General features: G+C 40.5%; 1 protein-coding gene and 1 non-coding gene across 4 annotated transcripts; both read left to right on the forward strand.

The window, feature by feature from the left end:
• Positions 1–1,904: 1,904 nt before the first annotated feature.
• On the forward strand, positions 1,905–96,707 carry NAB1 (NGFI-A binding protein 1). Of its 3 annotated transcripts, XM_056111755.1 has the most exons (9): positions 1,905–1,928; positions 44,884–45,063; positions 55,004–55,843; positions 68,048–68,181; positions 71,033–71,084; positions 82,968–83,057; positions 88,852–89,014; positions 91,733–91,849; positions 94,166–96,707. In XM_056111755.1, the coding sequence occupies exons 3-9, from the start codon at positions 55,022–55,024 to the stop codon at positions 94,252–94,254; spliced, it is 1,467 nt and encodes a 488-aa protein (XP_055967730.1). In that variant the 5' UTR covers positions 1,905–1,928; positions 44,884–45,063; positions 55,004–55,021; the 3' UTR covers positions 94,255–96,707. The 3 variants fall into 3 exon arrangements, with proteins under 3 accessions (XP_055967730.1, XP_055967732.1, XP_055967731.1); XM_056111757.1 differs by lacking the exon at positions 1,905–1,928 and having other exon boundaries at positions 44,878–45,063; positions 91,736–91,849; XM_056111756.1 differs by lacking the exon at positions 1,905–1,928 and having other exon boundaries at positions 44,878–45,063; positions 88,855–89,014.
• Positions 74,334–74,467, forward strand: LOC130021204 (small nucleolar RNA SNORA55). The gene has a single exon (XR_008792107.1). It is a non-coding gene; the product is annotated as a small nucleolar RNA SNORA55 (small nucleolar RNA).
• Positions 96,708–144,179: the final 47,472 nt, after the last annotated feature.

The following is a 144,179-nucleotide window of genomic DNA, read 5'->3' on the forward strand; positions in this document are numbered from 1 at the left end:
GCAACTATTATAAAGTAGAAAATAAGTGATATAGATCCTTCCCCAGCACTTTTAGAAAAAGGTCCTGCCAACTCCTTGATCTTGGATTTTCAGTCTTTATATCTATGAGACTTCAGATTTCTTTTGCTTAAGCCATTTAGTTGGTTGTCGTTTGTCAAAATAGGCCAAACACACTAATGCAATACAGCAATGGTAGAGCTGTCCTGGTCTTGGCTGGAATCTCCCTGGAGCAGCAGTGGTTTGATGGGCTAAAAAGTGTGCACAATCCAATCCAATTATCTGGAGTGAAATTTCTGCATATGAATTATATATATATATGTATATGTGTATATACATTAAGGACATAAATAAAAATTCATGGCAACAATTTCTAAACAATTCTACAAAGACAATAATTGCTGATGGTATTTGTAATGATACCTAATCAAATGATTAAAAACTTCTGGTCACTCCTGGACTTCTTAAAAGTGAAAGGAATCTTATCTTTAGCTACTAGGCCACCTCCTTTGATAATTCAGAATCCAGCTTTCATACATCTGATTATCTGCCAAGAATACTAAGCACTGGCTGTAGGATAAAGTTTCAGACACAACTCCCCTGACCCTAAAGTATTTCATTGTGTGGTAGCTAAACTAATAAAATTCAGAAGAAATTTTTATTTTATAAACTGATAGATTTTGTCCATTTGCACCCAGGCATATTTAAGGCTTAAAGTGATTCAAAAAACTTCAGTTGGTTTAAACAATTAAGTAAAGCCCTTGATGATTTAAGGTTGAAAATATGTTAGGTAGAATATTAGACTGGGTTGCTCAGAGAAATAGAATAAGTAGGAGAAAGAGAAAGAAGAAAGGAAGGTGAAGGTGGGAAGGAGGGAAAGAAAGACAAGAGAAGGGAGAGAGGAAGGAAGAAAGAGGCTACATCACTAATTGTTAGGGAGATGAAAATCAAAACAACAATGATATATCATCTCACATCACAGAGACTGGCACACATCAAAAAGATTGATCAGTGCTGGCGAATGCAGAGAGAAAGGGATTCCCATTCACTGCTAGTGAGAATGCCAATTGGTCCAGTCTTTCTTGAAAACAATATGAACATTCCTCAAAACATTAGTAATTCTGGCTATTGCAAAGAGTGCTGCAATGAACAAACAAGTGCAGATGTCACTTTGACTATACTTTTTTTGCCTCTCTGGGACATATTCCCAGGAGTGGTATTGCTGGGTCTCACTAATAAAAATTTAAAAAAAATAAAGATCACAATTGGGAGCACACTAAAAAAAACAAACACTAGAAATTTAGCTTTCAACAATACAGCACCTGGGACTATAGCCTAGTCGCCCCAAAACAACGCAGAAAAGTCACCTGCACTCTCATGTTCATTGCAGCACTATTCACAGTAGCCAGAATCTGTGAACAACCCAAATGCCCAAGAATAGATGACTGGATAAAGAAGCTATGATACATCTACACAATGGAACACTAAAAAACTGTTAGGAAAAATGGAGTCATGAAATCTGCTTATCCATGGATGGATATGGAGAGTATCATGCTGAGTGAAGAGGGAGAGAGGCAAACGTAGAATGACTGCACTCATTTGTGGGATAGAAAAATGAACAAACAAAACTCCTACAGTATGTGAATGATACCCAAAGACAGTAGAAACAAGGGCTAGAAGGACAAGTTCATGGTAGGAAGCATATTACCAAGAGGCAGGAGAAATGCAGTTAGAAGAGAAGAGGGACCTCTATGACAATGATAGTTGGAAATGATCATTCTGGACAAAAACTGAGTGCTGAAAGGAGGTAATGCATGATAACCTTTCAGTAACAGTATTGAAAACCACGGTGCTTTTAAGGGAAATGAGAGGAGAGAGAGAGAGAGAGAGAGAGAGAGAGAGAGAGAGAGAGAGAGAGAGAGAGGAGAAAAGTACCTGCGGGAGAGGAAAAGTGGGGCTGATGGGTGGGGTTGAGGGGTTGGGGACTGGACTGAAACTGGGAACGTTGGTGGTGGGAAATGTACACAGGTAAAGGGATGGGTGTTAGAGGAGCATTGTATGACTGAAACTCAATTGTGAGCAACTTTCTAACTATCTCTCATGGTGATTCAATTAAAGGGAATTTTTCTTAAAAAAGAAAGAGGAAAGAGGGTGTGGAGAGAGAGATTTAAGAAATTTGCTCCTTGTACTGTGGTTGAAACTCAGGTGAGACTTAATGCAGTCTTTGGCTGAATTCTGCAGGGGGCTTCCTGGAAACTTAGTGTTTCCATGGAAACAGTGTATCCATGTTGTAGTGGTAAGGAGAATTCCTTCTTCAGAAACTTGTCTCTACTCTAAAAGCATTCACTGTTTGGATTTGGCCAGCTACCTTATGAAGTATAATTTGCTTTCCTTAAACTTTACAAATCTGTTAATCACATCTTTAAAATACTATCACATAAATACCTAGATCAGTGTTTGATCAAACCAACTGGATCCATCGACCATATAAAGTTAACCACACAGGGTGGAAGTCAAAGAGGACCCTCAAGTAACCAGGAAACCATTGTTCCGGTCTGCTCTGATGAAGGCTTTTGACCCTTCATCTTCAAACCATACTCTACATTAGCCAGTCACTATGGCTTAAGGCAACACAATTCTTTGGCTGGGGCTGGGAATGGGGAGAGGCTATTGTGTTGAGAAGCCTTGGGTGTTTTTATGGTAGGAAGAGAGAAAGAAGGAAATAGATTGGATTTTCTTCTTTGGAAGAAACACTGGCATCGGGCTGCAGTCGCCTGTCTACTGCCCAGTAGGTGCTTGCTGCTAGCTGTAGTCATGCACGAGACCATGTGTAACCGACGGGCTCAGCTCACATGAACTTAATTTAAAGCATCTCTGAGATTTCCTTGAGGAAAATTTAGCCTCCCTCATTGATTTCAAGTTAGTAATTTTTGTTCCTTTGAGCACAGAATTGTTTTTAATTAGAAATGCATGACATTTAAAATTATTTAAATACAAATATTTTTACACCGAGGGGTGTGGAAGGTGGGGTGTGGGAAGTGGGGATGGAAGCAATGAATTTTTCCTGTACAGAAACCCTGCTGAAAAAATATTTTCCCTTAGTCATCGTTCTGAAAATCATCCCTCTCAAGGATGCTTGTTATTTAAAATTCAATGGAAAGACATTTTGAGATTTTTGACTAATTTAACTGGAATGGGTTCGGTGATTATGTAACAGTTGCAAATAGGTCATGGCCCCAGACGTACTAATTAATAATTGGATTTTACTGGCTCCCCCGCACTTATCTTGTATTCTACCCCCTTGCTATTACCCGCACTTCTTCCCACACTGGAAGATCCTTGAGGACAGACTCCTTTTAGTCATCAGACTCCCCGGCATGAACTATGACTACCACGGACAAAGCATCTGTGGGGTGGGTAGCACTGAAGATGAAATCTGGGTTGTCTGGGTGTTCAGGGAGAGTGTGGTGATGGTTTTCTGGCTTCTCAGCAAATAAAACTCCTGTCGATTGTCATCAACAATATTCCAATCACAGCTTTACACTTTTCTAGATGCACAGCTGCCTTTGTTGGCAGCTGCATACAACAAAAATCTTACACATCCCTAATGTCTGTCAAACATTGGAAACTGGTTCTGGCAAAATCGGAAGAGTGTTTTCTACAGACCGGTGCTTCACCTTTTTGCGTTGTTGTTTAACTTCCACTTTTTTTTTCAATTAGTGAAACACCACGAGGTACAGTTGTAGACTTACAAATTTTCGTGCTTGGGTTTCAGTTATACAATGATCGAGTACCCATCACTCCACCAGTGCCCATTCTCCACCACCAATGAACCCAATAGCCCTCCCACCCCCCCATCCCATCCCCTCCCCACCCACCCTGCCCCTCCTCTGCTGCAGGGCATTCCCTTTTGCTCTTTCTTTCCTTTAGGGTGTTGTGGTTTGCAATAGAGGTATTGAGTGGCCATCGTGTTTGGTCTATAGTCTATTTTCAGCATGCATCTCGCATCCCAAGCGAATCTTCCAACTTCCACTTTTAAACAACCTTCCCAATCATCCCTTCACTTCCCCATATTTCCTACCTTTTTCATCCTTTCCTATGCTCAGAATATTAAAAGGCCTTCGTTTAATCACTTCACTTGTAAATTAATCAATAGATTTTCATTTGGAATAAATGAATTTCACCTGACACTTTTCTCCATTAGATATTGAAACCTGGGTGTGAATATGCAGGTGGAGACGGGCCTTCCACTCTTCTAAAGACACCTCCTGCCTCTTTCTTTCTTCATGGTTGGTGGGGGAGAGCAGGAGGTGGAAAGGGGCATAGGGAGGGTCACCCTGAAGACATGTCCCAAGAGTACAATGGTTTTCAAGCTTTGAGGCTGACTAGAGTGGATAAGGGTGCCCAGAGTGGACAAGGCAAGTGGATAAGGGTGCCCAGGGTCTTCTTCCTCCCTGCAAGATACCTACTTTTATGAATAAACAAATACCCCTACTTCTGGGCAAGTTAGGGGCCTCTTTCTCCTTTGATTCCAAACCAGTTCCCTCCCCCAACTGAACTGACTTCTGCCCTTTGAGCTTTAATGAAAACTATCAGTTTCCAACTCAGTTAATTTAACATTGTAAAGGGGTTGCCAACCTTATTGTTAACCTGAAGAGCATCCTACGAGCCAGGTGAACATTGCTTCCATTTGATAGTTAAGATTGAAAGGGGCTGGGAGGAAATCACTGCACTGCATAGCCATGGGTGGAAGCTGGGGTCACCACAGCTTTAGCACACAAGGCCCCTTCACCCTCCTGCCTCCCTGAAAGTTTTTAATGTTATCTATCAGTGGTCAGCATTCACTTTGCTGGGGGGAAAATATTAATTTAAGTTCTATTCTGTTGCCTTCTTAATCTGAGGTCTTGCATCTTCTTTTATTTCCGCTATCATCTGAATATTTCTCGTGTATATTACATTCAAGGTGGTCAAAACAATGCAAAACAGCTCCTAGGTTCTATAGCTTTTAATTCCTCTGAGTCAGTTGCTTAAACCAGAAACTGCAATTCTTTCATTTCCCCATTTCTCACATTATTTAATAAAAAAAATTTATATTGAGATTCTGTGGTTTACAAAACTGTTAATGATGCTTTCTCGTGCACACAATTCCAACACCACTCTCATTACTCTCACCCCCCTCCCTCTCCCAAGGACAGTAGCACCCATCCCTTCCAGGAACCCACAGCCCACACACACACCAACTCAATTATGTGGATTAGTTTTCCCATTGGCCTTTCTCAGCCTCCCACCACCTTTTTTTAAAAATTAGCCATTAAGTTTAGTTCTTTCTCCTATATACAAAAACAGCACAAACCTATTAGTGCACATGTACTCTTGAAACTCATTGTTCACTTTGTAAGAATCTTTAACTGATCTCTTATTCAAACCTACAAGTTGCTATGAAAGCCTTTTTAGTGAATATTTATTTATGTCACTCTTGTGCTTACACATTCACAGGACAAGGTCAGAATATTTTCTCATTTTTTCCCATTCCCAGATCTTTCCCCTTTCCCAACCCTCCATTCCCTGGCACAACCCTGACTCCCTGGCTCCCTATGTCCTTCTACTCTTTCCTCTTGCACCTGCTGCAAATGTTTTTTGCTTTGTTCTTGTGGGTACCCCTTACTCACAAGTCAAAGCCAAATCAGAACTTCAGTTCCCTCATAAGCCCTTTCTAACTCCCCCGACAGGCAAGAGCCTCTGTACTTCTCCAGCTGTGGGTGTGGAACTGGATGCATGGACATGTGCCATTGTACTCGGGGCATCTGTGGAGAGTGATCTCTCTCAGCCCCACTAGAGAACTCAGGGAGGGCTACAATTAGTACTGACTCAAACATCCTCATGTTTCTGGTATATGCTAGAATCCCAGTAAATAATGTTTGGCTGAACTGAATGACGTGTAACTGAAGATCAAAGGGCTCTTAGTGACCTTCTTCCAGCCTTGCGTTTGGCATTTTTTGTACTTGTGGACACTTAAACTGAAACCTGAGAAAAATGAAAGATTTCAAAGTGTACCTTTCTGACTGTTTTCTCTTTATTGTTTCCTTTTTCCTACCGGTATCCACTACACTCCTCTTTTTAGACTCAGAGTGACCTGATTGTTGCTCTGTCCCTTCCCTCAAATCAGGAGGACTGGACACTCGTCACTTATATCCCACTTGCAACCCTGAACTCTGCTGCACGTTAGCTGAGATTCTGAGCAGGTGCTTGACTTCTCTGAAACTGCTTCTTTCTTTGTAACATGGAGATGACAGTACTTGCCTCCTAGGGTTCCTCAGAGATTCATAAAGAAACTCCCTATTAAACAGTAGCATCATCCCGGGCATATCATAATGTCTCAGAGAGTGTTAAAAGAAAACTGCTGGGGCTGGAGTGATAGCATTAGCTGGTAGGGCATTTGCCTTGCACTTGTTTGACCTAGGTTCTATTTCCAGCATCCCATATAGTCCCCCTAGCACTGCCAGGAGTAATTACTGAGGACATGAGCCAGGAGTAACTGGCTGTAACCAGTAACTGGCTGTAACCAGTAACCCCTGTGTATCGCTGGGTGTGACCCAAAAAGAAAAAAAAGAGAATAAAGAAAACTGCCTTAAGGGGTATGGTGCTGCCAGCAGGTCAATCTGTACCTGTGAGGCGAGTGCATCATCAGCCTCATGGCGCCTTCAGACTTCCAGATACCCCAAAATTGCTACTGTGCCTTTGGCCAGACCCCAAAAACTTGGGGCAAAGTTTACCAAGAAAGAAAATTGCCAAAAGTTAGGTATATGGGAGACCCACCAACAAACCACCATTTATAGCTCAGCTATATAATTGGAGGCATGGCTTCTCTGGTTCCTGATCGAACTGCTTAATGGCCATGATCCCAGAGACTCAGAAACAAATCTCAAAACCCAACGGCTTTTGGCAGAAATGCGTCTAGTCCCTGCAGTAAGTTACAGGCTCTGGGCAACACCAGGTAGGAATAGGTTTCGTGCCTTGGCCTGTTCCCCCTGGCATCCCAGTGGCCACCATCCTCCAGAGGATACTGGACAGTCAGGTTTGGGCCCGCAGTGGCGAGACACACGGGGCCTCATGGGATGTGGGTGGAGCCAGCCCTTTCCTCCCCATCCCAACAAGACCTTGAGACACCGCCCACGAACGGTCTTTCTGGCCCCTGATCAAGCTGCTTAACAGCCATGATCCCAGAGATTCAGAAACAAATCTTGAAAGCCAGTGGCTTTTGGCAGAAATACGTCTGGACCACGCAGTAGGTCATTATCGCCAGGCCAGCCCAGAGGGGGAAGGGTGCTGTCCCTCTGCCTTCTCCCCCTTGGCGGCTTGGTGGCCACCATCCACCAGAGGCCATTGGGCAGTCATGTTTGGGCCCTCAGTGATGAGACACGCGGGGCCTCATGGGATGGGTGGGGAGCCGACACTTTCCTCCCCACCCCAACAAGACCACAGGTCACCGCCCACGAATAGCCTCTCTGGATCCTGATCAAGCCGTTTAATGACTATGATCCCAGAGACTCAGAAACAAATCTCGAAACCCAACGGCTTTTGGCAGAAATGCGTCTAGTCCCTGCAGTAAGTTACAGGCTCTGGGCAACACCAGGTGGGAATAGGTTTCATGCCTTGGCTTGTTCCCTCTGGCAGCCCGGTGGCCACTATCCTCCAGAGACCATTGGACAGTCAGGTTTGGGCCTGCAGTGACAAGACACGCGGGGTCTCAAAGAATGGGGGTGGATCTGGTCCTTTCCTCCCCACGCCAATGAGACCACGAGACACCACCCATGAACAGCCTTTCTGGCTCCTGATCAAGGTGCTTAACGGCCATGATCCCAGGAACTCAGAAACAAATCTCGAAACCCAGCGGCTTTTGGCAGAAATGCACCTGGACCGAGCAGTAGGTCACCGTCGGCCGGGTCACCCCAGGAGGGAAAGGGTGGTGTCCCTCTGCCTGCTCCCCCTTGGCGGCTTGGTGGCCGCCATCCACCAGAGGCCATTGGACAATCAGATTTGGGCCCGCGGTGACAAGACACATGGGGCCTCACAGGATGGGTGAGGAGCCGGCTCTTTCCTCCCCACCCCAATGAGACCCCACGAACGGCCTCTCTGGCTCCTGATCAAGCTGTTTAATGACCATGATCCCTGAGACTCAGAAACAAATTGTGGAACCCAGCGGGTTTTGGCAGAAATGCGTCCAATCCCTGCAGTAGGTTACCAGTGCTGGGCCACCCCAGGTAAGAATAGGTTTCATGCCTTGGCCTGTTCCCCCTGGCAGTCCAGTGGCCACCATCCTCCAGAGGCCACTGGACAGTCAGGTTTGGGCCCACAGTTGCAAGACATGCAGGGCCTCACAGGATGGGGGTGGAGCCGGCCCTTTCCTCCCCTTCCCAACAAGACCCTGAAAAGCCACCATGACATCTCTGGCTCCTATCAAGCTGCTTAACAGCCATGATCCCAGAGACTCAGAAACAAATCTCGGAATCCAATGGCCCTTGGCAGAAATGTGTCTAGACCCCACCGTAGGTTACTGTCACCTGGCCATTCCAGGGGAGAAAGGGTGCTGTCCCTCTGCCTGCTCTCCCTTGGCGGCTCAGTGGCCACCATCCTCCAGAGGCCATTGGACAGTCAGGTTTGGGCCCTCAGTGATGAGACGCATGGGGCCTCACAGAATGGGGGTGGAGACAGCCCTTTCTTCCCTGCCCCATAGAGACCCCAAGTCGCTTCCCACTAATGGTCTTTCTGGCTCCTGATCAAGCTGCTTAATGGCCATGATCCAAGAGACACAGGAACAAATCTCGGAACCCAGTAGGTTTGGGCAGAAATTCCTCCAGATTTAATTGTTAAAATTTCAGAATTTCAAAATCACGTGGCCACTACTGCAGCTACGCGACATCATATGTTATTCTTAACCAGCAATAGTAAACAAATTGTCTACTGTTGCCTTTTTGGCAGATCTGAGTGTTGGGATAAAATCCCAAATAATAATGGTGGGTCTGGTGTCAAAATATTGCATGTAATCAAAGTAGAGAGAGAGTAATGTGGAAATCATCTGCCCCACAGATAGGGGAAGGGTGTGGGATGGGGGTATACTGGGGGTTATTGTGGTAGAGAATGGGCATTGGTGAAGGTACGGGTATTTCACTGCATGACAGAGACTTAATTCCGAAAGCTTTGTAACTGCTCTCACAGTGATTCAATAAATAAAATTATTTTAAAAATGGGAAAAAAAAGTAAGGTGGAGTTCATGCCCAATTCAATCAGCTAATCGGTGGCTGAATAAATAGCAGTACTCCTACATTAAAAAAAAAACTGCCTTATACTTACTGATCTGTCAATTCTTCCCAATGCATTTACTTTTAAAATTTCAATGATTGTTCACCACAGAGACAATACAGCAGATAATGCACTAGACCTGAGTTCAATCCCTGGCACCATACATGGACTCCCATGACCTGCCAGGTGTGATCCCAGAGCATAGACATCTGTGGCCCCAAACTAAGCAAACAAAGTAACAAAAATTGCAGTGACTGTGGAATGAATTATCTCCTATGAAAACCTATTTGTTGTACTAATATCTATTGACAACTTCCTTGGTGTCTTGCCTCACATCACCAGAAACCCAGAGTGAAAACATGATCCAGCACATGAAGCAGGATTTCCCAGCTCTGTGGGAAGGTTGGCATAAAGGGACTTACACTTCCCTACTTCAGAGGAAGAACTTGCACACTTCAATGAGGAGAGCTAGGGGCCGTTTTCTCAAAGAAGGGATATGCTGGGGATGAAAACAGAGGAGGATGACCTTATCAGAGAAAACATGAACACAGGGACAAAAGTCAAACAAGGTTTGGCAGGAAGATATAAATGAATCATTTAGTTCAGCAGTAGCTTGGGTGTATGTCAGAGGAGGTGGTAGGAATGTTAAGGAGAGAAAGATGAGCAGGTGGTTAAATACTCAGGGGCAATAGCAAGTGGGCGGGAAGGTGCAGACTAGGGTTCCTCTCTCTCTGCAAATCTCAACTATGTTTGCATAATGGAGTCACCAGAAGCTTTTTTAAACATCAGAGTCTGGGTCCCTAGACAATTACATAGAACTCAGTCTGGGTGGAATGAGGCAACATGTTTTTTAAAAGCTCCCAATGTGGTTCTAACAAGTAGCTGAAATTTAGAACTAATAAATTCTAGACCCTGAAGTAACACCAACCCAAATCTGTACTTGAAAGTAACTCAGTATAATCATGGACCTTCAGAATAGGGAGGGGAAAAAGCACCACTTTTGCTCCTACCACTGTATTTTCTTAATTTCTTATTGTGATAAAATGCATCATAAAATTGGCCAAGTTTAATCATTGTCAAGGAGCACTCAGTACACTCCCAATGTTGTGCACATATCATCACCATCAATCTCCAGTACTTTTTCATCACCCACAATTGAAACTCTAACCGTTCACTCCACATTTGTCTTTCTCCCGTAGCCTGATTACTATCATTCTACTTCCGGTCTCTGTGATGTTGGCTACCTTAGACGCCTCATATAAATGGCCCCATACACTATTTGTCCTTTCGCAACTGATTTATCTCACTCAGTGAAATGTTCTCTAGGTTCGTCTTTGTGAGGTTGAATAATATGTCGCTGTATGTGTAGACTAAACTTTTATCCATTGATGGGTATTGTATTGTTTCCACTTTCTGGATATTGGGGACAATTTTATAAACATGAGTGTACGTGTGTACAGATACCTGCTTGAGTCAATTTTCAATTTGATACGGTAAAAGTGGGACTCCTAATTCATACTTTATCTTGAGTTTTTTTGAAGAACTTCCATACTGTTTTCCATAGTGACTGTAACAATTTTACATATCCCCACCAGCAACGTTCAAGAGTTCTAATTCCTTCATATCCTATCAGTATGCTTTTTAGAAAATTAATTGCCATCCCAATGGGTGTGAAGTGGTATCTCATTGCAGTTTTGATTTGCACTTCCATACTGATCAGTGATGTTGAATGTCTTTTTATAGGCTTTATGACCATCTGTATCTCTTTGGAAAAATGTCTATTTAAGTCATTTGTTCATTTATATTATTGTTCAGTTATAGGAAGTCTTCAAAAACGACATTAATCTTTTACCAAATACATAATTAGCAACCATTTTCTCCTATCACAAGTTTTGCCTTTTAGTGCCATTAATAGCTCCCTGCCTACTCACACTTTTCATTTTGACGATGTCCAATTCATCCACCTTTTCTTTTGTGACTTTTGTTTTCAGTGTCACATGGAAAAGGTCACTCATGTCCTTTATAGACATTCATATTCCAGGGAGCACAGTGGGATGAAACTCATGTGCAGAGTATAGTAGGCAGTGCTCCTACTTCTCTAATGGTAGAAGGCAGCCCTGGGCTGATGGAGAAACCAGGCTGTAACAAATAGTCCAGGAAGTCTCAATTGATACCCACAGTGAACACTGAAGCTGAGCCGATCTTCAGAGATGTCCCTCGTTAGAGTGAAGAGCACAGATTTTTTATATAAAATTTAATTTTATTTTTATAAAGTTGTTAACAATAATCTATTACAGTTAATATTCCAACAGTAATCCCACCACCACCATTACACCTTCCCACCACCATATTTCAAATGTTTCCACCCTGACCCCCAAACCCTGCCCAATGTAGGACCTAAATCATTTATTTTGTATTGCTTGTTATGAATAATCCGACAAAAGCAATTATTTATAATCCAAAAGTATTTCCTTAGAGGAAAGAGTGTAAAGATTGTTGTATTTCATACTGGAGCCATTAAGCCCTTGAATAAGATATTACTGACGATTACAGGTTGAGCCTTAAGGAAGAGCACAACTTTTATTCTTGAGTAGTCATTGGAGATAGGGTGTTATAGAAGGGCATCTGACCAAAGGCAAGGCAGCTCTCTTCAGTCTCAGCAATTCCACAGGAGACTGACAGCTAGTATCACCTTCCATATATGGGGACCTGAGCTTTCATTCCTGAAAAGGGATCTAGGTGACATATCACATCTGTTTAAAGAGGTCTCCTCTTGCTGGCGTTGTGTGCCATTGAAACACTGCTGCAACTTAGAGGACCCCCTAAAGTTGCGAGGAATTGATGTCTATTCTCCCTAGGTATAATTCCTCTCTTCCCTACTTCTCTGGTCTGTCTCTTCCCTGCATATGACATAATGTTACTGTCGCTCTTCTGCAGAAAATGGCAGGTTAATGTCATGACCCAGATTCTTGCCATTTCAGTCCTTTCATTGACAAAATTCAATGAATAGGAATGGTAGCAGAAACCAACTGCCCAAGTTCTGTCGTATGAGTAGATACAGATGGGATGAACAAATAGAAGGACCGTGAGATAAGATACTTATGCACAAAAAGCCCCAGCTGTGAGACTTGTGCTCAGGTAGTGACTCAAGTCAAGCATGCTCATTAGGAGAAAGTTAAGAAGAAAAAGGTCAATGTCAAGTGGCACTTAGCATAAGAACACATTAGATATTGACTTTGGATGTTGAAGATGGTGAAAAAGTGGGAAAACAAGCAGCAAAACATTTAGACAATATATGTGTCTAATTATTCTGTATCACAAATATGGAAATATGGCACCTTGTTAAGTAAGGTACATGCAAGGCAGCAAGGTACATGCAAGGTACATGTGACACAAATGTAAATAACTAGGACATAAATGTCCTAATTTAAAAGGTTAAATCCAATATCAAGTTTTATTTAATTAGCATAGTAAACTCTTGGGCTGGAGCGACAGCACAGCGGGTAGGGCATTGACCTTGCACGCAGTTGACCTGGGTTCAATTCCTCTGTCCCTTTTGGAGAGCCCGGCAAGCCACCGAGAGTATCCCGCCCACATGGCAGGGCCTGGAAAGCTCCCTGTGGCGTATTTGATATGCCAAAAACAGCAACAACTCTCACAATGGAGACTTCACTGGTGTTCGCTTGAGCAAATTGATGAACAACGGGAGGACAGTGCTACAGTGCTACAGTAAACTCTTACCTACAAATGTAGCTTCACAAATTGCAATTCACATAAACATGAAGATGGATGCTTACATTCCCTCATCACAGGGAATGGGCATTGCACTATATCTTCTTTCACAGAAGGAAATTACATTGTCTGTTATTTCCTTATTTGTTAGGTTTGGGGGTCACACCTGATAATACTCAGGAGGCGATTTCTGGCTCTGTGCCCAGGAGTAATGATAAATAGTGCCAAGGACCAAACCAAGGCTGCCTTGCATGTACCTTAACAAGGTGCCTTAACCCTCTTATGCTCTTTGGCCCCCAGGAGCCATACTTTTGGATCCCTCCTGTAACCTCTTGGGGTCTCCTAAATCTAGAACCCATGTGCTAAGTTACTAATCCTATAAATTCTTGGGTGTTAGTTCTCATTAAAATTTTTCCTTAATAAACTTGTTTGTGTACTATAACCATGTGTTTTTTCTTTTCTATCCTAAATAATTTTTTAGAGCACTTGAATAAATGGATTTATGAAATTTCACTTCCTAGACCATAGGTAACCCAGTCTCCTTCTTTTTCTGTTAAACTTCTTAAAACATTTGTGTCCTCTGAAGTCAGGGTCTATCTGGAGGCTTGTAATCCTTAGTTATTTCTCTCTGAGAAAATATTTGAAAATGGTTAGGAGAATTCAGATGTGTGGACAAAAGTTGGATTTTATGTTCTTCCCTTCCTTTTGTAGTCTTGTGAGTTTTTTTACTCATAATTTCATCAGGTGTGATCCAAAAATTGCCCCCCGAAATATTAGAATTGACACATAACATTATGTTAATTTCAAATGTTCAACATAATGGTTTGGTATCTGTATATATGATGAAATGATCTCCACAGTAAGTCTTGTTAGGATCCATTTACATATACAATTACATTATTTTTTTCTTGTGATAACTTTTAAGACCTGCTCTTTTAACAACTTTCAGATATACAAGATAGCACTATTAACCTCAGTTTCCATAATATGTATTATGTTCCCATGACTTATATACATCATAGCTCTATTGTATGAAAGTAAAAAAACCCTCCCATTTGATTTTCCATAATCCTTTACCTCTAGTAACTGTTCCTTGTGTCCAGAAGTTATTATTTTTTCTTTTTATTTGCCTGGATTCTATATATGAGTGAAAAATTACAAGTATCTGTTTCTATGTGGCTTATTTCTCTTAGTATAATGATCATGAAGTCTATTTGTGTTGTTGAAAATTGCAATATCTTTTAATATTTTTTCTGAATAATATTCTACAGTGTGTATATATATATATTCATATGTATTAACTCCTTTCTTTTATTTTTTATTTTTTTATTTTTATGTAGGAGTACTGCTATTTATTCAGCCACTGATTAGCTGGTTGAATTGGGCATGTACTCCACCTTAATTTTTTTTCATTTTTTATAATTTTATTTATTGAATCACTGTGAGAGCAGTTACTAAGCTTTTGGGTTTAAGTCTCGATCATACAATGAAACACCCGTACCTTCACCAGTGCCATTCTCCACCACAATAACTCCCAGTATATCCCCATCCCACACCCTCCCCCTACCTGTGGGGCAGACAATTTCCACATTACTCTCTCTCTCTACTTTGATTACATGCAATATTTTGACACCAGACCCACCATTATTATGTGGGATTTTACCCCAACACTCAGATCTGCTGAAAAGGCAATAGTAAACGATTTGTTTTCTATTGCTGGTTAAGAATAACATATGATGTTGTGTGGCTGCAGTAGTGGCCAAGGCACGAACCTATTCCCACCTGGGTTGGCTCAGCGCTGGTAACCTACTGCAGGGACTGGATTCATTTCTGCCAAAAGCTGCTGGGTTTTCGAGGTTTGTTTCTGAGTCTCTGGGATCATGGCTGTTAAGCAGTTCCATCAGGAACCAGAGAGGACTTGCTTCCAATGATATAGCTGAGCCCAAGGTGGTTTGTGGTGTGTCTCCCACATACCTAACTTTTGGCCATTTACTTTCTTAATAAAGTTTGCCCTAAGTTTTTTGAGGTCTGGTCAACGGCATAGCAGCAATTTGGGGGTATCTGGAAGTCTGAAGGCGCCATTAGGCTGCTGATGCACTCGCGCAACAGGTAGATAGACCTGCTGGCAGCACCATACCTCCTGTATTAACTCCTTTCACACCATTTATTGTTAAAGGGGCATTTTAGGTCATTTCCATATTTTGGCCATTTTAAACACAGCTGCAGCAAACAGAGGTACAAGTATCTTTTATAGATAATATTTTATTTTTTGTTAAATACTCAGAAGTAGAATTGCTGGATTGTATAGTGTTTCTATATTTAATTTATCAAGGGATATTTATTCTATTTTCTATAATGCAGGTACCAATTTACATTCCTAACATTGCATGATTGTTCACTTTTCTCCATCTCCATAACCTCATCAATATTTGTCATTTCTAATCTCTTTGACAATTGCCATTCACACCAACGTAATGTGATATTTCATGTTTGCTTTGGTTTGCATTTCCAAGTTGATTAGTGATGATGAGCATCTTTCCATGTGTTTGTTGAATATTTTGATGGCTTCTTTTGAAAAAAAAATGGCTATTTATTTCTCTGTCCTTTGTTAAACAAACTTAGCTTTTTTTCTGTTGCTATTGAGATGCATAAATTCTTTATACACTTTGGAAAAATGCTGACGTCTTTTAGTTTAATGTAGTTCCACAGTTTATTTCTGATTTTGTTACCTTTGCTTTTGGTGTCAGGTTTTTCAAAATTATTTTAAGAAATCATCTCCAAGAGTAATGTCAAGAATCTGGCTTCTTGTGTTTTCTTCCAGGAGTTGCATAGTCACGGGTCTTAATGTTCAAATCTTTGGTGCTTTTTGACTTGAGTTTTATGTATGGTACAAGATATTTCCTTTTGCATGTGACTGTTCAGTTTTACCAACAATATTTCTTGTTGTTTCACCACTGTATCTTGCTGATTGTATTGCCATAAATTACTTGACCATAGATGTAGACTTACATCTTTAAGGATACCAGAACATCCCTCCACTGATACTTCATCATGTCCCATCCCCAAGCCTTCAAAATTAAATAAATTATATCAAAAGAATTAAGAATGTTCACTGAAAAATATTTTACTGCACAGAATTTTCATTTGAACCTACTTAATTTCAGAGTATAATTTCCATTTCTTGCTGTGACCCTACTTGTACTCTCTATGTACTCAAACTAAGAGAACATAACATTTCTCTGGGGACTTTACTCAGAATAAATCCCCAAATGCAAATTGCCTCAAAATAACAAGATTATACATTTTTAAAAAACCAAGCAAGTCATTATATTTCCTTTAGGCTAGAACTCATTTCTCTTAGGAGAGTGTGTGGGAATCAAATGATTTCTCTGAGTGCAGCAGAGTCAGCTTTATCTTCATCACCATGACTATTGCTATCAAGTTTTTAGCATACATGTTTATGATCGAATCTTAGAAATGGTTTTTAAAGTTTCACCATCATTTCCTTAATTATTTCCATTTTTCAGGCTTTTACTAAGACATTAGTTATTGTCCCTTAGTCTGAAAATCAAGACTTCAATTGTATAATCAAGTAGCTAAATGGAAAAAATATCTCTCCTGAAATCTTATGAAGTAGATACTGTGAAGGGATTGGTGTTTGAACACTGTATGTCTGAAACTAAATCATGAATAATTTTGTAACTTTGGAAATCATAGCGATTCAAAAATTATTTTTACAGTGTCTTTTTTTTTCTTTTTGGGTCACACTCAGTGATGCACGGGGGTTACTCCTGGCTCATGCACTCAGAAATTACTCCTGGCGGTGCTCAGGGGACCATATGGGGTGCTGGAATCAAACCCGAGTCAGCTGCGTGCAAGGCACCTACCTGGTGTGCTATTGCTCCAGCCCCTCAAAAAATCATTTTTAACTTAAAAGAAGAGGAAAATTTTAATTTTGTGTTGAGGTGGGGGTTCTCCATGAGGGGGTTCTCCAAGCAGTGCTCAAGTTGTTGGGGACTAATCCCAGTGATACTTGGACCAGCTGGGTGAGCCAGATGGTTCAGAGCTTGGGCCCACTGATGCAGTGCCTCTTGGATGCAGCAGTACTGGGGTGATGAGGACCATCCCAGAGGGTCTGATTGGGATTGGGGGACAATGCAGACCCAGCCATCAAACATAAAATATTTATTACATGCAGACAAGTGCTCCAATTCTTTGAACCACCTTTCTGGCTCTCGCTTGAGAGTCTTATGGCAGAGGGTGAGGGATAGTGGTACAGGGAGCATGAGAAGCAGCCAAGGATCTGTTGTCTCATGTGCGAAGTCAGAACCCAAAATAATAAGTCAGAACAACCTGAGAGAGCTGCATGGCTCACCCATATCAGTGGAAGAACTCACTACTTTGCACAACCATTATTTCCTCATTGTTGGCTTAATGTGGCCCAAATTACAAACTAGTCTGCTTTCCCTTTACCTGTTAGTTCCTTGTCCTGTGTTAATTGTTTTAAGCTCTCCTGTCCCTTACCCTCAGTTTCCAGAGCTTCCTGAGAGCCCTCATCCAGCATAGAGTGCTCCAATCTCTCTAGGAAAGATGAGTGCACCTGGTGACAGACACACACTCCTCAATGAGAACTGAGAAAGGTAGGGTGTCACTGTCAGTTTCCCTTCCCTTCCCTTCCCTTCCCTTCCCTTCCCTTCCCTTCCCTTCCCTTCCCTTCCCTTCCCTTCCCTTCTCTTCTCCCTCCCCTCTCTCTCCTTCCCTCCCCTCCCCTCCCTTCTCCTTTAATCTGTGGTCTGAGGAAGGATGATGGGAGCTTTCTAAGTGGTGCTCAGAGGGCTCAGGGTTGCTCCCGGTATACTCAGCCTACCAGCCAACTGGACTGGTAGTTCAGTGACAGGACCTGAGGATGTGGCTGCTGCTTGGCCCCTGTGGTGCCAAGGACCCCCCAGGGCCACCATGACAATGCTTGGGACTCAGGGTCACAGCTGATGTTGCTCAGGATATAATACCATGTGAAGCTGGAATACAGTTTGAGTCAGGTGCACGCATTTGACCCTATGTCATCTCCCACATCCCTTGAAAGACAGAAAGAGAGAAAGAGAAAAAGAATGAATGAAAGAAAGAAAGAAAGAGAGAGAGAGAGAGAAAGAAAGAAAGAAAGAAAGAAAGAAAGAAAGAAAGAAAGAAAGAAAGAGGTCTTCTGGCAACCATGAGCTTCTACAAGCATGGCTCCAGTATGCGGGCACCAGGACTATTCTTCAGGACCACATGGGGACGCCAGGCTGGGCAGTTCCACCCCGGCTCCCAGTCAGCCCCTGATCCTGAAAGTCATGCCCTCAACCTGCCCCCAGTGCCATCTTGCAGCACACAGCAGTGAAGAAAACTGGCTGGCGGGCTCCACAACTCCCGGAGAATTCTCCTGGCACCAAACCTAGCTGATATCACCAGGAGGTCACAGAGGGGGTAGGTACTGTCTCCCCGCCTTCTCCAATTGGAAACTCGGTGACCATGAGCTTCTACAGGCATGGCTCCGGTATGTGGGTACCAGGACTATTCTTCCAAACCGTGCGGCTCCTTATGCGACTGCGTAACTTTTCCTTATATGTGAAGTGAGCAATGGAAAGTAAATGATCTAGCATCTGTCCCTGGAAGGCAGGCTTGAATGATGGTGGGAAAATTTGAGCAAAATATAATGCCCAACTTAAATGCATCTGAACTGTGTATTAAACTAGAGTGCTATGCCTCCCTGGGAGGGGAAGGGTGTGTGTCCCTCCACCTGTTCCCCCTTGCAGCGGCGGCATGGTGGCCTCCATCTTTTAGAGCCTAATGGACAGTATGAGACTGCATTGATGAGGCACGCAGGGTCTCGTGGGATGGGGGGTGGAACCAGCCCTGCTCCCCACCATGACAAGGCCCCCAGTTGCCACCCACAAACGCCTCCTCCGGTTCCTAAACAACCATGATCCCTGAGGCACACTAACCAATCTCAGAATCCAAGGGCTTTGGGCAGTAATCCCTCTCGACTTATTATTGAAATATCATAAATCCAAAATCGCTTGGCCACTATTGCTGTCACACAATATCACATGCTGTTCATAATCAGTAATAAAGAACAAATTTTCTAATGATGTCTTTTTGGCAGGTCTGAATGTTGAGGAAAATTCCAAATAGTAATTTTGGGTCTTTTGTCGTAATATTGAATGTGATCAACATAAAGAGAGAGTAAAGAGGAAATCTGCCACACAGGCAGGGGAGCGGGGGTGGGAGGATGGTATACTGGGGTTCTTGGTGGTGGAAAATGTGCACTGGTGAAGGGATGGGTGTTTTATCATTGTATGACCGACCGAGACTTAAACTGAAAGACTTTGTTACTGTTCTCACAGAGATTCAATAAATAAAACTTAAAAAAAAAATAGAGGTCAACACTGATAGTGCTCACAGAGCCACACGCACAGGTTACAAGTGGTGGGAAGAGGTCATGTGGTACCTGGAATCAAATGCAGGGCCTTGCTCATCTCAGGTATATACTCTACCACTTGAACTGTCTCCCCAAACCCAATTCTTTGTTCTTTCAAAGTTGTTTCTTTAGTTCCTATAATTCTTGCCTAAAGTGTTGGGAGTTGGTGGAAACAAAGAGTAAATTCCCTTCTGTTGGTGATAGCAACGCTATTTCTCAATTCAAAGAGTAGAGCTGAATCGTAAGCTGTCTTTGAGAGCACATGAAGTGGACTGTCAAGTGCTTTTCTTTAGTATTATGGCTTGCTCTTCAGACTGTAATTATCATGCACAAAGCAAAATTAAGGAGAGTCAAATCTGGAGTGTATATAGGGTCAGTTCCAGAAAATGAGAGATGTGACATTTCTATTCTGCTCCCTAAGGCAGAGGCAGTCAAGGACAGTACTTAGTGGTTCCTTGGCATCACAACAAAACTAAAGGCAAGTGTTAAAAAGTGAACATGAGAGATGAATGCTGGTTTACACAGAAAATGATAAGGCTATGGTAAGTAAGAGAACAATCACCAAAGCTATTCAATTAATTCTGCCAAACTCTTGGCTGGGACTGTTTCTTACATTGGTTGGGGGGGAAAAAAAAACCCAAAAAACACCTGGTGTCCAGTACTGCATTGGCTCTTCACTCTTGTGCCTCAATTTCTTAAAGGTACCACTTGAAACCTGGTAGCTATTATGCTATAAAATTATGATTCTGCACCATTATCATCACTATCAAATCAAAAATTCTTTTTTCAGGATAGAGATCAACTCCTAGTATTCTAGTTCTGAAATCGAAACTCTCAGTTATACCTAACAATGTCTTTTCTTCTTAGAAGTTTGTTGAGATGATTTCATACAGCTGACACCTTTCCTTATTACCTACAGCTTATTTTATATAACAGGCATAATGAGTGTGCCATCAGAACTCATGAACAAATGTACCTACAAGCATGGGTAGGATGAAAAGAAGCTCTGGTATTTACTTACTGTGAGCAGCTGTGTGCTCTGAGGTGATGAAAAATGCAGGAAAAACACTTGTGAGCCAAGCAAAAGAGGGATATAGAAAAGTTCCTTGGCACATGTGCTGCCCAAGCATCTGTGTTGCTGCCAATTGCATGGTACCTGAGTACATCCCACCCGCATCTCCTCTCTTGATGTGTGCTTTCATACTTTAATGCTGGTATATGTACTGGCTCTCTCCACTCTGGAGAATCCTGTTTTCTCTCTTGGGCATGTATGTTATCTTATCTCTCTCCTTATTTCTCCCTTTTCCCAATAAATTTATTTTACTTTTAAAAAGAAAAAGACTGGGATCCATGGTGGTGGAAAATGGGCACTGGTGGAGGGATGGGTATTTGATCATTGTATAATCGAAACCCAGGCACAAAAATTTGTAAGTCTACAACTGTACCTCATGATGTTTCACTAATAAAAATATTAAAAAAATTTAAAAAAAGAAAAGAAAAAGAAAATTTCCTTTTTTGTGTGTGTGAGGGAGGGAGGCCAAGGGGAGGGAGAGAAGAAAAGCACCTGCCATTGAGACAAGGAGGGGGTGATAGGTGACGGGTGATGGGATGGAACTTGGGGACACTGGTTCTGGGAAAAGTACACTGGTGGAGGGGTAGGTGTTGGAACACCGTATGACTGAAATCCAGTCGTGAACAGCTTTGTAAGGGTCTATCTCACAGTGATTCAATAAAAAAGTTAAAAAGAAAATTTACTTTTTCTTTACCACTAATGTTACGTGAAAGACCAGAACATCTGCCCTTGCCATAGCAACACTATATTATTCAACACTATACTGGATATTGACAGGATAATTAGTCAAAAAAATAAAAAAGAAAGGCATATAATTTGAAAAAAAAGAAGCAAAACAATCTCATTTGTAGATGATTTTATTTTATATTTAGAAAATCCTAAGGAATCTACTAAAAAAATTTAAAACCAATGAACAAGTTTGAAGAGTATAGTCTACAAGACCAATAAACAAGTATATTCAATATATAAATACATCGTTCTATAAACAATGAGAAAAAAACTTAAGAAAATAATTTACAAAACCATCAAAGAGAATAAAATAAGAAATGTAGAAGATAATAAAATTATTTGTACAACGAATATTCTAAAATACCATTCCAAGAAATTAAAGAAGATCTAGACTTAATATTGAACATATCACCATTCCAGATGGCTTTTTTTGGCCAGAAATTGACTCATATCTCCCTATTTCAAGCTTACTACAGGCATTGGGGGGTGGCTCAGTGTCAGAAAGCACCTGTCTCACAGGCAAGAGGCCATAAAATCAATCTTGGGTGTAGACACTATGCATCACAAATTGTCCCAGAGACTCTGCTGTCTGGGGCCTTGTGGCCACAGTTGTGTATGCAAGCACTGACACAGAGACAAGTGTGTGCAAGCACAACTAAAGTGCATGTCCGCCCACCCACCACCACCACACACACAAGCACCACAACTACAGAGGGTCATGCACCATATCCAGGAGTTCTCCAGTGAGCAGCATGTGGCCACCACAGAAAACCCCATGGACACTGCAACCAAAGTCTGTGCAAGAACTGCAGCTGATGGTGTGCAGTCTCCAGAGAGCACCACGGCCACATGTGGGCACATCAAAATCAAGCACATGCATGACCCCAGTAGTCTGGATGGGTGGGGCATAGGGTGGAGGGGGTGGTACAAACAAGGAAAATAAAAACTCAGGGCAAAACTGCAGCAGTCAAGACAGTGTGGGAGTGATGTCATGCAGACATACATATCAATGGAAAAGAATTGATCCACCCTCAATTTATGATCAGAAGATTTTCTATAAGGGAATCAAAGACCTAAAGAGAAGAGTTAAGATTATAAAACGCATATAAGAAAACGTGAGAACAAATTTTTGTGAACTGGGGCTAGGCAATGTTTTCTTAGATATGATACCAAGTTCACAAACAGTAGGAATAAAAGAAGATGAATTGGAAATCATCAGAATTAAAATTTTTTCTGCTTCATTTCAAGGAAGTAAAAAAGACAATCCATAAAATGGGATAAGCTCTTTGTAAGCTATCTATACTCTATACTCTTATCAGGATATATAAATACCTATCCACATTCAACAATAAGAGGAATAATACAACTAAAAAACAAGGGAAAGAATAGAGGAGGTTCGGACATAGCTCATAGGTGAGAAGAGTTAACCTGCAGACACAAGGACCTGAGTTCAACCCCCTGAGCAGCATATGCCCCATCAGCTCTTCCAGAGGTGGCTTTGGTGGCCTCTAGATCCCCTGAGCACTACTTAGGAGCCCAAGTGAAAGAAATAGGTAACAAACAAGTATATATTTCTTCAAAGAAAATACATAAAAAGGCAACAATCATGTGAAAAGTTGCACAGTGACATTAATCTTCTAGGAAATGAAAATAAAAACCATAATGAGACACTACTACTTCCTACCCACTAGGAAAGCAATTGTGAAAAACGTAAACAGTAATACAAGCTGGGAAGGATGTGGAGAGACCTAAACTTTTTCTCTCTGTTGATGAAAATGTACAATGATGCAATCACTTAGAAGACAAATTGACAGTTCCTTTAAAAAAGCTAAACAGATCTATAGACCAGAGTTCAAGTCTGTTGGTCTACAGAATTGAGCTTACCAAGGCAGGGGTGGGGAAGGGGGCTGGGACAGGTAAGGTCTTAAGCAAGGGTGGCCTTGAGACAATGTTGGAGGAAAGTGGACATTCTGGTGGAGGGTGGAACATTGTACACATGAATCTGCATTTTTTAAAATTTCTGGGCCACACCTGGAAGTGCTCAGGGTTTACTCCTGGCTCTGCAGTCAGTGACCACTCCTGGTGGGGTTCAGATGATTGTATGGAGTACTAAAGTTCTGGAGCATGCAAGGCAAATGCCTTCCTCACTTAAGTGCCTTAGGCACTCACTCAAGTGCTATCACTCCAGTCCAAGACTCTACAATTAACAGTATTATAAACTATGATGACTTAAATAAAATTTTAAAAAATTAAATAAAGTGATAAATAGCATTGCAATATTACCTGAAACTATGATCATAGATATGTCTCCTGGAGAATCAAAAATATATGTTCCCATTAAAAATTATACACTAATATTCATAACTGCTGTAAACTGGAAACCACCCAAATGTCTTTCCTTTAGGGTAATAGAAATCTAGTAGGATTAGTGCTGAGGGTTGCACAACTTAGTGAATATGTGAGCTACACCTAAATTACTCTGCTATTTAAATAAATAAACACATTAAAAATACAGAGAACAATATGGAAACACATTTCCAATGATTTTGGTCAGCACCATCTCTGACAGCTCTAATGTTGTCAGGTGTTTTAGGATATTAGCTATGCATAGTTGTGCTCTTTGCTTGCTTTTCCTTTTTCCTTTTTTCAAATTTTTCAAATTTCAAATGACTCAAGCTGTCCAGCTAAATAGACTTGCAAACATGGGTTGCACGTTCTTAATATATCTGAATCCCTAGCCAAATGATCCAGATTCAGGAAGGAAATCACGATAAAATTCATTTTAGTCATAGATTCCCAGACAGGAGGCCTCTAGGGACCCAAATACTTCTCTTTTTTTTCAAACACGATGACAGATCACTTTAAAACTGATGATAGGTTCCCTTTAGAGTCAGATTAATATCCTGAAAATAATAATCAATTTAAAAGTTCAAATGAATAACAAGTGGAATGAAATACACAGACATTTAAATGTACCCCGAGGAATGCCCTTTTATATTACCACATTCAGAGTATATATAAAAAAGAACGTACCTGTGGGTGTATAATGATTTAGGGTTGTTATGCAGCATCCTTCTTTTGAATTGCTCAGAATTCCTTATAACAGTTATTCAGCAATTGTCATAATACCCTCAAGAGTGGGAGGCTTTGTGCTAATGGTGCAGTAAAACTTCAGGTCAGACACACAAGGGACACACCATTACCATGTGCCTAGAGCACAGGTAGGTGTGAAATCCAGATGGTATATGTAATAATGCCTCATTTACATCAGACTCAAGGGTCAGCTTCTGGGAGCAATAACCATTCACACCAATGATGGTTCTGAGTTCTCATTATGCTGGATTTTCTGGTGTGTCTGCCATATCCTAAACAGATGGCCAGGATCACACGGTATGACTGTTTTTGATGGAAACAGGAATCATATGGCTAACACTTCCTGAAGAAAACTGGATATAATATTGAAATTTGGACCTTGTGGTTTTAAAAAAAGTTATTTCCTGTTTCATTTTAAAACAAAGCACAGGAATGTTGAAAGTCTGTAAAAAGGGTTTTGAAATGGATTAGTTCTACATGTTAGATGAAATATAATTTGGTAATTCTAAAAGTCTCTATTAGAAATGCTGCTTCAAGGGGCCAGAGCAATAGCATAGCGGGTAAGGTGTTTGCCTTACACGCAGTCAAACTGGGCTTGATCCCCGGCATCCCATCTGGTCCAAGCACTGCCATTTATAATTCCTGAGCACAGAGTCAGGAGTAACCCTTGAGCACTACTAAGTGTTCCCCCACCCTACCCTGCATACATCTTTTAAGAAATGCTTCTTCTAGAAGCCAAAAAATAAAGTCGACCATGTAATTTAGTCAACATTTCGGGTCTCAGTTTCCTCATTTAAAAAACAGAAGTTTGGAATCACCAGTCTTGGGTGCCATGTAAAAGTTTGATCTGGAGATTATAATATTTTCCCTGTTCAACTTAAGGCACAAATAAACATATGTGAAGACAGGGTCCATTTTATTTACCAGTATTCCTTCATGCTTAAATAAATAAACATCTGCAGTACGTTTTAAAAATGACATTTTCTTTGGCTATGAGATGTTAAATTTGAAGTCAAAGGATTATAGAAATCTGTCCCTAGAATAGACCTGTTGTATTGGTAATGTGTTTTTGGTTTTCCTATTTACTTTAGTGGATCATTCACAAAACTGAATTAAGCTTTGAAGGTTTTCAAGTACTCACAGTGAGGAAGTTTCTACCAGGGTTCCCATGTTTCTCAGTACATTTAAAAAGGTTACTAATATATATGCAATACCCGAGACCTTAAAAAAGTAATAAACGGGACCGGAGCAATAATACAGCAGGGAGGGCATTTGCCTTGCACACGGTGACCCAAGTTTGATCCCCAGTATCCATATGGACCCCGAATACTGCCAGGAGTAATTCCTAAGTGCAGAGCCAGGAGGAGGCCCTGAGCACCACCAGGTGTCACCCAAAAGTAAAATAAAAATGATTAAAAAATTAAATAATAATAATTCATTGATTGGGCTGGAGCGATAGCACAGCGGCTAGGGCATTTGCCTTGCATGCAGCCAACATGGCCGACCCGAGTTCGATTCCTCCGCCCCGCTCGGAGAGCCCGGCAAGCTACCGAGAGTATCTCGCCCGCACGGCAGAGCCTGGCAAGCTCCCCGTGACGTATTCGATATGCCAGACACAGTAACAATAAAGTCTCACACTGGAGATGTTACTGGGCCCACTCGAGAAAATTGATGAATAACGGGAGGACAGTGACAGTGAATTCATTGATTCATTTTATCAACAGTTTTTTTAAAATTATTTTTTCTTTAGAAGTCATTTAAATGAACAATGGGGGTGGGGGGTGGGGAGAGAGATAGTAAAGGGGTTAGATTTGCCTTACACCTGGCAGACCATGCTAAATCCCTGAGTACCACCACCAGGATGACCCCTGAGCACAGAGTCAGGAGCAAGCTCTGAGCACAGGCCAGGTGTGACACCAAAACAAAACATCTTTTTTTCCCAACACTTTCCCTGGTTTTATTTCCCTTATCTTTATTGGTTTCCAGTGCAGCCTCTGCTCTTTTTTCTTCCCCTAAATCCTTCAAGACATTGAAAAGGAATGACCTATTTGTTCTTAACTTTTACTTCCGAGGATGCACCACTGAAGAATAAGAACTTCTCAAGGAATGTATATGCCTTTGGGGCATCTGTCTCTGTCTTTAACTTGACAAAAATAGAATAATAAAGTTATGTGCTTTCTTCACACATTTGAAGCAAGAAATAGATTTAGACCGGCATTTTACAATTGGCTTTGCCAGTGTAAGTGCTGAGAGTCTCAGACTAGACAGGAGGGCCCCAGCCTCAAGCCTGGCACTGCCCTGCCTTTGCCTGCTGCTCACTCACCTTGGAACTAGCCTTGTTGCCTTGTGTCCTGGAGTGTCAATGACATCAGCGTGTCATGGCCCAACTTCAGACTGGCTTCTTTGATGCAGAATTTCTAGTGTTTATTCTGTTGTAAGAGTTTTCATAGGTCAAGATGGCACAAAACCCCATGACAATAATCTCTCTCAATGTCAGTGGTGTAATTGCACCAATTAAGAGACACAGAGTGGCAAAATGGATTTAAAAAGTGAATCCAATATTCTGCTGCCTACAAGAAACACATCTGAATAGTCAGAGCAAACACAGACTCAAAGTAAAAGGCTGAAAAACAATTCTTCAAGCAAACAACTCCTTCAAAAAAGCCGGGGTGGCTGTGCTATTATCTAACAACATAGATTTCAGTCTGAAAAAGGTTAGAAGAAATAGTGCAGGTAATTTCTTAATAATCAAGGGATATGCACATCAGGAAGAAATTACACTCCTAAACATATACACACCCAATGAAGAGTCAGCAAAATACTTAAAGCAACTGCTAATAGACTTTCAAGGTTTTATTTATATTTTAGACACATTATACATGTATCTAAATGTGTGCTAACTGAATTATTTAAAAATACTCAGTTCTGCCATAGAAAACTAGAGAAGAAACCACATGGAAGAAATGAAGGTAAGAATTGAGGCAAATGGCTTAGGAGACAGGCTGTCACTGTCACTGTCCTCCCGTTGTTCATCGATTTGCTCGAGCGGGCCCAGTAACGTCTCCATTGTGAGACTTGTTGTTACTGTGTCTGGCATATTGAATATGTCACGGGGAGCTTGCCAGGCTTTGCCGTGCAGGCAAGATACTCTCGGTAGCTTGCCGGGCTCTCCGAGAGGGGCAGAGGAATTGAACTCGGGTGGGCCATATTGGCTGCGTGCAAGGCAAATGCCCTACCCGCTGAGCTATCGCTCCAGCCCGGAGACAGGCTGAAAATGCAAAATAATATTCCATAGCTTCTCATCAGGCTACCAAGTATCTGTTCACGTATTCCCCAGCCTGTAGAGCAACTACGTGTTTTGACTTCAGGTACTTTCTGAGTGTGGGGCCACTTTCCTAAAATCTTGATTCTGGTTCTTGCAAGTTTATCTTTAGAGGAAAGGAGCCTGTATTGAAGATTCAGATATTGTTTTCTTTCAACTCTTCCTATACCCTCTCTTTAGTGTTAACTTAGCTCATCTCTTTCACCTGACTTTTTGCTGTGTTTTCATTTGATTAAATAAACCATGTAATTTTTTCATCTTGTTCTCTAAGCCTTTCTTCTATGATCTTTTGGATACCTTGCCTGCCATTGTGTTTGCTTCATTGCACAAAGATAGTTTCCCCACATAACATCACTATTTTCAAGTTTTTAACCTAGATATAAATAATAGCACATAGTACATTTTCATTTACAAACTGGTTTTTTATTTGGCATTATATTTGTGAGATGTTTCTGTAAAAGATTATATAGATCTATTTCATTTATTTTACAGATATATTTATAGCCTGAATATTTCTTCATAAATTCCTCTGTTGATCTAATGTAAGTTATTTCTATTTTTTAGACTAGTGCAATCAGTGCTGCTGTGAACCTTCTTGCTCTTTGCTCATATGTAAGAATTGCTCTTAGGGGCCAGTAAGGTTCTTACCTTGCAGATGGCAGGTGCAGGTATAATCCTGGGCATTCCATATGCTGCCCCCCAGCATCACCAGGAGTGCAGAGCCAAAGACAGGAGTCAACCCTGAGCAACACTGGGTATGGTCAAATAACAAACCAAAAAAAAAGAAAGAATTGCTCTGAGAGTATACCCCGAAGGGAAATTTCTTAGGCAAAGAGTATGGTCCCTTTGAGTTGCTGTTCAACATGATGATGCCAATTTGTTCTTACTAGAGTTTATGAGCCGGTATGTTCTTTGTTTTTGTTTTGGCGTTATACCTGGTGGTACGCAGTGCTTACTCCTGACTCTGATTTCAGGGATCACTCACCCCATATGATTCCTTGTAGCTCAAGAAACCATATGTGGTGCCGGAGTTTGAAGCCAGGTCTGCTACATACAAGGCAAGCACCTACCTGCTCTACTATCTCTATAGACCCAAAGACCATGCAAGAAATCTGAGTCAACACTTTGTGTTCTTAGAGTTTTAAATATCACACTGATTTTATATTTTATGAATAAATACTCTTTGGCCTCAAATAAAAAAATAATTGGGGCATTAAGACACTTATTCAAGACCAGAGAGATGATATAAGAAATAAGGCACTTGGCTTTTATGCAGCTTACCCAGATTCAATCCCTGGCACTGCATATGGTCCCCTGAGCACTCTTAGGGGCCATTCATAAGCACGGAGTCAGGAATTCAGTGGTCCTGAGCACCACTGAATATAGCCCCAAATTTAAAAAGTAATAATAATAAAATGAAATAAATCTTAGTGCGTTTACTGAATACTTCAATTATGAGCATAAAAACCAGGTGAATTTGTCATGTCAGATTTTTTAACTTTTCCCATTCTTCCATTTTAGTCAAGGAATCTAATCCCTTCTCTGTCCAATACAGTGAATTCCAAAACAACTTTGCAACAAAATTTGTCATTTTCCCCCCCACTGGGATTAGAGCTTGGAAGAATACCATGCTGAATAATTTGTCACAAAAATATCCCTAATTAGAAAGGAGTACAAGAAAAATAATTTAGCTCCATCCATGCAAATCAGTCATCACTAAGCAAATATAATGATGGTGGGTAAATAGCATACTCATAAGCTGAGTATGCATTCATTTAAAACATTCTAGAAAATTGCTCCTGGTCCCAGTCTATCTACCCCCAGGGGCTTGTTCCATGCTTAAATTTTGACTATTCAGAAAGAGAGGGATAGACATAGAAAGACTGCATTCATCTGGGGGATATAAAGTAACAAAATATGAGATTAATACCCAAGAATAGCTGAGATCAGCACCAGGAGGATTACTCCATAGCTTAGTGGCCAGTCGGGCATTCTAGAGGAAAGGGCAGCTCAGATAGAGAAGGGAACACCAAATAAAGGGTGTTTGGAGGATCCTCCCAGGAGGGGAGATGCATGTCGAAAGTAGACTATGGACTGAACATGTTTGCCACTCAATGCCTCTTTTGCAGACCACAACACCCAAAAGGAGAGAGAGAACACAGGGGATTGCCCTGCCACAGAGGCAGGGGGGGATGGGGGGATGGGGGTGGGAGGGATATTATCCATGGTGGTGGAAAATTGGCACTGGTGGAGGGATGGGTATCTGATCATTGTATAATCAAACCCAAGCACAAAAAATTGTAAATCTACTACTGTACCTCATGGTGTTTCACTAATAAAAAAAGAAAAATTAAAAAAAAACATTATTCCATGGAAATTGGAAAACAAAAAACAGTACATAAAAATAACAAAATATAATCTATATATGAATGTAAATTCAGTTTGTCAAAATTGAGTTTCTAAATCTAAGTAAACATCTAGTAACATCAAAAAAAATTTTGACTATTAGTGTCTAATGGGCTGGAGCGATAGCACAGCGGGTAGGGCGTTCGCCTTACAAGCGGCCAACATGGCCGACCCGAGTTCGATTCCTCCGCCCCTCTCGGAGAGCCCGGCAAGCTACCGAGAGTATTCGATATGCCAGACACAGTAACAACAAAGTCTCCAATGGAGACGTTACTGGGCCCGCTCGAGCAAATCGACGATCAACGGGAGGGCCTTTACCTTTACCTTTACCTTTAGTGTCTAATGGGCCAGAGATTAAAATTTTAAACAGTTAAGAATGCTGCAAAGGAAAACACATCTGCAAAAGCACATTTAATACTATAAGTTATTAGTATCTTATTTGTCACAGAGGGAAAGACTCAAGGCTTGCCACTACTCTCAGGCAGTGATCATTTTCAACTTCTCTTCCCAAACCAACAAGTTCAAGCAGGAAAGTTTATCTTCTAAGTTCTTGTTTAAAGACTTGATCTACTCCACCTTTTGCTTCAGATCCTCTGAGATTATCATTAAAATAACATATATTCCTAAGTTCCTGCGAGGCCCACTCAATCACTGTCAGAATGTGAGGCTGTGAAATGAGTGTTTTCAAATTAGCTTGAAGTTTTTATTTTTTTATCTGTTTTTGCTGAGAGATAATAGAGGGTTTAAGGCACTTGCTTGTGACCAAACTGTTATTTTACCCTTAGTATTAAATATGGTTCCCTGAGCACTGAGCCAGGAGTGAGCCCTGAGCACCACCTGATGTGATCAAAACTCCCAGACTCCCCCTCCTCAAAATATATTTTAGGGCAGATAGTATAGGAGGCAGTGTGCTTGCCTTGCATGAGGCTGACCAGGTTTGATCCTAGACCCCTCCACTCCCCAGCACAGCTAGGAGTGACCCCTGAGCATGATTTGAGGACAGCTGGATGTGCTCCCTTCCCAAGGTTTTTTAAATTACATAATTCATTAATAAATTAATATTTAATTAAAAATTATAAAATAAACTTTAATTCTACTTGAAAGTCTATGTTACATTAACACACATTTTCAACTCATTAATATAAATTGCAACATAAACCAGTCATAAAACAATAGTAATTTTTAAAGTATATGTATTTAAATGCAAACTCATTAATATGTATTTTTTACATTAGAGATACATATAAGAGCAAAATCTTGATATACCAGTATAAAGCAGGAGTCATAATTAGTTTAATGCCAACATTATTAGAATACTTGGTAAAAACACTTTGAGAAGACACCTGTTTATATCAACATTAAAAGCTTGATATAATGTTATATTTAATTATTAACCACTAATCTCATTTTTGAAGTGGTTTAATTCATTTATATTATATAAACACAATAATAAAATGTTTATTAAAACAAATATCAAATGATTATACAATTTTTTTAGTTTTTTCATACAGAAAATAATAAAAGTAATATTTTTTTCTTCCAAGCAGAGGCTATAAAACATAGAACTAGGAAGGTGAATCTTAGATACTTTTCATATTAGAGTATATGTTTCCACGTGCATGTTTCCAGAGACAAGTTTTTTTTTCTATTTTTATATACTAATATTTAAATTTTGAAAATACTTGATTTGTGCCTGGCACTGTTAAAATGTAATGAGCAGGGATATGACTTTGTTGTAGAGAGCATGCCACCCACGTGTGAAATCCTGGATTTAATCCCCTCTAATACTATTAAAAGATATATCTCTGTAGACAATATATGTGTGTGTATACAAAAATAGCTCAGTATCTTTTCAGACACTTAATAATAATAAAGATAACTTTAACAGTATCTAACAACTTGGAAGTAAGAGAGATGGAAATTTTGTCTTTATTTTTAGTCACTGTCACTATTCAACTACTTCAAAAACTATTAAACATTATGTGATTAAGATTAATTGTTTAATGAAGAAATTGAGTTATAATCTGAACACTGTAGTTAATAAGTAAAAAATGTGCATATAACTATCTCAAACATAGAATTAGTGATATTTATTTTTCTATATACACAGTTTTATCTACTTTAACATAAAAATTTTAAAACTAACGACAAGCCTATTTGGGGTTTATTTTCTCCATATAGCTTAATAACACAATGATGCATATATATTTTTTCCCAAAAACATGTTTTTTAAAAACTTTTTTTTTGAAACATGTGTCCTTTTCAGGTAAACAAAAATTTTTTATAAACTTTAAGATCTACATTATTTGTGTTTCAGGAAAAGAGCTAGATAGAGAACCTATCTATAGTTTCTGTCACTGTAGCTCAGGAAAATTATCTGATCCCCCTGAAATGATAACACAGTTTATGGAGTAATTAAAATTCAATAAAAGGTAAAGGTAAAGGTCCTCCCATTGTTCATCGATTTGCTCGAGCGGGCCCAGTAACGTCTCCATTGGAGACTTTGTTGTTACTGTGTTTGGCATATCGGATACATTAATATGCAAATGCTACATATAATAGAGAGTCCAATTTAGTCCTTGCAAATTTTTTTGGAAAAAATAACTACTTTATACAGTTAAGAAGACTATCTTCTGAAAATGTAAAATAAAAGAATAGGTGTATCATTAAGAAAAATAGTAAAAACATAAATATGTTGTTAAATCATTACAAAATGGATGTCCATACAACCATGACCTACACCGAGAAAGCATGCCAGGGCTTCCAAAGGTCCCTTGATCCCCTTCCAATCCCCTACCTATCCTCTCACATAGGGACGGTTTGATGTCCAACTCAACTAATTTGATTCTTGCATCCACTGAATATGAGAACTCGGCAGTGTGATACACTGAGGGTCAGAGTGACAAATGAGGACACTGCATGAAATTTGGAGACAGTACAGGGCTTAAGACTCTTGCTCTGCCGTGCAGCCAATTGATTGGTCCCCTGCAGCCCCAGTTTAGTGTTATTCCTAAACACAAATGGATGCAGCTCAAAAAAATGTGTGCGTGGGGGGGAGATTTTTTTTTTTTGGTCTTTGCAACCGTATCTTCTGCCTCTGTTCTCACATTTCATTCTCATCACTGATTGGGACCCAGTAATGTTTTCTTTGGCAATTATTTCCCTAATTTATGTTCGTTGATATGTAATACTGTTTCAAGGTCTCTGTGCCTTTGATCTTGCCATGGAATGCATGCACTTCCTGAGTCTGTCGTTTGGTGCTTCAAGAACTGTGCACTTGTCTCTTTTCTTACTAGCTTCATGGTTTTCAGTTCCTCCTTTGCCCCATCCAATGCAAAACCATCACTGTATCGTGTGACTAAGAACATCTTATAATGTGAGGCAGTGATTCCCTTAAACAGCGAGACAGCGAGATCCTTTCTAGGCCAGGAGTTAGAGCAGATATATAAAAAAACAATATATATGTATATATGTTTGTGTGTTTAAGGGTTTGGGGACACACTGGGGGGCTCAGGGCTTGTACTTACCCAGGGGACTGTGCGGTGATAAAGACTGAAGTCGGAGCTCCAATCTATGGGCACTGCATCCCTCCCACACCCAGTTCTCCCATGTGTATTGGCTTAGCATATGTCTCTCAGCAGGCACTTGGTTAGGGATAAATAGACAGCATCCAGGTACGAACATCTTGGGGAAAGTAGCACACAGCAACATGAACACCTCCAGATTTGGAACTGAGCATGTTCTTTGACAGGAAACAAATACAGACACCAAGAGAACACAGGGTGCCTGAGAAGGAGGTGAAAACCAGAGTAGGATGAGGGGTGAAACGCACGCGGTGAGGTAAGAGCTGGAGGGGTGTTGCTTGGGTTTCTGGGCACTCGGTAGAGTAAGGAGCAACGAGGGGTGGGGGTGGGGGGGGCGGGGGCGACCCTTGGCAGCATCGGGGCCCCGCCCCAGCCCGCCTTTCCAGACAGGACTTCTAGCTTTGTGTGGGAAGCGTAGCCCCTTCCAACTTCTTTGCATTTTTTCCTGCCTCTAATTGTCTTCAGACAGCTTGTTTGCTTCTTAATGTCGGTTTCATGCAAGAAATGACACCTTGTTAGTAACCTACTGATGTCCTGACCTTGGCACACAGGAAGGTGGCGCTTTCAGCTCCTCCAAACTCCTACCCCTCCACAGTATGTGAGTGGGAGTGGAGAGCGCTGAGGAGACACAGAGCAGCCTTGTGTATTGTAAATAATGTTGCAAAGACTATAGGGGTGCATGTGTTTTTGAGTTAGCGTTTCTGTGATCATTAAGTAAAAATTCAAAAATGGAATTGCTAAATCATATGGCAATTTTATGTTTAATGCTTAAAGAAATGCGCAAGCCCTTTCTCATAGTGTCTGCACCAATCTACCTTCCCACCAAATATGTACAACAAAGGTTCCTCTTTTCTTTACATTCTTGTTAACAGCTTGCTGTCCCCTGCTATTGACTATTGACTATTGACTATTGACTATTGGATAATAGTCACTCTGATAGGCAGGAGGGAATAATTCATTTTAGTTTTGATTTGCATTCCTCAAAGTAATGATGCTGAGGGTCTTTATGTCCCTGTTGGCCATCCATATGTCTTCTTTAGAAAAATGTCCTTGTTTTTCTCTGCCAGTTTCAAAGTGGATTGATTTTTAAGTTGGGGTTATCTGAGTTCTTTGGATATTTTAGATAATAACATTTATTCGATACACGATTTGCAAATGTCCTCTCCCATTCTGTAGGATACCCTTTATTTTAATGATTTCTTCACTGTGCCAAGGCAGATTTTCAGTTTGATGTAATTCCACTTATTTTTTTCTTGAGTTGCACTTTTTGTTTGGGGGGGATTCAAATGAAGAAAAACAACACAAGACCAATGTCAATTTTCTTGAAGAGATTTTAAGGTGTCAGGCTTCATGAAAGTCTTTGATACGATTTAAGTAAACTTCTTTATATTGTGTAAAATAGCCAGTCTGTTTTTTCTTTTGCATGTGGCTATCTAGTTTTCCCATAAAAGGTAAAGGTAAAGGCCCTCCCGTTGATCGTCGATTTGCTCGAGCGGGCCCAGTAACGTCTCCATTGGAGACTTTGTTGTTACTGTGTCTGGCATATCGAATACTCTCGGTAGCTTGCCGGGCTCTCCGAGAGGGGCAGAGGAATCGAACTCGGGTCGGCTATGTTGGCCGCTTGTAAGGCGAACGCCCTACCCGCTGTGCTATCTCTCCAGCCCAGTTTTCCCATACCAATTATTAAAAACACTACAATCCTCCTCATTGTATTTCCTTGCATTTTTATTATAAATTAATTGATTATAGACAGGTGGTCTTATTTTTAGGTTATTGATTCTGTTCTGTCAATCCCGATTTCTAGTTTTTTGTTTTTGTTCTTTAGGCCATACCTGGAAATGCTCAAGGCTTACTCCTGGTGCTGTGCTCAGGGGCCATTCCTGGCAGAGCTCAAGGAACCATATGAGCTGCCAGGGATCAAACCAGATCAGCAGCATGCAAGGCAAGTTCTTTATCCACTTTACTATTGCTCTGCACCAATCCCCATTTCTATTTCAAAAAAATGAGAATACCATATCATTTTTATCACTGCAATCTTTATATTATAGCTTGAAATCAGGAAGTGTAATGCTTGTAGGTATTTTTTTAATGTCAAGATTTCTTTGGCTACTCTGAACCTTTTATTTTCCCATGCAATTTTCTGGATTGTTTATCCTATTTCTTTGAAAAATATCATTGGAATTTTATAAGTGAAGAACTAAACTGTGTTGGGAGCCAGGAGCACAGCTGGATGTGGCACAACCCATTCCCCCCACACACACCCTGCCCCCAGCCCCAAGCACTGTACTGAGGGTGGAGGGAAGTCGACACTGGTGGAGAGTGTGGTGTTGGGATATTGTAGGTATGAAAACCTATCATTAACAGTGCTGTAAATCACAGTGCTTCAAATTAAAAACTTTTTTTTTTCAGAATCCCTATAAATTGCCTTGGAAAAAGAAAGAATATTTTAACAATGTTAATTCTGCTAATGCATGAATGTATGATGTATTTTCATTTCTTTATGTCTTCAATTTCTTTCACTAATATCATAAAATTTTCATTGCATAATTCCATATCCTTGGTTAAATTTATTTCTAGGTATTTTATTTGAACACTATTGTGTATTATTATTTACGCATCTTACAAAATGTTCATTGGTGTTAGAAACAATTTTTTACATACTGATCTTATATTCTAAAAACTTTACTGAATTTCGTTATTAGTGATAATGTTTTTGTGATTAAGTCTGAACGTTTTCTATATATAAAATTTTGCAAACTAATAAACCAATAAATGGGAGGAGAATGTGGAAATAAACTGTCTTAGAAATACTTGCAAACTATAAAAAAAAGAATATAATTTTTAAAAGTGACAGTTTTTCTCATTCCTTTCTAATTTAGATTTTTTTTTTTTTTGGCATTTTGGGTCGAGCGGGCCCAGTAACGTCTCCATTGGAGACTTTGTTGTTACTGTGTCTGGCATATCGAATACTCTCGGTAGCTTGCCGGGCTCTCCGCAATGCACAGGGGTTATGCCTGGCTCTGCACTCAAGAATTCCCCCTGGCAGTGCTCAGGGGACCATAGGGGATGCTGGGAATCAAACCTGGGTTGGCCGCATGCAAGGCAAACGCCCTACCCGCTGTGCTATTGCTCCAGCCCCCTAATTTAGATTTTTTAACTTATTTTTCTTGCCTAATTGCTCTGGCTAGGACTTCCAGTGCTGTGTTGAAAAAGTGTATAGATAGTGGGCATTCTTATTTTGTTCTTGATCTTAGAAAAAAATTAAGTTTCGAATATTCGTGTTTTAAATAAGTAGAAAAGATATAATTTTTTTATGTCATACTTAATTCTAAGGTACAATTTAATTTTATTTTGAACTGCTTTCAAATCAGGATATTTGTTTAAAATATCACTTGTTGCCCCTCGATTTTCAAAATACTGAATGTTTATGTGGATTTTTTTCAATTAAAAATGCATGAAGAAAAAATATTTATAATATTGCACACAGACATGGCTACTTTTCATGTTTGGCAAATCTTCCTTCTATATTTATTTAGGTAAAGAGATTACATATTACTTGTTCTGTTCTATTTTAACCAATAATATTGTATCATGGAACATTTTCCAATATCATTAAATAGTAACTATATTTTATCATACAGATGTGCTATAGTTCAGCTTACCAATCGATTCTTTATTTTGTATGTTTCAGTTTTTCATTTTTATAAACAATGTGATAATACTCTCTTTAAAATGTTTAAAATCATAATATCCTAGAAGTAAATCTGTTGAGTCAGAGGCTCCTGAGAGAGTTCAAAATGCCAGAGCAAGTGCTTTGCCTATGTGAGGCCCAGGCTTAATCTCTGGCACTGAATGATCCCCAAAGTACCACTGGGAGCCACCCAAAGCACTTCTGGGTGTGACCTCAAAACACGAAACAAACAAAAATCTGTTGGAGCAAACTGAACACTTTGAAATGATTTATTTTGTCAAATTACCCTTCTCCTTATTACCAGAAATACCAGCAGGGTGATTTGGAAAATTTATTTGAGGAATATATTGTATGGTTAGAAAAAATAGCCACTGTTAGAGATTATCCTCGCAATAGAAAACAAATAAAGCACAGCAATAGATTTAAAAAAAAAAAGAAGTCAAGGTATGAGATAGCAGAAGTGTTAGGACACATACTTTGCACAAGTTCAGGACACAGGTTCAATACCCAGCACTACAAGGTCCCCTGAGTCTGCATCCTTATGCATCAGATTGATCAAGCATTTCCAAATCACAGGGAGTGGCCTTTGTGTCTCTATTTGGGAAGCCCTTCCCCTACAAAAAGAAAAATTTCTACTTTTCTTTATACTTGCTACTTCTAGCCAGTTTATGAGTCATGAAGCATTAATGAGGACAAGCACAGCAATGGATTCTAAACTAAAAGATGCCACTTGGCAATTATGTGAACAGAGCCATGTTTGCTTTTACCTTGATTTCAAGAGTTTTGTGGCTCTAATTATATAATACGTACACTGCACTTTTAAAGTGTTTATAATTAGTAATGAGCTGAAACAATTAGTCAATCAATAATATTAACACATTCAATTTCTTAGATTGAAACTGGTGTGGGGAATGCACTTGGAGTTGTTCCTTTTCCTGATATATACCCGCATTTGATACACATGCTCTCTCTCCCAATCCAACTAAGAGAAGTCATGCATTCTTGAGTGAAGTGCACTTGCAGCATTTCTCTGCCTTCTTCCATCAGATCTACCCTTTCCATCCCTACCTAACTTCTCTCTCAGGTCAAGAGCATGTTTTTTTGGTTAGCTTAGAGGAATTTATGTGAGAATGAGCTCTTATGACACTTTTTTTTTCTTCCTCAGAAGAGACACATATTTGAGTACTCTTTCTTCACTTTATTTTCACATGCTCCAGAATAGTTATGCCCACTTTAGCCAGCTTCTCACAAGAGCATTTAACATCTTTTGTTCCTCACTCTCCCCACTCCCATGCAACTCCTGCCCATCTACTTTAAGAAAAGCTCTCTCCTATTTCCTTTTTGCTTTTGAACTAGAAAAAAACCTCCATATCTGGGGGGGATTTGGACTGACAAGCACATATCTTTGTCAAGGGGCAAAAGATAATATGAAATTAAACAAATATTTAGTAGAATGAAGAATAATATTTGAGATTTATAACACCCTGTCCACCATCATAAGGAATGGCTAAAAGGGACCCTCTACCAAGTTAGTCTTTTGCCTGAAGAATATAGACTTGGAGATGAGACAGGCAGAGGAGGTGAGGATAGACTGTCACGAAGAATAGTGTTGACACAGGGAAGAAGAAAGTCAAGAATGAAGTAAGCAAATGAGAGATGGTTTGGATGAATTCCAGATACTGTGAGCAGAGCATTTGTCCCCCGAGCTTTGACTTGCTTTGTGTAGTTAGCTTAGATTTATCAATGACCATTATCTTAGTCCTAAGGTTGCAATTACCACAAATATCAGAGACTGGGGGGGCTTAAACATTACACATATCTTTAAAGTCTAAAGTCTGGGAAGTCCAAGATCAAGGCATAGAAAGATGATCTGGTGCTTGGTGAAGTCCATTTCCTAGTCTGAGACCATCTCTCCATTGCATTCTCATTTGCTGAAAGGGATACATACACTCTCTGGGGTCTTTTTCTTGAATTCCATGTCATAGCTTTATCCTCTCAGCTGAATGGCTTTCCACAGACATATGTACCTCCTGTTACCAACACTCTGGAATTGAGTATCTCAATATGGGAATTTCTGAAGGACACACAGACCTTCAGCTCCCACCAGCTAGGAATGAAATGAGGGCGATCAGTGTTGTGGAGACGTGGAATGGTATTTTGGAAACAGTTTCCTACACAACCCGGGTCTAGTGGCTCCAAAGAAATGTGAAAAGGTGGGAAGAGAAGCTAGTGTAGCTAAACTGCAACCTTGTAGCTAAAGAGAGAGGATAATTGAGGAAAAAAAGCAGATTAAGGCTTTAAAAATGTCCTGAGAGATAGTACAACCAGTAAGGTAAACGTGCCTTCCCACAGCCAACCCAGGTTCAATTCTGAATATTGCCAGGAGTGACCCTTGAGCACAGAATCCGAGCACCGCTTCCTGTGGCTCCAAAACAAAAATAAAACACAACAGAAAATTGTCTGGAAAGTCTCTTGAAATAGGATTTCCAAAAGCTTCTAGTTATATTCTCTTAATATAACTATAAAAAATAGTAAAGGCCTCAAATATTATTCTTTTTTTTTCTTCAAATCTTTCATTTATTTAAAAAATTTTTTTTTAATAGTGAGGCACCATGAGGTACAGTTGTAGACTTACACATTTTTGTGCTTGGGTTTCGATTATACAATGATCAAACACCCATCCCTCCACCAGTGCGCATTTCCCACCACCTCGGATCCCAGCATCCCCTCCCCCCCCCCATCCCACCCTGCCTCTGTGGCAGGGCATTTCCCTCTCTCCTTTTGAGTGCCATGGTCGGCAAAAGAGGCATTGAGTGGCAATCATGCTTGGTCGACAGTCTACCCTCAGCATGCTCTCCCATCATGGGCGGATCCTCCCAACACCCTTTATTTGGTGTTCCCTTCTCTTTCTGAGCTCCCCCTTCCCCTAACATGTGTGGTTGTCCTCCGGGTCATTGAGTAAAATTCCTGGTACTAATCTCTGCCATACTTGGGTGTTAGTTTCCTATTTTGTTACTTTATGTTCCCCAGATGAATGCAATCTTTCTATGTCTATCCCTTTCTTTCTGAGTCATTTCGCTTAACATGATACTTTCCATGTAGTACCACTTGTATGTAAACTTCATGACTTCGTCTTTTCTAACAGCTACATAGTACTCCATTGTGTAAATGTGCCAGAGTTTCTTCAACCAGTCATCTGTTCTCGGGCACTCAGGTTTTTTCCAGATTCTGGCTTCAAATATTATTCTTTATTCTACTAGTTATTTAATTTTATATTAATAATTTCTTGCCCATTTGTTTTTTGGGGGAGGTTCATCAAGCCGTGCTCAGGGCTTACTCCTAGCTCCATACTCAGGGATCACTCCTGGCAAGTTTAGGGGATCACATGGGATGCTGGGGACAGCATTTGAGTCAGCAGTGTGCAAGGCAAACGCCCTATTTCTGACTCTTTTCCTGCTTTTTATATAAGCAATGAATGGTACAAATTTCCTTACCTATATAAATCAAATGAACTAGACAACTTCTAAGACCCTACCTAGTCCTCCCTGAAGTCTATAGTCCTGATTTTTACTTTCATTTATGGAGCCCTTCCTGGAAATTTATCTAAATGGTTTCTAAATAAATAACTGGAAAATAAACCAATTTTTGTCAAATTCTGAAAACGTATTTGAATATACTCTTATTAGAAAAATGAAGTTTGAACTAGGTAAAATGTCATAATACTTAACATTCATAACAACTTAAAATTCTGATATCTATTAAAGAAAAATGAAGTACAATTGATGAAAATTTGTTTATTTTTTAGAAGATTAGGCATTTTTAAGCTTATGGTTTTGAAATTTTCAGTTATATTTATTCCTATTAGTTTATCTTTAGAAATGTGTTATAATATTCATATTAAAAATATTCATTTTTTCATAAATTAAAAATATAAGTTGTAATACATGCCCAAAGTTTTAAATTTCATATTATAAAGTAAGAGAAACTTAAATTATATTTCTGGTAATATGAATATTGTTCATGACTCAGTTAATTGTAGGGCCACTACCACAAAGTGTGGAAAATTTGTTAAGAATAGAATTGTTCTGAGGCAATAATGGGAGAACAGGACAGAATTATACTGTATCTCAGAACTTGTAGGTTAGAAGCCATAATGTTTTTTTCTCTCCTTTAAGAACATTTTAGATCCATTATAGGTTCTTTTGTTTTGAATCACTGAAGCATATTAAAGAAATAGTTCTGAAAGTAATAAATTAATGTTCTTTCAGTGAAATTTTCACTTAAATGTCAGAATCACTACCAACTTTATACATTTTTTTTAAAAAAAACAAAGTTACTTTTCGCTTTCATATTATAAAAATGGTTTTCTTAAAAAAAATAAAAATTCCTTGGGGTGGAGAGACAGTATAGAAGACAGGGTGTTTGCCTTACATGCAGATGAGCTGGGTTTGATTGTGGCACCCCATCTGGTCCCCTGAGCCTTGCTAGGAGTGAGTCCTGAGTATGGCTGAGTATGACTGCAAAAACAAAAACCTAAACTAAAATAAAACCCAAAATTTCCTTATATTTGCAAATGCACTGATCATTGAATTATTTTTAGTATAAAAATCAAGGAAAGTTTAAGACACAGAATGAAATTTGGAATAACTGAACACCATAATTGTTACCTTATTATAAGATGGAACAAACACTTTGCCTTAACAAATCACCCAGGTTTTTGTCATGGAAGGAGGGGGAGTGGGGTGGGGAGAGTGAGAGAACACGGAGAAGAGATGAGGAGGGGTTGAGGAAATGAGAGAGAGCTGGAGAGGTTGCAAGGTAATAATGAATAGGGAGGTTCCTGCAAATCAATGCTCCTTTATCTTGTGAAAGCCTCGATTCTTTTTTTTTTTTCTTGCTTTTTGGGTCACACTTGACTACGATGCACAGGGTTACTCCTGGCGGTGCTTGGGGGACCATGTGGGATGCTGGGAATCAAACCCAGGTAGGCCTCATACAAGACAAACGCCCTACCTGCTGTGCTACCGCTCCAGCCCTTCAATTTTTTCAGCTGCCATATTGACTACTGTTTTCATAGAGGCCTACAGAATGGGACGTCTAAAAGCTTAAAATGTTATCTTTCCTTCATTTTTCTTTCAACCTACAAGTACTACAGAGTGGTAAAGGCAAAGCAACCCAGCCGAATGTGTCATTTTTAATGTGAGGAAGAATATACTATCTAAATATAATCAGAAAACAAAGGAGATATTTCAGGGTAGAACTGTAGAATTTATCAGGTATAGTCTGAAGACAAAATATCGCCTGGACACATTTCCTTTTCAGCATCCTGCTCAGTGCGGGAAAGACAGGTACAAGCCAGGGAAGAGGACCTCATGGCCTGTCTTTCAACTCTGGTAATAGTTTTCCTGGAAGACTCAACAGACCAGTAAAGCTATTTTATTTTGTGACTCACAAATCATTAGTTGAATATCTTTATGGAAGCAAGTTATTTTTCTCTTCAGACAAATGTTTGGAAAACATCAGGATTGCAGAGTGGAATGCAAGCAAATAATTTGCAGATTTCATTGCCTGAAAATTTGTGACCCTCTAACTTTACAAGAAACTGTTGGTGTTTTTGTGTAACAGCCTAAGTTCAGAGCTCAAGACTTATCAGGCCAAGACAAACGTCCGGCAATGATCTTTTTAGCTAAAGAAGTAAGCAATCGAATTCATTTGAAATAACCAACATCAAAGTTCCAGGCAGAACCTTTCACAGACATTGGAGGGAAGTTTGAGGTTGGCACTACTCATTCCTAGAACGTGTTTTTGCAAAAGAGGTTCAGTGGTTTAATAAGGTCGTTTTCTTTCAATGTTATCATCTCATCCATTGCTGCAACAGAAGACGTGGTCTAAAGAATTTCTCGTCTCAAAGAATGCCTTGTATCCCCATTAGCAAAGTAGGCACACTCTGGGAGGCCAGCCAGAATGTGGGAATGGCTGCCTATAAAACAGGATTTTTATATGTATGTTACAACGGGATTCTACCTGTAATTGCAGTCGTTTTTTTTAAAATTTAATTTACTAAATGTTCCACTCTACAAGGGCACAAAGCTAAGAACTAGGGAACTCTTTCATTTTCCCATTGCTGCAAAGCGGGGGGGGGGGGGGGGGGTCGGGAAAGAGACTGCCAACTTTCCCATTTGTCTTGGCAACCGTTGAACTAAATTTTTGAAGGCCTTTTAATACTTTCTTGGGTTAGCAAAGTTTATGCACACGGAACTCAAAGATTCCATAGTGTGCCATAGGAACTCTCCCAGTCGAACATCTATTCCCCCTCGGGGGGGGGGGCTTGGACCAGCGCAGGTACCTAAGGAAAAGAACAGGCAGGCTTTCAAGGCGGCTGGTGAAAGTGGGAATTAAGTTACCGTCGGAGGCGCAACTTACGGGGGTGTGGGCGCCCCAGCCTCCCCTCGCCCCCGATGCCCGCGCGGGGGCGGCTGCGGGGTGGGCGGGCGAATGGGAGGGTCTCCTTTTGAACCGGCCCTTTTCCTGCCCGCGCCGCGCACCTGCCGCCCACTCTCCTGCCCCCACCCCCCGCCCCTCCGTGCGCTCTCAGCTAGTTTCCCGCCCGCCGCCCGGGTCCGGCGGGGCCAAGGGGCGCACCTGGCCTGGCCCCAGCCTCCCCGGAGCCCGCGGGGGCGGGGGCGAGCGCCGGCGCCCAGAGGAGTGGGTCGGGGCGCGCTCGCTCTTTTTTTTTTTTTCATTTCAAAGTCATCCACCCCGGGGATGTTGGATTTGGCTTGGCCGTGCTCTTGGAAAGCCTCTCCCGGGAAGGCGCAAACCTTCCCGCTCCGCTCGGCAGCTGGAGAAGCAGGCCCCAGGCGGCGACGCCCCCGCCCCTCGCCCAGAGCTGGCCTCGCGGGAGCCGCGCCCCCTCCGCCGGGCGCCCACGGGGTTCCTCCCCAGCTGCCGTGTGAATGGGGCTGCACCCCCGACCCCTCCCACACACACACACCCGTGCCACCCCACCCCCGGGGGTGGGCGGGGAGGGAGGAGGAGGAGGAGGGGGAAGGGGAGGGAGAAGAGGAGGGGGAGGACAGGGTGGGGGCTCACTCCCGGCGACCGCCGCCCCCGCCCCCACCCCGCGGCGGCCCACGCCGGCTCCTGCGTCACTCGGCCGCGCGGGGGCGGGAGCCGCCGCGGCGAATGGAGCAAGAGCGGAATCTCCCAATGTGACAGCGCGCGGGGGGGTGGAGGCGGCGGAGGCGCGCGGGCGGCGGGGGAGGGGGAGGGTGCAGCGCGCGGGGCGGGGCGGGGAGGGGGCGGGGGGAGGCCGCGGCGGGGGAGGCGCCGCCGCCGCCCGCGCGCTCCAGCCCTGAGGAGCCGCCGCCGCCGCCGCCGCCGCTGCCGCCGCCGCGCGGCCGAGGGAGCGCCGTCGGGGCTGGCGGGCGGGAAGCAGCGACGGGCTGGAGCTGGAGGAGGAGGAGGAGGAGGGGATAGACGCGAGAGAGCGAGCGAGAGAAAGAGAGAGAGAGTGCGCCCACCACCTTCCCTTCCCCCCTCTCTCGATGGGCGCGGGGGCGTCCCGGCCGCCGCAGCCGCCGCCGCCTGAGGAGGGAGAGCCGGGGGCCGTCACTTCGGAGTTGGGGCTGAGCCGTCCGCGGGGGAGAGCGCGCCCAGACCGCTGCAGCCGCTGGCCTCGTACGTACCGCGTCGCCGGGACGCGTCTCGGGAGAACTTGGGGCGGCCGAGTGGCCGGGGCACGGCGCGGGAGTGTGTGTGTGTGGGGGGGGGGGTGTGGAGGGTGAGGGGGGCGCCCCGCTCGGGCGTCCAGGGCCGCGCGGGGCCGGGCGCTCTGCAGCCGCCGGAAGGAGCGGGCGGCCGCGGGGCTCGTGTGGGCGATTCCCGGAGCACTTCACTTGGCCCGGGCAGCGGGAGGAGAGGGCGAGCCAGTCGCGGGCCTGGCCTTGTGCGTGTGCCCTCCGCCGAGTCCGTGCTCTGCACCGGGGGTGGGAAGGAGGGTGCGACGAGCGGCGGGGTGGCGAGGTGTGTGTGTGTGTGTGTGCACGCGCGGGGCGTCGTGCACCTCGGGAGGTGTTTTTGCAAAGCCACCTCCCCCCCACCCCCCCGGGGCAGGATCTTTTTGTTGGTTTTGTGTTTACTTTATGAACGTGCTGCCCTGCAATTCTTTGAATTTTTTTTTTCGCCCTGGTCATTTCCAAACGCTTTCGAATGTAGCGTTGTGTGTGTGTGTGTGTGTGTGTGTGTGTGTGTGTGTTCTTTAAACAAAAAAAAAAGCGGAAGGAGAGTTTTTGCTCGGAAAGTCGCTTGCAGAAAACTTGGCACCGAGGTGCGAGGAAGCTTGAGACTCGTTGTGCCCGCTGAAGGGCCGAGCGTGGAATTCGCAGACACATGTGGGACTTTAGGAGCCATGGATGCTGAGGTGTGTGACCTTGTTCCGGGAAGGAAAGAGCCCGAGTCCTAGCAAGTGTTTGCGGTCTGCCACCCCAGGCTTTGCTCAGCTCGGGATGCCAAGCCCGAGGCTTGCAGGAAGCCCGCGTAAGGGATGTGGAGTGTGTTGAGCGAAAGGCTGTGTGAGTTGCAGTGTGCATTGCTGGCGTCCGCGGGCCAAGTTTTGCAGCGAGGTGATCCGAAGGAAGCCCTGGCTGGCTTTTACACTCATCTCTCACCGGGTGAGGCTGTATTCTAGGTAGCTGTCCATGTGAAATGTCACCGGAAAGAGTGGATGGAGGGTAACTTGTTACTACCAATTGGTTTGCCTGTGACTTGTCTGCAGAACTGAAGGAGTGCAAAGATCAGAAGTTGAGAGGGAAAATCTCAGATTCTTGTTTAAAAATATTTTGGCAGTTCCAAGCGATAGTAGATTGCATAGGAACAGAGGAACGGAATTTAAAATAGATTAGTCACGTAGGAAATGCTTAACTGTTTTGTTAGGGAAGTGTGCACACAGTGAATTACCTTCTTAGGTTTTCACTTTTTTGGAAAAATTTCCCCTGTAAGACGTACCAAATTATGACATGTCATAATTTATGTGTGGGTTTTAAGAAGAAATATTGAATGAAAGATGCATAGGATTTACTTTCTCTGTTTTGGGTGGAGGCTGAAAGCTCCCTGAAGACTTTAAAAAGCTGCTTTTGATCTAATCTAAGTCCAGGAAAAGTGACATTTAGAACCAAGGATATCTAGCCCTTTTTTCCTCCATTTTCCAATAGTATGTGAAATCTTTAATGCTATCTATCCTTTTGCTATGTTTTAAGAATTGTATTGTCCTTATATTCGGATATTAACATGAATACAAGGATTCTCTTGCCTGTATAGATACCTAACATGGTCTCTTTTTCCTTTTTGACCATTAACTATTGGAAAATTATCTCTGGGAAGAAAATAATTCAAAGCACCATCAGAAGATTTCTTGTTTCAATTTTATTACAAAAGTTAATATGCCATCCTGGCATTAGAAAATTTTTTTCCTTGGTTCTGATGATTTCCTGAGAGAGGTGAATGTATTAATAACAATGTTGGGGTATTGTAGACTTTAACATACTTTCTCCTGCCTGCTGATGTGGATATAATTAAAATGGCAAAAGAGATATCTTAGGAATGCTGCAGTTTATATAAGAAAATTTAGTGAGTTTACATGTCTAAAATAATACATATTTAATAAGTATGTTACATCATTTTTAGAGTTACTAATGAAATCAGCTAAATTTAGAATTTTCCTATTGTGTGACTAGATAACATCAGTAGGAAAGTTAATAGATTTTATGTTTGTTATGTAGAGAATTATTTAAGACATTAGGTATTTTGATCACCTGTTAGGAACATTGGTTCTTGAGATTGTAGGGGTTGCACTGTGAATGCATTGAGAGAATAAATTACTTCGATTATGTAGTGGGAGAGGGGGATTTGAAGAATTTATTGTATGAACTTTGAGTATTTATTATAATATATGGCCAGGTGGAACTAAGTGTGTCAGGCTTTTGTGTCTGTTGAGTTTGACTCTGTCCTAAGATTTAAGCCTCCTCTATTCACTGATAGTCTAGTTGGTATTGTTGGTGTTGTTTATGTGTGTTATTGAAAACTAGAACTGGTAAATTTACCTTTAACTATGAAACTGTATTATGGAACCATGATATATGGAAATAATCGTTTTGTAATACGTTTTGCATATTTAAGATCTTGTTCATTTATCAACTACTTCACGCATATTTCATTGTGAAGTTTATTAAATATATGAAGGAATAAACAGTAGCCACTAGAGATGAGTTGTTAGATCATTTGATTTGAACTTAGTTTTTAGCTTACCTGTTTCTTCCATCTCTTTCAATAGAACAAAAAATGGTTCACTTATTAAATGCGATGCAATCCGATATGATGTATTCAATAACTAGGATAATGTAGACTGTACTCTCTTAACCTTAATGGAATGAGTGGGAAATGAGAGGAGTTGAAGTTGGGAAAAATTAGTAGTCTACATCTTGGTGAAATTTCACAGCCAAAACATTAATTAAGCTTTCAAATAGTTTGTCATTTTCCCACATGTTGTATTTAGGGGGTTGTAAATAATTTTTGAAGAGAAATTTTTAGAAATAAAAATTTTAGTATAAAATTTTAGTATAAAATTTTTAGTATAAAATTTTAGTATAAAAATTTTTATACTAAAAATTCAGAGGACGCTTGATGTTTGTTAAATAGCTATTGAAGCCATATGACATTTCTGCCCTATACATACATAACATGCATACATACATTGGTATCAGTTAATATTGCAAAAAAATCTGGTGTCCTTTTAAAAAATTATTTTTTATTGAGGTGACATTGGTTTACAAGAGTGTAGAAGATTGGATGTTTTAGGGGTACAGGATTACCATATATCTTCCATCAGCAGAGCCAGTATACCTTTATCACACAGTACATTCGACCCTTTCAGCGGCATCCATCTCACCCTTGTCCAAATTCAATTCTGTTATCAGAATGTCAGGATGAGTTTGACTTACCTTTATCTAATTTTGATGATTGTAAGCTTCTTACACATTGGATTCTTCCAATAAAATCGTAAAGGAGCTGTAAGATTCCACCCCCTCCCCCCCGCTTCATTTAGAATTCAGAAAAACATCTATAGGGAAAGAGCATTTTGATTTCCCAAATTACCAATAATTCATTAGAAACTAATGTTTAATTCATCGCTATGACCATATTGAGATTCAAAATACCTTGACTTAACGCTGACTTACATAGGAGTCAGGTCACAGTCTTATAATCCATGAAACAATACTTAATTACTCTAGCTTGAGTTTTAGGAGTAGGACAGAGTCAAAATACATTTCCGAGGCTTATTAAGGCTCATCTTTAAAATCTGGTTTCTCATAAACCTTTTCGTTTTCAACCTTTAATAAATAGACAGGCTTCACTCTCCCGAACTTTGGCAGTGCTTCAGAGGCTTCCAGGGTAGTCTTTGCCCTCAGATTTCCAGTTTCCTTCTTTGCCTTTTCCCATCCCTATCTTTCATTCCCTTAGTGTACACAGGATCTCACAACAATCTGGTGGAACTAATTCACCTTAATCTGCAAATGACTCATGAGCTCTTAACCCTTCCCAGGTTTTTTTTTTCCACGTTTCTTGTAAGTCTGTGAGAGGTGGCTGTTAGCTTAGATAATTTTAAAGTAAAAATTTCAATGTGTGCTAGGAGGAAGGAATTTATAGTCCTCTGCATAAATAAGTCAGATGTTACTGGGATTTTTGCCCTTGCTTTTGCTGTCATTCCAGGAAAAGCCTGTCTTGTTTGAAGTGTCCTAGACATTGTGCACACACCATATGTACATATGTGTATGTAAAAGGCCCTCCCGTTGATCGGCGATTTGCTCGAGCGGGCCCAGTAACGTCTCCATTGGAGACTTTGTTGTTACTGTGTCTGGCATATCGAATACTCTCGGTAGCTTGCCAGGCTCTCCGAGAGGGGCAGAGGAATCGAACTCGGGTCGGCCATGTTGGCTGCTTGTAAGGCGAACGCCCTACCTGCTGTGCTATTGCTCCAGCCCATGTGTATGTATGTATGTAAAGTATCTTGATCATGAAAAGGGAGATTCAGTAGATTCATAGGTATGAATCTATTGGAATGTAACTCATTTTATAAGATTAACTTTCATAATTTGTACTGTTTTCAATTTTTAAAAATTTGTACAAGAGCTAGGGTTTCTCAAGAGACATTGACTCTTTAGAAGTGCTAGTGTTGGGGTGGACTATTGTGAGGTATATTGTACTAAACATGTGTAATTCCCCCGTTCTGGAGCACACCCTTTGATCTCTTGACAAAATAGCTATATAATGAGGATGAGAGAATGAAAAGTATTTGCAGGGCAAGTTAGCAGGATAGGCTGTTAATATATTGTTAATTCATTGGGATTTCCATTTGCATTGAGGGCGTTCCATGACCTTTTGGAAGGTGAAGATTTTTGAGCAGACAGATTCTAACTCAAATACTGGTTTTCATGCAACAGCAGCCTTTTTACACTGAACTAATTAATTACTAGGAATAGAGAGGTATAAAAGATAAATGAAACCTAATTCTTATCATCAGGGTATTTATAATCTAGAGGTGGCCTTTTTGGTAGAGCCAGGTTAAGGCTGCTTCTCTGTTTCGTTTACATGTACTTTGCATGGTGTTTCTCACAGTATTCTCATCTGCCTCCTTTCTCTTTCCACAAAGACCATCTCCTCTTTATAACCAGGACTGGCCCAGTAAGTGAATTTGAGTAAGTGAAGGGGAGAAAAGAGGGAGAGAGTGGAAGAGTTGGGAGGGAAGAAAAGGAAGCGAGTTTTGTGGGGTTCAGAAAAGGTTTGGGAGAGGGGCTTTATGGAGAAGACCTGGAGGGTGGGAGTAGTGAGAGAGGAAGCCTGACTCAGGGACAGGGAAAGGGAAGGCAGATTTGAGAAATGCTGGCTGTGTGGATGGATTCCCCTAAGTCTAGGGCTAAGTTTGAGTTTGAGCTGCCTATAGAAGTATTTTGATTTCTTTATGCAGTGAGGAAATTTGTATGGGTGAGTTAAGACCACATGTTTTCTTTGGAAAGATCAAGTTAGCATTGCAGTATGGGGTTTATTTGAATGTGAGGGAGCTGTACGAGAACAGTGAAAACTAGAATTGGGTGCTTTGAAGCAGGGAAGGAAAAAGGGCGTTGATAGTCTAAAAATGCATAGGGTTGAAGAAGGAAGAGGAAAACACAAAAATGAAATCCTACTTTTGTGAATACAGGTAATTAAAAGAAATGAGTAGATTGGATTTTCTGTAAGGGAGGAATAATTGTTATCAAATTTTCTGGTTTATGAAATCATTTAAAAATCTTTTTAAAGACAAGAACTGTTTATTTCCCTCCCTTTACAAATAGAAGTGTGTATCAGAGGCATTTCCCCCCTCTCCCCCCACTCAGTACTCACTGCCTATGTGCATTTGGATTTAAAAGAACACTTGGTAAAAGCTCTATGATCTTGGTTGCTGGAACCACTGGTAGAGCTTATAGGTAGAAATTGGGAGATCCATCTGTAATAAAGGATCGTTTTGGCCTGGGAGTTGATGAGAGTCCATGGATGGAGAGTATGTGAAGACAATAGAAAAGAAGTTCAATATAGAACTTTTTTAAAAATAAAATTGGGGGACACAATCACTGTTGCTCAGTGCTTACTCCAGGCTCTGTACTCAGGGATTTCACCTCTGGTGGCCTTGGGGAACCGTATGTTATGCAGGGGATGAACCCAGATTGGCTGTGTGCAAGGCAAATGCCCTACCCCCTGTACGATCACTTTCGGCTCCTCCAGTAGAAAACCTGGATGAATTGTTGCACTTAAATATAGCTAGGGAGAATAGGTTAGACAACATCCTTAGGCATTCCAGAGTTAGTTAGGAGTGACGCAAGCAGGAGAGAGGTTAGAAGCTGCTGATAAATCAGTAGTTACTAGACAGTTTGGAGAGCGTCCCAGGGCCAGGAGGCAGGCGAATGAATCTTGGACTAACTAGTCTGAGGCAGATTTGAAAGATTGGTTGTATTTTTCCCCTGATGGCCATGACAGGCTGTCTTACCCTGAATCCCTTTATCCCAGCTTGGCAGAGGTCAGGGAAGTAGTGTTTGTCCTGATTGGGTGCTTTGGATGGTACAAGGTCAAGTTTTCTAGACCAACTACCTTCTTATTTCACTTACAGCTTTGAATATAGCAGAAGAACTATAACTCCCTCAAGTGGAGCCAGTCGCCAGTCAGGTTCGGGAACAAATAATTTTCACTTAAAATAATACAGTGACTAGTAACAATAACTGGTCTTGAGCTAGTCCATTGTTGATACCCTATATCCTCTGGATCAGATTGAGGAGCTTTTAAGCTGGGACAAGGGAAGGTTTGCTGTCCATAGGCAGCAGGTCTTTGAACTTTTGAATGCGCTAAAAAGAACTGGTTTCTCTTTGAAATTCATGAAAAGGTCATGCTCAGCATGATGGTTCCAACATGTCTTGAAAAGGCTACATCACAGTTGCAAAGCTAGATAGCAGTTTTCAACTTACTTTTTTTTGTGCAGCGTTGTATTAGATTCTTTTTATGGTGAAATTCAGATCTAGAGATGTAGATGCGGTTATGGAGGTTTCCATCTGATAAGGATTTTCCTTTTAAACAAATCCAATTAACATATAAAGCTGCAGGTGTTTAAATGATGTCCTCAGGCTTTTTTAGGATATGCAAACATTTTCTTAAAGCTAGGATCTCAAGGAGAAAATTTCTTTTCTAGCAGTAAGCACAGACTGAATAGTATTCCAAGATACTAAATAGTTCACTTACCTTAAATCTGTTATCTTGACTTTGGAACTGTACATTATTTTGTCATGCACTGTCAGTTCTTACCAATAGAGAACCAAGTCTTACCATTGTTAAAGGTTTCCCCCCCCCCCCCAGGTAATGAAGGAATTTTTCTTCCTTTATGGGTTAAGATGAGAGGATGAAAGTTGGAAATTAATACTCCTAAAATTACTGTCATATCTTAGAAGAATAAACCAGATTTTACGTTGCTAGCTATTTTCATTAGTTTCTCCTATATTTTTCTAACTTTTTTTTTCTTCATACAAGTTTCAAAAACACTGTTCCAGGTGAGTGGCCACGCAGCCTCTCATACTATTCATGATAAGCAATAGAAAATAAATTATCTAGCATCTGCCTGTAGCAGGCAGGTTTGAAAGGTGGTGGGAAAATTCCAAATAATGGTGGTGGGAAGGTGTAATGGTGGTGGGATAAGTATTGAAATATTGAATGTAATCAATGTGAACAACCTTATGAAAATAAAATTTAAAAATTAAAGAAAAAAAAAACACTGTTCCTGATTTTTTTCTTAAACCTTTACTCTTTCTGTAAACCGGAGTGTCAATTATAATGAAATAGCGACTCTACTCTGGACCATCTAAAGTTACAGTTCTCATATAGAAATGATGGTGTGTGCACACGTATATTTGTGTGCACTCTATATGCTCTTGAGTTGAAAGCTTATGACACTATTGGCTTTGGGAATAGAATGGGAAAGTAGATTGCTTTTCTTCCTTTCAGGGACTTTTACCAGTCTTCTCCCTGTTACTACGTGTAGACTTAAACTTGAGTGTGCATCTCCTGGGAGCTCTGTTTTTGTGGGTTACTGTGGACCCAGATGAGATTCTCCCTGGAGACTCCTGGAGTGGAAGGACAGGCCACTCTCCTGGAGGGGGGATGTGAAGAAGATGCAAGCATGCCTTTGATCTGGGCAGCTGAGGAACAGGAACATTAAGGAAGGTAGACTTGAGCCTGGATGATCCCAGAACCTGTAGGAGTTTGTGGTACCCAGAGGGCATGCTGAGCAGGGACCTTTAGTATTGTTTGCCAAAATTGCCAAATTAGGGGGAGGAGTTTCCTGAAAGGCATCTGGTGACCTGGGTAATGATAATTTTCGGAGGCACCCTGAGGCTGTTTTCATAGGCAGAAGCTTCTGGTCTTGAGTGTGAAAACCTTTATAAAATGAAAAAGATGTTGAGAGGTCACTAGTTGATCAAAAGGGATTGTGGTTGATAACAGGGATTGTGGGAGATGGGACTTCCTGATGAGAAGTCAGTCTTTCTGGGGCTTGGCTGAGGCATTCTCCTTGCATGAGCTGACTAAAGTAAATGGTTGCTGGTGTATAGCTGAAGCCCAGATTTGGAGACCGTCTGGCATTTAGGTATTTACCTGAATATTCCTTTGCTTGCATTATCTTCTAATGATTGCATCCTACTCTGTTGAGGTTAGACTTCCCATTTTACTCTGCTGTATTTTATCCTTTTGTAAGTTTCTCCTTTCAATTCTAAGAGTGCATTGATTGCAAGTGTTTCTCTTAAATGGAAGTACTTGGCCAACTCCTCTTTGTATGTGGGAGGTCTCCAGGCAACTGTGAATAACTTAAGCCTGCTAAGAGGTCAGGAAGTTCTTTGCTGGGTCTTGTTCTGTTTCTATAAAGGCAGGGCGCTCTGTCTTGCTGGGAATCTGAAAATTTTTCTTCTATGGTTCTGTCTTAGACTCTGGCAGGCACTCCCACCTTCCCTGATTTTATCCTTGATTTATTTCCTTTATTACCACTCAGACCGCAGTGTTTTCCAATGTAGGCAACACTTCCCAATGGCATGAGGTGGGGGGGCACTGGAAGACTGGGGCGATGAGTGCTATTGGGGTACAGCTGGGAGCCACTTTCCATTTGTTCCCTTAAAGAATGGAGTTTTCTCAGGGAGGGATGCAGGGAGGCGTACTAAGTGATTCTCCCCCCCTTGAATAAGTAAGTTTGGGAACCTTAGGTCGGTTATTTACATACAGGACTGTTCAGCCTCAGTGCTGTCCTCCATACCATGTTCAGGTGCCTGTGATTGAAATCGTCTAACCCAAATCCTGTTGCAATTCTAGATTCTCACATAGTCATCTATTGACTATTCCCAATAGTCATCTATCATTCAAGTCTTCCTGCAGCCAGTAGGTGGTAACCTGCCTCTTTATTCCCAGTTCCTAAATATACTGTCTTTTGTCTTACCTCCATTTCATACTGAAATTTAATCTCCTTATGGCTAAACTGATTTCCTTTCTAAGATGGGAATTGCTTTACCTATCTTCCAGGACTGTTGTGAGGATTAAATATAATATACTGTGAGTTGGGTATTGTTGTCTTTGATACAAAGAAAGTGTTCAGTGGATGGTGATGAAATAGACTTCTTAACTCCTTATAAACTTGATTATCCTTCATTTCACCTCTGTCTATATCATGGAAGTAGCAAAATGAATAGTCAAAAATGGGAGATTTAGCGCTTCATGAGTCTTGTTGAGTCCGCAGGCTCCCACTTAGATGTTAGATCAGGCAAATTAATCTGTGAGCTTTTCATTTTTCTCTTTAAAATGAAAGTACTTACACTGATCATTAAGATTGTTGGGATAGTAAAATGAAATTAAGTATATGGACCACGCTTCCTTAACACTCACTTGCTTCGTCCGTGCTCTGAGTGTATATTCTTTCCACACTGCACTCATAAATCCCATCATGTGTCACAAATAGGTCTAAGTAGGTTTGGATCAAGTGTAATAAATATTTCCTTTCTCCTTTCTGCAGATTAAGCCCATCACAGTAATGGCTGCAGCCTTACCCAGGACCCTGGGGGAGTTGCAGCTGTATAGAATATTACAAAAAGCCAATCTGCTGTCCTATTTTGATGCCTTCATCCAACAAGGTGGCGATGATGTCCAGCAACTCTGTGAAGCTGGTGAAGAGGAATTCTTGGAAATCATGGCCCTCGTGGGCATGGCCAGCAAGCCCCTGCATGTGCGAAGGCTTCAGAAGGCACTGAGAGACTGGGTCACAAACCCTGGTCTCTTCAATCAGCCGCTGACGTCCCTGCCGGTCAGCAGCATCCCCATCTATAAATTGCCAGAGGGCTCGCCGACGTGGCTGGGACTGTCCTGCAGCAGTTACGAGAGGAATAGCAGCAGCGCCCGCGAGCCTCATTTGAAAATCCCCAAGTGTGCCGCTACCACGTGTGTGCAGAGCTTGGGGCAAGGGAAGTCAGATGTGGTGGGGAGCCTGGTGCTGCAGGGCATCGGGGAGTCCAGACTCTGGCAGGGCCCCCACGCCACCGAGAGCGAGCATAGCCTCTCCCCGGCCGACCTGGGCTCCCCAGCGTCCCCCAAGGAGAGCAGCGAGGCCCTGGACGCGGCTGCCGCGCTCTCTGTCGCTGAGTGCGTGGAGCGAATGGCCCCCACGCTGCCCAAAAGTGACTTGAATGAAGTGAAAGAGCTGCTCAAAACCAACAAGAAGTTGGCCAAAATGATCGGCCACATCTTTGAGATGAGCGATGACGATCCGCACAAAGAGGAAGAAATTCGCAAGTACAGCGCCATCTACGGGAGGTTCGATTCCAAGAGGAAGGACGGGAAACATCTCACGCTGCATGAGGTAGCACACTCATTCTAACCCCCGCCTCCTAATGTTTGGGTTGTGTTCCTTTGAGATAAGTTTATTAATAGTTTGTAGAAAAAGACATGCGCTCCCTGGAAGCAGTATTCAAAACATTTAGATGTTAGCAAAAATACAACTTTTTTTTTTTTTTTTTATGAAAATAGACTGTATTGTTGTGGTAGGGTATTTTTGTGTTGATCTCAAACACGGGCTTTGGAAGCACAGTGGAGGGTGATGCGTAGAAAAATGTTAAAATTCGAGCAGTGAAAATACAGCCTGTGAATTCAGAGGCAGAGAACGAAAGAATTAGAACTTCTTTCTAATGAAATGAATATGAATTTCAGTATACTTTAGAGGGTTTTTTTAAATTTTAAGATGAAGAAATCATGTTGTAGAAATAGCCAGAATTTAATGTAGTTTCAGCTACCATGTTTTTGTAAGAACAGAATTACATGAGTGTTGAGAGAATCATGGCTTTGAACATTGTTTAAGTTTGACATTTGGCATTAAAAATTTCTCACGTGTATCTTCATAGCATTCTTTCCAGAAACATTCTGATTAAATTTAAGAATGCTTGTGTATCCTTTTGTATTGGCTTTTGATCTACTCCTGTCCACAGCTAAGATTTAGCTCAAGCATTAGCTTCAGTCTTTTCGACATGTTTTTTCTCCCCCAAGTAGAATGACCTTTGCTCCCATCCCCTTATTTTTCACTTTGGGGGTTTTGTGCTCAGGGTCTGCGCCAGCTTTATGCTGCGTGTTGCTCTTGGCGGTGATTGGGGAACATACAGCGCTAAGAGTGAAACTTGTGCTGAAACCCATTAAACTCTCCCCCAACCCCTCCCTTCTGTTTCCACCCTGCACACTACTCTCACAATATCTTCTACTCTTCATTGAATTTTTTGTTCCCTCACAGTATGCTTTAGGTTTCTTCAAGGATGAGAAAATGTCACATTCATTTTTAATTTCTCTGAATTTAATATGCTCATTGGTGCCTTGGAAAACAAGTGCATTTTTCAGAAGATTAAAAACATTATTTTGTACCTAACTTTTGGACGGGTAGAGGAACCTTCCAAGCAGTGCTCAGAAGGTCTGGGGCTACTCCTTAGCCGGGAGGGCCAGTGGTTCAGTGCACTCACTAACTGCTGAGACCCTTTGGTGTACTGAGCATTACCAGGGTCATCCCTGCCTTGCTTAGGGGCCTCCAGGGCTGTATCAGGCAGTGCTCAGATCAAGTAGTGTGAGGGATTGAACTGGCATGCAGGTCAGCCACATGCAGGGCATACTCCTTAACCCCTATGGTATCTCTCTTTGGTTCCAATAGAGTTCACATTTTTATGGCTCTATTATTTGCAAGAAATAAAATCTTCTTTGGAAAAGGTATTCAGTTAAATGCAATATTCATGATAGCACTGTACTGTAGCACAGTCCTCCCGTTGTTCATCGATTTGCTCCAGTGGGCACTAGTAACATCTCCATTGTGAAACTTATTACTGTGTTTGGCATATTGAATACACCACGGGGAGCCTGCCAGGCTCTGCCATGCAGGCGAGATACTCTTGGTAGCTTGCGGGGCTCTCTCAAGAGGGGCGGAGGAATCAAACCCGGGTCGGCCTTGTGCAAGGCAAAGGCAAAGGCCCTACCCACTGTGCTATTGGCTCCAGCCCAGTATTCATGGTGGAAACATTATATGTCTTCTCCTGTCCCCTGTTCTTTAGCAAGAAAAAGAGTAGAGAGTATTTACAAAAGGGGTATAAAGAAGTTGAAACTGTAAATTGATTCTTTTCTTTACCTATACAAATTGAGTATTTTATTTTGGCCAACTCTATTTCTTACTCTTTTTTCAACCTCAGCTGCATACTCAGTATAGTGTACTATTTTGGGGGCAGGGGAGTGGTTCTTATACCACACCTAGCAGTACCAGGGTTTACTACGGGCTCTGAGCTCAGGGATTACTTCTGATGGGCTCAGGGGACCATATGAAATATCAGGGATTAAACCCTGATTGGCCTTGCGCAAGGCAAATGTTTTACCCACTGTAGTTACTCTGTCCTACCCCACTGTGCTATTGCTCTGGCCCTCAACACTATTTTGTAACTATTCCAGTCAATATGTAGAAGGCTACATTATTGACTTGGGGATTGAATAATACTTCTTAGCAGTTTCTCAGCCTGAAAGATTGGCCCCCTTCTGACCTTGATTTCATCCTAGATCTCTGTCTTTAAGTGCTGGCACCCTAGTCTTGTGCTGTGGACCCAATTTGTGTGCAGTATTGCCTTTTGGCCCCCTTGGAATATGGTAGGGGCCCATAGGGGCAATATGGCTTCCAGGTTAGAAATGCAGTTCTGAAGTATAAATGTGTCCTGGTGAAGTTATTTCTTGTTCATTTTTAATGTAATTTTGGTATGTAAATTTTCATATGTACATAAGTATACACAGTGGAATACATAGGCATTTACAGATGCATTCATATCTTTCTACAAAATAGATTCCAACATGAAAAATAATGGAATCAGAATAAGTGGAGTTATTCTTTCGGTAATTGACTCTAAAGCAGCCATAATTTATATTTCTGTTATTATACAGGAGTGTTCATTTCACCATACTCTTGCCAGTATGGTATTCATCATTCTTTTTCATCTTTGACATTCTAAGATGAAAAATTGTTTACTAAGAATTTTTTTCTTTTGGTTTTTGGGTCACACTCAGCAGTGCTCAGGGCTTACTCCTGACTGCACTCAGGAGTTACTCCTGGTGGTGCTTGGGGGACCCTCTGAGATGCCAGGGAATGAACCTGAATCCAGGTTGGCCACGTGCAAGGCAAGTGCCTTACCCACTGTACTGCTGTTCTGCCCCCCCCCCCCGATTGCTTAAAATATAAATTTCAACATTATCAATTTCAGGTCTTAAATCTCATTTTTTTCTTGGACATCTCACATTCTTACACTATGAAATTTTAACTTTCATGTAATTGTGTGTGTTGATCTTTTTCTGTATGATATCGTCTAATTCTGTTTTTTTTTATTAGCACTGAGCTATTTTAATTACTGTAGCTTTAGAATATATTTGGATATCTGAGAGTACCATACCAATACTCTTCTTTTGCTATTCACCATTTTTTAAGTAATTGTATAAAGTTCTCAATCCAAAATGAATTTTAATGCATATGTCAAATTTCTTTCAGATTTCTGTTGACATATTGATTAAAAATATCTTAATGTTATAGATTAATTTGCAAAATTTTGACTGACTTGCAATGAGAGCGCCTATATAGTAATATAGTTTAATATATTTTATATAGATTCTTTATATTCTTCAGTAATTGCGGTTCTTGATTCACATAGGCTTTGCACATTTCTTATCAGATATGTCTGTTAATTGTCTGTAGTACATATTATTTCAATTCATTTCATTTGTATAGTATATAGAAATATAGATGATATAAAAGGGATATGCTTACACAAGAAAATTTCTTTCCACTTTAAAATTATCACTGCTTTTTAAATTATTAGTCTTACAGCCACTTCATCTGATCTTTTAAAATGAATTATTTTAGAAAGTGGATTTGGTTATTTAAATTGGAGAATTGGCTAGCAAAATTATAATCTGTGATTTGATCTGTTTTGTGCATTACCCTTGATAGTTCTTACGTGGTACTGCTGATATATAATAACCTACAAAAATTATTTCTCTGCCTCCCCCAAACTCAAAAGAATTTGTGAAGAATAGAAAGCACATAGTTCATGTTTATTTTGACACTCTAAAATTACCTATGAACCAATAGAAAAATCTAGATTACTTAATAGACTACATCTTATCATTAGTTAAAAAACAAAAGGAAAAATTTTGACAGTTATAATTATGCCATAACTAGTTTTTGTGTGATTTTTGAAATAGATGAAATACAAAGTTGGGTCAAAGACCTGTCTTTATCAAATAAATTAATTTTTTGAGAATGAATAAATCTAGTCAACCTCAGAAAAACATTCCTACCATACTTAAAAAAAAAAGAACCCAAATGAATTATTTCACACTTAGCTTTTGCTAAGGGGCTCTTCTTTGGATAAATAGGTACAGATGGTATTTAAGTAATGAGACCATCGTGGGTTTCCTGAAATAAGGGAACACTTGAAATGAATGCCAGTAGGCTGAGATGTGGGGGTGTGGGTTTGGAAAATGTGGCTTGTGTTTTTAAAACTTAACTTAGACCACTTGTTACTTATAACTCGAGTGTGTAACTGTGGCCCAATAACATAGTTTAGGATAGAATTTTATGAATGAGGATGCTTTCTCTAAACTAGTAACCACCCAAGAACTTGGTGGAAATGCCAGGATCCTGAGGAAATTGAAGGAGAGAAGGTACTGTTAAATTAATCTTTTTCGGCATTGTTAGCTTTCAGTTTTTTCACTTGACTATACAACTTGACTATTTAAATGAGAGAAAGATTGAGTTTTTCTGAATTCATGAGGTTATAGAATATTGCTAGGGGAGATAAACAGTGACTTGCCTTGCATGTGGCTGCATGCTGCAAGGTTTGAATCCCTGGCACTACTAGGACTCCTGAGCACTGCCAGGAGTCAGTTCTGAGGCAGAACCAGGATTAAGCTCTTGAACACCACCAGGTATGTTCCTCTGCTCCCCAAAAATGTTACTATTTGACCTCTATTTCCAGATGAGGAGATACAATGCCCTTTAAATTCACCATTGGCAGTATTTCTGAGAGGTTTATTTTTTCATGTAGACTCGTTGAATCATTCATTTTTCAGGACAGAACTATTTGTAGGTTTCTAATAGGAAGTCATCTACACCTAACTTATTCTTCTCAACTCTCACAAGTACCTAAACTTCTCTTTGATGTGTGAGTTTTATACTGGTTTCCAAACATATAAAGAATTATGAAATTCTTATGGTTATAAACACGTTTTTGATCAGCCAAATACAGTTTTTTCCAGATTTATTTTTAAAATGTTATTACAATTAAGGTAATGTGTTCACAATGGTGTTGACATTTATGGTCTTGGTACAGTTACCTCACCTCACCATCACCAGAGTACCCAAGATACCCGTACCCCCATGCCCTTGTATCTCCCTTGGACCTTCAGTCCGCCTCTCTTCTCCTCCTCCCCCCCCCCCCCCCCCCGCCTCCGTACATTCTGGTACACTGTTTTAACGTAAAGAATCATTAATGCTCTTCTGACCTGTTAAGGTATGGCTTATAAGAACCAGAGCATGAAGATACTGTGAGGGGTTGAGTCCTAGGACCACATTGATTGTTAGTGTAAATTAAGTGCCCAGAGATAAACACGGAAGCAAATACTAGAAGGAAGTAAGTTAGAGCTGGAACGCATCCACTGTATACACCACAAGGTTTGGGTTCAGTTCCCAGAACTATATTGTTCCCTGGAGTCCCCCCTTAGCACTGCCTGGAGGCTAAATAACCCAAAAACAAAATAAATTCAGGCTTACAAAATGTTTCATCTCTCCTTTGCTGTGTTAGTGGAAAGTAGATAGTGGACAGTAAGTGGTATAACTAGTGGAAATTCTATAGGAACTATAGGATTATATAAATTTTCAAGGTAACTGTCTACATATAAAAAGAAAGATGGGGGCCGGAGCCATAGCACAGCAGGTAGGGTGTTTGTCTTGCACACGGCTGACCAGGGTTTGATCCCCGGCATCCCATATGGTCCCTTGAGCACTGCCAGGAGTAATTCCTGAGTGCAAAAGCCAGGAGCAACCCCTGAGTGTTCCTGGGTGTGACCCAAAAAGGAAGAAAAAAAAAAAGATGATGCTAAGTTTAGGTCATTTCTGATTTTAGTGCATAGAGTTCAAGACTGAATGCTTTTGAGTTCAGGAGTCTCAGTTTTGAGAGAGAAGGAATGCTGAATCTGGGACTCCCATAGACCTGAATAAATGATTTGTGTTAGGGTGCTTTTATTCTGAGCTCTCAGTAGAATGGGTAGATTTCAGCCTCTAAGCCCCGAGCACTGCCACAAGTAATTCCTGAGTGCAGAGTCAGGAGTAACCCTTGAGCTTTGCTGGTTGTGATTACAAAACATAAAGCAAAACGAAAGTTGGATATTCTGTGAAATTTAAAAAATTTTAATTTCTAAAAATTCACGACGATCACGACCATCCTGTTGTTCGTCGATTGCTTCGAGCAGGCCCCAGTAACGCCTCCTTCATCCTAGTCCTGAGATTTTTTAAAAAGTGCCATATTCAAGGCTCTTTCAGGGCTAGGAGAATGAGACCCATCATTGTTACTGGCATTTGGCATATTGGGTATGCCACAGGGAGTTTGCCAGACTTTGCCATGTGGGCAGGTTACATTCGGTAGCCTGCCAGTTTGTCCAAAGTTAATTCTAAAAATTAACTTAAAATTTTACATTTTTTTTTTAAAGAAAGCATTATAGCACTATTAGGTTTCTTTGAGAGATACTTTTAGTAAATTACACTTTTTATGTGTATGTTTATTTTAGCTAAGTTCTCAAACTTTGTCATAAAGTTATGGTTTTTTTTTGGTTGTTTATGTTTTGAGGCCATACCTGATACTTGGGGATCACTCTTGATGGTGCCAGGGATCTAACAGGAATTGGGTGCATGTAAGACAAGCAACCCCTCCTTTATAGTTTTCAGACCTGCTAATTTTTTTGTGCACTTACTTTTTTCTTTTCCCTGCTTATTTCTATAAACAGAATGTTACATTCTACTGTCTCTTGTTTCTGTTGTTTTTCTTTCTTGCTGCATTGTTTCTTAGAATGTATTGGTATTTCTGCCTGTGAATTCTTGTTTCTTGGGATTTAAACTGTGGGAATGTTTTGTAGCCTAGAAGGAAAAAGAATACTCCTCAAGGACTTTTGCTTTTGTGTCTTTTGGGCATCTATGCTCTGCAGCCCTGGGGCTTTGTGAAAAAAATTTCCACTCAATTATTGTGAGTTAGGCCTAAAAATTTATGTTATGAGTTATGGTATCTCTTCTCTCCACTTAGTAATCAGGTTCAAGACAGATGATTTCCCTCACATTATCCTGGGGGTTCAGGTGTATTTCTAATTCAGCCTTTCCCTGGGCATGTGATGCTTGGCATTTCAGCCTTATCCCCATAAGAAGAGTATTAAATTCTTTATCTCTAGTGGAATTTGGGCTTTTCTGCTCTTTTTCTCACATTCGACAGTTCCAAAGGGCTATGAGGATTGAAACTAAGTATGATTAGCTTAGCAGCTGCCCTCAGATCCTTCATTTGAGATATTGGTTTCATTCCTCTGGGCTTGACTTGTCCTTATCTTAGCACATTGATACATTTTTAAAATGATATTTTATCCTCTATTTTAGTTGTCATATTTAGATAAGTTTTGTGAGTGGGGCCAGTCTATGCTAGAACCAAGTCTTAGTTTTTTGACCATAGCTGGCTGTGTTTTGGGATCACTCCTGGCAGAGTGAGAAAGTCCCTAAGGGGTTTTTTTTTGTTTGTTTGGTTTTTGTTAAAACAGAAGGTCTGCCCAATTGTTCTGGGGTTGTAGTCCTCTCCCCTGCCTTGGTGGAGCTTACAGTGCCAGGGATAGAACTTAAGACCTGCACATGGTATTTTTTCACTTGCTCTGCAACTGGGGTGTGTGTGTGTGTGTGTGTATTTGTTGTCAGGGATGGAACCCAGGGCCTCATATTCGGGTATGTACTCTACTACTACCCCATATCTATCCTCAGCTGTTCATTGCCTTTGGAGCTTTCCTTCTCACACAGGTTGCCAACTGTATTTTGTGGCACCTTGCTTTGTGGGTATAGCCCTAAATATATAAATGATTAAATAAATAAATATTGCACTGTAGCACTGTCCTCCTGTTCATCGATTTGTTTGAGTGGGCACCAGTGACGTCTCCACGGTCCTCCCATTGTTCATCAATTTGTCGAGCAGGCCCAGTAACGTCTCCATCGTGAGACTTGTTGTTACTGTGTTTGGCATATTGAATATGCCATGGGTAGCTTGCCAGGCTTTGCCGTGCGGGCGAGATACTCTCGGTAGCTTGCTGGGCTCTCCGAGAGGGGTGGAAGAATCGAACTCGGGTCGGCCATGTTGGCTGCGTGCAAGGCAAACACCCTACCCGCTGTGCTATCACTCCAGCCCAAATAAATAAATAATAAAATTTAATACAAGTAAGGAAAGTTTTAAGTCTACTTTAAAATTATGGAAAGCTATTTTCAAAACATCTTTTAGGGCCTGATTTATAATTTAGTGGCAGAGCATAAATCTAGAAGTTGTGAGACCCTAGGGTTTCATCCCAGTACTATAAGAAAAATACGTGTGTGTGTGTGTGTGTGTGTGTGTGTGTGTGTGTGTGTGTGTGTGTGTATGCATGCCTCTTGGAGATCCCGGCAAACTACCGAGAGTATCCCATCCGCACGGGCAGAGCCAGGCTAGCTCCCCATGGCATAATCAATAGGTCGAAGACAGTAATAACAAGTCTCACAGTGGAGACGTTACTGGTGTCTGCTCGAGTGCAGTGCTAAGAAAAGTAAAACATTAAGGAAGAGTATCTTGCTATTTTATAATTATAAAAAAATTAGAAACTTAGAATTTTTAAAAACCTTACATGGTACTTTAGTGGATGGACAACTGTTGTTTGGGCATATTTTTACCGTTTTTCTTTATAGAGTATATAATAGTTACTGATGCAATTATTTAGTCTACAGATGTTGTGAGGGGATAGCTTTGTGAATGGGCATCTTGTAGCAAGTAGGAGTGAGCTGTAATTATTTCTAAAACTTACTTTTCTTCCTACCTCAAGGCTCCCTGAGGGCCTGGAAAGTTCAGTCTACTTTTTTGGTCCGGTGGAGCCTAAATTCAGTGACAAAAATGTGGTGCCTTTTTCCCACCCTTTGGTAGAATGACAGAAAACAAGAACTTTGTTTTCAGTTTATGTTGAAGTCATTTTCTGGTTTTGTGCATGAACTGATATCTCTGAAATGCCGGTTAAATTAGAATTTCTCTATAGTTATTTAGATTTATGAGTACCAATAAAAAAACCCAGCTGTGTGGAAAGATGAACTCAAGGGGATCTTTAAATTATTGTAGTTACTGTGATGAGCTAAAATTGAAGTTTACTTAGGAAATTATTCTTTAAAGTATGTTCACTTTTCCCCCCTTAATTAAAATTTTTTTTTTCCTTAAAAGTATATATCACTCTTAGCTCTGCTAACATTGTGCTTTTCAAAAGCATGACAAATTTGATTTCTGGGGTGAGGTTTTTGTTTGTAATAAGGTAGTGGGAAGCAGGCTGAGAATTAGTTCTTCCTCCAATTATTTTCAGCAGTGGTTTTAAAAAGAAAGCCTGTGGGGCTGGAGCAATAGCACAGTGGGTAGGGTGTTTGCCTTGCATGTGGCCGACCTGGGTTCGATTCCCAGCATCCCATATGATTCCCTGGGCACCGCCAGGGGGAATTCCTCAGTGCAGAGCCAGGAGTAACCCCTGTGCATTGCCGGGTGTGACCCAAAAAGCAAAAAAATGAAATTTTGAAAAAGCCCAAGCATATTACAACTTTGTTATTAGTAGACGAGTTATAAACCAGCTCCCGGAGGAGAAGAGCGCAGTCTCCTGCCCCCGCGCCTGGCTATTCCTTGCCGGAGCCCCTTGGAGGGGAGCGGGTTGAGCTTTCCTCCCCGCCCTGGCCAGGGCCCCGGCAGCCGAAGACCTCCAGGACCAGCCACCACCATGCTGAGACCACTCTCCACACACCTGAAGGTACCGGCAGAGGGACAAAGCCACGTGGGTTCTGGGGCCGAGATCTCCAAGCCTACTCGGATTGGAGTCGAGCATCCTCCACCCAGATCCTCCAAATTCCTGTAGGCGGGGGTCACACCCACCAACTGGCCCCCTGGCGCCGTGTAATCCCATCAGCGGCCAAGACTCTGAGACTATAAAAACCAGCTCCCGGAAGACATCTTATTATCTCATTCCTACTTGGGACAAACTGGCAGGCTACCTAATGTAGCCTGCCCACATGGCAGAGTCTGGCAAACTCCCCGTGGCGCACCCAATATGCCAAATACCAGTGACAATGATGGGTCTCATTCTCCTAAAGAGCCTTGAATATAACCTCAGGGCCAGGATGAAGGAGACGTTACTGGGGCCTGCTCGAGGCAATTGACGAATAACAGGATGATCTGTGATCTGTGATCTGTTGAGACAAGTTATTTGTCTCAAAATAAGCCGGTGCTAATTTTGATTCAAAAATTAAAGAAAGAGGAAGTTTAATACCCATACCCTATCAAATACCATGTTACTTTTTGTCCCTTAAGTGGATTGAATACTTGAGAGGAAAAATATTATTAAACAAAATTATAGAAGAATTATGCATTTCCATATGAGAAGGGAACTATGACAAAAACCATGACTGATGACAAACTGAAAAAATAATGTTCTTACTACCTTATGAATCTTACAGTCCCTAGAAACAAAAGAATACAGAGGAATAGAATGAAGCAGATTTTTAAAATGTAATGATTGAAAAAAAAGACTCATAGTAAAAAGCAAAGCATAACCAATTGTCAATAAAAATTATCAAATTTTAAAACTTTTAAAAGAGAATAAACAGAGTTTGTGAATATTTTGGGAAATGGACTCTTTTTTTTTAATGGACTCTTTTTAAATTTTGGTTGGATCATGATTTGAAGCATCTTATCTGGAGAGGAATTGGATGAAATATGTAAATCTTATGCAATTTTAGTATATTTTGTAACCTACTAAATTTATTTACAGGAATTTGTTTTAAGAAAATAATTGAATATGTGTTCAAAGACACTATTAAGATTATTCTTCAAAGCTTTTTTTTTAAAATAGTATTTGAAGAACTTAGAGCCCCATTCGGGACAAAGTCCAGAATGTGGTTCGCTTAATAAATACATTGACTATTCCTACAGTGAAATATTGGTGTTTTGTAGTAAAAATGATACTAGAAGGAGTATTTAATTCACCAGTCAGCATATATTTATTCAGGTTTTAATCCAACCCACACCAGATGCTGATAACGTAAATAAGCCTTAGTACTTGTTAAAATATAAAAACACAGCATGTGAAAAACACATTACATATCTACATTCATAAACATAGTTGTATATTTTTATGTACACAGAACAATATTGGATAATGTACATTAAAATAGAATGTCATGCTGAATGTATTTTCTCTTCTGCTTCTTTCTCTTTAAAACTTTTAATATACAAAATATGAGTAAAGCTGGGTGCCAGGGTAGGAAGGAGTCATTAACTTACTTTTTTATGACAGGAAAATGAGAAGTAGTACTAACAAATTAGTGTAAGGTATGTTGCCTCCTAGTAGCTATTAGACTCCATGGAGAGAGATTGTCTCATTTGACCTCTGAGAAACCTGTTCCCCCATCCTCTAAGTAATGGAGTAGGACTCACCTCTGGTCTGTTTACTGTCACCTTTTCTGTTCTCAGTTGTGTCCTGAATAGTGTATTTCATCCTTTTTTAAAAACTGCTCTATCTTTCGGCAGGTCCCTACATCTGTTTAAATATGTAGGGTTCTTTTGTGAAAAGATGTCTAACTATGAAGCAGTTGAGTAGGTTTTGAGTTTAGGGGAACATTTGTTGTATTAGAATTTAGTACAAGGTGTTTGGTGATCTAGAAACTTTATACTGGCAACTTTTTCATTTATATAAAAAAGTAAAATTAAAGAAATCTTAGCAGTTTATAAAATAAATAATAAAATCTTGATTTTTTTCTCTTATTGTCCCTTTTGATAGCTAGTTTTTACTGAACAATAAATATTTTAAAATCCGTCTTTTAAACCTCCTTAAGAACTTCCATGTCAATTCATACTTAAAAAAGAAATTGGTTAGATCATTGACACTCAGTTTTTGTTAGGAAAGTATTATCACCATACCATACAATCAAATCCTTAACTCTTCATCAGAGTGAGGTGCAGAACATTTTTTTACTATTTATTTTCTGTCAGTTCTGCTTAAAGGAAAATAAAGCATACTGTTTAATGATGATTGGGTTATGAGATGGAATAGATAACTTGACCTTTATAAAATAGCATTGGGGCTCTAATTAGAATTTTGATTTTTATAAATGATGATTTTATTACATAATGTGACATTTCTCTATGTTGAAGCAAAATGCTTTTTTGTAAGCTGGAATAAAAATGTTTATAAAGGTTAAAACTTTCTTTTGGCTGTGAAGCTCACTGTTAATGAAGCTGCTGCCCAACTCTGTGTGAAGGATAATGCCTTGCTGACAAGAAGAGATGAACTTTTTGCCTTAGCGAGGCAGATTTCACGAGAAGTCACCTACAAGTATACTTACAGAACTACCAAGTAAGTGTTCAATTCATTGACAATTCAGTACAGTGTTTTTGCATAGAAGTAGAACTTAAAACACCAGAATGTAAGCATTTCTGAAAAAAGCAGAAATGTGCTCATAGTTCTATAAGTTAATGAAATGACTTTTCAAATCTATTTAAAACTTCTGAAACAGAAAACTGAAACAGAAAACTATTTCTTTTCTGTCTTTTCGAAAGACAGTTTCTTAGCACTATGGCATTGTTCTAGCTCCGATTTTTTTGCACATGTGCTTTGGTTTTCGAGTGCCATGGGAGATAGCATTTATATTGTCTTTGTACAATCATCACTGCACGAACTCATTGAACTCTGAGGAATAAGGTTCTTTTGCAAGTGCTTTAGTCTAATGAGATTACTATATAAGTAAGAAAAAAATTACACACTCAACCAGTAGTTCAGGGAAAATCAGGAGGTAATTTTATTTTCAACAGACGGAATATGGGATGTATGAATGTTGAAAAGCAGTAGCAGTTCTAAATTTTACTATAAATACACCATAATTTCCTTCTTTTTCTCACCTGAAACTGGATCTTGTCCATAGGTGTTAGGAGCATTTTGATTGTGTTCACATTTCCTCATGGAGCTAGTGAGGTGTCTAGTACATTGTTAGTTGTGTGTGTCACTGATTGAGTACATATAGTTGACCACATGAATTCGAGTAACTGAGTACTGTTGTAAATCTGCATTCTGAAGCACTCTGCCTAATCCCTAATGTAATCAAGAGTCACTGACTGGGATGAAGGCTTGGAATCCAGACTTGCCACTGCATCCCTGATGACTCTTCATGTTTGTTCAAATTTGAAAAAACATTCAAGCATTTTTTTTTCCTGCCATCACCATTATTTTCCCTGCTGTATATCAGCTTTATTCTCTACCCTTACTCCAAAACCTTCATATTTAGGAACCGGTAAGCAAAGTTATGCAGATTAAATGAACATAGAGCAGTATTACAGGATCCTATAAAAGAAAAGGAGCTGGCTAATCAAGAACTATTTCAGTGATTATTTGAGAAGTTTTTTAGTATGTTGATTAATAGTGAATCTCAGCAATTCCTCTGTGTCAACTTTTCCCCCTCCTTAATTTCCATTATCTTTGTAATTTTAGCATTTGTTCTAGTATTTACATTGGTTTTTATATCTTAATTTATATTTGTTTTTTTTTTTACAAAATTTGGAAGTCAATATGATGTTAATAGTTAAAGTGAATAGTTAATGCAAACAATTGATATTCCCATTCCTTCTCTCTTAACCTCGATAAAGGTGGTTGGGTTCTTTTTTTTAAAGGATTTTTGTTCATCCTTCCAATGTTTATGCTCATGAAATAAATATATGTTCAATATATATTAGTGTATATATAGAACTTTTCAAAAAAGCTGTTGGGGAGACTGGGAGATAGTTCAGTGGTGCAGGTACATGCATAGCATTCCTGGCACTACACTGTCCCCTGAGCATCCCCAGTGCAGCCCTGAAGGCCCCCCCATCACCCACCGAGTGTCCTGGTAATCCCCAGGCAGCACAGGGGCAGAGCAGCTTCATGTCCTTGGACCCTTGCTGTGAACTGCCAGCCTTGTTAACCAAGAGTCACCGGTGGGACCAACCCCCAAGCCTCCTGAGCACTGTTTATGAGGCTCCCCTCTCCAAACAAAAACGTTTGGTGGCATGCATATATACTATTGTATATTTTGCTCTTTTAAAGACATGCCTTATAGCCCTCTCTATACTAGTACATACACATCTTGCTTATTACTTTTTGTAGCTGCATGTACTGCACCATGTGGCTATACCATAATTCATATTTAAACAGTCCCTGTAGGGGACTGCTGGAATTGTTTCTGATCTCTTGTTATTATGAACAGTAACCTAATAAATAATCATACGCAATGTATTTTATTGATTCAGTTGCACCAATTTCACATTTTAATGTCATTTTTAAAAAATAGGTATATATTATTATTGATAGCTTATCATAGTTTAATTGGTAGTTGTATTTCATATACGTGAAGCTTCCTCTGTGGGGTAGATTCCCGGTAGAGCTCTAAAACAAGAAACCTCATCTGTACTTTAAACAGACAAATTAGTTTTAATTTTCTATAGCCTTAAGCACTCACCTTTTTAAAATTAAATTTTCATTCATTTTTTATTGGTTTTACTATTGTACGATTTTTAGGAGTACAACTTCACATCTCTATTTGCCATATCTCTGGTTTATATGCCTCATCAAACCCATCACCGAAATTCTAGTGCTGTTTCCATGATCACATTGATCATATATATATATATATATATATATATATATATATTCCCCTTTTCCCTTTCTGCTTGGGAACCATCTTTTTTTTTTTTTGTAGAGACTAAAAATTTTTGTTACACTTCTTTTTATTTTTTAAGCACTCATCTTAAATGATAAATTTTGTCATTTCATCCCTTTTTTATTAACCCATAAAGAAATAGCATAGAATTAAATATTCCTTATTTTTTTTCATTTTCATGAAGTTACAGTAATTATAAATGTATTGAATACTTTCCATGGGGGAAATTCTTAGGTAGTAGCCATAAGGTGGTTCAGTAGGAAAATACTTTTTACATCTGTGAAGCACTGTGTTTAATCCTTGGCTCCATATAAAGAAATATATAGTATAATTATATTTGTAAAGTTCCCTAGAGTAGAAATAATGAGAAATTTCTTTGATTATTTGCATTCTCGTTATGAATGTCTTATTTCTGGTGTCAGGATCTCAAGGTTATGTGAGTTCAAATGTGGGCGGTTACAAATTGAAATGTCTTTATAATAAGCTTGCTGACTTCTCAGATACTCTCATTTTCCTTAGGTCAAAATGTGGAGAAAGAGATGAATTATCCCCAAAGAGAATTAAGGTGGAGGTAAGAAAATATATCATATTCTTACACTGATAAAACTTGCATACTGATTTCAGACTGAAAAGAGATGGTTCCATAAACCTGTGAAAAATATGACTTGTAGAATCTTAAATACAGTATAGTATTATTCTGCTTTAAAGTATCTATAATGTTTGAACTAGGATATTAGGAAGTTTTTTTTTTTTGCTTGTTTTCTGCTTTTTTGGGTCACACTCGGCAGTGCTCAGGGGTTACTCCTGGCTCTGCAATTAGAAATTACTCCTGGCAATGCTCGGGGGACCATATAGGATGCCAGGGATGGAAACCAGGCTAGCTGTGTGCAAGACAAATACTCTCCCCATTGTACTATTTTCTGGCTCTGTTAGAAAGTTTTTAGGATGATATTAATAGTAAAAGTAAAGTAAAGGCCCTCCCGTTGATCGTCGATTTGCTCGAGCGGGCCCAGTAACGTCTCCATTGGAGACTTTGTTGTTACTGTGTCTGGCATATCGAATACTCTCGGTAACTTGCCGGGCTCTCCGAGAGGGGCAGAGGAATCGAACTCGGGTCGGCCATGTTGGCCGCTTGTAAGGCGAACGCCTAGGGCGTTATGGAAGCATTAATATAGCTAAAGTTTCTTTTAGACAGTCATGGTTGAGGTTGTCTTGATTTGAGACCTGCAAGTGGTAAATGGGGTTGAGCAAGAAAAATGTGATTTTTTTTTTTAAAAAAATTTTTTTCTAATTCCCTTTCCTGTCACTCTCCATGTTATTTCATTGATCACATATTTTAGTTGTGGGGCTCACACATATTTGGATATTGCATGCCGACTTCCTTCCTTGCCTGATTTCTTACCCTGACCCCTGATGAACACTTGGTCTCATTCTAGTTGCTTTTGTTTTCAGAGCACGGTTTGAAACCATAAGATATTTTAAAATGTATTGACAGTGTGGCCATTAGATCTTATCCATTTACTGCTTTATACTCAAGAATTTATAATAGTGCCACACATCCAATAGGCTCTTAATGAAATCTGTTAGATGTAATGACTGTGAATAAGAATCTATTTTTTTTTCTTTTTGGGTCATACCCAGCAATGCTCAGGGCTTACTCCTGGTTCTGCACTCAGGAATTACTCCTGGTGGTGTTTGGGGGACCATATGGGATCCTGGGGATTGAACTTGGGTCGGCCTCGTGCCAGGCATATTGCTCCGGCCATGAATAAGAATCTTTGACTTTTAAAAATGTTGCCTAAAACATTGCTTTCAAAGAAGAAAGCTTTTATGTTTTATAAAAAAGCATACTTTAAAAAAATGCTTGTATTTGCAATCCATACTATATCATTGTTAGCACTTTAGTAATTTTGAAAGTGGGTTAGCCTCAAAATTTATTACAGTAAAGGGAAGATTCCTAGATCACCCTTGACCCCAGTATTTAAAGAGGAGAAAGACAGAGAAAGAAAGAAATCAAGGGGGGAAGAAGAGATTGGGAAGCAATGAGTGAATAGGCATCAGGGTGTCAGTTATACTTGTGATATGGGTGAATGGTAGAGCCATATATTCAAAACACACACTTACCAAAACTGAAAACATGACATCTAAGCAGAAATCACTGGAACTTTGTAATATACTTGTTTACAGGTGAGGGATGGAGCTAATGATGGGGTTGGGTGGAGAGGGAATATGGAAACACTGGTGGAAGAAGGTTGACTGTGATGCTGGTATTGGTGTTGAAATATTATATGCCTAAAATTCAACTATCAAGAGTTTTGGGTTTTTTTTAAAATTATTTTTATTAGCGAAACAAATAGAAAGTTTTTGTGCTTGGATTTCAGTTATACAATGATTGAGTACCCATTCCTCCACCAGTGCCCATTCTCCACCACCAATGATCCCAGTATCCCTCCCACTACCCCACCCCACCTCTGTGGCAGGGCATTCCCCTTTGTTTTCTCTCTCTCCTTTTGGGTGCTGTGGTTTGCATTGAGTGGCAATCATGTTCGGTCTATAGTCTACTTTCAGCATGCATCTCTCATCCTGCGAGGATTCTCCCAACACCCTTTACTTGGTGCTCCCTTCTCTATCTGCGCTGCTTTTTCCCCTAGCATGTGCGGCAGGCCTCCAAGCCATGGAGGTACTTACCTTGGCTATTCTTGGGTGTTATTCTCCTCTTTTGTTATTTTATATTCCCCAAATGAATGCAATCATTCTATGTCTATCCCTCTCTGTTTCATTTCACTTACCATGATACTTTTCATGTAGTACCATTTGTATGTAAATTTTATGACTTCATCTTCTCTAACAGGTGCATAGTACTCCATTGTGTAGATGTACCAGAGTTTCTTTAACTAGTCATCTGTTCTCGGGTACTTGGGTTTTTTCCAGATTTTGGCTATTGTGAACAGTGCAGCAATGAACATAGAAGTGCAGATACCATTTCGACTGTACTTTTTTGCCTCTCCAGGATATATTCCCAGGAGTGGTATTTCTGGGTCAAATGGGAGCTCAGTTTCTAAATTTTGAGACTCGTCCATACTGTTTTTCAAAAGGGCTGAACCAGTCAGTATTCCCATCAGCAGTGAAGGAGAGTCCCTTTCTCGCCACATTCACGCCAACACTGGTTGCTTTTGTTCTTTTGGATGTGGGCCAGTCTCTGTGGTGCGAGATGATATCTCATTGATGTATCTGTGCATCTCCCTGATGATTAGTGATGTAGAGCATTTTCTCATGTGCCTTTTAGCCATTTGGATTTCTTCTTTGGGAAAGTTTCTGTTCATTTCATCACCCCAGTTTTTGATGGGCTTAGATGTTTTCTTCTTGTGGAGTTCAACCAGTGCTTTGTATATCCTTGATATCCACCCCTTATCAAATGGGTATTGGGTGAATATCCTTTCCCATTCTGTAGATTGTCTTTGTATTCTGGTCACTGTCTCTTTTGAAGTGCAGAAGCTTCTTAATTTGTTTATCTCTGTTTCCACTTGGTTGGTCAGTGAAGTGTTGTCTTTGAAGATACCGTTAGCCTAAATATCGTGGAGGGTTTTACTGACATTTTCTTCAGTGTATCTATGGATTTTGGCCTGTTGTTGAGATCTTTAATCCATTTTTATCTGACGCTTGTGCATGGTGTTAGGTTGAGGCCTAAGCCCATTTTTTGTATGTGGTTATCAACAGTTTTGTAAATCACAGTTCTTTAAAAAAAAAAAAAGTTTTTTAAGTGGGTTAGCCACAGATAACCATAGGAATTATCTAAAGACCATTAGAGATGATGTAACACGCACCTGAATCTTTCCCATTCCTTGCTGCTTCGTGCTGGCATGGGGACAGATGGTGCTACAGTACAAGCAGAGGAAATCCAGACGGGTCATTTACGTTTGTTTTGGAACCTGTCCCTACAACTCTGCCACACTTTATCAGTGAATTAGTAAAAACTGAAAAAAAATAATAATAACAAGGTACTCTAACTCCTGGCATCTTAATACCATTTGCTGGTGTGTCACCAGTGCTGTCACTCATATGCTGCTTAACACAAATTGCAACACCAGCATCAGTGTTTGTTATAGTGGACTGTGACCTCTTCAAGGATCGTGCTATGAAAAGTGAGCGGCACAGAAAAATTGACATCAGGAAAAGTTTTCTGAATGTTCCACCACCAGAGAGTAATTCCAAGTCAACCCCATAATAAATGTGAGGTGTCTCAGGCATTGCTTGCATGTGGTGCATTTCTAAGGCAAAAAGCATCAAAGTGGAAGAGACTTAATTAAGAACCCATTGTGCCAGAGAGAAAGTTGGATGTTTGCCTTGCACATGTCTGACCTGGGTTCAGTCCCCAGCACCGCATATGGTCCCCCTAGCAACACTGAGTTATAGCCAGGAGTAGCACTGAATACAGCTGAGTATGGCCCAAAATAAGCAACAAAAAAGCAGCAGCTGGATTCTATTGCAGCATTCTTCAGCCTCTACACCTGTAGAGTGGCACCTGTCCACAGATTAGCAGTTATAACCACTACAGCAGTTCATTGTTTTCAGCCTTTCTACACCTGCAAGCTGGCACCAGTCCACCAACTGGCATTGAAGACCACTGCTGTATATGAAGTTATAATTGGTTTGTGTTTCTATATGGTTAGTTTATTGTATTATTAGGTGTCACAGAGCCATACAAACAGCTCCAGATTTTAAATTAAGATAATGAGTGTTTCCTTTTTCTGTGAATAACAGTTCTAATCTTTTCTAATAAAGATTATGATGAATCAACCCCAAGTTTTTTCTAATGTTTCTGTAGACAGTAAACTATCTTGTTTCCCAGAAATACAAAGACTTTAGTTGTGAGTTTAGGACAGCAGTTGACTAAGTTTTGTTGGTTTGTTCTTATAATCTGCTTCATTTCTTGCTTATATTTTTAAAGACAGTTCTTAAAATTTGTATTGTGCATGTGTATAAACATGTACACAGTCTAATCCTTTGTAAAATCGTTATACATACTGTATATTGTATAATTTCGGAATAAATTCTTTTCTGAATTCTCTCTTGTACTCTTAAGTCATAGTTGAGATACTGGAGCTATTTGTTTAGGTTCTGAAAACTGGTGCTAAGGAAGGTAGTACTGTTCCCTTTAAGAAGACTTGCCATAGAGCATTGGTACTTTGTTTATGTCTTCTTTGTGGCCTACTGGGGTGCTGAAGGAGGATTTCAGTCATGAGAGAAAATCAGGGGAAGCTCTATTGAGGAAGTAGCATTTGGTTGAGATGGGTTTTAAGAGAAGGGTAGGATTTCAGGAGACAGGAATGCAGGGTGGAGAGACATAAAGATAGGCTAGGAGGGGCAAATCCACAGAGGTAAAAAAACACTAAAGAAAGGCATGTTTAGAGAACAGCGAGACCTGTTCTGAAATGACTGACACAAAGGACTTATAATAAAACTAGATTTATGGTTATTTGACCGTGCTGTTTCTTTGATATGTTTGATTATTGAGTTTATGATCATTCACTCATTTTCTGTTAAAATAATGCAACAGGAAACAAACAAAAAAATTGTCCATTACAAAGTATAGCAGAGCAGGTAGTGCATTTGCCATGCACGCGGCCAACCCGGGTTCGATTCCTCCGTCCTCTTGGAGAGCCCAGCAAGCTACCGAGAATATCTCACTCGCACGGCAGAGCCTGGCAAGCTCCCCATAGCTTATTCAATATGCCAAAAACAGTAACAAGTCTCACAATGGAGACATTACGAGGAAATTGATGAGCAATGGGATGACAGTGCTACAGTGCAGTGCTACAAAGTATAGAGGATTTCTAATTACTCGACCCAAATTAATATAATTTTTTTCTGTTCCTTTTTATCTTTAGTTTTCAAAATTCCTTGATAGCACCATTGAGTAACCATTCCAACTTTCAGACTTCCCCCAACCTTAAAAGATAATTTTTACTGAGAATGAAAAGAAATGTAATGTCCAGTGGATAAAATAGAAATGACATCAAAGTAATTAGAGATGAAAGAGAAGGAAAAAACATTTCCTTGCATGCAATTATCGTTGGTTTAGGAAACATTTATAAAATTAGTGCTTTGTTTAGATTCAACCAAGAGTTTTCTTGTTGTTAGATGCTATATTTGCTCTGTTCATGTGTAAAAGTCTGGATGGAATGATGTTGTTTTTTTTTTTTTAATTTTTATTAGTGAAACACCATGAGGTACAGTTGTAGACTTACAAATTTTTGTGCTTGGGTTTCGATTATACAATGATCAAATACCCATCCCTCCACCAGTGCCCATTTCCCATCACCATGGATCCCAGTATCCCTCCCACCCCCATTACCCCCACCCCACCCTGCTGGTGCGAATGCCGACTGGTTCAGCCCTTTTGGAAAACAGTATGGATGATTCTCAAAAAATTAGAAATTGAGCTCCCTTTTGACCCAGCAATACCACTCCTGGGAATATATCCCAGAGAGGCAAAAAAGTATAATTGAAGTGACATCTGCACTTGTTTGTTCATTGCAGCACTCTTTACAATAGCCAGAATCTGGAAAAAACCTGAGTGCCCGAGAACAGATGACTGGTTAAAGAAACTTTGGTACATCTACTCAATGGAGTACTACGTAGCTGTTAGAAAAGATGATGTCATGAAATTTACATACAAGTGGTACTACATGGAAAGTGTCATGCTAAGTGAAATGAGTCAGAAAGAGCACTGCCTGAGAGTCCCTTAGGAGTTCCCCACTTCCCAAAAGTGGATTTGGGGCTGGAGAGGTTAACCCAAAGGGCTGCAGTGCATTGCTTTGCATGCTGGAGTTCTGAATTTGATTCTCAGCACTACATGTTCTCCCCAGTACCTTTGGGTGTGGCCCAAAAACCACTTCAATGAAATGGATTCACTTGCTACCTTTTTCTTTTTCAAAAAGAGTATACTGTGTTCAGAACAAGCTCTGTCATGGCCGTCACTGTTAAGAATATTTTGGGAGAGGGAAAGATCTGAAAAATAACCAGCCACAGAACTGCTGATGGTTGCTGACTAAATGGACCTTGTTGCTGTTCCTGTCTTTTTCTTCTGTAAGCGTTTTTTTTGTTTTTGGGGTTTTTTTTTTTTTTGTCTTTGTTTTTCACTGAAGTCACTAGAGACTCCAGAGATGGGAGGTGACAGCATTCTCGATCCTGTGTGGGCTGGAGGTGCAAAGCAATCAGAGCTAACTGGATGAAAGAAACAAAGTTGGTTAATAGAGACCAGACAGCCCAAGAATTGAGGCTTGAAGAAAGACATAGAGGGAAACATCTGCTAGCAGTTCCAGTGGGGTGGGGGCGAGAGAGTGAGAAGGGGGAGCGAAGAGGGTCAGAATACCCACCCACACTGTTACTAAGCTTGTTGAAAAGAAAGCTGGTCTAAGTTGATGTCTTCTCTTCCCCTTTGGATCAGAAAAACAGAAGCATTACAATCTGCTATTCATATAGAAAGTGTGAGTAGAAAAAAGGAAAATGCACGTGTGAGTCTGAGAACATCTGTTGAAACAAGTCATTTCAAAGACAGCGAAACAGCGGCTCTTAAGCAGCTTGCTAGTATTTGATGGGAAGGAGATGGAGTGGGGGTGGAGACCAGTGGTGTGAAAGTAATTAGGGCATGAACAGCATCCCACCCTATTATCTTTTATTTTCTTAGTTCTCCGACCCAGAGCCTGCCCAGTAAGGGAGCAGGTTGATGAATAGCAGCAGCCAAGAATATGACATGAGGATTAATTGCTCATAGCATGGTACAGCTGGTTCCTGGGAAAATTTGAGAGACATATAACAAAAAGCCCTGTGACCAAACAACGTGAAAGATGACACAAGTTTGGGGAGAATATTTTTGCTTTTAAGTCCTACATTTTGGATACCTTCAGCTACTTTTTATATCATAATAAAAATAACTCATTGAATTATATTTTTTTCCTCATTCATGATGAATTGTCAAAGATAATGGGAGAAAATCAATGATAAATGTACCAATTTGCAGAAAGAACACTGATTATTTGATTATTGTTATTTACTGCTTATTATATGTTTTTCACCCCTCTAGGAATGATGGGACAGTGTCTTATTTTTTAAAAATGTAGAGTTTGACATTCCCCTTCCTAGCTTTTCGTTATTCTGATTGTTAAAGAATCCAGAAAATGGCTGGAGTGATTAGCACAGTGGGTAGGGCATTTGCCTTGCACGCAGCTGACCCGGGTTTGATTCCCAGCATCCCATATGGTCCCCTGAACACTGCCAGGAGTAGTTCCTGAGTGCATGAGCCAGGAGTAACCCCTGTGCATCGCCAGGTGTGACCCAAAAAGAAAAATAAAACAAAAACAAAAGAATCCAGAAAATGGAACTTTAATTTAGTTAGCAATGGGTACTTAATTCCAATATTTAGCATTAGCATTATTGATTAAATTTCTGTTGGGCAGATAAATCAGATAGTTGGATCTCGATTGAAGAATTGAAAACTCCAGAAGTAGTGAGGTTAACTTTCTTGTCTGAGATCACACATTGGTTCATCACATGAGAAGACTAGGTGACCACCATCTCTAGTAAGCTCCTTTCAACTAGCACTAAGAAGTCGAGGTCTTGTGGTTCTGGCCTGGGTGTACACCCAAGTCTTGTTGATGAGCTGGAACTCTTAGATCTGGTTCCCTAGCCATTCTTTCGCCTCAAGCTCCAAAATCAGAGAAACTACATCTGGAGCCCACCTTCATGGGAGCTTTTACTAGAAGATAATGGTCCCATCTTGACATGTCCCTAGCTGAATTCATTAGTTTTCTGCTCCATCTTTGGGCTTCCTGATGATCCCAACTTCCTTTTTTGAGTGAGTGTTGTCACCAAACTCAGAGTTTCCAAAGCTGTATCAGGAATTCCTCAGCTTCTCTATTGATACTTGCTGCTGCTCAGGGCTCGACCAGAATCTTCTATGGATGGAGTTTCCTGAAATGTAAATCTGAATATTTTCTTCCAGGGAGCTGCAGTTTTTTTTGCATTTCAGCTAAAATCTACAATTTGTTGTTTGTTTCATTTTTGTTTGGGGCCCACATCTTCTGACTGACCATGGGTGCTGGGTGGATAAGGCATATATGCCCTGCCCATTGAGTTTTCTCTCCTGCCCCCCAGATCTACAATTCTTGACATGATTTATGAGGCCTCACAGAGCTTAGTCCTGGGTATCCAACTTCTTTTCATTCCTTCTCAATGTATTTTGTATGTTAACTATATTAACTATTTCTCTGATTCTCCTGCTGTCATGCCTTTAAGTAAACTGGTCTTTTTCCCTAGAAAGCCTTTAGGTCTCAACCTGCCTGCACCTCATGTCTTTGATTTAGTGCTCTCTCAAACTTTTGCCCATTTTCTCCTTTAGACAGTATTCTGAGAGGGTAGAGTAGTCCGTGTGTATTGAGTACAGAGTATAGAACCTGTTAGGCAAACTGTTGTGGAATGAATAAGTCACTGATTATAGATGTTCTCTTTGAACCCTTCCCCACCCTGACCATCAGTAGTTTCTCAACAGTATAGTCACTATTCTTGCTCATTCTCTGAGATACCTATACTGTGTAAATATCTCTCAAATTTATCTTACTCTCCCTGTATCTTAAGAGACATGATAAATCAGAGATGGGGGGGGGGGGCGGGGGAAGAGAGATTGAGATTTAACTCATTAAATAGGCAGCCTTGGAGGAAAACCTTAATTATCAGTAGCCGATATTTATTGCATAATTTATGGGTGTCCAGTACTGTACTGTTTGAAGTTTTTGCTTGAAAATGGGGCAGTTACGATAGAGAAGGGAACACTAAAACAAAAATAGTAGGAAATGATCATTCCGGACAAGAACTGAGTGCTGAAAGTAGGTAAAGGAATAAACATGATAACCTTTCAGTACTGGTAGTGCAGACCATAATACCAAAGGGGGAGGGAGGATGGAAGGGAGGTGTGTGTGTCTGGGGAGGGGGGAGGGAGGAAAAGTGTGGGCAGGAGGGAAATGAGACATTGGTGGTGGGAAATATACACTGGTAAAGGGACAGGTGTTGGAGAGTTGCATGACTGAAGGTGACTGAAATCAATCAGTAACAACTTTGTAACTGTATCTGACAGTGATCCAGTATTTTTTTTAAGGAAGGAAGAAGAAAATGGGTCCAGAGTTAACGAGGCTCTGTTACTGTTCCCTATTTTACAAAGAAGGAAAACATGGACATGAAATAATCTATTCACTCTCATAGAAAATGAATTGTAATATTCAATTTTCAACTCAGTGCAAAATATAGAGTTAAAATCAGTTTAGCTTATGAAAAACAGCTGTGAGAGAAATACCTCTGTTTACTATTAGGCATTTCATAAGGTGTGGTAACTGTTGGATTTTATAGTTTGAACACAGACTTTGAAGTCAGTGTCCATAGCTGGAAAGTGAGGGGAATTTAAGAGTTGTGACAGGAATTAGATCAGACAGTATGTAAAGTACAGAAGACAGGAATGGGTATACTGTAGAAAGCCTGAAATGGGTGGCTGTTCTTATTCTTCTAAGTCTTCTGCTTATTTAACCTCATTGAGCTTTAGAACTTAAAGGAGAGTTTACTGGGCCTGGTTGATAGATTCTCATAGGACTGCAGTGTGTGTTTTGCATATGGAAATCCTTTATTTAATCCCAGCCTTCACTGAGCTCACTTGGTCTACCCCACAATTTGTCAAAGAGAAAGTTGAGTTTTTGGTCTACTAAGTACTTAAGAGGAACAAATTGGAATGACTACCTTTCATTTAGATTTAGATTTAGAGTATATATGTACTTGTATAACTTATTCTAGATCAGTTAACAATTATAGTCCATATATTTCTCTTAGCCAGTGACTGTCTTATATAAACCTAAAAGATGGCCAATTTCAGTACTGTAAAAATGCTGATTATATAATGATATACCATGAAGATATATAGAACTGTTGTCTCATGCCTTAGAATTTTAAAAAGGTAAATGTTTACTTTGGAAATGAGCTTTTGTTGATGAAGTATTTGAAAAACATCACACCTGCTGCAGTGGAGAAATAACTTTGAAAAGCTATCAATGGGAAAATTTTTCTTAACCAGTTTATCATATTTCAAACAAGATAAATTATTTTGTTACCTTTTTTTTCCTATGTTGCTGTAAGAATTTTGGTTTTAACGATTCACCTTTTGTTTTTCAAAGAAGGGGAGAAATGTTTCACAGAATAGTGAAAATTTCTGCAAAGTATACTTTAATGGTTTTCAGTAAAGTTACCAAAACCAGGTTATCCTGATGTTTGCAGTTATACATTTCATGGAGAGCAATAAATAGGCAGAAAGAGAAACTTGAAAAGAGTAGCAGTTAGCAATATTATATTTAAATTTATAAAATGGAAATAAATTAAGTTGATCGAGTAAATAATTTTTAAAAATTTAGAAAGCATATAAATTTATAAAATAATTTACAAAGTGGAAATAATTTAAGTTGATGTGTTGTCCAGTTAGTCGAGTGGCCCACAGGCTCTATTTAGAATTCGTATTTGGCCTATGTGAGTAATGTTATTTAGCAGTAATTTTATGTGAAAGGCAGTATCTTGTTTGCTTTATTTCACTTGGTCTTCCACAGGTGGGTCTTATTTTTTTCATCTGACGAAACTTAAAGAAGGCTTAACTAAACTAATCTAATGCCAACAACTAGTAAGTGATAGAATTTGAACTAGAGTACAAATTTCAAAGCCTATTGTCATATGGTAAAGGAGCAGTCACGGCAGCTTGGAAGAATTCTTCAGAAATTCAGTTGGGATTATTGGGTAGCCTATTAAATAAAATCTGCTTTGGGACTTGGGGACTGCTCGGGCTGGCGTGCGTCTACACCTGCTGGTGGCTGGGTTCTATCGCCTGCACCACATGGCTGACCTGCAGCAGCCTGCTAGTATCAAGCTCTCACATGTCACCTAAAATAATAAGAGTTTGATTTACCTTTGGGTCTGAATCACAATCCAAATAAATTCCAAGTGGGTTAGAGAGTTATATTATAAAAACAAATTAAAAAAAAAATCAGTAGAACTTAGTTTTGAGTACTTACCAGATCTGTTAGAATGAATGCCTTTCTAAACTTTAAAGCCATTGCAATCCCAAAAATAAAATGGTCTGTAAAAATTTACTTTTTTTTAAGAGTCAAAATTACAAATTGGCAAGAACTAAGAAAGCAGCATTACTCAGTGCTGGCATGTAACAATTGTCATAATTGCTAATGCAATGCTAAGCTAGGAAAGGCTTTTTAATCAATCACTTATTATTTCCCTGAGGTTGTAACTGTAGAATAAGGTAATTGTGACAGAATAGACTGTGGTGAACTATTTTGCTGTAATTTCTGAGTTGTTAATATTATGGTTATTTTATTTTATAAACTCTTAAGTAAAAGTCTTATTCTATGACCTACAGGATGGGTTTCCAGATTTCCAGGACTCCGTGCAAACACTTTTCCAGCAGGCTAAAAATAAAAATGAAGAACTTGCCGCTCTTAGTTCACAGGTAATGTAAACATCAGTTACTAGTGCATAATAATTTTTGCAGGTTAAAAAAAAAATGGCTGCAGGGCCAGAGAGAAGTAGTGCACAGTAGAGCATTTGTCTTTTAGGCTGCTGACCCAGGTTCTATATCTGGCACCCCATATGATCCTATATGAGTTGTTCGAGTAATTCCTGAGTACTGACTGAGCTAGGAGTAAGCCCTGAGCACCTCTGGGCATAGCACAAAAACCATGAAGAAAGTGATTCTTTAAATAGGATCAATTTTAAGAACCAAGGATTGAGTTTATTTTAGATTTTTAAAAAAATGTCAAAAATAGGGAGCTTGTACAGTGGGTAGAGTGCTCATCTTGCATGTGGCCTTTCCAGGTTTGATCCCTGGCATCAGATCTGTCTCCTGAGTCTTGCCGGAAGCAATTCCTGAGTGCATTTGCCAGGAATAACTCCTGAGCATTGCCATGTGTGGCCCAAAGTCACAGCTGTACCAACAGGATAGCAATACAACTTGTTTTGATTTGATTTATGATCAGAATTTGAAATGGGAATTTTTTTTTAAAGTTGTGTAGGAAGTAAGACATTCCTATTTATGAAGCTTTAAAAGTGGGACTGAGTTGCTAGCTCATCAGGTGGAATGCATTTGGACCTCCGGCACTGCAAGGGCCTAGAGCTCCACTGTACTTCCTCCCTGGCAGCTTCAGCATCACTGGACCTGAGCACTGAACTCTTCTGTAAAAGACTTATTCTTTTTTTTTTTTTTAAGTGAAACACCATGAGATACAGTTGTAGACTTACAAATTTTTATGCTAGGGTCTCAGTTATACAATGATCAAGTACCCATCCCTTCACCAGTGCCCATTTTCTACCACCACGGGTCCCAGTATCCCTCCCACCCCCCATCTCCCCTTTCCACCTGCCTCTGTGGCAGGGCATTCCCTTTTGTTCTCTCTCTCCTTTTGGGTGTTGTGGTTTGCATAAGAGGCATTGAGTGGCAGTCATGTTTGGTCTATAGTCTACTTTCAGCATGCTTCTATCCTGGGAGGATTCTCTCAACACCCTTTATTTGGTGCTCCCTTCTCTATCTTAGCTTCCTTTTCCCCTACCATGTGTGGCTGGCCTCCAAACCATGCAGCAAAATTCTTGGTACTAATTTCATCCACTCTTGGGTGTTAGTCTCCCATTTTGTTGCTTTATGTTCCCCAGATGAATGCAATCTTTCTATGTCTATCCCTCTCTTTCTGACTCATTTCGCTTAACATGATACTTTCCATGTAGTACCATTTGTATGTAAATTTCATGACTTCATCTTTTCTAACAGCTACATAGTACTCCATTGTGTAAATGTACCAAAGTTTCTTTAACCAGTCATCTGTTCTCGGGCACTCAGGTTTTTTCCAGATTCTGGCTATTGTAAAGAGTGCTGCAATGAACAAACAAGTGCAGATGTCACTTTGACTATACTTTTTTGCCTCTCTGGGATATATTCCCAGGAGTGGTATTGCTGGGTCAAAAGGGAGCTCAGTTTCTAACTTTTTGAGAATTGTCCATACTGTTTTCCAAAAGGGCTGAACCAGTCGGCATTCCCACCAGTAGTGAAGGAGGGTCCCTTTCTTGGCACATCCGCGCCAGTATCGGTTGCTTTTGTTCTTTTGGATGTGGGCCAGTCTCTGAGGTGTGAAATGATATCTCATTGTGGTTTTGATCTGTATCTCCCTGATGATTAATGATGTAGAGCATTTTCCCATGTGCCTTTTAGCCATTCTGATTTCTTCTTTGAGAAAGTTTCTGTTCATTTCATTGCCCCATTTTTTGATGGGGTTGGATGTTTTCTTCTTGTGGAGTTCAACCCGTACCTTGTATATCCTTGATATCAACCCCTTGTCGGATGTGTATTCGGTGAATATCCTTTCCCATTCTGCAGACTGTCTTTGTATTTTGGTCACTGTTTCTTTTGAGGTGCAGAAGCTTCTTAGTTTAAGATAGTCCCATTTATCTATCTCTGTTTTCACTTGCTTGGTCAGTGGCGTAACATCTTTGAAGATACCATTAGCTTCAATATCATGGAGGAGGGTTTTGCCAACTTTGTCTTCAATGTACCTTATGGTGTCTGGTCTGATGTTGAGGTCTTTAATTCATTTTGATCTTACTTTTGTGCATGGTGTTAGGCAGAGTTCTGAGCCCATTTTTTTGCATGTAGCTGTCCAGTGATGCCAGCACAATTTGTTAAAGAGGCTTTCCTTCTCCACTTCACATTTCTTGCACCTTTATCAAAGATTAGATGATCATATGATTGAGGGAAGATGTCAGTGTATTCAACCCTGTTCCATTGGTCTGCAGTTCTGCCTTTGTTCCAGTACCATGCTGTTTTAATTATTACTGCCTTGTAGTAGAGTTTGAAGTTCGGGAGGTTGATTCCTCCCATTTTCTTTTTCCCAAGAATTGCTTTAGCTATTCGTGGGGGCTTATTGTTTCATGTAAATTTCAGGAATGTTTGCTCCATTTCTTTGAAGAATGTCATGGGTATCGTAATCGGGATCTCATTGAATTTGTACAGTGCTTTGGGAAGTATTGCCATTTTGACAATGTTAATTCTCCCGATCAATGAACAGGGGATATTTTTCCATTTCCTCGTGTCCTCTTTTATTTCCTGAAGTAGCATTTTGTAGTTTTCTTTGTACAGGTCCTTTATTTCCTTAGTTAAACTGATTCCTAGGTACTTGATTTTCTGGGGCACAATTGTGAACAGGATTGTTTTCTTCATGTCACTTTCTTCTCTTTCACTATTTGCATATAGGAAAGCCATGGACTTTTGGGTATTGATTTTATAGCCTGCCACTTTACTATACAAGTCTGTTGTTTCTAGGAGTTTCTTGATAGAGATTTTAGGGTTCTCTAAGTATTGTATCCTATCATCTGCAAATAGTGAGACCTTGATTTCTTCCTTTCTTACCTGGATGCCCTTAATATCTTTTTCTTGCCTAATAAAGACTTATTCTTTGACCTATACTTTGACCTGAGATTCTCATTGCCAGGCCAAGTATCACCAGTAATGCCCCCAGGACCCCTGAGAACTGCTAGGGACGCATCTCTAAAAAATAAAAAGCTATTTATGCCAGGTAAAGTTATGTATACTATGGCATTGGGTAGAATCGAAGGTAAAATACAATTCTCAATAAAGTAATAATAGCATTGTAGCCATAAAATAATAATAGTCAACAACGTGGATACCGTTAAATTATTTCAATTCATGTATGATTAAAATTGTTAAGGGAGATAATTCAGGATTCAGGCTTTTGCATGTACAAAGCTGCAGGTCCATCCCTGACACTGCATTTCCCACCCATCCAGGCCTGTCTGGGTGACATTGGAGGACCCGGTACCTCTGGGCCTGAGCAATGCCACACATCCCCAGGTTCTGACATTGAAGTGTCAGGCCCAGTTAACCTGATCATCAGGAGTAGTTCAAGGCGCCCTGAGTACGGCTTGGGAAACCCTCAGAGAAGAGGAAAAGAAAATATGTTAGGTATATAACTTCAGGTACTTTGACTTACAAGATTATTTAATGTGTACTCATTTTTAAAGGGTCATTTCTACATCACGTTTTAGAAAACATTGTAAGTTTTATGCCTGTTAGCTTCTTTAGCGACTGCTTTAGTTGAATTTTAAAATGGCCTTTTTTAATAGTAGGAGACTAGTACCCAAATGTAAAAACTCTCCGAGAGCAGCCGGGGAACCCTGATGGCTCTTCCCCTCGCCACCAGCGTTTGGGGTAGGCCCGAGCCTCTGGTGCGGCCAGAGCGGCCCGGGCCATAGGGCAGAAGGTGGAGGAGATGAGGGCCAAGCAGGTTGATTGATCAGTTGCCCTTTATTCCATTCTCCCCATGTGCCTGCCCCCAGTTTCTCTGAGTCTCCTATTCTAATCTCACACTGCTCCTCATTCCCGTCTCCTCCTGTCTCTCCTGCTCATCTCGCAGCCTGGGCTCTCTCTTTCCATGTGCCTGCTCCTGTATTCTTCTACATTCTTCTCCCTCTGTCCCCCTTGCTAGTCTCTCTGCGGTCCATCTTGCCACCCTGCTCTCTCCTCTCTCTCCAACTCTCTTGCCTCTCCAACTTCCTTCTCTCTCCAACCAGCTCTCTTGTTCTCCAGCTCTCTTCCTCTCCAACTCCCCAGCACTCTGGGCTGACACTGCACCCAGTCGGGTAGCAAAATCAGCATAAGAAAGCCCTTCCTAAGGGCCCACCGGGTTGAAAGGGAACACCACTTAGGAGGTATTCCAAAACCCTTCCCGACTGCCCAAGGGCAAAATACCCCTTAAGGTGTTTTTCTCTTTTCTTTAGTCTAATAGCTCTGTCAACATCTTAATACTAGTTATTTTTATATGGACACAGTAAGCGATAACATTGACGCTTATAGGGCAGCTCTCCTGGGAACATCTTGCCACAGACTTAGACTACAGCGTTCAGGCCAGATTAATCTTTCCTAACCAGTAGCAGGGTCTAAATCTGGTTATTACTTTTTGGATCATGACAGCAATTGTCCATGCAAATATATCCTATGTGGTGGGAAATGTACACTGGAAGGGTGATGGAACTTGTATGACTGCAACCCAATTGTGAACAACTTTGTAACTATCTCATGGTGGTAATTCAATAAAACAATAAAATGACTCTTTTTTTTTGGCTGCTGAGTCCTTTTCAGAGTTGAGCAGGTATATCCCATCCTAGAAATATTATTAAAATTTTATCAACTCATTAGTAACAAGTTCAAATGAATTTAAGTTAATGGTTCTTTTGGGGGGTCTTTTTTTTTTTCCTGTGTGTTTGGACCATGCCTGATGGTGCTATACTGTCTGATCCCTCTTGATTTGGTTTAGGTATATTCTGAGAAATAATGAAAACTTTTATTCTCTTATATCAGATATGTATTGGTTGTTACTATTTTAAATAATAATTTTTGTAACTAATTTTATATAGTATCCTACTGTGCTGCTTTTTTTTATAAAGCATAGTACTTATTCATATCTGTGCATTTTGACTATTATTTCCTTGGCAAGATAACCACAAAATACAGTTTTGAATATCCGTAATGGGAATTTAGAGCAGCATATTCAGATGGAAAAGTATAAAACATATGCAGAGATAAATTTATGTCAACCAACTAATTTTGTATCTTGAGACATGTATTTTATAATTGGTTAGTATATACTGCAGACTTTTAGTCCATGATGATGATGAAGATCTTCACTGGCATTGGTGTTTTGGGTTTGTGGGCTTCTTTTCCAAAACTTGCATTGTTTAATTTTAGTGGGAGGTGTGTTTGTCTTGTTCTTCTAGACAGCCATTTTACACCTTTTCTCCCCCAAATATACTGTCATCATATCAGAGTATGTAGTGCCAAATCCTAAAATAAAAATGCCAAGATTTTATTCTATGTGTTAGAAGCAGTTTATAGCAGATGTTGCTGTTGCTCTGAGATTCCTTTTTTTTTTTTTTAAATCCTTTAAAGGACTCAGTCTCCTGGAAAATAAAGTGAAGGTTATTTTGCTTTAGAGGTGATATGGAATTCGTTTTATGGGATTGTGCAGAAAGCTTTTTTCTTTCATGCAGAATCCAGCATTTTATGTTTCAACATGGTGATACAGACATCTATGCATATTTATGGTACGTGTATACCACATGAAGTGTGGACTAATTTTAATGAATACTAAATATATTTGCTGGAATCTGAAATTGGCATCTCTAAGCCATTAAAAAATCTAGAATGTTGTAGTTACTGATTTTATTTTTGCTTTACTTACTAGCAGCCTGAAAAGGTGATGGCAAAGCAGATGGAGTTCCTTTGCACCCAAGCTGGCTATGAGAGACTGCAGCAAGCGGAGAGAAGACTGTCTGCAGGACTGTACAGGCAGAGCTCGGAAGAGCATAGCCCGAATGGCTTGGCTTGTGATAACTCGGATGGTCAAGGTACATTTTCAGAGTGACCCACATAGCTGTTGCCCATTTAACTGGGTGCACTGAGAAGAAACATGGGAAAGAGCTGATTTTCAAGTCATAAGTTTTTTTGGTAGAGGCTTGCTGTCAAAATTTAAATTATTCCCTTTTCCAAAAAGGAAAGACCCCATCCTACAAATTTAACTGCTAAACTCTTTTATTTTATTTTATTTTATTTTTTAAATCTCAGTAAATAAACATAATGCATTTGGCATGTACTTATTTTATAAAGGACAGGTTGGAATGAGAGATCTCAGCAATACAGATCGTTTGCCCTAAAGAATTGGGTTCCACTGAACATGTGCAACTTTTTTTTCTGTGTCAATACTTTCTAGGGCTAGAGTGTTAGCACAGCAGGTAGGGCATTTGCTTTGTATGTGGCCAACCTGGGTTCAATTCCTCTGCCCCTTTAGGAGAGCCTGGCAAGATCCCAAGAATAATTTGCCCTCACGGCAAAGCCTAGCGAGCTACCCGTGATGTATTCGATATGCCAAAAACAGTAACAACAAGTCTCACAATTTGTTGTGAGACGTTACTGGTGCCTGCTCAAGTAAATTGATGAACAATGGGAGGACAGTGCTAGGGCGCTACAATACTGCCTAATGTATTTTTGTATGGGTGAATATATTTTTATTAATTTTTAAGTTTTATTTTCATAAGGTTGTTCACATTAATTGATTATATTCAGTATTTGAACACCAGTACACCTTCCCACCACCATTATTTTAAATTTCCCCATCACCATTCAATCTGCCTCCCACAGGCAGATGCTAAGTACTTTATCTTCTGTTGCCTATTATGAACATTCTGAGAGGTCGCTTTCTCAGCTGCACGCTCCTGGAATTCTCAAATTGTAAATGATTGGGGTTCAGACACATCTCTGTAGGGAACTAGTCCATTTTTAGATTCATTTGTGAGTCTCTGGATCAAGGTTGTTAATGCTCTGAGATTGTGCCTGGAGGCAGTTTGTGGATGTAATAGCCAGAATCCCCAAGCCAGCAGGGAGACGGGGAAGGGACAGCCCATCTCTGCCACTGCCGTGTGGCCTGGCATCTTCAGTCCTTGCTCCCACATACCTGGATTTTTCTTCTGAAAGTCTGTGGCCATCTGGGGTTCATCAGGAGTGAACGGAGAGGGAACACCCGCTCCATCTGAGGTGCCCCAGGCACAGGTCCAAAGAGCTCTCCAGTGAGCTGTGGTCTTCGGGGATTCATTGTTAGGTCTCTGATGTGTAACATTTTTAAAAAGATGGTCAAGAACAGATTAGTTTGTAAGGTTTATGACAGTTGACTCCTAAGTGGATATGATAACTGCTGCTTAAATACTGTATCAGAGTGCAGAGACATGGAAACACTCAAAGGCGATTTGTCTTTTTTCAAGGTTCACATCACGCCCCTTTCTGAAAATATTTTATGGTGTACATTTGGGAATTATTAAACTCTTAAGTTAAAAAGCTATGATTCTTGAGGATTTTAAAAAAATTATTTCATGGGTTTGATTCTTGGTACCACACAAAATGTTTTTTTTATTTAAAAAAATCAATATTAAAGAAAACCTTTATATTAAAACAAAAACTCATCTAGCAGTTATGTTTTTTTAAGTATATCCTCAAGGTGCCAGAGAGATATACAGTAGTTGGGAACTTGCCTTACACACAATAGACCTTGATTCCATCCCTGCCATCACATATGGTCTCCTGAACCTGCCAAGAGTAAGCCAGGAGCTCAACCAGTGTGGTCTAAAGAATGTAAATAAACAAATGAACATCTCTGTCTCCTCTTCAAGGCCCTCAGTATGCAGCAGTGAACAAGAAGTCCTTGCTCCCTGAAACTTTTCACTCCAGTGAGGGGAGTTATAGTTATAACAATAAAAGGACACTCTAGTATTTGTTTTGTCTTGGGGTTTCTCAAGAGGCCTTGGGCCCCCTGCCAGCAATTCTAGCCAGAGAGATATAGTATAGAAGGTAAGGCACTTGCTTTATATACAACCAACCCTGGTTTGAAACCCGTGTTCAGTGTATGGTCCCCTGAGGACAGCTAGGAGTCAGTCTACAGAACAGAGCCAGAAATAGCTGCTGAGCACCTGAGCATTTTGGGTGTGACCCAAAAGCAAAGCATAAAACAGGCAAAAGACTATTTTGGGTTGGGATTGAGGCATACCTGGTGCTGCTCAGAGCTTGCTCCTGGCTCTGCACTCAGGAATCATTCCTGGTGGTGCTCAGGGGAACTAGATGGACTGCCAGGAATGCACAAGCGTCTTACATGCTGTTCTCTCTCTCTCTCTCTCTCTCTCTCTCTCTCTCTCAGGCCCCATGAACAAAAGACTTGACTCAGTGCCATCTCTGACTCTAGTGTTTGCTTTAAAGTCAAATAGCTGTACTGGAAAGAAATACCTTAGAGAAGGGGATGTATGGATGTATCTCAAAGTTGGAGTGCTTATTGGAAATTTCAGACTTTTCTTTGTGTGAGGGTCTTAAACGGTTTTGTCAGAATCAGAAACCTTGAGCCTAGAAAATTTTTCCTTTTAAATTATCATTTTAAATATTTTTAGGGAACTATTTAAATTCTTTGGTGTCTTTAGACCTTTCTTCACTTCTTTCCTAAAAAATATTTAGGTAATTTTTGAAAATATTTTGAGAAATATTAATGTTGTATTTTTAATGTTATACTGCTTTCTTTCAATTTTACTCAGCAGAAAGACCTTTGAATCTCCGAATGCCTAATTTGCAAAACCGACAGCCTCACCATTTTGTGATGGATGGGGAGTTGAGTAGACTTTACTCTGCCGAGGCCAAGTCCCACTCATCAGGTGAGCTTGCAGGATAAGAATAGAAAAAGGAACACTTTAATAAAAAGTATTTTTAAATTCTCATCTGTCATCCTTTCCCTCCTTCCTGTTGAACTGAAGTGTGCCAGAGGCAGAAACAGTGTCAGTTGTATGTACACAAGACAAGCACCTTAACCCCTTTACTGTCTCCCTGGCCCTATACAAGATTTTAAATTGAATAGTAATTGGAAAATTTGAATTATATGATTGCCTTTTTCTGACTTTCATAATACGAAATGCATGCATTACATTTTTTATTCTTAAAATTAGAACATCTATGCACTGAATGATTTCTTTGTACTTTTCACGTGAATGCATTTTGGGTATGATATTCAGAAGAAAACCAAATTCCATACAAGGATAAGCTGTTCCTTATAATAGTCAGCTGTTTACATACTTGAGTGAATTCAAAGAGAGTTAGACAAAATAACTCACCAATTGATGACCAAGAAAGTCATCAAAACAAATTGAAGATTCAAAGTACTACTTAACTCTCCTACTGTTTACAGATATGGTGTATAGAATCAAGGCTCTTGTATCACTTCATTAAGTTAAAGAAAATTCAGGAGTCACTTGACCTAAAGTACTAATTTTATAGATGAGGAAAATGATTCCAGGTATTTTGTAAGTCAGTGAAGAAGTAGTTTTGCAAATTATTAGAATTAACCTGACTTTTATACTTACTACTTACAAAGAGAAGTCTTGGGAAAACAAGTTGTCAAGAGATTTTATGTCTTTTAATTTCAAGCTTTTAATAGCAGATGCTAAAAAGCCAAAGTCTTAAATATTCTGTGCTGTTTGTTACTTATTGAAAACTTGATATAAGACTATAAACAGGGAGCCATAGTATAGCAGTAAGCTACTTGCCTTGTCCACGGCTGACCCGGGTTCAGTCCCAAGCCATTTGGTAGCCCAAGCCTGCCAGGAGTGATTTATTTATTTATTTATTTATTTTTAAATTTATTTATTCAATCACTGTGAGAAAAGTTACAAAACCTTCAGGTTTATAAGTCTCGGTCATGCAATGATCAGACACCTTTCCCTTTACCAGTACTTATTTTTCACCATCAAGAACCCCAATATACCCCGCCTCCCACCCCTCCCAATGCCTGTGAGACAGATGAATTCTACTTAACTCTCTATCTCCTTTGATTGCATTCATTATTTTGACAAAAGATGCACTATTATTGTTTAGAGTTTACACCCAACAATCAGAACTGCTCAATAGGCATTGTGAAATAATTTGTTTTCTACAGCTGGTTATGAGAACCATATGATGTCTCATGGCCAAGATAGCAGCCATGCGATTTTGGAATTCTGATATTTTACTTATTAAGTCTGGAGGGATTTCTGCCAAGAGCCAGATAATTATGAGATTGGTTTCTGTGGCTCTGGAGCCATGGCCGTGCCGGCGAGCTGCTCGTGGGGGCATCTCGTGACCTCGGTAGGGCATGAAGGATGAGCGGGAACGTCCCCCTTCCCATGAGGTTGTAGTTGCCCAGTCACCACCGGCTCGGCTCATACCTGACTTTCCTACAAGCTCCGAGTAGGCTGCCATCTTGCTGCCCGGGGGGAAAAAGGCAGAAGGGAGCGACACCCCTTCCCTCCTGGGGAGGCATGGTACCATGGATTAATGCATCGTTCATTTACTTTTCTGCCGCAAGCTGCCGGGCTCTGCATTAAGTCCTTGTGCCTCTGGAGCCATGGCTGTGCTGGAGAGCCGCTCTTGGGGGGCAGCTCATGACCTTGGTAGGGCATGAAGGACGAGTGCCAGGAGTGATTCTTGAGTGCAGAACCCTGAGCAATGCCAGGTGTGGGTTCCCCCCATCGTTACCCTCCACCCTATCACCCCTGCCAAAAAAAAAAAAAGAGTATAGACAAGTTCAAGACCTTGAAAAATTGATACTGAACTAAAGATCACATTATATTCTTATGTTTTCTACAACATAAAAATTAGTAGTCTGGGGGGCCAGAATGATAGTATAGAGGATAGGGCTCTTGCCTTGTATGTGTTCAACTTGGATTCCATCCCAGCATTCCATATGATGTCTTGAGCCGTGCCAGGAATGATTCTTGATTTCCAGCGGTTCAGGTATTGACCTTGCACTTGGCCAATCCGACTTCCCGGTCCCCCAAGCACCGCCAGGAGTAATTTCTGTGTGCAGAACCAGGAGCATTGCTGGATGTGACCCAAAAAGCAAAAAAAAAGAAAAAGAAATTTTATGTATCAAGGTTTTTGTTTTGTAAAATCCATTGATTTAAGTTATCAACAACGTTTATGTTTTCCTTTCTATGCAGAGAGCCTTGGAATTTTAAAAGACTACCCTCACTCAGCTTTTACTTTAGAAAAGAAAGTCATCAAAACAGAACCCGAAGATTCAAGATAGCTGTGATTCTCCCACTGTTCTTTGGAAATGGCTTCAGATTTAAGGATAATGCTCCATCATAGAAATAAGCCTTAATAACCAATGTTGCCTCATTCAGCTCAAACAGATCTCATAGCCAAAGCATGACTGATTTAATAGTCTGGAGACCAGGAATACAAAACAGGAGCCACAAAAGAGAAAAGTGAGAGTGTTGCAACCTAAAACAGAAATATTCATCTATTCACATTCCTGTGTTGAATTGTTTTATGTAGAAAGGCTTACAAATTAATATTGTAAGCATTCATTATTTAAGAATGTACAATGTATTTGTGTAATTTATAGAAGTTAAAAATTTAGATTTTTGAGACCTGTTTGATCCAGCAGATGTGGATACAGTTTATTTACTTGAAATTTTGTTGTCTCCTTTAAATGTATCTAGCGTAAATACTATTATATGTAGTTAGAATCTATTCAGTTAAAAAACAAAAAGTTTGTGGTGTAATTTTGGCAAGTTGCAATGACTTTGGAAAAATGGAAAGCAAATACTCGATTTGAACCAAGGGGAAATATTGTGAATTTAATATTTGATAAAACTGATTTTGTTTAATAGGAGAAATCCTTTTTAATAGAAGAACATAACTTTTACTGACATAATCAGTGGACACTTACACTGTTAGTAAATACTGGAATTAAGTTAAAAAGATAAACATTAGAGTTAAAAGTCTATCTCACCCTCTTAACTCAGATTGTGTTCTATGATAGCTATTTAAGATACAGCAAAGCTAGGAAGTTCCTGCTTCAAAGAGAACTTCTAGCAAGTGGATTGAGGCAAAGAGCCTTGATGGAAAACTTTACTATTTCAGAATGTGTTAAATAGATTAAGACATAGTAAGTTAACCCTAAATGTGATAAGAATGGTGACTGTTGACAAAGGCTATAATATATAATAGAGTAAGTACTGTTTCTTATCCAGAAATTCCTCTCCATGTGAAAAAGAAAACTAGAGAACTCTCTCCCTGGAGTGTCTTCCCACCCAAACCAGCCCAATGTGTACAATCACCATGAACACATTTGCAGCCATATTTCCATGGAGATTTAGTTGACAACTGTAGTCATTATTTATTTTGCAATTTAAATTTTGTATATCTTTATAGATTTGTGAATGCAGTTTTTTTTCTTACAATTTATTTTAACTTGAGAGTATGTTTTTCATGGCCCCTATTAGTAGACTGTGTGCATATATGTGGGGATATGCTTAAATGTTAGTAAATATACTAGTGAAATGAGAATTTCCCATTGGAATTCATAGTTTAAAGAGAAAAGAATATACTACTTTTCCCAATATTATTTTTTTCTGTTGATTTAAGAGAAGATAATTTGACAACTTGACCTACTTCCTCCAGATTCATCTAAATCCAGATACTGCCGAGAACAGCATATGACTTGAAGAAATGTGTGGTTTTCAGTGTTGTTGTCATTTTCAGTTCTGTTCTAGGTCATAACTGTGTAAAAAAAAATACTAAGTTAAATCTGTTACACTAAAATTCATCAGCCAAATATTAGATGAAATGTCTACACTGTAGTCTCTGATCACTGTCACATATGTAATCGCTTTGTCATTTTGATTTATAGAATAGCTTTACAGTAGAAACACCAGTAAACAAATTTTATACTATTAAAAGGCTTTTATCCCTTCCTAAATGTATTAATTATCCCATAGTGTTTTGCCTACTGAAGAAGCTTTCATGGACTTTGCAACTTTGTTGCTTGTTTGAGGTTGTTGTGGTTGTATTGTTCACTGTGGGTAGTAGTAGTATGAGTTTGATTTAAATAGATTGTTCAGTTTTTAATATTAGCCATAGAACTGGTTAGTATATCAGTAGTTTCATGAAACGTTTCTTGTATTCTAATCTATTTTGAGAAATTTTGTGTATTTTTTTTAATTATGTCTTACAAATTCAAGTTTGTAGGTTTTAAATAAGCGATAATTTTTAAAGATGCAATCAACTTCCACAGTATTGATCCATCTTCCATTGCCCCATGAATTGCATCTTAAAATCTATAAATAAGTTTCCTGGAGTATCGTACTTTCCTGTTCTTTTCGAGCTTAGTGATAAGGGGGAAACACAACAAAAATTTCAGTAGAAAACAGTTTTTATTTTGTAAACACTAATGTATAAAACTTGCTATACATTGAAGCAAATAATATATATTTTTATTTGAATTGTAAATATGAATTGGATGTTATAACTAGTTGATTTTTTTTTCATTGTGTTTGAGGTATTTTCACTGAACAAGGTCAATTGGTTACCTCAGTATTACAGCCAATATAGTCCCAGGGACCATTTCTCCCCAAGTCTGTGTTGTACTTTATTATGTGAAGTCTGCGTTCTGTGACTCTTACTTAAAGCTGTTGGTGAGCTGGGACCAGTGCACTTGCTTCCTGTGGCAATAAAGATTTTCTGTGCCTCACACATTTATGTTTATAGAACTCTGTGCATAGCACTTTCCACAGTAATTAATCCTAGCCTACTCTGCTCCATGTCTGTCTGGGCTGGACCTGGGTATTAAGGGTCAGGGTCTTAGGTCTTAAGTCTAAACACTGTTATCAGCTACCTTATTTCTAGAAAGTCATTTGGCTAACGGGTGCTCTGTTGATTCTGGTCTGTCAATAGAGGGACTTTGTTTTTATCATTCTCACTTGAGATGTTTACAGGGTTATTTTTTAAGACTACCACATCTGAATAACTAACTTAACACATGGAAGCACTTTAGGATTAAAAATTTATACGATATTAGTATTTGTTTAAAGTGTTACTGTGATTTGTTTCAGTGTAACAAACAAATTGTGCTATTGTAAGGTATTAACAAAACCTTTTAAATGAAGTTCTAATTAATGAGTTTGGTAAATTGAGGAAGAGCATTATTTGGTCTAGCTCTGTGTGAGGTGCTGGGGTTAAGGGGGAAGCCATGGGAATGTCAAGAGTATTATAATCAGAACTAATACCAGAAAGTAAAAAGCAAATGTAAGTGTCTTAGAGACTTGGAATAAGTCTTTAAGGACATCTTGTGTTCAGTGGCATCATGTTAGTAAACAGTTTATTTGTGAAAAATCATATTTTGTGCATGATAATCAGAAGTGATCAGGCAAAACTGGAGTAGTGAACAGAAAGCGGTGAGAAGTGACAGAAAGCAGTAGTGATAATGCTTTTCACTTGGAGATCACTTCCCCTCTCCCCTCATAGGGGAAATGTGCTTTTTTTTTATTAATATAGGTACTTGAGTAAAAGCTTTAGGATTTGGTGATTAGGAGGCATCTGACATCTAGTATACATCAAGGTTATAGTTGATTGTATTTAAAACTAAGCATGCCAGGAGTTTCCTAACTAATGTAAGGTATGCTTAGTTGGCTACTTAAATATTTTATTATTGACGTAGTATCCATTGTGCTTGTGACTTCACTTAATCCTACACTTAGTCTTTACAAGAAAATCAACGAAGATTTTATAGGAAATGAATCCAGTTAGTAAATTGCTCAACTTAGAATCCAGCAAACCTACTGTGTTTGTAACAGCTAGAAGCATATACCCCAAAATAGTAGCTGCTATATACTATAAACCACCTCACGGTCCAGCCATGCACGGGTGGTTTTTCAGGGAATCAAAGCTTATTTACTCGTTACTACCTGTGGGTGTCTTCATTAATGAGATTCTCAAGTGGACCTTCAAACTTAATGACTGGTCCAAGATCTGGGGATGTATTGTAAATATGTTTAATCTCAAAAACTGTACTATTACGTATTTCTTTAGTGACCTTGTAAGATGATTCTTTGCATAGAAATGGTCAAGTACTCAACGCTGAGACTAGGGTTTTTCTTCCTTTTTGAGTATGGTACAATTAAAAATAGCTCTTCTCTGGCTACTGTTACTACCAAACTATGAAAGTTTTCTAATCACTTCAAAGGTGTTTTTATTTTTTGTGAAGAAGTTTATCAGAAATTGTTTCAATTCACCAACTTACCAGATTTAGAATTCAGAAACTGTCTTTACGTTTTTTAGCTCAGTGAAATTTGTTTTCTTTATAAGTCTAGCAAATTCCAACAAATACTTTTATGGGAATTAAATATTGATTGGTTCCACTAACAAAATTGGTTCCTTAAGCTCCTTAATTCTTTTGTCTTCCTGTCTTTTAGAGCCACATAGTATTTGAACATTAAAACATTGTCCTGTTGAATTCTGGGTCTCCTGGTTGTGTCTATTTAGTCACATTTTCTGAGGTTATTCTGACATACTAATAGTCAAGTTCCAAAACATCATTCCAATTATATTTAGATCTAGGCTTTACCAATTTGTCTTCAATTAGAGGAAATTTTTTATTATTTTTTGGTAGCAATTGGAATTACATTATATAAAACACTTGTATTGGTTCCAACATCTGCATGAAATTTTTAGTCAGGATCCCTTTTCTGTTTTGTTCTGCTTACCTGATTCCAGATGCTTCATTAAGAATCTGCCTCTAATTCTCCCCCCCCATCCATTTTGCAGTTGCCTCCTATTTTAGTTTTCCCTTGTAATTTCTAAAAAAAAAACTTGACTTTACATAGTATCAGAGAGAAATAGTTAAAGTGAATGCTGTGTATCAAATACAGCATTGCAAAATACAGGCTTATGTACATCATAACACTAGTTCAAAACCTTAGTGCCAAGCAAATGGTAGGGCCAACTCAAAAATTTTTCTTGTCACCTTACTGAATGACGCGGTTCGTGAATTTCATGGTAGTCGAAACAATGTGTTCCTCTCAGATTAGTTTTGCTGTGGGTGAACACCAGTTAAATTGTGCTTCATATTTACACATTCTGAAACCATGTGAGTCATTGCATTAAAAGTTTGCGCCTTGTAAGTTTATGTTTAAAGTGCCATATTCGACACCCACACACAAGCCTAAGCAAGCAAGGCCATTCTCTTAAAACTGTCACAGACCACCTCTGCTAGCAGGTCACTTCGGCTTACGTATGTAGGAAGATATTTAAATGGTGCATATGTAGGTGGAACTTTACCGGTAAATGGCTCAGCAGAGGTATTTTATAATTTCCTGAGTCTACCTCCCCTCTCAACTGTTAAACCAAACATCTGTGGTCTAGACCAATACCCTGCTATTTCTTATTCCTCCAAAAAATGATATGATTTCTTTGGGAACATGTTCTTATAGTGATGTCTCTAGAGTGATTCTAGTTGTTTCTCAAAAAATGCATACTTTATCAGTTAACTCTCAAAGTTGTATCACAATTTAGTTTTTTATTGATGTCAGGACAAGAAAGCTCATATAACGAGCTGGCAATAAAGTCAGACACCTAACTCCATTTAGTAGGGTAATAAAAGATAGTTTCACTCAAAATAAGTATCATAGGGTTACAGTGCTACAGTAGAAATTGAGGTGATTTTTTTTGGGGGGGTGGTTTGTGCGATGCTCAGGGGTTACTCCTGGCTTTGCACTCAGGAATCACTCCTGGCGGTGATCAGGGGACCATATGGGATACTGGGAATCGAACTCAGGTCGGCCACGTGCAAGGCAAATGCCCTGTCTGCTGTGCTATCGCTCCAGCCCCCAATTAACTTTTTTTTTAAAAAAAGAAAAATTGTCATATTTGAAAGTGAAAGAGATTAAGAGTTTGTTTCCCAATGTTACATTTATGTGCATGATAGTTGTTTTGCAGGAATAAGTCACTTTCTTTTGTTACTCCCTGATTAAGGTGACATTCTTTGTAAAACAAATGATTGAAAACCAAAACATTATATTCATAAATTAGTGGTAATTGTAGTGCCATACATCAGATTGACCATTTCCTAGTATCAGGCCAGCTGCTTGCCATTAAATTCTAACTCTTAAGAAGCAGTTGTTTTCACCTCTGTGTTGCAGATGATAAAACAAGTATTGAGTTGGGTAAGTAGTTAGCACACTGCAGAAAGTAATTTGGGCCAGGCCACTTGCTTGTTGCCACCTTATCCAGTCAAATTTCCTTTGAACCAAGTGGCCTGTGCTGTGCCCCATGAATACTTGACAATGCGGAGTTTTCCTGTATATGCATATAGGAAAAACTAGTCCCTGTCTCGGTTATTGACGAGGTAGCTAGCTCTTGACTAGGTGGCTGCAGGAGAAGCTTACTGCAGGAAGTAGATATTAAGGCCTGCCATTTTGAAGGCAGAGATCAAAGCACAGAAACAGACATTGATTGCCCTGCTCTAGGGTTAGCATATAGTAAAAGATCCAGTTAGGGTAGAAATCTATTCGGAAACCACTGGCAAAAGTTAAATGGACTTAAGTGGGAATTATTTTTTTTGGATTTGGGGGTACACCTGGCCATGATGCTCAGAGGTTACTCCTGACTCTCCACTCAGGAATCAAACCTGGGTCAGCTGTGTGCAAGGCAAACGCCCTACCCTCTGTACTGTGGCTTCTGGCCCCCACCCAGTGAGAATTTTTTTTTAATTTAAGAGTAAAACAAATAGAAAGGAATGCCCAGTAAGTGAAATTCATAAAAAGTTCTCATTTAATTTGGGAAGTGATTAGAAGTTTTGTCTTATACATGCATGCTCTTCATTCTTCATTCTTCTTCCCCCACCCCATCCTGTCCCTGCATTGTCTGTTGTGATGACCTGGGCTCTGATACTGACGTGCTCTCACATCTAGCTGTGCTCTTGGTGTGCTCCACATCAAGTTGTGGTGCTCATACCCCTCAACTATGGTGCTCACCAAGAATCATGATCTTTTAGTCGTGGTCACACACCTGGCTGGGAGTGACTGGAAATTGCTTGCAGCACCTTGGATCAGAGACCAAACAGGGGCCATGTTTGTACTCAGCACCAGAATGACAGGCATTAACCACGGCACTCGCCCTGGACCCCTAAGAGGTTTTGTTGTTGTTTGTTGTTGTTGTTATTGTTGTTTTAAGATTTACTGACATTTTCTCCCCTCTCCTTTTTTATTTTGTTGTTTTGGGCCACACCTGGAAATGCCCAGTGATATTTGAGCTCTATGCAAGGCTTGGGGCACCACATGGGGTGCTGGGGATCCTACAGGCTTATTGGGGAGGGGGTGATGTTAGCATATGTGAGTAGGACTTTCTTATAGGTAGCAAGAAATACAGAAGAATAAAAATTACAAGTTGAAATTAAGGGGGGTTTAGAATTTAAAGTCATTTTACTGGAGAGCATTCAAAAGTAAAGTTAGAAACCTATAATCCAGAAATAAACCTTAAGGGAACCCAAGATTGAAGGTTAAGGTGTGCTTTGAGTGTACTGAGGACTGAAAGAAAGGGAGTCAGTAAAGGAAACAAAGTTAACCATGGTTCATGTAACTACACTTGCATCTCCAAATTACTAGCTAAAACCTGATTTTTACAACTGTGAAATCTGGAATGTCCTTCCTTGTACTGAATTGCATAGTTTTAGAAATCTCACCTTCCCTTAAAACTTGAAGACCCTGATTGCCTGTTTGCTTCTCTGGCTTCCCTGAGGCTCATGAACACCGAGAAATAGAATTCCTCGCAGGAACATTTTCCAGGGTGCCTTCCACACCGAGTTTGGTTTGACATGCTGAATTATCTGAGTGACTTTCGGTTTATCTTAGAAATAAAAGTCTGGAGATTGGGAAAAACTGGACGAGGAACAGATTTGGGAGTTACTGGTGCCTCATAAATGGTCATTAAAACTGCAGGACTGAGTTGGGAAAATAGAAGGACGATGACTAAAGCTAAAATCATGGAAAATATTCGTTCACCTGGAGCAGGTAAAGTGCAAGAATTGCAAGCCAGCAAAGATAACCATGGAAGAGCAGTAGCACTGCACTGTAGCACTGTCCTCCCACTGTTCATCGATTTGCTCGAACAGGCCCAATAACGTCTCCATTTTGAGACTTGTTACTGTGTTTGGCATATTGAATATGTCATGGGTATCTTGCCAGGCTTTGCCATGCGGGCGAGATACTCTCAGTAGCTTCCTAGGCTCTCCCAGAGGGGTGGAGGAATGAAACCTGGCTCAGCCGGGCTGGCTGCGCGCAAGGCAAATGCCCTGCCGCTGTGCTATCACTCCAGCCCGTGGAAGAACAGTAAGGGAAAAAACTGAGAAGAACATCATGGAGAGACAGCCAGTAATGTCCCCTTAGATTGGGGTCAGGTAGGATGAGAGCAGGCTTGAGGCTTTGATTGCTAAGGAAGTTACTAACCTTTAAGAAAGTGTTCTCAAACAGGATAATCAGGAAAAATACTTGAAGGCAATTCTTTAATGTGTAGTTTGCGAAAGCAAAACAACATGAGGGCCAAAGTCAATGGAAGGATTGAAAATCAGTGGGTGGGGTATAAAGCTTCTTTCATTCAAGTAAGATCAGTTTTTAACCAGTGTCAGGAGTACATCATTATGTTTTGGTATCTCTAATTCAAATCTAAGGCTTGCTTATTCCTGAGTAACCACAGCCTTTCTTCATCACAGAAGGTTAGATTTATTTGGAGCTCAGTCTGCAAGCTAACATTGTCTGTACTTACAAGCCTTTGGCTCCTCATCCCAGCTCCCATGACAGCCTGCATCTGAGAAGGCTGAAGCGGAACCCCATAACCCCAAACTACAGCAGAACAGATTTGGGTTAAAGCGAAGAACTTTTTCTTGTTTTTTGGTTTTGATATTCTAGGTGTTTGGATTAAATGCCCTTTAATTGCAAAATGCGATTAATTCGTGACTTCCACTGCAGTTAGTCACTATCAGAACACTGACCTCTTTATCACAACATTGTGTTTCTTTGCATTTGGGGGGAGGGGGTTGTTTATTTGGTTTCGGTTTGGGGGCCACACCCAACTACGCTCATGGCTTACTATTGACTCTATGTTCAGGAATCACTTCTGGAGGCTCAGGGGACAATATGGGGTGCTAGGGATGAAACCCAGTTAGCTGTGTGCAAGGCAAGTACCTTACCCTGTACTTTTTCTCCAGCCCCATGTGTTTCTTTGTTTTATAACATTTTAAAATCTATGTTTATTTTTATCACTGCTTTCTCCAGCTGTGAGGACTTCAGAAATAAGTAGTGAACATCAAGAATGAAGAAAAAAAAAATTTAAAGCAACCATCTTTTTTTTAAGATTTGAAATATATTTAACTTCTAGAATGTGATTGTTCTCGTGCTAAGGGAAGCTTTGAGTTATGATTAGAACACTCTTAATAGCTGTAGTTCAGCCTGAACATATTCTCGATCTTTGACGAATTGATGAATTTTGATGACTTTAATTTTGTGAAAGTAAACTTGATACATCTGCTCCTTGCTTTTGCTTCCAAAGGGAATGAATGTATACAGAAGAGAATCTAAAAAGGACTATGTACCCAGCTATATCCTGGCAGTTTGAGAGAATAGGATCAGTCCACAAAGAATGTTGGAATTGGGAGTAAAAAATTATATTAAAAAAATCGTAGTAGGCTGCAATGCACTCTTTCAGCAAAAGTATAAAGTAACTTTCGGGGGATGGAGTTTGGGCCCACACCTAATTGTGCTTAGTACTTACAGCTGGCTCTGTACTTAAGGGTCACTCCTGGAGGTTCTGGGGGGTGGAGGACCACAGGCAATGCTAATGATTAAACTGGGTCAGTTCCATGCAAGGCCAGTGTCTTAAGCCCATGTTCTATCTCTCTAGCCCGGGAGAATTAACTTGCATTTGGGAGAGGGACTCCAAAGGCATTTGTAAGAGACTGGGACCAAGCAATGGTTCAGCTAACAGGGTTCAGTGCAAAGAACCTGCAGTGTAGGGAATTGCCTGGGCCCACCCTGGCAGTTCTTGGGATCTCCTGGGACCACCCCTGGTGATACGCAGGGGACCATGTGGTTCCAGGAGTTGAATCTGGGTCTGATACATAATAAGAATACTCCCTAACTACTGTACTGTTTCTCAAACCCTGGGCATTAACTTTTATAAAAAAAAAAAAAAAAAGTCAAGAAAATTGACCTCATACTTTTTAGGTGGTGGTTTTTAATAAAAATAGTTTTCAAATTTTTCAAATTAACTTTTCTCAAATCTCTCACAAGTCATCCATTTTACGTTTGTAGATGGGGCCCAAATTCTAATGAACATACATACTCATGGATGCCTTGCACAGCCCAACTGTGTCCTTCTATCTAGATCACAACCGTGACTGACGGGTCTAGAAAACCTCATTCCCTGAAGGAAGAATTTAACTACTCTGGTTTAACGCAGCAGCCTGTTCTCATGGCTGTGAGAAGCTCGTTCACATCTCTGTCTGCTTAAAGGGAGTCATGGGAGAACAATCGTTGAGAAAGGGGCTTTCATAAGTTTTCTAACAAGAGTGGAAAGGGTAGAGAGGAAATGATTTCCATCCCTAACATTTGACAGACCTTGCTGGAATTAAGATGAGGGAATCCACCTCAGGAGAGTCTCAGAGTGGCCAGTGGTAGATGAAACAATGATACTTGGTCCCAGGTCCAGTATCTCTTCACTGCTCCTCAGTGCTTAGGGAAGTACCACTACTGAGAGAAGACATCTGGGACCCAACAACTACCACTTAGCATGGAGGAATGAGTCTGTTATCTTGTTCTAGTCCCACACAGATACCTACCCTTAAGATTTTATGTTGCATCCTTATTTTTATATCTTATAAAAGTGTAATCAGTGTTACATATTTTCACAAAAATTAGAGGACCTTTCCAACCATCTGCTTGTTGAGGGACTGGAGTGATAGCGCAGTGGGTAGGGCATTTGCCTTTCACGTGATCAACCCAGGTTCGATTCCCAGCATCCCATATGGTCCCCCGAGCACCACCGGGGGTAATTCCTTAGTGCAGAGCCAGGAGTAACCCCTGAGCATCCCGGGTGTGAAACCCCCTCCCCCAAAAAAGTCCAATTAACTGCCTGTTGATTTGTTTAAAAAAAAAACTGAGACAGATAAACTTTGAAACTGTAAGAAAGCATTCATTAACATTATTTTGGTTGCAAAATAAATAAGGTCACTTGAGTTAACTTGAGAAAAAATTAGACATTTAGGAATACAGTGATATTTAAGGCTAGGTTGAAAGGGCAGCTCTAATTGGGCAGAAACTAGGAGTCTAGAACGCATGGGACTAGCCCAGATATTATCTCCCACTGCCTTCCATGGTCTTCTAGTATCTTTATCTCAGAAGCTGGAAATACCCCTGCTGCCTACTTTAGGAGGTGGGAGACCACTACCAGCAATAGTCATTCTACCTACCTAGGTGACTTCTTGAAATAGTCACCTGTGGTTGTGTTTCTTTTATACACTCTCTGCTTCTCCAGGGCTGGAGCGATAGCACAGTGGGTAGGGCGTTCGCCTTACAAGCGGCCAACATAGCCGACCCGAGTTCGATTCCTCCGCCCCTCTCGGAGAGCCCGGCAAGCTACCGAGAGTATTTGATATGCCAGACACAGTAACAACAAAGTCTCCAATGGAGACGTTACTGGGCCCGCTCGAGCAAATCGACGATCAACGGGAGGGCCTTTACCTTTACCTTTACCTGCTTCTCCAAAGCCACCCACAATGACTAAAAGAGATTTAGGAACATCCCAGCAAACACACCAAGAGAAAGTCAAGGTGGGCTTTAGGTGGGTTATTTACAAACTAGGTTCTTTTGTAATAATCGTTCATGAACACTAACTACCAGTTTGTGTCCGAGTTCCTGAGACGCGGTAGCTGTGAGAACAGACACTGAAACCTGGACAAGGGCTCTGGAAAGCCCCATAGGTCTGCAAGTCTAGGGCCTGAGGAGGAAATGGTGTGTGGAAGCTGGAACTGAAGTGAACGTATAAACAAAGGTACATCCCTGACAGCACACGTGTGGTTTGTGGCCATGTTTGGATTCATTTTGCCTGAGACACTGATCACTTGTACCACCTATCGTCCCATTGTTCATTGATTTGCTCGAGTGGGCGCCAGTAACATCTCCATTTGTCCCTGTTGCATGCTAGCATAGCCCAATGGTATATTGGGGGCTCTTTCAGGGTCAACAGAATGAGACCCGTTATTGTTATTGTTATTGGCATATTGAATACGTCATAGGGAGCTTGCCTGGTTCTGCCGTGTGGGCTAGATACTCTCCATAGCTTGCAGAGTTCTCCGAGAGAGAGAAATTGCATTGCTCTCTTCCGGGAATTTTATAATTTCTGGATCTTAGCCATTGATGAGATTACATGGCTCTGGGAGCAGTTTGTGGGTTTGACTGCCAAGCTACTGAAAAACAGGGGATCTGGGTGGAAGAGACCCAGTGCCAATCTGAGCAGGCCTGGAGATCTCAGCCATGGTTTTGCATACCTGGGTACCTCTACCGGTTTCTTCGTGTGTGAGGCTCGATCAAGTGTGTGGAGAGTGGTCTTGAGCATGGCTGTGGCTGGGTTCTGGAGGTTTTTGTCTGCCGGGGTTCTGCTTGTGGTGGAGAGGGAGACTTAACCCGCCCCCCTCCAAGGGGCCCGGTGAAGACAGCCTGGTGCGGGGGCAGGAGATTCTGCCAAGACACTGATACCTCGCACAAACTCAAATGGGGGATTTAAGGTAAACACAATCATGGCTCCAGATGTTCTGAAGTAAACTGGGTCTCTCAGAAAATGCAGATGTTGAAGCACTCACTCGGCCCCTCAGTACTTCAGTGTGTAACTAGAGTTGGAATTGGGGCCTTGAAAGATGTAATAAAATGAAAAGAAGTCAGTGGGATAACCTCTAATCTGATGTGCCTGCTGCTCACATGAGATTAGAAGAGGAAATTTGGTTATAGATTATGTCAGAGGGAAGAAGACGGAAGATGCAGGGAGAAACTGTCCACCTGCAAGCCAAATTCACAGGCCTGGGGAGATCCTTCTCTGTCTTGGGAAGGAACAGTTCCACTGACACCTTGATTTGGGTGTCTATTCTCTACAAATAAACGTAAGATAAATTTCTGTGACTTAAGTCACTATTCTGTGGTTCTTGTTATAGCGGTGCTAGAAAACAAATATACCATGACATTGGTTTCCAAAGGAAATTTCTATCTTTCTTTTAAGCATCAAGTTTTTGGGGAGGTTGTTTCTTGAGTTTTTTGGGGGGGTTGTTGGGGGTGCTCAGGGCTTACTCCTAGTTTTGCATTGAGGGATCAGTCCTGGCTGACTCAGGGGTTGAAGTCAGATTGGCCGTATGCGAGGTAAATGCCTTACCCACAGCACTATTGCTCTGGCCTCTTCAAAGGGAATTTCTTATCTTTAACATTTTTTTTTCTTTTTGAGAGCCACATGACAGTCACAAATATGAGGGGAGACTCTGGTGTGAGGGGACAGTCAAGTGTGAGGAGGCAGTCACAGGTGTTCTTTACATTCTTTGTATAAGCGTCTCCTCTAGCTGTGCTCAGGGGTCATCTGGTACCAGAGATTGAATCCGGTGTCCCTTTTATACAAGACATATGTTCCAGTCCCTTTAGCTGTTTCCCCAGGCCTCTTGTTCTGTATTTTGTGCATTTCCTAATACCATAGACTAAAAGTTTTATTGGGGTTAGAGAGATAGTGCCTTGCACACAGCTGGCCTATCCTCAGCACCCAATACGGTCCCCTGAGCACCACCAGGTTCTCAGCCCAGTCAGGACTAAGCCCTGAGTAATGCTGAGTGTGGCCCCCAAGTTAAAACACAGTCAAAATTTCCCACAAAAGTTTTATTGAATTACAATTGTCTTGTTTTTAGAAATAGAAGATATTGGTTTTACTGTTATTAGCTGGTCTCAAAAGCTAAGCTAAAGCTAAGCTGGTCTCAAAACAGGAAAGAAATCCTGGAAAGAAATCCTTAACTTTTGCCCAGGTGATAACTGATGGCCACAGTTTTTAGTGATTCAGACAGCATTCTTGAAACAGACCAAATATCTGTTTAATTACTGAATCCTACAAGCTTTCCGACAAGAGGAATTATTTTAAGCTGAATTCTGGTTTAATAAAATAGTTTATTGATTCTTGGAGTGCGTAGGAATTCATGTGTACACTGTAGAAAATTGGAAATATATGCTAGTTAGTAGACGAAATATTAACTATAGCACTGTAGCACTGTCCTCCCATTGTTCATCAATTTGCTGGAGCAGGCACCAATAATGTCTCCATTGTGAGACTTGTTGTTACTGTTTTTGGCATATCGAATACATCACGGGTAGCTTGCCAGGCTTTGCCGTGTGGGCTGGATACTCTGGATAGCTTGCTGGGCTCTCTGAGAGAGGCGGAGGAATCTAACTCATGTCGGCCATGTGCAAGGCAAACACCCTACCCGCTGTGCTATGGCTCCAGCCTAAATAATAACATAATAAACTAAATATAAATTGACCTGCTGCTTAAGTGTTCTAGAGTGGAAGTGTCAAGTTACAGTCTCTGTGCTGAGAAGTAAGTACCAAGGTTAGGGTTCTTGTCTTACATATAGCTGACCCAGTTTGATCCCAGGAACCCTATATAATGTCCCCCTAGCCCACCAGGAGTGATCCCTGAGCGCAGGGCCAGCAGTAAGCTCTGACTACTGCCAGGTGTGGCCCAAAAACAACAACAACAACAACAACAACAACAAAACCCTCTGGTGAGTATCTTGCAATATAAATTTAAAATCTGCAGATAAATGCATGTTGCACAATGCAATTATAATGTCCTGAGGTTAGCTTCCAGTTTCAATCTACTGTAAATGTGAACTCTTGATAGGCTTTCCATCAATAAATCTCTTAGTTCAAAAAACTGCAAAACAAAACTGGAGAGAGGAAGAGAATAAGACTCAAGGCAGAGCATAGGCCTTCCATGGATCCAATCCCTGCCACCAACAGTATTAGGCTGAAAAGAGCTGAATGTTAGAAATTATGCTAGAGATTTCAAACTTTATAAGCAACAAAAATGTTATTTCAGAAATTTTTTGTGGGGTGTAGGGTCAGGTCTCCCAAACAGAGCTAGGGAGGCCTGAGGCCTCTCCTGGAGATGCTCAGGTACCAGGTGATGTTGGGTTTGGAGCTGAAGTCTGCCACAACGGCAAAAAAAGCACCGTAACCTCTGTACTATCTCTCCATGTCAGTTTTTGAGAAGAGTATTCTCCTTTAATTCTCAGCTGAGAAACAACTTTGACATTGAGAAGGTTGAATTGGGAAGGTTTGTATTAAATACTTGATAGGGGTCATTAGCTTTGCTTAGACCTTGCACAGAGCATGCTTCCTTAATGCAGAGCTTCAGTGCTACCATTTCTTTTTTTTTTTTTCTTTTTTTATTTATTGAATCACTGTGGGAAAAGTTACAAGGGATACAGCCAAAGACAAGGGCCACATGGAGGGCGGGACCCACAGCTCCCGGAGGAAAAAAAAAAAAAGGTTCCAAAAAGAGCCGAGATCATCAGGAAGTCCCAGATGGGGTAGGTACCGCATCCTGCCTCCCCCAGATGGAACCCCGGTGACCAGAAGCCTCTACAAGCACAGCTCAAGTATGCGGGAACTAGGACTTTACCGCAAATCTGCCGGGACTACAGCTCCCAGGTAACCTCTGATTCCGGAAGTCACGCCCACAGCCCGCCCCCCAGCGCCATCTTTACAGCATACAGCCGAAGAGAAGGGCCACATGGAGGGCGGGACCCACAGCTCCCGGAGGGAAAAAAAAAAAAACACAGTTCCAAAAAGAGCCGAGATCATCGGGAAGTCCCAGATGGGGTAGGTACCGCATCCCACCTCCCCCAGATGGAATCCCGGTGACCAGAAGCCTCTATAAGCACAGCTCAAGTATGCGGGAACTAGGACTTTTCCTCAAAACTTACGCGGCCACGCGACATCTCTCCATATACAAAGTGATCAAAGGGAAGTAAACCACCCAACGTTTCTCCCTGAAAATCAGAGTTAAGTTTGGAGCATGGCCACAGCCCTAGAAACACAAGGACTTAATGCAGAACCCGGCAGCTTGGAGCAGAAAAGTGAATGGACTATGCCTTGATCCAGACCATCATGTCTGTCCGGAGGGGAAAGGGTGTTGCCCCATTTGCCCTCTCCTCTCTGGAAAGAAAGATGGCGGCCGCATGGGAGCCTTGTGGACAGCAAGTATGAGCCGGGGGTGTGGGGGCAACTAAAACCTCATGAGAAGGGGGGCGTTCCGGTCCATCCTTCATGCCCTACCGAGGTCACCAGCTGCCCCCCACGAGTGGCTCTCCAGCATGGCCACAGCCCCAGAAGCACAAGGACTTAATGCAGAACCCGGCAGCTTGGAGCAGAAAAGTGAACGGACTATGCATTAATCCAGGCCATCAAGTCTGTCCGGAGGGGAAAGGGTGTTGCCCCATTCGCCCTCTCCTCTCTGGAAAGAAAGGTGGCGGGCCACATGGGAGCCTTGTGGACAGCAGGTATGAGCCGGGGGTGTGGGGGCGACTAAAACCTCATGGGAAGGGGGGCGTTTCGGTCCGCCCTTCACGCCCTACCGAGGCCACCAGTTGCCCCCCATGAGCGGCTCTCCAGCACGGCCATGACTCCAGAGCATAGAAACCAATTTCTTAACTATCTGACTTTCAGTAGAAATACTTTCAGGGTCAATAAGTAAAATAGCAGAAATCCAAAACCAGTATTTAATTCTTGAACCCAGCTGTAGAAAGCAAATCACTTCACAATGCTTTTTCAGCATGTCTGATTTGGGGGGGGGGGCAAACTCTAAATAATAGTGGTGAAACTTTTATTGAAACAATGAATCTAATCAAAGCAGATAGAGTGTTAACTAGAATTCATCTGCCTCACAGGGACTGGGAGGGGTGGGGGTGGGGTTTTATTGGGGCTCTTCATGGTAAAAAATAAGTATTGGTAAAGGGAAATGTGTTTGATATTTGCATGACTGAGACCTAAACCTGAAAGCTTTGTAACCTTTCCCACAGTGATTCAATAAATAAATAAATAATTAAATAAAAGAAAAGTTACAAGGCTTTCAGGTCTAAGTCTCAGTCATGCAATTATCAAACACATTTCCTTTCACCAATACTTATTTTTCACCACCAAGAACCCCAGTAAACCCCCGCCCCCACCACAACCCTCCCAATGCCTGTGAGGTAGATGGATTCTAGTTAACAGTCTATCTACGTTGATTACATTCATTGTTTCTACAAAAGATGCACCATTATTATTTAGAGTTTACACCCCCAGATCAGACATGCTGAAAAGGTATTGTGAAATAATTTGTTTTCTACTGGTTACAAGAATCAAATTGTGGCCGCGCGATTTTGGATTTCTGGTATTTTGCTTATTAAGCCTGGAAGTATTTCTGCTGAGAGTCAGATAATTATGAGATTGGTTTCTGTGCTCTGGAGCCATGGCCGTGCCAGAGAGCCACTCGTGGGGGGCAACTCGTGACCTCGGTAGGGCGTGAAGGCCGAGCCGGGAACGCCCCCATTCCCATAAGGTTTCAGTTGCCCCATCATGACTGGCTCATACCTGGCTTTCCAAAAAGCTCCGAAGCTGCTGCCGTCTTTCTTTCCAGAGGAAAAAAGGCAGAAGGGAGCAACACCTTTCCCCTCCAGGCAGGCATGGTGACGTGGATTAACGCATAGCCCATAGTCCATTCACTTTTCTGCCACAAGTTGCCGGGCTCTGCATTAAGTCCTTGTGCTTCTGAAGCCATGGCCGTGCAGAGAGCTGCTCGTGGGGCACAACTTGTGACCTTGGTAGGGCGTGAAGGACGAGCTGGGAATGCCCCCCTTCCCATAAGCTTTCAGTTGCCCTGTCACGACCAGCTCATACCTGGCTTTCCATAAAGCTCCGAACTGGCTGCCATCTTTCTTTCCCTTCAGTGCTATCATTTCTGTTGCCTGCTATGGTCTTCTCTATTGTACTAGGCCTGTGTCTCCTTATCAGTGTCATTCATTCTTTTTTTTTTTTTTTTTTGCTTTTTGTGTCACACCTGGTGATGCTCAGAGGTTATTCCTGGCTCCACACTCAAGATTTACTCCTGGTGGTGTTCAGGAGACCATATGGGATGCTGGGAATTGAACCCGGGTCGGCCGCATGCAAGGCAAACACCCTACCTGCTGCGCTATTGCTCCAGCCCCTGTCATTCATTCTTGTTGTTTTACTCCTCAGTACTCCATACACAAGGTCAAAAACCCTTTTTATATTGTATTACACCAGAAAGACCCTTGAAAGTCGCAGAACAAAGCATTTGGTGGCTGTTCAGAGATAAAGAAAGCCATGAAAACAAATGTAAAATGTGCTAATGCCACTTTAATATTTAACTTTATTATTCATGATGGTTATTATATATGTTTGAAGATCCATAAAATTGATTTTCTACCCACTGGGGAGTAAATGGGCCATTTAAAACCATAGACCTACAAACAAATCCCCTGAGGTACATGAAAGCACATTTTCTCTCATGATAATCGCCCACAATTAGAGCAGATTCTTGCAGATACATAAATTAAAGCAATAAAATGAGATGGCTATAAATAGAATGGCTTGTTCACACTGAAGGAATTGAGCTGTAAACTACAAATTCTTAACTGAAATAACTTTGTTCAGTATTGCAAGCTCTGATGAGAATAGGTTACGGAATCACCAGATGGGAAGAAATTCTAGTGTTTTCTTCCAAAGTTGATTGACTCACCCCCACCACTCTACGCCCAAATCCCCAAAGACCGGTAAGAATCTGTCTTGCTTGCATCATCCATATTTCAGTGAGTGGCCACAGATTAGATGGGAAAAGAACTGAGGATATTTGAGTTTGTCTTCCACATCTATACAATATCCTATCCTTGGGCTGGAGAGGTGGTACAGAGGTTAAGGTGCTTATGTTGCATGCAGCCAAGCCTGATTCTATATCTGGCACTGCATGTGATCCTCTGAATATGCCAGATTTGACCCTTGTGTACAGAACCAGGAGTAGTTCCTTGGCACCATGGGTGTGGCAAAAAAAAAAAATCAAGCAAAAGCTAAAGGTAAGGACTGTCAGATCTCACATGCACTAACAGAGCCCCTGGGTAGTGTCTCATTTTTATGGTTGGGATGGTTGAGGCCAGGTGGTAATTCCTTAGGACTCAATCTTGGTGAGGTTTCTAAAATATTAAGTCTGATATCAAATCCTAATTTGAGGATCTTAAGGTAGAACCAAGGTATGGAACCAAAATAGGACAGAGTCAAAACCAAGGATTCTGAAGTGTTAGGGTAGATACTCTGGATCTCTTTAAAAGATGTGGAATCATCAGATTTTTATTCATGTATATGAAATACAGACATGTCCTAAGAACAAGCTTTCTTAATACAAATTACTTGAGAAACAATTGACTAATTAAGGAACATGTTTTTCCTAACAGGGGTTTCTTTTGGTTATAACAATTTACAATCAAGATTAGCATCAAAATAAGAAAAATGATAATGTTATGGATCACACAGACTAAGAAGATATCGGCTATTTTATGTAGCTGATTGCTCATTTAACTCTGTGTTCTTTTGTTTATCTCCAATGCAAATTTTGGGTTTTGTTGTAACAACAATAAAGTGATAAAATTATGTATAAGAGACTCTGGAGATCCTAACCTCATCCATCAGGGAAACAATAGTGTTTATAATGTATTTTTTATGCGAACTTTTCAGTAAAAATTTCACTATGAAAAAAAGACATTTTCATTATGCTTCAAATAAATTTTAATAGAATTTATTTGAAAAAGATAAAGAATTACCCCCAAAAAAGTGTATCTGGGGGGCTGGAGCAATAGTACAGGGTGTAGGGTGTTTGCTTACCCCGATTCAATCCCCAGCATCCCAGATGGTCCCCCGAGTACCGCCAGGAGTAATTCCTGAGTATAGAGCCAGGAGTGACCCCTGAGCATCGCTGGGTATGACCCAAAAATTAAAAAAAAAAATTGTATCTGGATTTTAGGTGAGACCTGTTCGTGCTTCCAATTAGTCAATCATGCTTTTTTCAAGAAGATGCCTTTTTTCTCTCCTGTTTTATAGTGATAATGATCTTAGAGATGAACATAAACTCACAAATCATTTGGTTCTAACTATATTCAGATCTAGCCCTCCAACCCCCTGCCCCTACCCCCAGAGATTCAACCTGGGACCCCAGACTTATAAGGCAAGCACTTTGTCACTGAGTGATCTTGTGTGCCTCTAAAAATAGTAGTACCAACCAAAGAGAAACTAAATGTATGAAGTCATGAGAAAGGGAATGTTGGGGCCTCTTAGAGGTTGGGCAGAGATTGCCAAATGAGCAAGTATATCCTCCAGGGAATTGCAGAGGCAGTGTTAGCATGGGGAAGAATCTCCTTGCTAGTTTCATTTGATTCTAAAGAGAATGCAATCTTTACTACAGTAAAGCTTTCATTATTAAGCTGAGCTTCTCAGAAGTAAGTTTTCAACCTCACAGGTAATTGCCACTTCCCTCAATGTTGTGTCATTGCAACTCAAATTATTGTATATTCCTTTGAGAAATATGTCAGTGCAAATACAAGTGCTTATATATTTTAAGAGAAAGTACAGAATCCAAAACTGACTGGTATATACTAAAAGATTGAAACTCAGATTCTCGGCTATGATAAATTATATTCAGGCATTATATGGCACAATTGATACATATATGTATATATATTTTCACCAAGTGCTACAGACTTATAAGGTAGAAATTGTTTTAGAGATTAAGACATGTAATCCATGGTTGGAAGTTGCAACAAGTGGGTGGGTGGCACTTAGGACCACTATGACAATGATAGTTGGAAATGATCACTCTGGACAACTGAGAGTTAAAAGAAGGTAAAGTGATAAACACAATAATCTTTCAATACCTGTATTAAAAACAACAATAATGCCTAAAAGGAAAGAGAGGGAGAGAAAGAGAGAGAGAGAGAGAGAGAGAGAGAGAGAGAGAGAGAGAGAGAGAGAAGTGTCTGCCATAGAGGCACAATAGTGAGGGTGCGGTGGCAAGAGGGGAACTGGGGAACTGGGGATATTGGTGGTGGGAAATGTACATTGTTGAAGGGAGTTAGAACATTGTATGACTGAAACCCAATCATGAACATCTCTGTAACTGCATCAGATGGTGACTCAATTAAAAAAATATATCATGTGATCAAAATATATCATTGTCTTTAAGAAAATATGCATGTATTGACTGAGCAAGAATTTTAATTCAATCTTTCCTGCTGCAAAATTAAAACAAAGATATGGGATAAAAGAGTGATTTCTTCAGATTTTGCACTCATCCTGTTTTAAGACAAAATATTTTTATTTACTTATTTTTAAATTATTAGGAAGAATTTTCAGGAGCCCCCAAATGAAATTCTGGTAATTGAATCTAACAAATTCTTATGAATTAAAATTCAGTGTTTCTGTTCTCCTCAAGATCACCCAAGAAGTATTTTATGTCAGCCCCCTACAAAAATAGAATATCATTGCAAATGTCATTTTAATCTGTCTTAAAGGCTGCTGATTATTTAAAATGAATTCAAAATGTGAATAATCAATTTTAAAAATAAAATTATATACAAGAATATACAAGAATTGTATTTTTAAATATAAAAACTAGAGATTAAAAAATGAACTATAATTCCATCATCAAAAGTTGACTTTTATGACTTTTGCATTTTGTAGTTGTAGGGTTTTTTGCATGTTTTTGAAAAGTGAAATATGCTGTGACTATATAATGTCCCCCTCTTTACTTTTTAATCTTAACATATAGGAGTTGGCAATTCAATCTTGACTCTTGTGTTCAAGCAATATGTTTACCAAAAGGTTGGGAGAGGGCAGAAGATGTGACTCAATGGTAGAGTGCATGCATGCCCCACATGTGAGACCCATAGTTTCAATTCAACAGCACACACACACACTTACAATTGAGACTCAATTCAGCAACATACATGCACGCACGCACACCCCCCCACACACACACACATTCACATCCACAAACCCACTCATTCTCCCACACACTCATACAAGAGAAGTCACTGTCACTGTCATTGTCCTTCCATTGTTCATCGATTTGCTCGAGCAGGCCCAGTAACATTGTGAGACTTGTTATACGAGAGAAGTAGAAAGTACCAAAAAGATGAAATATAGCTTCCCTGGGTCTCTAATTTGCTCAATTGGCACTTTTTTTCCCTAAGCTTTATTCTCAAGTATTGTGTAAAAGTAGGCATAATGGCCTTAGCTCAGGATTGTAACAAAGTAACATAGACCTCATAGCCTAAACAGCATCTATTTAGGTCTCAGTTCTGGAGATTGGAAGTTCATGACAAGATGCACGGAAGCTTGGTTGGTTTCTAGCAATGATCCACCTTCTGAGTTGGAAACTATCATCTTCTTGATGTGTGCTAAAAATATATCTTATGCACGCAGGGGAGGGATGCAAAGATGATGATGATGTGTTGTTGGGAGGCTCTGGGGGCAGCTCTCTCTCGCAGCCCATATTCGGTGCTCTCGAGCTGCTGTGTTTGGACGGGGTCAGGATGGCTCCTCCTTCGTGCTTTGCTTCTGTGTATGCCACTGTGCTCTCTTCTGTCTGTCTCTCTATTTCTGACTCTGTCTCTGTAGTCTCTCCTCTGTCTCTTCGGATTTCTCTCTCTGAAGCCCTTCTGCTTCTCTCTTTGGAGCCCTTCTCTCTGCATTCTGACTCTGCCCTTCACTCTTCCGTTTTGCTTCTTCTTCCCTGGTCCTGACCCTGACTTCTGGAGCCTGATCTGCTCTCACTTCTGACTCTGCCCCCGTCCACTCTTACAGTCTTAGTTTATATAGCAATCACATAGGGTGGTGACACAAAGGTGGGTTGAATATTAACAAATTAACAAAGAGAGGAAAGACCACTCCTCCAGATTAACTCAAGGATAAACTCTCATCTAAAGAGATTACTCTGGATTACTAGGAGATCCACTTAAGGGCGGGATCCCATTCAGGGTGTGTCATTTTCTTCTTTCCTCAGCTAGTAATCCACTTAAATAGTTGTAGCAAATCTACTAATATTTCTAGCAATGTCATTCTGTATGAGCACAGTAAGAGATAAATCAACTTAAAGTTTGGTTCTTCCTCAGGATGTCTTACTATATATTCCAGTCCACAGTCCTCAGGCCAGGTTAGTCTTCCTAACCCCAGCAGGGTCCTAGTTTTGTCATTACTTTTGGATCATGACAGCATTTGTCTATGAATATACTCTCAATTTATAGTTGAGTATTGTGGCACTTTGGCCTGTCCCATTTTGATGCCAGGGTAGCTCATAGCTTGTCCTGGGTCCATTCAGTCCCTCGTTGGGACCCTGCTTTTGGGGTGCTAGGAACTAAGGGCAACTGAGTCGAGAGCAGATGCCCAGGAGTAAATATTATTGGAGTAAATCAACTCCCAAGTTACAAAGCATAATATTAACTGTCTTCCTGTGTCCATACAGAAAGGACATTGCTTTAAGGTAAACTAAGTTCCCTGTAGCAAATCTGAAAGGACAAACCCATTGTTATCCTACAGTGTGCTCATGTGACATTTCCTTGGTAAGAGTACAGGTGTATGGTGGGTCATATTCTTCTTGCTCTCATCATGGAATTCCCCTCCTCAGGACCTCATTCAAACTACTTTCTAAAATCCCTGTCTTCAAATATCATAACTTAGGGATGTAGGACTTCACATTATGAATTGGAATTGGGGGTTTGGGGAAGTCACATTCAGACCCAAACAATAGGTAACTCATAGTTTAACCCAGTGAAATGCCATGATTGTGCTGTCAGCAGAGTCCAAAAGGCTTAATCCAGTATAACGAGGGCTGTAGTTATTGCAAGGTGAGTGAGTGACAAGGATGATGGAAGCAGTTCACTGGTCACGTGGCATCAAAACACATAATCAGCAGATACATTAGCTCTTTGTTTTGAGGGTCATTTATAAGGATGGCATAAAAATAGATCTCTTGTTGGATACTATTTCAGTCATTTTCACTGTGATTCTAAGGCTAATAAATCTTATTTTTAACTCCAGTTCTGACTGGTTAATACTGACCCCTGGAACAGTGATTGAGAATGCGGAAGCTATGACTTGACTTAACAGTTTCCTGTGCCTAATTGATTAGTACTGGAATAATTATGGGAAGGAAGTATGTAGGTGTGAATACTAAAAATAGCCCTTCCTAGTCCTTGGCATGTTTTATTATTAATGAGGACTTTCAGAAAAACTTTGGCAGAGAGGAAGAAAAAAGGGGTAAAGTTGCTCAAAAGCACCGTTATCAAAGAGAACCTAAGAGCATAGAGACAGACAGTGAGCTGAAGCAAGAATATTTTGATTATTCCACAGACTCAGGTTAAGCCAATCACGAATTTCCTGAAAATTAGGAGGAAACTAGTTTCTCTCTCCAAATTAGTGGTCAGTTCGAGACTGAAATGGAATAAAATGCTTGGAGGCTTTTGGGATAATTGATAAGGAAAATTGTTTGCCTGAAATTTAATTATGAATAACTTGGTAGATCACAATGCCTCAATAAAAATACATTTAAAAATCAAAACCAAATAAGAATATCCATTAAAAAAAGAAAAAAGAAAGATGAGCTTGCTGAGCAGATTATAATGCTATACAACTGCGGGTGGGATGCAGCTAAGAAAATGAATGTCACCTCAAAGAGTGGTAATCAACACTGGCAACAGTTCAGATATAATTGGGATCTTTACAATCCTATTTTTTTCTGGGGACTAACTCAGATAAATTGCTATATCCTGAAGTGAGCCCTGGTATTTTAGTTTAAAAGCTTCTCCTGAGTGCCCCCGGACTAAAAAAAGAACAACAGTATTATGGTATTCCCAGAGAGTGGGGGTGATCATCTGGAAGCCTGTTCTGGAATAGATGGATGAGAAATGAATCACTGTGAAATGATTGCAGGAGTCTTTCTGTTTTTTAAATAGTAGCCCACTGACCTTCATTTTGGGCTGCATCTGAAAGTTTTGAGACCTCAAAGGATGATTTCATTCTGTATCTTCTTGTCCAAGTCTGGAATTGAGTGGAAAGGATAGGCAGAAGAAGGTGAGAGGTAGGGGAGGAGAAAGAGACAGAGGCAGAGACAAAGACAGAGACAGAAAGACAGAGACAGACAGAGAGAAAGTCAGAGAAAAGAAAGGAGAAATAACAAGGAAGGCAAGAGCTCTTCGAGTACTTAAACAAATCACGATCACGATCATCCTGTTGATCATCGATTTCCTCGAGCAGGCACCAGTAACGTCTCCTTCTTCCTAGCCCTGAGATTTTAAAAGAGCCATTTCAATGCTCTTTCAGGATTAGGAGAATGAGACCCATCATTGTTACTGGTATTTGGCATATTGAGTATGACACGGGAAGTTTGCCAGACTCTGCCATGAAGGCAGGATACTTTTGGTAGCCTGCCAGGTTCTTCAAAGGAAAAATAAGATAATAAGATGTTGCGTGGCTGCAAATGCAGCCGCGTGCTTCCGGGAGCTGAGTTTTATAGTCTCTGTGTCATGGCCAGAGATGGGACCAACCTGGTGCTCGCGGCAGCTGGTGGGTGTGACGCCTACCTACTGGAAGATGAGGGATCTGGGTGGAGAAAGACCCAGTCCCAATCCGAGTAGGCTTGGAGAGCTCAGCCCCGGGACCTGCATGCATGGGTTCCTCTGCCAGTTTTTTCATGCATGAGGCCCATCCGGTCGTGTGGAGAGTGGTCCCAGCATGGCTGTGGCTGGCCGGAGGTCCTCAGCTGCTGGGGATCTGCTTGGGGCGGGTTGGGGGGGAGGAGAGAAACTCAACCCTCCCTACTCCAAGGGGCCCTGGTGAGGACAGCCAGGCGCGGGGGCAGGAGACTTTTCACACTTAAACAAAAATGTTTGTAAAATTTGCATAGCGTCTGGATGCATGAGAAAATCGGGTTGGGAAGTGGTGGGTGCTTAGCTTAAAGAAAAAAAGCCATAGAAACCACGAAAGCTGCCTTCACATATTTGAAAGGAAAAACACAAGTGGCTGTTCTCTAGATAAAATCCATCCCATAAAAAGTTCTACAACAAACTATCCAAAAATTTTGATATTGGGGAGAAATTGTAAATATTTTGTGCGGATCCAGAGCCAGAATTAGGTCTGGAGGGTATAAAGTTGTAATAATTCAGTATTCAACGCAATTATAAGACGAACATTCTAAATGGGGTCAAGGGTCTGATGCAGTGAGTCTAAGCTCTGAATGTAATACTATCGCAGTATCATCTGATACACTGTACTTAAACTCTCTGAATTACTATTTTCTCATCTGTGACTGTCACTGTCCTTCCGTTGTTCATCAATTTGCTCAAGCCGGCACCAGTAACGTCTCCATTGTGGGACTTCTTGTTACTCTTTTTAGCATATCAAATACATCACGAATAGCTTGTCAGGGTTTGCTGTGCGAGCAAGATACTCTAGGTAGCTTGCCGGGCTTTACCAAGGGGATGCCAAAGGGGGGTCCCTGACCCCAGATACAGCAACTTAAGCATCAAAAAAAAATACAAAGATATTATATAGGGTTTGAGATTCACATAAGGATGTATGTGTGTTTGTGTGTGTGTTGCCATATATACATGAGACTATAATAATCTGAACCTATGTTTAATTGTTAAGTGGCTCAATATGGGAAAGTTCATGGTAAGGTTTTCTGTTGCTCTGGAAGTAATAATGGGATTCCAACGCTGAGGGCAAAATGTCAAAGCAATAAAAGATAACAAATGATTTGACATTCTACTCAGGGTGTGTAAAAAAAATGGCTGATTTTGCTCAGCTCCCCCAGTTTTCATCAGCACCATCTGCTTTCAGTTCTATGAGCAGACAGGAGCCAGGTGGAGAGAATTTCCTTGTGGGACTGTACTGTGATGAGATGCTTTTCCTATTCTCTCCTCATATACAAATTGGGGATCTGCTGATATCAGAATGGGCTGTCTACCACTGATGAATTTGATAAGTGGGGGGAAAAATGTAAGTAGATAAAAAGAAACAGCAAAGTACTATAGCTTTTATGGCAAACATTTCACATTTAGTGATTGCTATGTGATTTTATTGTGGGTTTAAAAGACTGTAGTGGAAGACCATTAGAACAAACATTATTGCCCTAGCATTGCACTAGAGAATTGCCAAGGATGTCATCTCCCAATAATGAATGAGAATTGGTTGAAGCAAAATACCTGGGTTTTTTTTTTGGTGGTGGCATTAGTGGTGGTGGAGGGAGAGAGGGGTGTTACTAGAACTGCAGCCAGGAGAACACAACCCCAAGAAACAATTGTGTTGAATTCCTGAATTGCTGGGGCGTGAGGTCTTGGATCACTTAAACTAGTATTCTTTAGTCTTTTTATGGTGGTGGACCAGCATCTGTCCTGCATGTAGGTATATGGTTGCAGTTAGAACCAATATGGTAGATCAGTGGTTTTCCAACTTTCTACACCTGCACACTGGAGGTTGAAGACCACTAATTTAAATCTACCCCAAAGTGGACTGGCTCAGCTTCAGGGCTGATTTATGCAAAATTAAGTATTCAGTGTAGCTTTGATTGGTGGAAAGTTTGTTAAACAGTGATTGGTTGAGCTTTGATCAGGTTCTTTCCTCAGGGATATCGCTTTGCTTCAGCAACTTCCTAGATGACCATGTAACTCAGCGTCCCTGGACTTGCCAGGAAGTGGTGACTGAGCATGCTTGGGAATGCCTGAAAATCAGTTTCTACTTTAGAGGTCTCCACCTCATAGGACTCCAAGACAGTTCCTAATCCCTGTCACAAAAAAAGCGGGAGGAATAGCCAACAATAGGAACCAGGTGGACAGGGTGGCCAAACAGGCCTCCAGAAAATTTACATGTGCCCCAACAAGGACACCGGATTTGTCCATAGCCCCTTGGCACTGGCCACGGAGACCAACAGTACCCCAGAAAGGTAGGAGCTCCCATCCCACAGTGACTAGAGAAGCAATGGTGCACGCCAGGTAAAGCCTCCTGCACTCCAAAGCGTCAGGAGGGGGACAGATCTGGACTGGGAGAGGGGTTAGTATCGATGCCAGCCTAATGCCTTAAGTCGGACAAGGCTGGATTCTGTTCTGAATTCTTGTTACAAGAATCAAGACCAGATTCTTGTTTCTGGATATGACGGGAAGATTAGATTCTGCCCAAGATGTGAAAGGGAGATGGCGAACTCTGTGAAGTAGAAGCAGTGCTTGTAGAAAAAACAATTCATAGCATGTTTGACCCTCCTGTGAACCAGAATGGTTTGATAAGCCAGATGGGGTAGCAACTATTTTCATTAACAGCAAAGTGGCAACAGCAAGACTGGATGATACTGCTTTGGGGAAATGCTCTGGAGATGAATCAGCGTGTGATTATGCGGGCGGGGTTTCCCCTGATGGGAGGGACTGGAACCGCTCACTGCCAGCTTGTCCTCAGCAGAGGTCAGTGGTGGGGCAGGAAATTAAATGTGGGGCTGAGCCAAGCTGCCCAGATCACCCAGGAAGGGTGTCCTTGCAGCTCCTGGGTCCCTAGGATTGCTTGTACCCTGCAGGAAAGGACAAGCTATTTTCAGATGGTGACTCCTTCCCTGGGTCCTATTTCCTATCCATTGTTCCCGAACCTTCCTGAAGATTAAATCAAATCTCGTGCATTTTGATGGCTGGTAGCTTGAGAGAAGTGAAGGCCAAGGGGCCACTTTCATGCTGGGGCAGAGTTACCCAGAAGTTACCCTGGTCTGAAGGTGGCAGTGGTGGAGACAGCAGCAGTGGAGGGAGCTATTTACCCAGGAGGACCATCATACAAAGGCCCAGTGTATGTGGGAGATAGTGGCCAAGGTAGGGGTGAGGGATTGCTTCCAGAATTTGCGTTGTGGGGAACACCCAAGGAATCTAAAGATTCCTAGGCATAGCAGGGCACTCATGGATGGAGGCTAATTTATGCCAATAAAACTAGTTGAGTCCAGCCATGTAAGTTAGAGTTATCCAGAAATGGGATAAACTCCTCGTCACTATAAATACCTTATGGATAAATATCTTTCCCTTTACAAGACTTCTAAAATTGTTCCTGTGTCATTCATTTATTCTGCATTGGACTGGAGTGATAGTATGGAGAATTGGGTGCTCACCTTGCATGTGGCGAACCCGGGTTCAATCTTTGGCAGCCCACATGGTCCTCCGAGCATCACCACGAATAATTTCTGAGTGTAGAGCAGGAGAACCCCTGAGCATCACTGGGTGTGGACCCAAAACCAAACCAAACCATAAATTTATTCTGTATGTATTTTGCATTTACTATATCTACCACTGACCTAAGTGTGTTGCATATAATACTGATTAGTAACCCTGTTTAAAACTGAGAAAGTAGAGACTGATAAATTAAATAGGCTTAAGAATGAAGGGTGCTAATAAACATTAGAGATTAGATATGATGACAGACTGTCTAACTTTAACCACTACCCAGTATTCACTTCAATGGTGAGTGTGTGAGTTTTGTGGGGAACATGGACACAAACAGAATGATTCATTGATGCAGATGTGCACGAACTGATGCGGCACAGAGGACTAAGCACAGTGGAGAAGAGTGGGATCAGGGACCATTAGGAGATGCTTACTAGAGAATGTGTCTTAATCCTTGTCTTTTAAAAAGACAATTGTTTATTCTTAACCCTGCCCCCTTCTCTCTATGGATGTTGTTATGATAATGGGGGATCTCTCATCTCTCTCTGTCGCTGTCTCTCTCTTACACACACATCTGGTTGTGGTGCTTGCTGGATGATTGTACAAGCTACAGCAATCACACTTCTTTTAGCTGTAGTGCTCACACACATTCTAGTTGTGTTTGCTGAGATTTGCTGTAAAGTTCCCTGAGGCATCCTATGGCTGGCTACCATGTTCACACATTATTTTGGTTGTAGTGCTTAGGGGTCAGGGGGAGGGGATGCACGCTTTCTTTGAAGTGTTTACACAACTGACTGTGGTGTGACCAGAAATTGCTTGCAGCGCTGAGAATCTCAGATAACAGAACTTCCAGAATCACATTCAGTATCGAGGTGGTACTGGGATTAACTCTTGGCTTCATGCTTTCAGACAGGTGCTCTAAGCCATCTCTGGGTCCTAAGATTATGTCTTAAATGATGTGTATTACAAGAAAGAGGGAACTGCACAGAGGTGGGTGAGATTTACATTCTAGACAAAGGTGCCAGGAAAGTGATTCTCACAACGGGGGACTCAGTAAATATTTGTTCAGTTACTGAATGGCAGGATGAGCAAACTTTGTGGAGATGTGCATAGCTTTGGTGGAAAAGGGGTGAAGAGATTCAAGCATGTCAGCATGGACTGTAAAGGCCAAGGCAAGGAGTGCTGGTGAGACTACAGCCATCACAGAACACCAAGAAACTTGATGGTGAAAACAAAACAAAAAAAAAGCAACTGTGTGGGCAGCGGAAATGTGTGAAAGTTGCTTTCCAAAGGTAGCACTGTAGCACTGTTCATCAATTTGCTCGAGCAGGCACCAGTAGCGTCTCCACTGTGAAACTTGTTGTTACTGTTTTTGGCATATCAAATACGTCACGGGGAGCTTGCCAGGCTCTGCCATGTGGGCAGGATGCTCTCAGTAGCTTGCCGGGCTCTCCGAGAGGGACGGAGGAATCAAACCCAGATTGGCCACATGCAAGGCAAATGCCCTACCCGACGTGCTGTCGCTCCTATTTTTCAGATAAAGCATTTTCAGTGGATGAGACAATTCAAGAGGTGTGCCTGGGACTATTGACTGAACAGGTTGTGAAGGTCATTAGAGTTGAAGCTGAGTAAATCCCGTACAATGCTAAGAATCTATAAGTCTATTAATTATGTGGCTTTTCTTAATATGAGTGGGGTTATTTTTAAATGCTTTGGTATCATTATAAAAAGTTGGTTGCCTAATTAAAAGTTGCTACTTTACTCAGCTTTCACAAATATACAGCCAAGGTGTTAGATCAAAGTCTGTGATTTCTGTAATAGTACCAATTAGTGTTTCAGTTTTGTGATGTGTGGACAGTGTTTATTTGTGACTCTTGACACCTTATAACCTGGTGCAATGAAAACAGAACCATCCAGTTTAGTGGTTTGTAGCAACGGATTAAATTTTTGTAAGTAAAGGTAAAGTAAAGGTAAAGGCCCTCCCATTGATCGTCGATTTTGCTCGAGCGGGCCCAGTAACGTCTCCATTGGAGACCTTGTTGTTACTGTGCCTGGCATATCGAATACTCTCGGTAGCTTGCCGGGCTCTCCGAGAGGGGCGGAGGAATCGAACTCGGGTCGGCCATGTTGGCCGCTTGTAAGGCGAACGCCCTACCCGCTGTGCTATCGCTCCAAAAAATAAGTAGTTTATTTAGCTTTAAGGAGACAGGAAAGCAGCTTAACTAGAAAGTTCTTAAAGCCTAATCAGTCACTTGGGCATCTTAAGGATCTATAGAATTCTAGGGAGTGGGCAGAGCCATACAACTGTGGGTTAAGGTGCTTGCCTTAACACATGGCCCACCCAGGTTCAATTCCTGGCATCCATCCCCTGTGTATGCCAGGCATGATTCCAGAGTACAGTGCCAGAAATAAGCCCTGAGCATCGCCAGATGTGGCCCCAAAGCAAAACAAAACAAAAAGTCTAGAGAGATTTCTTCCAGTATCATACATCATTTGCTTGGATAACTCTATGATATGTGAAAAACATCAGATAATTGCCATTATAAAAATACATATCTGGGACCAGAGAGCTAGTACAGGGGGAAGGATTCTTGCCTTACACATGGCTGACTTGGGTTTGATTCCTGCCACCCTGGATGGTTTCCCAAGCCCACTGGGAGTGATCTCTGAGAGCAGAGCCAGGAATAAGTCCTCAGCACTGCTAGGGTATTTTTCATTTTAACCAAAAGTTTAAAAACAAAAATACACATCCGAATTTGGTTATACATCTGAACATGTTAATATAGTTTCGTCTTTGAATAAACGGACCATGTACCAAGGCCTTATCAAACTACTATCATTTTGCGGAAAGGAGCTACAGAGATCCCACTAGGATGTTTCATGGCCACAGTGTAATCATTACATCAGAACTTTTACTTCTCCCCATTAAGAAGACAAAATAGAACTACAGAGAGATAATTTGAGTTAAACTGGGAAGGCTAATTTTGATCATTTTCAAGGTAATATGAGAGAAATTGGAGTTATCTTTGACAATTAAATTGTGCACTGTCTGACAACTACTACCTGTTTTTCCTTGGTTCCAATGCTTCTAGGGGAAAAAACTTGTTCAGAGCTGTACAGAATCCCCATAATTTTCTATATTCTCTGCATAAAACTAAAAGAAATATTCTCTAAGGGAAGCAATCCAGAGGCAGCTTAAGTCAAAGAGATGGACCCTTTTATTGTGTTGTTCATCTCATCACAGCCACAGTCTCTCCCAGCTGGAAAGGTCACACTGGTCTCAACTCTATCATTTGAGAAAAACGTTCTCAGTCTAAAGAAAAATCGCCACAAGTTTCAGCTTGTGGTGAATTTTTATGGTTGACTTACAAAGACCTGAAGACTGAGGGGGAACATGAGAGGTTTAGAATGGAAATGCTGACTGCTTTCTGATTTCGTTGGTGCTGACAAGCATCTAGTCCACTGTCACAGATGCAAACACCAGTTTTGCACTTCTTGGCTTCTTGTTGGGTTTATTGGTGAGGGAGAAAACAGACGTGCTGACCTCACTGGAAATTCCCTGCTAGAAAGACCATTTTGAAAATTGCTTCTCCAGGCCCCTATAAGTTTTGTGGACCTTGGAGTGATGTATTTCAGAGCAGTATTACCTGGGATGGGAAATGATGTGAAATAAAACATCCCCCCTACTGACATCATCACTTGGAAGGAAGAAGTCCCTATGAGTGCTTTGGTGCTTCTCTGTGGTTATCCAGTATTTAAAGAACTAGGCCCAGTCCTAACTGGATTGCAGCAAAGGCCTTACACAGAGTGTAGTATTCTCAAGTGTTTTCTTTTCTTTAGGCAGCACAACATTTGTTGGAAAATTGGAATGAAAAACTTCTATTATTTTCTTCTTTCAGGAAATGATTCATGGTATTTCCAAAATCAACAGACTCTTTCTCATACAGAGAATGTTTGAATTCCCAAAGTGGGAATCGCTCTTTGCAGACCTCCTTGTTCATTAAGTTTGTGTTTGTTAGTCTCTCCTTTGCTAGTGATTCTGGTTCTTGGGCCCCAAATTTCTTCATTAAAAACATTTTTCTCAGTCTCACTGAAGCACATCCAAGAGCCTGATTGTGTCTTCTAAGAGAGGGCTTTGACATGGTACAGAGAAGTAGTATAAAGAGTGCCAGAGATCAGATTCATCGACTCTCATCCCTACATCTGTTCCTTACTGGCAGCAGGGTGCCAGGTTCATCCTGGAACTCCTAAGCCTCAATTTCCTCAAAAATATCCATGGCACCGCCTGCTTAAATTTAGATGACATCAGTAGACCTAATATTGTAAAAAGATGTGAAAACCAAGATGTCAAGCAAAATGATGTCTGAACATCTCCTTCCCACTTAGAGAAAAGACTGTTACCTCTCTCTGCCAGAGTGGCAGATTCCCCGATCCTGGACAAAGCATTCCATGTAGGGTTCTTCTAAATGGCTGGCGGGCTGGTAACAGGATTTCAGCAGATGTCAGTGCCTGATCTGCAAAGTTCCTCCATATGGTCTTCCGGAGAAAAGTCAGGGTTGTTCTGAGGCCCCTTCAAAATCAAAATGTTTCAGAAATATTCATTCCTATACCTTATATTCCTTTTACTCTGTTCTACATACCTGTATACTATAGTACTGCACTGTAGCACTGTCCTCCCATTGTTCATCGACTTACTCAGCGGGCACCAGTAACGTCTCCATTGTGAGACTTGTTGTTACTGTTTTTGGCATATCAAATACATCACGGGTAGCTCCTGTATACTGTATTGCTTAAATTTAGCCCCCTTCCCAAACTTGAATTTCTGCTGTTAGAAGGTCAACATCTTATCATCTATAGCAAAGAATATTGTGGTTTCTTTGGATGATGCTAGAATGGGCCCACCTACTTCCGGAATGAAAGACTCATTAACTCCCCTTCCTGGAGTTTCTTCTTTCTTTCCCTGAAGGGCTTATCACATCCCTGTCATTGTGCAGGTAAGAAGATATGGCTCCTTGGCCTCAGTTTTAGACATCTTTGAAGGGCCATGTATTTGACTGAAGCCTGATTTGAAGAAGAGGGATTAGGGACATCTAGCTCTGTGCCTGGAGGACCAAGCAGTGCTGAGGATTGACCTAGGGTCAGCTGCATGCATGGAAATAGTCCTAACCCCTATACTATCTCTCCAGTCCCTGAAGACCATTTTTTTTTTTTGCAACTGCCATTTTATGGTTCATTACTTTGTATTTCCTCCTGCTGCTTCACTTGCTGCCATTGGGTGATTGTTTCTAGGTGCACGTCTATGCAGAAAAGGGTTAGCACAGCAGCCTTGAGAATACTGCCTCTTGTTTATAAGTTTGGCTTCTGAAAAGTTGGGTTTTCGGAGATACTAATAAGAGCAGCTCACTGTGTATTTATTTATTTTTTTTTCAGTTTTTTTCCCTTTATTTTATTTTACTTTTTTTAAAGTTGTAGATTTACAATTTTTGTGCTTTGGTTTCAATTATACAATGATCAGATACCCATCCCTCCACCAGTGCCCATTTTCCACCACCATGGATAATATCCCTCCCACCCCCATCCCCCCATCCCCCCTGTCTCTGTGGCAGGGCAATCCCCTGTGTTCTCTCTCTCCTTTTGGGTGTTGTGGTCTGCAAAAGAGGCATTGAGTGGCAAACATGTTCAGTCCATAGTCTACTTTCGACATGCATCTCCCCTCCTGGGAGGATCCTCCAAACATCCTTTATTTGGTGCTCCCTTCTCTATCTGAACAGCCCTTTCCTCTAGGATACCCGGCTGGCCTCTAAGTTATGGAGTAATCCTCCTGGTGCTGATCTCAGCTATTCTTGGGTATTAATCTCATACTTTGTTACTTTATATCCCCCAGATGAATGCAATCTTTCTATGTCTATCCCTCTCTTTCTGACTCATTTCGCTTAGCATGATACTTTCCATATTGTACCACTTGTATGTAAATTTCATGACTTCATCTTTTCTAAGAGCTACATAGTACTCCATTGTGTAGATGTACCAAAGTTTCTTTAACCAGTCATCTGTTCTTGGGCATTCAGGTTTCTTCCAGTTTCTGGCTATTGTAAAGAGTGCTGCAATGAACAAACAAGTGCAGATGTCACTTCGACTATACATTTTTGCCTCTCTGGAATATATTCCCAGGAGTGGTATTGCTGGGTCAAATGGGAGCTCAATTTCTAATTTTTTGAGAATCGTCCATACTGTTGTCCAGAAGGGCTGAACCAGTGGACATTCCCACCAACAGTGAAGGAGTGTCCCTTTCTCGCCACATCCATGCCAGCATCGGTTGCTTTTGTTCTTTTGAATGTGGGCCAGTCTCTGAGGTGTGAGATGGTATCTCATTGTGGTTTTGATCTGCATCTCCCTGATGATTAATGATGTAGAGCATTTTCTCATGTGCTTTTTTGCCATTCGGATTTCTTCTTTGAGAAAGTTTCTGTTCATTTCATTGCCCCATTTTTGGATGGGGTTGGATGTTTTCTTCTTGTGGAGTTTAACCAGTATTTTGTATATCCTGGATATCAACCCCTTGTCAGATGTGTATTCGGTGAATATCCTTTCCCATTCTGTAGACTGTCTTTGTATTTTGGTCACTGTTTCTTTGGAGGTGCAGAAGCTTCTTAGTTTAAGATAGTCCCATTTATCTATCTCTGTTTTCACTTGCTCGGCCAGTGGCGTGGCATCTTTGAAGATACCATTAGCTTCAATGTCATGGAGGGTTTTGCCAACTTTATCTTCAATGTACCTTATGGTTTCTGGTCTGATGTTGAGGTCTTTAATCCATTTTGATCTTACTTTTGTACACGGTGTTAGGCAGAGTTCTGAGCCTATTTTTTTGCATGTAGCCGTCCAGTGATGCCAACACAATTTATTAAAGAGGCTTTCCTTACTCCACTTCACATTACTTGCACCTTTATCAAAGATTAGATGAGCATATGATTGAGGAGAGATGTCAGTGTATTCAACCCTGTTCCATTGGTCTGCAGTTCTGCCTTTGTTCCAGTACCATGCTGTTTTAATTATTACTGCTTTGTAGTACAGTTTGAAGTTCGGGAGGTTGATTCCTCCCATTTTCTTTTTCCCAAGAATTGCTTTAGCTATTCGTGGGGGCTTATTGTTCCATATAAATTTCAAGAGTGTTTGCTCCATTTCTTTGAAGAATGTCATGGGTATCCTTATAGGGATTGCATTGAATTTATACAATGCTTTCGGTAGTATTGCCATTTTGACAATGTTAAGTCTCCCGACCCATGAGCAGGGGATATCTTTCCATTTCCTCATGTCCTCTTTTATTTCCTGAAGTAGCGTTTTGTAGTTTTCTTTGTACAGGTCCTTTACTTCCTTAGTTAAGCTGATTCCTAGGTCCTTGATTTTCTGGGGCACAATTGTGAATGGGATTGTTTTTTTCATGTTGCTTTCTTCTCTCTCACTGTTTGCGTATAGGAAAGCCATGGACTTTTCGGTATTGATTTTATAGCCTGCAACTTTACTATACGAGTCTATTGTTTCTAGGAGTTTTTTGGTGGAAGTTATTGGGTTCTCTAAGTAGAGTATCATATCATCTGCGAATAGTGAGAGCTTGATTTCTTCCTTTCCTACCTGAATGCCCTTAATATCTTTTTCCTGCCTAATCGCTATTGCAAGTACTTCCAGTACTATATTGAACAGCAGTGGAGAGAGTGGGCATCCCTGTCTCGTCCCTGATCTTAGAGGGAAGGCTCTCAGTTTTTCCCCATTGAGGATGATGCTTGCTGTAGGCTTGTGGTAGATGGCTTTAATTATGTTGAGGAAGGTCCCCTCTATACCCATTTTGGCTAGGGTTTTCATCATAAAGGGGTGCTGGATCTTATCAAATGCTTTCTCTGCATCTATTGATATGATCATATGCTTTTTATCTTTTCTTTTGTTGATATAGTGGATTATGTTGATTGATTTCCGAATGTTGAACCATCCTTGCATCCCTGGGATGAATCCTACTTGGTCATGGTGTATGATCTTTTTAATGAGTAGTTGGATTCTATTTGCTAGTAGTTTGTTGAGGATCTTTGCATCTGTGTTCATCAGGGATATCGGCCTGTAATTCTCTTTCTTTGTGGTATCTCTGTCTGCTTTTGGTATCAGTGTGATATTTGCTTCGTAGAAACTGTTTGGAAGTGTTTTTGATATTTCAATTTCGTGGAAAAGCTTAAAGAGCATTGGGAGTAAGTCCTCTTTAAAGATTTGGAAGAATTCACTAGTGAATCCATCCGGGCCAGGACTTTTGTGCTTGGGGAGACTTTTTATTACCATTTCAATTTCCTTGATGGTGATAGGTCTGTTCAGGTATTCCAGGTCTTCTTGGTTCAGCCTTGGGAGTCTGTAGGAGTCAAGGAATTTATCCATTTCCTCGAGGTTTTGATGTTCCGTGGCATAAAGCTTCTCAAAGTACTCCCTGAGGATCCTCTGAATTTCTGTGGTTTCTGTTGTAATGACCCCCTTTTCATTTCTGATTCGGTTTATTAGGGTTTTCTCTCTCCCTTTCTTTGTGAGTTTTGCTAGAGGCTTATCGATCTTGTTAATTTTCTCAAAGAACCAGCTCTTGGTTTCATTGATCTTTCGGATTGTTTTTTGGGTTTCCATCTCGTTAATCTCTGCTCTGAGTTTTATTATTTCCTTTCTCCTGTTCGGGTTGTGCTCCTTTTTTTGGTCCTTCTCCAAGCTCTTAAGCTGTGAGTTTAGGTTACTTATGTGTGCTCGCTCCTCCTTCCTGAGGAATGCTTGTAGAGCTATAAACTTTCCTCTTAACACAGCCTTTGCTGTGTCCCATAAGTTTTGGTAACTCGTGTTCTCATTTTCATTCGTTTCTAGGAATCTTTTGATTTCCTCTTTGATTTCCTGTCTAATCCACTCGTTGTTCAATTCACTGTGTATTTATTAAAAGTATTTTGTGTGCTAAATACCAGTCTTGCTTCAGAGAATCTGGGCTATACCTATCAGACTAACTAGTGAGCCGGTAGACAAATTTTCATGTGTTACAAACCATACATGACCTGTGTGATTCCACAAAGAGGGGATTGATTAATATTATTTATATAATAGGATCATTGAGTACTGTTTTTTGCTAAGTTAACAGACCATCAAGCTCCCCAGAAAAGTTCCTGCATGAAAATTTCAGTCATATTAGAAAACTTAAGTTATCCTCTCCCTACTGCTCACCCAAGATTATTTTCTATAGTTTTATTTCAATCCATAGCAGCCCTATTCTCTAGTCCCCCCATTGTATAATCTCAGAATCAAAACTACTACATCCGGTTAGTTAATAACCTTCCAATTATCTTCATAATGTAATCTGAATGTGACCTCTATATTCTTACTGCTGTCACTGACATAATTTAGACACCATACTTTCCATCTCGATTAACTAATCAGTTGACCAAGTGCTTTTTTGCAGTTGAACTGGGACATAATTATTGCCAAGTTAATCTTCCTGATGTAAATGTTGGAATAAGTGACTATTGAGCTTCAAAATGGAACCAGCTAAAACATCAGCTTTTCCCATGGAATTTAGAATGTTAAAGCTCTTAGTAATTCATTCATTGATTGACCTCAGTCAGCCTGTCAGTCTTGTTCCCTTCCACTCGTTTCATTGTATAAGTGAAACCTCACATTGCTGACGGGACATATCTTGTCCTTTTGCCTCATTAATGTTATATTTATATATTTTTCCTGTTTTAAAGGTTTCGAGCCATCTTCTCTTATATCACTGTTTTCAGGTCAAACTTCTTTTGAAAAGTCTGTAACATAAAACTGTCCTAATATGCCACCTCAAGTCACATTTAAAGTCTTTCTTTTGCTCTTCTAGAGCAAATATAGATTACTGGGCCTACTACCTTCCTTTGACATTGCTCTGAAAAACAATAACAAGGTTTCTAGTCCTTTTTACTTTAAGCTGTGTCAAGAAATTTGGTCAAACAAGAGAATGAAAAAAAAAATAAGCAAGGTTTTCTTAGTTAATGAATAGAGAACCATCCATTATTTATAAGTTCTGTCCTTTGAAATACGGAAGCAGAAATGTTGATTATTTACCTAAGCCAAATTTGAACATGTATTCTCAATTTTGTATGTAGCTATATGTACACTAAATGAATTGTTTTGACATTTTCTATTTATCACAAAATATACACATAGCAAATTCAACATATTGACACTGGTACATACCACTGGTGACTCATAGTTGAATATTCTCTAAAAAAATTGTTGGGAAGGTTTGTTTTGGCTACACACCCAGCAATATTTGGGGGTTACTCCTGGCTTCATACTCAGGAACTATTCCTGATCATTCTCGGGGGACTATATGGGGTGCTGGGGATTGAACAGGTCAGTCCTGTGCGAGACAAGAGCTCTACCTGCTGTTGTACTATCTCTCTGGCCCACACTTGAATGTTTATATTAGTACTGGCATCAGCATAGTAAACCATGAAATTAACAAAGTAGATGTAGAAAATCCTAATATAGTTATTCTATGTGTGAAACCCTGGGATTGGTCCTAGCACCACAAAACCAAACCAAACCAAAACAACAACAACAATAACAACAAAAACCCTTGCATTTTGCAAATAGACTCCTTTTCTGCTTCTATAAGCAAGCTTTACTGGAAATCACTATATAGAATGTCATTTAAAACATGAAGATACCACAATGGCTTCAAATGGCAAGATATGCATCATTAATTACCATTTTGTGAACATCCCACACATACCACACACCAAGGTGAAGATGAGTTGCAATTAACATCTGGCTTGGAGTATAATGTCTCCTTTCAATCATCAGCCCCTTACTAGAAATGGACAATTTGTGGTTCTGAGAAAAATGCACCTTTCTCTGGGCAAATTTTGTTTTAGTGGAAATTAATAGAAGGGATAGAGTGTGTGTGATTGATTGCTTTCTTTTCCTCACCCTTGATAGGGTATTCTGTGTAAAGCAGGGTTCTATTAACACAAGCTTTGTCTTATGCATTACTCCATTCTCATGTGGCTCTAGGGAAGTAGATGCAAAGAGGAGGTGGGTAAGAGCCTCTCATACCCTAGTCATTGTGAAATACATGGAAACGATGAGAGAGCAGTTAAGTTGCTAACTCAGGGTATTCTTGCACAACAAAGCTTGGCTGCATAAGCAAAAGAATGTATAGTTCTTCATATTTGCCTTCTCTGTAAACATTTGTGCATTTTAAGAGTGGAGCAAATTCACGTGATATTTTATTCAATAGTCAACGTTTCTGAAAACACTAAAGATATCTAAGAATGCAACTAGTCAATTAGTACAGAATCTAAAAAAAGGAATGTTTTTATGTCTCTGGATATGGAATGTGTATTTTAAGATCCTTTATTGTGATAAAATGAGAAATCACCTCATTTCTTCATTAACTGGTAAGCCAAGAGAAGAGACACATTAAGAGTCATATTTTTCTTTAACTCTAGGGAAATCTTAATGTTTGATAATTGTAATTCTGGGCTGGAGCAGTAGCATAGCAGGTAGGGCGTTTGCCTTGCACGTGGCTGACCTGGCCGACCTGGGTTCGATTCCTCTGCCCCTCTCAGAGAGCCTGGAAAGCTACCAAGAGTATCTTGCCCACATGGCAAAACCTGGCAAGCTCCCCGTGACGTATTCAATATTCCAAACACAGTAACAACAAGTCTCACAATGGAGACGTTACTGGGCCGGATTGAGCAAATCGATGAACAACGGGAGGACAGAGCTACAATTGTAATTCTGGATAAATGAACTCAACATGTTGTTCAGATGTCATAGTTTTTGAATGGGATGCAAATCTTTTAATAATTATAACCAAGTAATGAGATACCAAAGAGAGATGAGATTGTAATTCTAAGAGATCAGCATGGGGTATTTTTCCTGACTTTATAGTCAGTTTTGAAGTAGAGGTTTGAAATAGAAGTCCTTGCCCAATGAATCAAGACTTGTATGTGGCTCTTTTGGGGGAAGGTATAGGGGATTGTAGGGTTTTGTTGGGGGGGGTCACACCCAGCGAAGCACAGCTGTTACCCCTGGGTCTGCACTCGGGAATTACCCCTGGCAGTGCTCAGGGGACAATATGGGATGCTGGGAATTGAACTTGGATCGGCTGCCTGCAAGGCAAACTCCCTATCCGCTGTGCTATTGCTCCAGCTCCCGGATTGTAGGGGTTTCTCCCAAGTGGCCCACGCCTCGTGATAGTTGACCAACTATGCCTGACAGATCAGTGCTAGTACCTGAGATTGTGGAGTATTCCAAACATGAGAGATTTAATACAGGGAATTCTCTGCCTAGTGTTGGAGGATTTGAGGAGGGGTGACACAGAGTGATTGAAAGCTCTTCATTCTTCAAAGCAGGCACCCCAGAGATACTGCTACCTCAAGAAGTGGAATCCTCACTATAATCAACAGATTCTTTTGTGCTTGGGCTGCTGCATCTGCAGTCTCTCTGACCTCTGTGCACTGCAGTCACTGGTGTTGAATTGGATGGAGCATTTCCTCACTCCCAGTGCCTAACATTGCTGATAGCAGTAAGCCTGGCAGCGAGCAGTCAGTGAAATAGAATTTGCATGTTGATAACCCTGAGGCTTAGAGAATATATTATGAAAGGTCAAGTACAGAGTTAAAAACCAACAAATAAGCACCACAAGCAGGCAACTTGCTCTAAAGCAGCTTCTAAATTTGTTAAGGTCATACATGTATAAAAATTGGGATAAACTGGAGAGGCTTTGGGGCATTCTATGTGGGGCTTGGTAAAGCTGTTATATTGCATTTATATTGCAATAAACGTAAATAAGCACAGTACAAAGTAAAGGGTTTAGAAAGACAGTACAGTGGATAAGACTCTTGTCTTGCATGCTTCTGGCTCAGGTTTGATCTCTACGTGGTCCCCTAAGTCCTACCAGGAGTGATCCTTAAGCAAAGAGCCAGCAGAAAGTCCTGAGAGCAAGATATAGTCCAACCATTTCCCCACAAACTATAATGCAAAATATTGTTAAGGAAGACATTGAATTCCTCTGAAAATTCCAATAAAATATTTGAAATTTTAATAAACTTGAATTTGCTTCCCTTAACTTGACATTTTGTTGCCTGATTTTGGATGGCTAATTACAATACTTACAATGTTCTTCAAAGAAGAGCTCTTCAAATTATTTTTCTGATACTTGCGAGGGATGTATTCTACCACTGAGCCACATCCTAGCCCCTTTAAATTCTTGATAGTTGTGAAGGAAGAGAAAATGTTTATAAATGGATGATCTAAAAAGAGAAAAACTTCTTAGAATAGCAATTTAAAAAATTCACTGACAAACATAATATTAATATGTTTGATTTTAAAACTTCATCAAAAGTTTCAGATTTTCTTGATGTACTTCTATTATGGATGCATTGTTGGTATACTTACCCTACAGCTAACTTGGATGTCCCTAAAAGTTGGTAACAATGTGAAAATAGAGTTGGGGCTAATGTCAGTGGTATAGAGTTAAACCAGTTAGAAGATTCACCCCTCCCCCCATCCCTGCCTCTCGCACTGCCCCCACCCCCAATTCACCCTCACAGGTTCTTCGGGTCACACCCAACTATGCTCGGGGCTTACTCCTGGCTCTGCAATCAGGAATTATTCCTAGCAGTGCTGGGGGACCGAATCCGAATATAGAATGCGGGGGATCGAATTCGGGTGGACAGTGAGCAAGGCAAATGCCCTACCTCCTGTACTATCGTTCCAGCCCGAATTCCCCTTCTTTTGGTTCCTTGGTCACTGAAAGCACAAACTTTTCTGCAAAGCCGTCTCCTTAATTATGTTAACTCATTTTGGTTTGGTTTGGTTTGGTTTGGTTTGGCTACACCTGTCTGTGCTCAGAGCTTACGCGTGGCTCTGCACTCAGGGATCACATCTGGTGGGCCTGGGGGACCATATAGGCTGCAGCGGTGTGGGAATCAAACCAGATGTCAACTACATGCAAGGCAAGCACCTTACTGGCTGCATTCGCTCTACAGCTGCCATTGAGTTCATTTTTGTGTGCTCTGAGCAGGCTGCTGAAGGAGGTACTAGATGGTCAAACATCACTTTGACTACAATCCTTGCACATTGGTAGGATGGGGGAATGCTCTGTCATACCCACTGGATAAGAAATCAGTGTCTGGAATGAAATTATATCCATTTGTAGTTTACTGATTTGGTATCACTTCTTTTAAAATTAGAATAAAGGACACAATTTCAAAAGTTTAAGTCTAGCTTGTGGCCTTAGAAGCCCCCTACCCTCACCCCGCATCATTCCTAACACTGCAGGACCCAAGCAACACTGCATCCTTGGGCCCTCACATTGAGCCATTGGTTCAGATGGCTGAGAATCACTGCAAGGGGCCCATAGTCCCCTGACCGCTGGTTGGGAGACACCCAACACACACTAGAAAAGAGAAAGAAAAGCAAAAGGAGCAAATCACCAGGTGCAACCCATGCTCATGGAAATGAATACCAGAGAAGAGGATCCCTGGGAGCTGCCAGGGACTCCTTACCTTGATTTAAAAGGGCCTATACTTTTCCAGAAAATGCAGAAACATACAATGTAAGATTCCAAACAGACTTTTTTTTTTATCTTCATAGCAGTCTTTTACATTGAAGTTTTTGAAATAAGATGCTGGAAATACATACATAATACATACTGGTTACTGTGGTTGGCAGCTCCTAGGGATCCTGTTTTCTGGTATTCATTTCCATGAGTATGGGTTGCACTTAGTGATTTGCTCCTTTTGCTTTTCTTTCTCTGTTTTAGTGTGTGCAGGGTGTCTCCCAACCAGCATTCAGGGGACTGTGGGTCCCTCACAGTGATTCTCGGCCAATGGCTCAATGGCTCAATGCGAGGGCCCAAGGATGCAGTGTTGCTTGGGTCCTGCAGTGTTTGGAATGATGTACACAATCCCAACAGTGCAGGGTGAGGGTAGGGGGCTTCCAAGGCCATGATCCAGAGATGCTTGAGAGCTTCCAGAGCTATACCCAGTATTGTTCAGGGAAGCAGCTGGTGAGAATGCATAGTTCTTTCCCCTCTTTTCAGAAAGCATAAGAGAGATGACTATATTAGACTTGGCTATGAGAGTCAAAATGGTCAAGACTGTCTTTTACTCACTCTCTCATTCTGAATTATTTCCTGTTCCAAGAGCCCTGATTTTACTGGGAGTTGCAATAAGCCTAACTTACAAGATACCTAAAGAGATGGTACCCCATATAGGTGGAATGGTTGTGCAATCCAGTTCCAAATGACAAAACCTTTTTAGGGAGATGGGCAAAATCAGTCAGTAGATTCACATTCTCTCCCTTTTTTTCTTTTAATCTCCTTGTTTCTGCAAAAAAATGTATTCAAGCCTGATGACTAAAGCACCAGTAACAATCTTAACATAGCATATAGCTACACTGTAAAGACAGCATGAAAACTGGGTAAGAGGTAGCATGGGGGTAGGGCTTGGAAAATACCTTGAATCATATTAAATACCTATTTCCAGACTTTTTATTTGGAAATTAAACTTTTAATTTGTTAAGGCCTTTATTTCTGGTTTCTGTTTTTGGCATTCATACTTTTTCTTTCTTCCATCACATTCATAATTAGCACTGTCTTCCCATTGTTCATCGATTGGCTCGAGTGGGCCCAGTAACGTTGCCATTGTGAGACTTGTTGTTATTGTGTGTCATTGTGTTTGGCATATCGAATACATCACGGGGAGCTTGCCAGGCTCTCCGAGCGAGATACTCTCGGTAGCTGCCGGGCTCTCCAAGAGGGGAGGAGGAATTGAACCCGGGTCGGCCAGGCCAGACGTGAGCAAGGCAAATGCCCTACTGCTGTGCTATCACTCCAGCCCACATTCATAATAGATTTTTAAAAATTCTATCTTATTCATCATGATTTAAATTACTATTAATGATAGAGTTTTGTTGATACGATGTTCCAACACCACACTACTCACAAGAGGGTCTACTTCCCTCCATCATCTCAGGGTGCCCACTCCCTCAACCCCCACGGTAAGCAGCTCATTTCTATTGGCCAGTTCTCAAGATCTGTTGCATTTGGCCATTTTTTAAAAAAAGATTTTATTAGAGAATCACTGTGAGGTACAGTTACAGACTTACAAACTTTGTGCTTGTGTTTCAGTCATATAATGCTTGAGTACCCATCCCTCTAGCCTTTGGCCATTTATTATTCCCTTACTATACTTTTTTTTTTTTTTTGCTTTTTGGGTCACACCTGGCGATACACAGGGGTTACTCCTGGCTCTGCACTCAGGAATCACTTCTGGCAGTGCTCAGGGGACCATATGGGATGCTGGGAATTGAACCTGGGTCGGCCGTGTGCAAGGCAAACACCCTACCCACTGTGCTATCACTCCAGCGCCCCCTTACTATACTTTTTCATTCCTTAACCGATTTGATGTTTAAGATGACAATATTCTATGCTTATGAAAGGACTATCTGAATCTGATAGTTCAGAGTATCAGGGTCACACTGAGAGTCATTGCTCTTGTTCTCATACCAAACCATAGACAAGCACACGTGTAACTGATACCTTACCAGGATTTGTATGAGGAAGATTATTTGATGCAGAACATGCCTTCATATCAGAGTAAAATAAACTTACTGGGGATAATAATCATCTCAAGAAATATTAGTGGGAAAAATCATTTGGGAAAAGATCAAACTTGCTTCAAGAAATAGTTAAAAATAGTGGCTTGGGGAAAACCTAACTTTTAAAATAAATAGATTTAGAAATGTCAAGCAGTGTTTTGAATCAAAAAATAGACATTATTTTTCAATTTATATTTGTTTTTCTTTAAGTTTAATGTTATCTGTATCATTTGCCCAAATTGAGAATAGTTTCTAATGCTAATATTTAAAGAGAAACTCATATTTATTTTGAATTATAAATTTTAAATATTTAGGGAATCTAAAAGATATATAAATAACATAATTATAAAATTTAATTTATGAAATCTTAATTATAAATTTTAAATATTTAAGGAAACTTAACAATAATTTTCTTAAATATTTATGAAATATAGGGTACAATCAATTTGCTTATCATCGAGGTTTGATGAATCATTTTCAGGAAGTAATGGCCTGGAACCAGGTGAAGCATTTGTGGTTGAGTGCCATCTTTATTTTTTCTGGGATCATTGTTTTGGAGCTATTCTTGGCTTGGTGCTCAGGGGTTGCTCCTAGTGGTGCTGGGAAACCGTGTGGTTCTGGGAAGTATATCCAGGGTTCCCATAAGCCAAGTATGTTCTAGAATCATGCCCATTTAGCATATCCTCGAGCCTTGCTCATACAGCAGCAGCATGTGCAAACTGAGATATTCATAGTCAGATATCATTATTCAGATCGTGGACACAATAATGCCCAGGTACATGGAAAAGTGTATTTAGGCATTTCTGTTTGAAAAAACTTTTCTTGTTCTTGTTCTCCTTTCAAAGATAGCTGGATTTGTGTGATGCTCATGCCCTTATGACATATCCCCTTCATATTTTTATCTTGCTTAATATTTTCTGCACCATTTAGAAGGCCAAATATTTGCATTGTAATTCTATATGAAAGAAGACTTTGTTAAAAGGGTTAAAAGTTCCCAAAAGTGGGGCTGGAGCAATACAGGAGGGTAGTGTGTTTGCCTTGTACATGGCAGAACAGGTTTGATCCCCGGCATCCCATATGGTCCCCCGAGGTCATGAGTAATTCTTGAGTGCAGAGCCAGGAGTAACCCCTGAGCATTGCTCGATGTGACCCAAAAAGAAAAAAAAAATTCTTTTCCCAAAAGTCAGTGGGACTTTACATGGTGGACTCATGAATGAAGTGTATTTCTTAAAATTTGTTTTCTCTTCTCTTTTTGTTGTGACTGGAGGTTGCTCATGCTTTGTTTCATTGTTCCACCCTTGGTTGCTGTGCTTGCACAGCAACTTGCTCACCAGATTCTTACTCTTTAGTTAGGGTGGTCGGCAAAGGTGGCACACTTTAGTTACGGTGCTCACACATACTTGGTTGCTGTATGTCAGAGGCCCTTGGAATGCCACATGGAAGTGTCACTGGGATAGCTATTAGAGAAGCAGAGGGCAGTACGAGATATCAAACCTGCGGCCTACATTTGCAAGGTCAGTGCTGTGCCACTAAGCTGTTACCAGGCCCTGTTAAATATAATTTGTATGTTTTATGTAGTGTTTATACCTATGTGCATACATATTCTGTACTGTGTGCTTATGTGTGTGATAAGTGAGAGAAGTTTATCCATAGCACCACACACACACACACACACACACACACACACACACACACACACAGAGCAGAAAAAGAGGTTGCTTCACCGACTAAGATTCATCATTTTTGTCAGGTTAGTTTAGCTATTGTAACCTGACCCAGAAGTAGATGAGCCAGATTTCCCAGGTACATTTTGACACCTGGAATAAATTTAGGAGGTTCAGGCAGTTATTTAAGCACAGAGGCTTAAATAACTTATATATTTTGCAAGAAACACGCAAAAGGGAAAATGACCCAGTCTCAGGCCAACATTGGGAAAGAATTGCACAATGTTAGAACTCAAAGGAATCATTCATTGAGAGAGAATATTAAGTCCAAGGGTGAGAGAATTTTACTTGCCAGTTCAAGGAATATAGGAGTGTTTATAGGTTACAAATTTTCCCCTTTCAAGTTGGAAATAGTTATTTTTAGATCTTGAGGACAAATGTAAATTCTTTGAAACTACATTTCCTTTTCTTTTTTTTTAAAATCAAAAAACATCGCTAAATATCCAGGATGGATTCAGTGGTAGAGTGCCTTGCATTTATGAGGCCCTGGTTCAAACTCCCAGAATCATCAACCAAACAAAACAAAAACATCAGCGACTGACATGGCTTAACCACTAAAATGGTAAAATAGGGGCTGGAGCAATAGCACAGTGGGTAGGGCATTTGCCTTGCATGCAGCTGACCAGGGTTCGATTCCCAGCATCCCATATGGTCCCCTGAGCACTGCCAGGAGTAATTCCTGAGTGCAGAGCCAGGAGTAACCCCTGTGCATTGCCGGGTACAACCCAAAACCAAAAAAAAGCAAAAAAAAAAAAAAAAAGGTAAAATAGGAGCATACTTATGAAGCAACTTACTAAAGGCAGCTTTATAATTTTTTATGTTGAACCCTTGTGAAAGGAGCTGATTTTTATCAATCATTACCATTTTATAAGTAGGAAAACTGAGGACAAAAAAGATTAAAAGATTTTCCCAATATTGCTGATGTTGGTAAGCTTGGAACCTAGGACTCCACCTAAAATTCAGGGCTTAACTGAACCATTTTTGTAAATTCATGAAGTGGTACAGGATCAGTGTCCTGTGAAATAGCATTTCTTGTACTGTTTGTGCCTTTCAGTCCAAAGGGTCAGTGTTTCAGCTTACAAAATTATCTTGGACACATATCCTACCAGCACCACCAGATAAGCTCATCTACCAGCCTTTTTCAAGAGACTCATAAATAAATTTCAAAAGAGATCAATTAATGGCAAAAATTTCTCAGGTACCCAGTCCTGACTAAGACCTCAGGATTGATCTTAGGAGAGGAAAGGGCCAAGTTTTCACCCTACCAAAGTCGTGGCAGTTGGACTCACACCTTCAATTATTTTTAAAATTTTTTTTTATTTTTTGCTCTTTTTTGGGGGGGTCACACCCAGCAATGCACAGGGGTTACTCCTGGCTCATGCACTCAGGAATTACTCCTGGCGGTGCTCAGCAGACCATATGGGATGCTGGGAATCAAACCTGGGTCAACCTCGTGCAAGGCAAATGCCCTACCTGCTGTGCTATGGCTCCAGCCCCAACCCTCAATTATTTTTAAAACTTTGTAGTCCTCTTATCTCACTGTAGATCACTCCACTAATTAGATAAAAATTAAATTCCATGTGAACACTTTTTTTTTATTTTTGGGTCACAGCTGGCATTGCACAGGGGTTACTCCTGGCTCTGCATTCAGGGATTACTCCTGGAGGTGCTCAGGAGACCTATGGAATGCTGGGAATTGAACCCCCGTCAGCCACATGCAAGGCAAATGCCCTACACACTGCGCTATCACTCCAGCCCCATGTGAACACTTTAAAATCCCGTTTCTGTCTTCTGCTTTTGCAGCGACTCTAGAGAGACAAAATTTTTACGCTTCTTAGATGACCCATCTTTTTTTTTGCTTTTTCTTTTTTTAATATTGAATCACCATGAGATACAGTTATAAAGCTTTCATGTTTGAATTTCAGTCATGCAATGATTGAACACCCATCCCTCTACCAGTGCACATTCACCACCACCAATGTCCCCAGTTTACCAACCCACTTTCTAACCCTCCCCCTGCCTCTATGGGCAGACATTTTCCCCCATACTATCTCTCTACTTTTGGGCATTATGGTTTGCAATATAAATACCGAGCAGCTATCACATTTCGTCCTTTATCTACTTTCAGCACACATCTCCCATCCTGAATGATTCCTGCAACCATCATTGACTTAGTGATCCCTACTCTATTCTAGCTGCCTTCTCCCCCAGCTCATGAGACAGACTTCCAATTATGAAGCAATATTACTGGCCCTTGTATCTACTGTTCTTGGATGTCAGTCTCATATTATATTATTTTATATTCCACCAATGAGTGCAGTCCTTCTATGCCTGCCCCTCTCTTTCTGACTCATTTCATTTAGCATGATACTCTCCATGACCATCCACTTACAAGCAAATGTCATAACTTCATCTTTCCTTACAGCTGCATAGTATTCCATTGTATAGATGTACCAAAGTTTCTTTAATTAGTCAGATGACCCATCTTTTATTAAA

The sequence above is a fragment of the Sorex fumeus genome, unplaced genomic scaffold (genome assembly GCF_029834395.1).
Source record: "Sorex fumeus unplaced genomic scaffold, SorFum_2.1 ptg000014l, whole genome shotgun sequence".
NCBI lineage: Eukaryota > Metazoa > Chordata > Mammalia > Eulipotyphla > Soricidae > Sorex > Sorex fumeus.

What these genes read in the sequence shown, in the direction of transcription:
- NAB1 (XM_056111755.1), top strand. Translation starts at nt 55,022, where the DNA reads ATGGCTGCAGCCTTACCCAGGACCCTGGGGGAGTTGCAGCTGTATAGA. An exon ending in AACATCTCACGCTGCATGAG is followed by an intron (nt 55,844 to 68,047) that starts GTAGCACACTCA and finishes TTGGCTGTGAAG; the next exon opens with CTCACTGTTAATGAAGCTGC. An exon ending in TTGCCGCTCTTAGTTCACAG is followed by an intron (nt 83,058 to 88,851) that starts GTAATGTAAACA and finishes TTTACTTACTAG; the next exon opens with CAGCCTGAAAAGGTGATGGC.